The 144,179-nt window shown below is 40.0% G+C and overlaps 2 protein-coding genes across 7 annotated transcripts; one reads left to right on the forward strand and one right to left on the reverse strand.

Moving 5' to 3' along the window:
- The first annotated feature begins 5,030 nt into the window (after positions 1-5,030).
- TRNT1 (tRNA nucleotidyl transferase 1) lies at positions 5,031-53,247 on the forward strand. 4 transcript variants are annotated; one of them, XR_009350765.1, is made up of 10 exons: positions 5,314-5,663; positions 6,133-6,308; positions 12,211-12,404; positions 15,736-15,874; positions 20,214-20,340; positions 21,684-21,877; positions 22,634-22,887; positions 23,070-48,922; positions 50,820-50,951; positions 52,815-53,247. XR_009350765.1 is itself a non-coding variant. In XM_059161551.1 (8 exons), exons 2-8 carry the CDS (start codon positions 6,161-6,163, stop codon positions 23,322-23,324), a joined length of 1,311 nt encoding a protein of 436 aa, XP_059017534.1. In that variant the 5' UTR covers positions 5,031-5,115; positions 6,133-6,160; the 3' UTR covers positions 23,325-23,713. The 4 variants fall into 4 exon arrangements, 1 of the variants encoding a protein (XP_059017534.1); XR_009350766.1 differs by having other exon boundaries at positions 50,820-50,946; XR_009350767.1 differs by lacking the exon at positions 50,820-50,951.
- Positions 25,256-49,490, reverse strand: CRBN (cereblon). 3 transcript variants are annotated; one of them, XM_059161548.1, is made up of 11 exons: positions 49,347-49,490; positions 45,111-45,223; positions 44,295-44,497; positions 43,286-43,435; positions 39,207-39,366; positions 31,016-31,078; positions 29,715-29,799; positions 28,825-28,940; positions 27,911-27,975; positions 27,119-27,250; positions 25,256-25,926 (listed from the first exon to the last, which is right to left on the reverse strand). In XM_059161548.1, exons 1-11 carry the CDS (start codon positions 49,411-49,413, stop codon positions 25,746-25,748), a joined length of 1,335 nt encoding a protein of 444 aa, XP_059017531.1. In that variant the 5' UTR covers positions 49,414-49,490; the 3' UTR covers positions 25,256-25,745. The 3 variants fall into 3 exon arrangements, with proteins under 3 accessions (XP_059017531.1, XP_059017532.1, XP_059017533.1); XM_059161549.1 differs by having other exon boundaries at positions 45,111-45,220; positions 49,347-49,462; XM_059161550.1 differs by lacking the exon at positions 43,286-43,435.
- Positions 53,248-144,179: the final 90,932 nt, after the last annotated feature.

Consider the following 144,179-nt stretch of genomic DNA (forward strand, 5'->3'; position numbering starts at 1 on the left):
ATTGGTGTTCCCATGTCTTCCTATCCCCCTAACCATGAAAGCACACATTTGAAGGTTGCAGTAGGCTGAATAGTGCCCCCCACAAAGATGTCCACCTCCTAATTCCTGGAGCTTGTAAAGATATCACCTTACACTGCTGATGTGATTAAGGTGAGACTCTTTCAATGGGGAGGTTATCCTGGATTATCCGGGGAGCTCTGTGAGCTCCGTGTAATCATTTAAGGTCCATATAAAGAGGTAGCAGGAAGGTCAGAAAGGAAAGAGGTTATGTTGCTGGCTTTGAAGATGGAGGGAGGGAAGCTCTCTCTTGAGGCTGGAAAGGACCACAAACAAAACAGAGATTCTCCCCAAGTGTCTCTAGAGGGAATGCAGCCCCGTGGACCCATCTGAGACTTGTGACCTCCAGAATTGGTAGGCAATGAGTTCATGTGCAGGTCCTTCCACCCATTTTCCATGCTGCAGCCAGACTAGTCACATGAAAACACAGTAGATTTATGAAAACGCCTTCATATTACCACGAAAATGACGTTCAAGGGGCACCCTGTGGAGTGCCCAGCACTGCATGGTCTGGTCCTGCCTGCTTTTCCGGATTCATCAGCGCTCACTAATGATTCTGAGTCAGACTGAGTTGAATTCTGCTTGTGCTCCTCACTACCTGTGTGATGTTAGACAAATTAACCTCTCTGTGCTGATGTTTTCTCATTGGAAAATACCTTATTGCTTGTTCCTGAGGTTAATAAAAATACAGTGCTTGGCCCTGTTCTAAACATACTATAAATGACTATGTAGCTTTATCATTTCTGTGAGCATTCACACATGTGACTGACACATAGTAGACACTAAACAAACATTGGATGGGTGTCTGGATGGAAAAAGCATTGCAGTCACAACTGTTTGATATACTCTGTTACTTCTCTCTGATTTGCAGAGATGATTCAGTTTTAAAGAACACAAGCAAAACTCAGATGAACAGAGACAACTGAACATTTTGGAGCCACATTTTGGCTACTAAGTATATAAACTTGAGTAAAAAAATCTGATTCCCTCAAGAAAGTTGAAAGGTGCCCACTCCTAACGGAATCTTCAGCTAGCACTGAAGTGCAGGCCAACCACGTGATAACTAACCAGCACTGATAACTAAGACCGGGTTTGCACTTACAGCAAATAATGCTAAGCTGTTTTGAATCTCATTTTTTTTACTTTTTAATAACATGTTATCTTCTAACTGTGGAATAATACTCCTGGCAGTGTTGTTTCTGTAATACAATGGAAACTGGCCCTACTCTACCAGTCCTCTCTATTCGCATTTACTTGGGGGTAAATAACATAGGATGAGAATACTTCCTGTAGGAGTTCTGTGTAATAAAGGTCAGTTCCTTTGCAGGTAAAATTGTATTTCCCTCAGGCTGGGTCTGCACTAAGAGGTAATAATAAACCTCTAGGGTGCAGCAGAGAGGACTTTTGCTTTGCTTTGGCTGTCCTCACCATTATCCTGGGGCTGTGGGGGATGGGGGATAGGGGGACTGGGATGAGTGGTATTCTGTCTACAGACTTCTGCTTTAGTTTAATGGCCTCCAAGTTCTTCATTCTACCTTCCTATGGAAATACTTTAATAGTTGAATTTATTTGAATACGCATTTCTTGAGAGCCTTTTTAAATATATATTTTTAAACTTTCATGTTCTAGTTTTTGGCTAAGATATGGAAAGAAAATATTTGGTCAGGTTTTTTTTTTTTTCCAGGTATAATTTACATAAAGGAAAATTTACCCTTTTTATTGTCCTGTTCATGTGTTTTGACAGACACACAGTCATGCACTCACCACCACCGTCAGGATATAGAACCATCCCATCCCCCTCAAAGTTCACTTCTGCCACTTTGTAGTGAGCCCCTCTGGCCATCTGTAGTTCGCTGTGGCAACTGGGCTGTTTTCTGTCTCTATACTGTTGCCTTTTCCAGGAGTCATAAGAATAGAATCTTTATGTAGCCCCCTGAGTCTGGCTTTCTTTATTTTAGATCTGATACATATCAGGAGTTAACCCTTTTGTATTGCTAAGTGATACACTACAGGTTACTTATCCATCCATCTGTGCAAGGAAATTTGGCTTTTTTCCAAGTTTGGGTGATTATCAGTAAGGCTACCATTCACATAATTTTTTTTTTTTTTTTTTTTAAAGTGAGCTCCATGCTGTGGGCTCACAGGACTTAAAACTCACGGCCCCGAGATCGAGACCTGAGCTGAGATCAAGAGTCAGACATTTAACTGACTGAGGCACCCAGGGGCCCCACATGCATTTGGTAATGGAACATAAGTTTTCTTTTCTCTCAGTTAAATATCAAGCAGTAGGATTGCTGGGTTGTACATTAAGATTAGATATAACTTTATTAGAAACTGCCCAACTGGTTTCCAAAGTGATTGCAGCAGTTTGTATTCTTATCAACAGTGTATGAGTTCCGGTTGATCCACATTGTCCAAAGCACTTGACATTACCAGGTTTTTGACTGAAACATTTTAATAGGTATGTAATGACATCTCATTGTGGTTTCAATTTGTATTTCCCTAGTAACTGATGATGTTGCCTGTCTTTACATGACTCGTTGCTAACCATGTAGCTTCTTCTGTTATATTTCTTTCTATATTATAATCTGTATCTCTATACTTTAAGCTCTTATTAAAAGTGAAACTTACTGGGGCACCTGGGTGGCTCACACAATTAAGTGTTTTCCTTCTGCTCAGGTCATGATACCAGAGTCCTGGGATGGAGCCCTTATCTGGCTCTCTGCCCAGTGGGGTGTCTGCTTCTCCCTCTCCTGCTCCTTCTGCTTGTGCTTCCCCTTGCTCACTCACATGCGCTCTCTCTCTGTCAAATAAACAAAATCCTTAAAAAAATTAAAACTTATTTATATTTGCTGCCACTGAATAAAAATACATTTGTTTTTAAATTATTAAACTTGAATCCCAAGACCTTGCTAGATCCACTTATTCTAGTAGTTTTGTCGATTCGTATACAGTTATGGCATTTGAGAAGACAACGTTGCTTCTTTCCTGATTATTTTTTTCTCATGTTAATGATTATGAACTATGGTAAATATTGAAAAGAAATTGTGAAACTTGACATCTTTGGCCTGCTAGCAGGGAAAATATAGTCAGTATTTTACCATTAACTATGATGGTAGCTGTACATTTTTCATAAATGCTCTTCACCAGATTAAGGAAGTCTCCTAATCTGAGTTTTCTGAGAGTTATCATCATTAATAAGTGTGGTCTTTAAATGCCTTTTCTGTATCTATTGGGATGCTCATAAAATTTTCTTTTTTAGTCTGCTAATATAATGAATAACAATGACTGGTTTTCAAATGTTAAACCTTTCTCGAATTCCTGGGATAAACAAAACTTGATCAAAATCCAGTTTGCTGGATTCAGTTTGCTAATATTTCATTAAATATATGTGTTTCTAGGTTCATGTGGATATTGATGTATAAATTCTTTTTTAGTTATATCTGTTTGTTATCAGTGTCATGCTGGCCCCAAATAAGACGATAATTGTTTTCCCTTCTATTTTCTGAACAAAAATTTTGCAAGATTGGTGTTATTTCTTCTCTAAGTGGTTGATAAATTTGACCACTAAAACCATCCGGGCCTGGAATTATCTTTGTGGGAAGCTGGTTGAACAAACTTCATTTGCTTTAATTGTAAAGGACGATTTAGATTTTTAAATTTCATTCTGTTTGCGTTTTAAGGTCTGTTTCAAAGAATTTGTCCATTTCATCCTCAGTGTCAAATTTGTTTGACATAAAATTATCCAGAACATCTTCTCTTATCTTGTTAAAGTCTGTGTGTTTATGGGTCTATGCTCTTTCACATTGAATTCTCTCTATTTTTTTTTTTTTTTTGCTTGGACAGCCTAGTTAGGATATATGAATATATTCATTTCCATTGAATGAGTAGATTCATTCAATGCTTGGCCTCTGAACAGCAACTTGGAAAAATAGTCCTGTGCGTCTCAAAATGGGATACCTAGTAGCCCTGAAGATAAGAGGTGTGATCATTGGAAATCACAGAAATACTATGGCACATGAATTTTGGGGGGAAAATTTTAGGGAAATTAAAATGCTATTAAAAAGACTATACCTCTGAAAACATATGATGCAGGTTTTATTTTATTTATTTTTGGAATATTTTATTTATTTGTTTGAGAGAGAGGGAGCCTGCAGGAGCCAGAGGAGGGGGAGCAGGAAAACCTGACTTCCTGCTGGGCAAGGCGACCATCGCAGGGCTCCATCCCAGGACCCTTGGATCATGACCTGAGCCACAGGTTGATGCTTAATCTATTGAGCCACCCTGGTGCCCCTATTTTATTATGTTTTTAAAGATAATGGGTAAATTAATTGAAAATGTGCCTTTTTAAGGATTTAGAGCTTTACTTCTACTCCTTTGCCACTTTATTTACTCTTCTCTGCCTTGGAAACAATGAAAGAACTGAATCAAATCCAAGTTTTTCACTTTGTAGCTGCAGTAGCCTTCAGACTTGCCAAAAACCATGTGGGAAAATAAAATATGCCCCTTAATTCCAAGGAACCAGAGGGCTTAAATTTAGAAGTAGTGTGTTCGAAACCTTCTGCATAGGTCTTGACGAAGTGTCTCAGGCAAGAATAATAACATTCTCTGTGCATTCCCTGCTTGCTGGGAAGTAACATGACATGAGGGCCTGGCCACCCCCTGAAATAGGTTTTATTGACCTCATTTTACAAAGGAAGAGAGTGATACTTGTCCAAGATCACACAGGCATGAAACGCAGGTGGCCGTTTGACCACCCCAGGGCAAGAGAGAGGTGTAGGGAGATGTAGTTAAAAGAAGTAAGACTCCAGTGGCTCGAATTCCCCAGAAGCACCGCCTGCGGTGAAGGGTCGCCGGCTTCGGAGGCGCGGAAAACCCGCGCTCCGCCTCTAGCCCTGTCATAGGGAGGCGGGAGGGGCGGAGAGAGCCCACTCGGGCCCCGCCCACGTCCCGCTGCGATTTCCCCATTCGCTGATGACAGACGCGCGGCGGTGACGTTACGGCGTCCGCTGTCCGGAAGTGCGCGGGGTGGCGGCGACGGCGGCGGCTGCGGGGCTGGTGAGCGGCGGCGCAGGGGGCGTGCGGGTGCGCGCCGCAGGGAGGGCAGCGGGGCGATGAGCGAGGCTAGCCTTCTCTCGCGCGGGGCCGCTTGGTGGGGGGAGGGTGCGAGCCTGGGGCGGTGAGAGGCGCGCTCTCCACTGCGGAACCGAGCTCGACGTGCAGGTCGTGGGGCCGTGTCCCTGCCACGTTCCAGTGGCCGCAGGCTGAATCATAGGGCTTCCCCGGGCACTTTCCGTTCTTTGTGGCCGGGCCCCCGGGGCTCTCACTAAGGGTGTTCGGTCGGGCACCTGGTGTGAGGGGCGGGACACGCCACTTCAAGGCCTGGGTCCTCAGCGGGTTTTTCTGATCTGAGGCGGAGTTGGAAGCACTCTGTTTTCTTCCCCACGTGGTCTGGGCGGGGAGGACGCGTCTCGCCCCCTGGTGGGAAACGCGGCTTTTTGAAACGGGCTTCCCACGAAAGGCAGTGGCTCCCTAGTGGCTTGCGTAGGGGCCACTTGAAATCTTGCTGGTCCCTCACGGAGACCCACTTCACATGGAGAGTGTGGGTGAGACTCAGGAGCCGGCCGGACGGGAAGGAATGGTGGTTGAGAAGAAAGCGGGCGGGAAGACAAGGCTTGGGAAAATGTTTTAGTGCCTAGGAAATGCCCTTGGGACATAATCTTCGGTGCCAGTGGGGAAGGACAGTGGCAAACGTGAATGTGCCGTGTTTTGAGTTTCCTTTTCTGCAACCCCCGGTCTTGGCAGCCTGCTCTCTCCTGAAGCTTTGACTGAAACCCATCGCTCCAGAGAGTAATAGTAAAATGCGTAACGCGACTCTAGCAGTAAGTGCTTCCGGAGTACAAGACTGCATCGCCAGCCACAGGCCTAGATCTGGTCTCAGATTGTCACTGGTTTCAGTGTTTTCGTCTGAACGGGAGACGAGGGTCTCCCCGATGTTACATAGAATTGCAGTATATTCCTCGGTTTTCCTTCCCTTGTAAATTTCATTATCGCACCTGCGTGTTTGTCTTGTAGATGTGCGGTTGGTGACCCTGCCCCCCAGATGCTGAGGTGCCTGAATCCCTGGCGCGGGCCATTACTGAGCTGTAGTTGGAGTAGGCTGTGCCTTTTCAAGCAGTATCTATTTACAATGAAGCTGCAGTCTCCAGAATTCCAGTCACTGTTCACAGAAGGATTGAAGAGTCTGACAGGTGAGAGATTAGGATGCTTTCTTCCATTGGAAATGGAAGAAATGGAGGCTTAATGTGTTTTAGCCAACACTCAGGGCTGTTTTTGTTTTTGTTTTGCTGTGGAGCTAATGAAAGAAAGGTTTACTGTAGGCAATCTAAAACTATAGCCAGACATGAGTCAGTCAGTGACTTCAGTTAAAAAGCATGGTTCTTTTGTATCTTATGCTGACTACTTTAAAGATACATTACAGAATTGGGCCTATTAACTTCATGAGTAGATTCATTTTTTTTTCTTGTTTGTGGATGAGGAAAGAGGCTTAGGGATATGCCAAATTTTTTATAATAACTAGAGAGCTATGCAGTCTGCTTTCAGTACCTAGCTTGTAACTACCAAACGATATGTCCTTCCTGATCATAAATGCCTTCTGAGTGAACTGAAGGCAGAAGGAAATAGGAGTCTCCTCCCTTTGTGCACATGCCAGACTTACTAGAAGGGGCACAGGAAATGACCTAAGCTAAGTCCCTGATTACAGCAGCTTCATGTTGCTTGCCACAGTCTTACCATTCCTTACTTAGGTCTTCAGTATCAGCTGTGCTGTTGCTGAAGTAGCCACACAGCTGCATTTCCAAGCCAGTGGTATTTTATGGACCCTTCAGAAATACATAAAGGTATTTGTGTTTAGAAACATGACTGGTACAGTGGCAGCCCAGGCTGTGCATTAGGTTCACCTGGGGAGCTTTTAAAATACGCAGATGCTGGGGTCCCACCCTGACCTACCGGACTGGAATCTCTGGGGAGGATGGGCATCTATAAATTTTTATAGGAACTCTACTCCATTAATTCTGATGCACAGAAGGTGGAGGAACCATGGCATTAAATTGACTTTCCTTGTATGAGTTTATTCCCAGAGCTACTTTTCTATTCCTGAATTTAGATGCTTTTTTAGATACATGTCAGAGGTTTGTGGTCCAGAACTTGTTGATTCATACAGATTCTTCATGTGGTTTTGAAGTGGAGGGTCTAAAGCTGATACTTGATGCTGAGTTGTCATTACAGTGAAATATGCTAGAAACTCCAGTCCACTGGAAATACCAGTCACATGTGCAATGTATACTTTTCTAGTAACCACATTCAAGGTAGAAAGAATTGGGTGAAATTAATTTTAATAATTATTTTCGCATAGCATTTCATTTTATCACTTAAGATATCATCATTTAAATATAAATTTATGTAAACATTATTATTGAGCTGTTACACATCTTTCCTTGCAAGTCCTTGAAATCTAGAGGTTAGCGCATCCGACCATCTTTAATTCAGACTCACTACATTTCAGGTGCTCAGATCAGTAACTACATGTACCTACTGTTCGAACAGAACAAGTTGAGAAGCTTCAAATCTGAGTTGGATTTAAGCTTGTTCTTTCTTTATATGCCTTTCCCAGCTCCTAATCTTCTCATCTTCAGTTGCAAGAGGCCTCTTGGAAGAAAGGTGCCAAATGCTTGGATGTAGGTAATTAACTCTTAGTGGCCTGTTTCAGGTCCTTCTGCATTTTTCTTTTGGAAACAAGGCTCTGGATATTGATTGCTATCGGTTTTGAACATCTTTTATTTTAACCATTTTCATTTGGCTTACTAACCCTTACCTCAAGAGTGGAGTTGTCTCTACCTTAAGAGGTGAAATCCTATGGATTTAGAGACTCAGTATGGTGGGAAGATACAGATCTCTTTACCGCAGGGTCTTGTCCTCCAAAGCCAGGCAAATGGTAGCGTGGACATATTCTAAAGTTGACTTTTTTTAGGGTAGAGCGGAAGTGGCAAGAATGGAATCTTTAAGCGCAAAGCTCATCGGTTAGAAAATCACATAGTTGGTTTTACCTGGTTTTTGCTACTTTCTAAGACTTGCGTATTCTGGTAAAACAGGGTGTTCTGCATGAAAACAATTCACACACACACACACACACACACACACACGATGGCTATTGTGTGGTGATGCTATGCAGTTGAATACTATACCGGTTCTCGAATCCTAGTAGCTGCTTTGCCACATGTGAAATTAGTTCCCAGCATGCAAGACTTAGGGAAGCTAAGAGGGTGGATTATCTGTACACTGTATAGGATTTTGTAAGTTGTCAGTTTATTTCGTGTAATTTATTTTTCCTTTTGCTTGAGGACAACATCGTAGAGGCATGCTAGGGGAATAGGGGATTTTTCCCCCTTTCTATACATGAGACTGAACTTCAGACATTGTTTGGACAAGCCAGGGCTTCTTCGGCCACTTGGCTGTGGTGTGTAAGAAATGCTGGGCATTAGCATTCAGTGGTTAGCTTTTAACTGCTTTGGTATGTGCTGTCATGAAGCCATCATAGTTACTTTGGGGACAGTAGGAACACCTGATCACTCTTCAAGTTTGGGAGCTCCTGGAAACATGAACAGAACATTTCTTTTTTGGTAGTAGTAGTCATGACGTGAAATGGTTCTTCCCATTTTAGTTCTACTTTCTGCATCCCCTGCCTCCAAAACTTAAAATTCAAAATTATAAAGGGAAGAAGTTAATGAAAATTAGATTGAAAAGTAAATTAAAAAAAAAAGACAATCATAGAAGTTTTCTGACATAATATCCTTTTGATTGCTGATGATAATAATTACAAAGGTTTACTATTAATAGTTTGGAATGATGAGATTATGCATTTCTTAAGTCTCAGGCTTACATTTACAATTAAATTTAGCTGTACTAGGTATTATTTTTCTGAGTATATCATTGGAATGTGGATTTCTGTGAGATTGCAGATACCAGTAATTGAGGAAAAAGCTCTTCTAGGTCATTATTTACAATTTTTAATGGCTGTTCCACACAGGCACATACATATGCCTTAATAGCCTTTCTCAGTTGTATTATAATGTTAGAATTGTGAGTTTTTTGGAAATAGTTATCCATTTCCGTGTGACTAATCAAAATGATGAATAGATTACTTAGAATTTTGGATCTCTTTGTGTAATGCAGTTAATTATTAGGTGACTTTGAACTTAGAATTTTATTTTAGTTGAGTTAGCATGAGACTCTTAAAACAGAGGTTATCTTGTATTCAGTCTTGACTTTCTTTATCCTGTTAAACTAGGTTCAAGTGAATGTAAGACTTAGTCATTTTTTGCATTTCACAATAGTTTCCTGCTGTAGTGAAGGAAGAAAACCTTTAAAGAATATGCTTTCCAGTGGGGTCACTCTGATCTATTTATGTTTTTTGAAGCGGGGAGATCACAGTTAGGTTTCGTCATGAGCCGTGTTGGTGTAAAGATGGGTGAGATAGGTATTCTACCCTGACACTGAACAGGTAATTTTAATATAATTAGTATGCATAAAAAATAGGCTTCTGGGGGTGCCTGGGTGGCTCAGTGGGTTAAAGTCTCTGCCTTCTGCTCAGGTCATGATCCCAGGGTCCTGGGATCAAGCCCCCCATCGGACTCTCTGCTCAGCAGGGAGCCTGCTTCCCTTCCTCTCTCTCTGCCTGCCTCTCTGCTACTTGTGATCTCTGTCTGTCAAATAAATAAATAAAATCTTTAAAAAAAAAAGGCTTCTGTAGTAGTTTAGAAGAGATTAATTTAGGTCTACCATTAGGACATTAGGAGAGGCTTCCTAACCTGAATCACAAAAGATAAGTAAGGATAAGCTAGATGAGTGTTTTTCTCATTGTGGATAGTAACCTACTAGTGGACCGTAAAGTCAGTTGGGTGGTCATGACCAGCATTAGGAAAAAGGGGGAAAAGAGGGTGGAATCGATGAGATTGTGTGGTATGAAGTAACAGTATTTCCTGAAAGTTCGGTTTAGGTATGGGTGACTGACATGCAAAATGTCTTTCTGGTGTAAGTTGTGCACCAAGGCATTTCATGGCCAGCTGTTCGCTAGGTGAGTAAGTTGGGAAGGTGTTCGGGTGAAGTGACCTGTGCAAGCGAAGTTAGAGAGGGAAACTACAGGAAGAGTTTGAGGGTAAAGCGTGATGCAGAGATTAGTGAGAGGAGACAGAAGTGGGTCAGGAAGCCCTGGTATAATGTTCTGCAGAAATGTGGATATTGTGCTGGGAGTAGTCAGAGCAACAGTGGCATGGCCTAATGAAGCAAGTGATTTAGAACCCTCTGTCTAGACGGTGGAAGTGGGATTTCAGGGGGCTGGTGTAGCACTCTTGTTCAGGAAGGAGACGATGAAGCCCTGAACTAGGGAAAAATGAGGATAGAGTCCAGAAACATTTTGGCAGTCCTTAATTTACTGGTCATGGACCTCTATAAATCTCATGAAAACTGGAGTAACACACATGGCTTTTTGTTGTTGTTGTTTTGTTTTGTTTTTCTTACTACCATACATGGTTTTTATATTTTAAGAGATCATGAACCCTATATGCAAGAACCCTTATTAGAGACAGAGTCAGTAGGACTTGAGTAGAAATGTGGAATGAGAGGAAAGAACACATACTCTTGGACAGGACTTAGGGTGGTCTGGGACAGCTAAAAATTTAAGGCCAGAAGGTGGAGGGAGGGAGCCTTTGTTACTTAGTAACAGATCATTTTAGGTAGTCTCCAGAGTTGGGCTGAAGGTTTAGGAAGAACAGGAAGAGGATGAATAAGCACAGATTGCGGGTAGGGATGGAGGCTTGTGATTAGGGATGCCAGAACTCTGATGTATTTCCCTCAGTGCTCAGATCAGTGCCTTCCAGCTAGAGACCAGGTGAGTTATTAGTCCTTTCAGTGAGAGAGAATACTGACCATGGAGAACGTTGGAGTATCTCAGCCGAAGGTTTTTAGAAAGGATTTCTTGTAGGTCTGTGCTTGTATTCTGTGTTGGGGCAGGTGTAAGATGTACAGTTTTCCTGTGGGTTTGGTGGTATCAGGACGCAAGGATAAATCTGTGATGGGCATCTTGATTCTTACCTAGAAGGTGAGAACATGGCTCTCTGCTTTCTCACCTTTTAGGTGAGAAGATGAGAACACAGCTCTATGATCTGTTAACCGATGGGTAAATAAGTCACACATATTAATTGTCATAAGGTGGTGTCCGTGACAGTGTTCATGTCTCCTGTGTTCAGACATGATTACTAGTTGTCTTCTTTTAACCGATCTGTCATGGTTACCGAGCTTGTCTGACGTGGATGTTCTCTGACATTGTGTTGAACAGGAGAACAGCAGGGCCCGACTGTGGGTGCCAGGCCAGTTTGTGGCAATACCAAGGCTCAGGGGGTTGTATAAGGCCAGTTCCTGGATGTCATTCTCCCTGGGTGCCATATGCTGTCCTTTGGTCGTGAGTAATTAACAGTGGACTTTGTCTTCTCTAGTACCTAGAGGAGTCCCTTCTGGGTCTCCTGTACTGGGGCCCTCACAGTAGTTTTAGATTTCCTGTGGCTTTTCTAGAGCTCAGAGAGGAGCAGAAATAAACACTGTATGCAGATTAGTTCTTGATGGATTCTTAGCGGTAATATCATCACACCTGGGGCGATAGACTAATGTTTGACAGTGTCATAGTTTCATGCATGAACATTGTAGCCGCAGCATCAATACACAAAGGGAAATATGTCTAAGAACACCTCAAATTTCTGAAGTATGCACAGATACTTGGCGAAAAAGCAGAATTGTTCACTTTTTGGTTGTAATTAAAATGTGTATCGGTGACCTGGGGGGGTTGTGGAAGATAATTCAGAAGATAATTCCAAATTATATTCTGAATGTGGCAAGAAAAACAATCTGCAAATTCCCGGCTCTCAGAGTTGTGAGAGGCATTCTATTCTAGGTAAGTCAACTTCATTTCTGTGGGCCTTATTCTAATTTTTATATGGAAAGGCGCAGTTAAATAATTTCTGCTCTTCCTAATAGATTGGAAAAACCTTGTACTTCTGTAATTCGTAAATAAATTGAAGTAAAAAATATTCTTTCTCCTTTCAGAATTATTTGTCAAAGAAAATCACGAGTTAAGAATAGCAGGAGGAGCAGTGAGGGATTTATTAAATGGAGTCAAGCCTCAAGATGTGGACTTCGCTACCACTGCGACCCCTGCTCAAATGAAGGACATGTTTCAGGCCGCGGGTATTCGTATGATAAACAACAAAGGAGAAAAGCACGGAACGATTACTGCCAGGGTGAGTGGAAGGTTTGACAGCAATTATGTTGTCTTTTCTGTAATTTTTAAAAGTTTTCTGTGTTTGTGTTTGTTTAGTTTTAAAAAGCAAGTGACAAAAAACGACTCAAAATGTGTCCGTCTCTCCTCCCTCGTACACCCTACGTCCTCCTTTGCTATAGCTGCTTTCCATCCGTTTCCATCGTACTTACCTGTGAGCCGCACATTTCTAAGAAAGTCGTTTCTGTGCTGCAGTGTTGGTCTTTGCTTCACATTTCCCAGTTATGTGCTGACTTGCTGCACTATGCTTGGACCGTTGTGTCTGGTCGAATTCGTGTTCATTGTTTTCACTTAGGACTGTATTGCTTACAGCTGGATTATGAAGTGTATCGTGCCTGCATGTCTTTCTTAGGTGATTTTGCTTTTCCCTGCACTTGGCACCTTTTTTCTTTTCTGTAGCTCTCTGTGGGCCACTAATTCATTCCTGTACTCTGTAAAGTTCCTCTCAGTAGCCGAAACCCATCAAGTTTCAGTTCCCATGTTTTGAGACACCTCACCTGGCGCCTTCTCTTTTCTCACATGTGCGTGCTGTGGGCCAGCTCAGCATTCCTCGCCCTGAGATTGGCCGGCACCAGATCCTGGGAATTTCCTGGCCTCTTCCTTGTTAGACTTCCTGGTCCTCGAGTCCTATGTGATAATTTTTCTTGTTTTCTTTCTTTCTTTGTTTATTTGCTTGTTAATTTATTTATTTATGACTCTCATTTTAATCATCTGAAACCTGAAAAAGCCTTGCATGTCTGCTGATATTTTTATTTTACCTTCACACTGATCTGATCGTTTTATTGGCTGTGGAATTCCAGGCTGGCGATCATTTTCACTCAGAAGTGGAAAGCCTTTGTTTCCCACCTGCCAGTGCTGCCTCTGGGAAGTCGGATTTCGATTCTCCTCAGAGACCAGAGCCCCTCCACCCCTTTTAGGAAGACTTTGTGATCTTTTTAGGTAGTGTTAATAATTTGAGATGTTGTGCTTTGGTTTGGATGTGTTTTTGCATCAGGGACACTTAGTGAGCCTTTTTGTGATCCTCTTGTAATTCTGTCCCCTTTGCTCAGGGTCTTCACCTTTGGAATCTACTGTGATGTTGGATGTTGGACCACGGGGACTGATCTTCTGGTTTTATTTTTTGTCTCCTATTTTATATTTATTTAAGGATTTTTTAAATTCTTTTGAGAGAGGATGAGCACAAGCAGTGGGGAGGGACAGAAGAAGAGGGAGAAACAGACTCCCTGTTGTGCTCGGAGTCTTAGGGGCTTGATCCCAGGACCCTGAGATCATGATCTGAGCTGAAGTCAGTCACTTAACTGACTGAGCCACTCAGGTGCCCCTCTCCTATTTTATATTCGTATCTTTATTTTACTTTCCAAGAGATTGCATTAACTTCGTCATCCAGTCTCTTATGTTTGTAGCCTTTGCTATTTTTAACATTTTTTTTTTAAAGATTTTATTTATTTATTCGACAGAGAGAGATCACAAGTAGGCAGAGAGGCAGGCAGAGAGAGAGGAGGAAGCAGTCTCCCCGATGCGGGGCTCGATCCCAGGATGCCGGGGTCATGACTTGAGCTGAAGGCAGAGGCTTTAACCCTCTGAGCCAACCAGGCGCCCCTATTTTTAACATTTTTAAGAGGGGTTTCTCAGAATATTTCTTTTGAAAACTTCCTCTCTTCTTGTTTCAGATGCATTATCTTACTTCCTTTAGTTACAGTTACTTTGACACTGTCTCTCTTTCCTCTGAGCTTTTTCTGTCTTTCCTGTTGGCTTTCCTTAAATGGGTTTGGTTCTCTTCTTAAGTTTGGGTGAGCCTTTGGTGTTTGTAAAGTGACTTGAGAACTTTACTGTAATTTTGTGTAAGAAATGTCAGCCAGTTAGTTATGGAATCACCAATTTAGTATCAGCAGGCCTTTCCCTTTAGGGGAAATCCGGGGAATCCTTGAGTGTCATTCAGGTTAGAACAAGCCAGGTTATTAGCATTTGAGAAACCAAGAGGGGAAAGAGAATGAGGGTCTTGTTGATTTTTTTCACTTTATCTTGTTTTCATTGTGGTACTTCACTCCTACCATCATCTGTATCTGGTGTCCCAAATTGTGACTATTTATAGTTCAGTCTTTCTGCTGAGTTAATCTGTGGTTCTCTGCCTGGATAAGGGAGACATTCCAGGGGTCTGTTTCCTACAGGGATTTTCAGTCTTCCGTATTTCAAATCCTTTTCTTACTACTTACCTTTAGAGAAAAGTTGTGCTTCAAATTCTTGAGTTCTAGAACCCTGTAGTGAGCTCTAACTTGTTTCCAGAAAAGAAATGAGATTGAGAGGAGTTCTAGAACAGACTTAAAGTGATCATTATTAGCTTTCAGTTCCTATTGAGGAGATTCCAAATTCCTCAGTGGCACGCAAAAATCTTTGGTGTCTACCCCTAAATGCTAACATGCTATTTATCAGCAGTACTTCTTGTGCATATATCCCTCTTTCTCTCCATATGCCTTTGGTCATCTTTTCTCTTCATTGAAATACTCTTTCCACATGTGCATGTGCAGATCCTACTTAGTTTTCTTTCTCTTTCTTTCTTTTTTTAAAGATTATTTATTTATTTGAGAGAATGAGGGAGAGAGAGAGAGCATGAGAGGGGGGAGGGTCAGGAGAAGCAGACTCCCGCTGAACGGGGAGCTCGGTGTGGGACTCTATCCTGGGACTCCAGGATCATGACCTGAGCTGAAGGCAGCTGCCCAACCACCTGAGCCACCCCGGCACCTACTAGTTTTCAGGGCTCAGCATATATGTCATCTGTTCTGAAGCTACTCAGCTTTTGCCAGCTGGAGCTCATCTCTCTTCCCATGATAAATATATTACTTTATTTCAACATCATTGATGGTTACCAGTAAAAGAATTGCAGAAGGTTTTAGTGGTTCATATTTCTTCTTCTATCAGTCCTTTGCTCAGTGGTATTTGTTGTAAATTGAATTCAGCTCTTTGCAAACTGGAGCTATTAACTATTTCAGAGTAGCCTAATTGGAAATGAAGAATTGGAGTACACTGTTTTGAGGGCCTCTTCCATTCTCTGTCACAACATTTGTTAAGAGTTGTCATTTTTTCTTAATGTCAGACTCATCCTTCTTAATTGAGATGGATTTATTTGTTAAAAAATATTCTTTGGATCTACTTGAATATTGTGGGTTTCTTTCTGTTTCAGAATATATGTGCACTAGGTGACTTTTAAAGGAAAGAAGATACACATGTCAGGACTCATTTTTTTTTTAACTCATCCAGTGATACTTAAAAACTAATTAAAAAACATTTCATTACAGCTTCATGAAGAAAATTTTGAAATTACTACACTGCGGATTGATGTTGTCACTGATGGAAGACATGCTGAGGTAGAATTCACAACTGATTGGCAAAAAGATGCTGAACGCAGAGATCTCACTATAAATTCCATGTTTTTAGGTAATATCTGGAGATAATGTTTTAATCTAATCTTTCTGAAAGCGGTTTTTTTTTTTTTTTTTTTTTTTTTGGGGTAAAGATTATTTATGTGAGAGAGAGCAGGGTGACATACAGAGGGCAAAAAAGAGAGAATCCCAAGCTGAGCCTGTTCTGGGTGAGGTGCCCATTGTGGGGTACAATCCCACGACCCCAAGATCATGACCTGAGCAGAAACCAAGAGTTGGATGCCTAACTGACTGTACCACCCAGGTGCCGCTGAAAGCCTCCTTTTCAAGTGAATCTGCATCCTAGAAATGTTCTCCAACCTGAGAGGTTGCATTAGTTTCATCTGAGAGTGTAGCATATGGGTTAAAAGATGAGTCAAGAGCCAGAGTTCTGAACCCAGGGTTCAGATTCTGACTCTGCCTCACTGGCTGTAAACTGAGGATGCTAATATCTGCTTCCTTTGCAAGGCTGTCATGGGGATTAAAGGTGTTAATAATGTTAGGTCTTTAGAACAGTGCCTGACACATGTACACATTCTGTGTCCACTTACTAATTGCATCTAAAAATGGTTAACATTTTAGGTAAGAAAAATGCACCCACATACATTCCCCCATATCATTCTCCATTGCTCTGTCTTTCGTGCATGCCCACCCTAGGCTTTCTTTCCTCTTTTCTGGTGCCCATGGCCACACTTATGAATGACCTCAGAATCTTTTCTGTTGCTGTGCCTAGACACAAGGTCAGATTCTTTCATAGCATTGCATTTTAGGAATCACCTGTAATTCAGAGTTGGCATGCAAGAGAAAATCCATTTATTATCTCAACTTGATTTTTTTTTTGTTAAAAAATTTGAGATTCATAATAGGTGAATTAAGTTATTGCTTTATTGAAGCATTATTTTTTGTCCTTTAAATTGTAGTCAAGCCCTTTGTGTTTAAGACTTTGGATTAGAAAAGAGAGCTGAAGCAACCACTCTTCATAACATAGTTGTGGCAACTGTAATAGTGAAAGGATGAAGGACAGGTTCCTTGCTACCCAAAAGTATCCTGTGTTAGTAACCACTTTCAAGTTGAAGATGGTGTAAGGTATGGAAACGATTACTCTGTCATCACAATGAAAATCCTCTTCCAGATTTCTTTTGGTTAGCAAAAACAGGTATTAATATAGGTCTTTTATAAAGGGGATGTGGCCTTAAATGAACTTGAAGACAGTGGGGGAAAACCTGTAAATAGGATTTGCTTCATGGGATGGAGAAGGGGGTTGTATGCCAAGATGGGCATCTCTTGCTAACTGCATTAATGATGCGTTTCTAGAGCAGCTACTAGGTTCTCCGTTACTTGATACACTTTATCGCATTGAACTGTCAGAAAAACTTCATTTCATATTAAATCCATTTGATGAGGAAATAGGCTGAGATTTTAAGGAGCTTAGCTCAAGTCACAGACTGCCATGATTGGAACTTGGATTTCCCAAGACTAGGTGATTTAGGACCAGAGGAAGCCCAGTTGGGGCAGTGTTTTCTCTCATTATGTGACCAAACTGCATATGTTTATTTCATCTTAGCTCATTCTCACTAAGGGTGAACTGCTCTAGCTAGTGCAGTGTATAAAATTTGCAAACTGGCTTCTCCTAAGCATATCTAACTAAAAGAGAGAAGCTCATATTCCTTTCCAGTATACTGCTTGATAGAAATAAAAGCTATTCTTAGTGCTACTACTGTTTTCTAACATTTGCTGAGCCCTTATAATGTGACAGGCACTGGCACAAGCACATCACAGAAATTTAATCTTCCCAGCATCCCTATGACGCACATACTGCTGTTTAACCCACAGTAATTGGCTTAAAGTCGTGCAGCTGGTAGATTGCAGAATTAGGATTCCAACTTAAGCATCCTGGCTCCGGAGGTCATATTCTTAACCACGACATTATTCTTAGCAGCTCAACTTTATTTCTTATTTTTATGCACCATATTTTGAAAGTGCTATTCAAAGCAAAAAACAAAGTGCACACTGATAGGATATTCTCACTAATTTTAACTTTCAACCCATTTTTCTGTCCAGGCTTTTTTCAAGCCTTACTGGATGAAGCATTACGAGTTCTGGTATTTCTGGTTACTTTGCTTCTCGAACCTTGCTCCTGTCTTATCTTTTTTTTTTCTAAAGATTTATTTATTTATTTATTTGACAGACAGAGATCACAAGTAGACAGAGAGGGAGAAAAGAGGAAGCAGGCTTGCTGCTGAGCAGAGAGCCCGATGCGGGGCTCCATCCCAGGACCCTGAGATCATGACCTGAGCTGAAGGCAGAGGCTTTAACCCACTGAGCCACCCAGGTGCCCCTGTTTTTTGTTTTTTAATTTCCTGCAAAAATTTTTGTTTTTTCACTGAAAATGACTTTAGTACTTCCATGCTCAGCAGGGAGAGTCCAGTCTTATCATTAAGAAACAGATATACCACATATAGTTGCTACTTTGTAATCATATTTTTGCCTATTTCCTCTCCACCCTCCCTTTTTCTGTTCTTTCTTTGAATTTGGAGCCTTTTAAGTTTGCTATACATATCAAGATGCCATATAAATCAGTTTGGGAAGTGTTAAGCCTGAGCTTACTAGTATTCTGCATTTGGGTTATCAAAGAGCATTGAACTTGAAACAGAATTCAGTTGCATAGTTGTTTTTCAGTAGTAGTGGCAGTATCTCTTGGGATCACCAACCTCCCCACCTGGATGGTTGAATGGTATGGAGAGGGAGAGAATCTTACACAGAATCTTGAGCAGACACCGAGCTAAGTGCAGAGCCACAGGGGCTCGATTCCACAACTCCAAGATTGTGACCTGAGCTTTAACCAACTGAGCCACCCAGGTGCTCCAAAAAAATCTGCATTTTTATTTTTATTTATTTTTTTTTTTTTAAAGATTATTTATTTATTTATTTGACAGAGAGAAATCACAAGTAGATGGAGAGGCAGGCAGAGAGAGAGAGAGAGAGGGAAGCAGGCTCCCTGCTGAGCAGAGAGCCCGATGCGGGACTCGATCCCAGGACCCTGAGATCATGACCTGAGCCGAAGGCAGCGGCTTAACCCACTGAGCCACCCAGGTGCCCCAAAAAATCTGCATTTTTAAAGGTGTTTATGTCTCCTAGCTAATTCTTCTATTTATATATGGTATTTTGTTTATAAGAGCTTTTTGTGTATTAGGGAAGTTAGGTATTTGATTCTATGTTGACTTAAATATTTTTCTCAGTATGTCAGTTATTTTATGCTTTTCATTATGATGGTTCTTGCCATGCAGACATACTTGATGTTTAGGTGGTTGGATTGTTTCTTTTAAGGTTCTGGTGTGGGGTGTGTGTGTGTGTGTGTGTGTGTGTGTGTGTTTTCTTGGTAAAGCCCCAAGTAGAATAAAATCTGCATATTAATTTTTGACTCCCCCCCCACTTAATTACTAATAGCCCACTATTGGTAGGAAGCTTTACTGATAACAGAAACAATCGATTAATACAAACTTTGTGTGTTGTATGCATTATACACTGCTTTCTTACTATAAAGCAATCTAGACAAAAGAAAATGTTAGGAAAAATTAAGAGAAAAAACATCTATAGTCTTGTTAAAAAAAGAAAACAAAAAACACACACACGTGAGTGCGCTCATGCACACCTGGGTGGCTTAGTTGGTTAAATGTGTTGTCTTTAACTCAGGTTATGATCCCAGCATCCTGGGCTCAAGCCCTGAATTGGGCTCCCTGCTCAGCAGGAAGCCTGCTTCTCCCCACCACCCCCCTCAGCCCCCCAGTCCTGCCCATTGTGCTCATCTTGCTCTCTCCAATAAAAATATAATCTTCAGGAAAAAAGAAATTTACCTCTCAGTGAGCCCATAGAGTGCAAACCCGTGTTTAAGAATTAACTCTATATTTTGAAAGGTTTCCCCCATTCTAACATCATAAATTCTTCCCCCCCCTATGGATTATTGTTTAGTTCTTCCAGATTCTTTTTGCTATTTATTTTTTTTTCCAGATTATTTGATTCTTCTTGTTTATTTTCCCATATTAACTTGAAAATCAGCTTGTTTGGTGTCTCCACACCAATTCATTTCACTTCTGGGTATTACCTTTTTAGTTGCTGTTGTGAATACAGCCTTTTATTTCATTATGTCTTCATTTGATAGTGGGTATTTATGAATGGTGTTCATGTCTGTATTTTAACTTTGTAACTCTTCACTTAGTTTTTACCGTTTGTAATAGTTTTTAACCCACTGAGCCACCCAGGCGCCCGGTCGTTTGTAATAGTTTTTAAAAGAGAATTTTATTTTCCAGCTCCTATTTGCTAACAGTGATCTCTCCCTTTTTTTTTTTAATGAATAGGTTTTGATGGTACCTTATTTGACTACTTCAATGGTTATGAAGATTTAAAAAATAAGAAAGTTAGATTTGTTGGACATGCTAAACAGAGGATACAAGAAGATTATCTTCGAATTTTAAGATATTTCCGGTAAGAATTTTTAAAAAATACTTCAGTAATACAGATTTTAATATCCCAGAGCACAATTCCAATCATGTGAAATGCGCAGGTCACAGTACAACATGGAGACATCCCAAATATCTGTCTCTGATAGACTGATTAGTAAACTGTGACCTGTGAGATAGTACTTTGATATTTCCTATTATTTTTTCCCCCAAAACACAGATACTCCATTCTGTGATGATCTTGTATAAAATTCAGCTTTAAATCATTTTTTAAATGTCCATTTTTTTTCCTGCACTGATCATTCATTACATAGATAAGTATTTACCGTAGGCCAGCCACTTGCTGGGTGCTTTGAATATGGAGGAATGAGTGCCTTTGCCTTTATACAGTTTTAGGTGGTCATGGGTAACTCTTATAGATGAGCTTGCTAAAAGCATGAAATAAATTTGGATGATGTGGGTAGCACTGATTTTTAAACTCTGAGCTGTAACCCTTTTTAAAAATGATTCTGACTGGCTAGTTTATGTCTCGTATTTTTCACTGGTTAGGATCATATTTAGAATATTTTGTAATGGAGCCTACATATTTTGTCAGTAAATGCTTGTCCTTTATTTATTTATTGGAGTGAGAGGGAGAGAGAAGCAGACTCCTTTGCTGAGCAGGGAGTCTGACTTGGGGCTCCATCCCAGGACCCTGGGATCATGGCCTGATCCAGAAGCAGATGGTTAACTGACCAAGCCACCCAGGCACCCCAGTGCTGTTCCCTTAAATTTGAGTACTTGTAACACTCTTGCAGATAACAGAACACAGACTGACATCCATAGTTACTGTCATTTAATCTACATTATTAATGAACTGAATTTTAAAGATGAGTGTTAGGAGAGGCATACGTTAAGGCTTCCAGTTCCGAGATTGCTAGAAATACACTCTGTGCAGCTAGATCAGTCCTATTTGAAACTCTTCATTCAAAGTACCGATGGGCATAGACAAGTAAGCTTTGTACATGCTGTTCCATTGATGGCATCCCAGGCTTTCCAAGAATGTTCTGCATTATTTCTCCAGTAAGGGTACCAGTTTTAGGAAGTACATTTGATGGCCGTTCTAAATGTCTCAGTCACTCATTTGGAAATGAAAGTGAGCAGAGGGTTCTAGTTCATGCTAGTTTAAATTTTATTGGCTCCCAGATTTTGTCATCTGGGAGCAAAAAGGTAAGGAATTAAACAGATGTCTAAAGCCCCTCCTAAACCTAAATCATCTGTGTTGTCTCATATTAGATGTATAGAATAGTACCAGTAAAATGCAAAATGAGATTTTTCTTGTGATATGCCAACATAGAGATAACATGGCATGAGAATTTTGTTTTGCAGGTTTTACGGGAGAATTGTAGACAAACCTGGTGACCATGATCCTGAGACTTTGGAAGCAATTGCAGAAAATGCAAAAGGCTTGGCTGGAATATCAGGAGAGAGGATTTGGGTTGAACTGAAAAAAATTCTTATTGGTAACCATGTAAATCATTTGATTCACCTCATCTATGACCTTGATGTGGCTCCTTACATAGGTGAGAGCCAAGTTATAAAAGTATTTGAGTTTCTCACAGTGAAACATCTGGTTTAAAATTTCATAGGGAAAAATGTTTGACTAATACAAAAGGAGAAATGCAGTATTTTAAAATAAGATAAACTTTGGGGTTAGGGGTGGGACACAGTGGCCTTCTGTGTCAGACCTGGTTTTGGATGATGCTTTGCCACATATCAGCTCTGTGGTTTGGATTAGTTCCTCGATTATTAGTTGCTGAATCTAAAAAAGGGGTGTGAAGGTAACAGCATCTGTCTAAGAGAAGGGATGAAAGATTCAGTGAGTGAATACATGTAGAGCACTTAAAGAGTGACATACATAGAAATTAATAAATATATTCAGAAAGAACAGTGATCTATGCTGAAGCACACTTCAGAAACTTGGGGGGTATGTAAATACAGTTTTTGAATGGTAGTAGAGGTGGGTGGTCGGTCTATGAGAGTAGATCAGTGAGCAGTCATCTCTTGCAAGTCTGACACCACCACCACTGCCTCCGGACCTCTGGATGTAGTTCATTAATAGAAACTCATGTGTTAGGACTCTAGGTTTTGGGGACACTGTGGGAGGGAACCGCAGCAGTGTTTATCAGTGGTTAACCTTTAAGATGGAGCATCAGACTGAACTGGTGAGTTCTAGTGACAGGGCATTTTCTATACTATAACCGTGGTTGGTTGAGGATATGAGTGTGTTTTATTAAATTTACTGTAAGAATTGGTGAAAAATTTTTTTGTCCTTCCAGGCTTACCTACTAATGCAAGTTTGGAAGAATTTAACAAAGTTAGTAAAAATGTTGATGGTTTTTCACCAAAGCCAATGACTCTCTTGGCCTCATTATTCAAAGTACAGGATGATGTCACAAAATTGGATTTGAGGTTGAAGATTTCAAAAGAAGAGAAGAACCTTGGCATATTCATAGTTAAAAACAGGAAAGATTTAGTTAAAGCAACAGATAGTTCAGAGCCACTGAAACCCTATCAAGACTACATTATAGACGTAAGTATATACAGGCTTGGTCAGAACTAATTATTAACACTAAGACCCACAGTATGTTCTGTGGATTTCATTTACTGTAAATGAAAAATTTCACCTCGGTTATTTATTTGCATTTTAGGATAGGATCAATAGCAAGCATTCTAACATGTGGCTGGAAGTAAATGTCTGATTTTGGCTCTTAGGCTAGGGAATCTGATGCAACCACCCGCGTATGTGAGCTCCTGAAGTACCAGGGAGAGCATGGTCTTCTGCAGCAGATGCAGCAGTGGTGCGTTCCTCCATTTCCTGTAAGTGGGCATGACATCAGAAAAGTGGGCATTTCTTCAGGAAAAGAAATCGGGGCTCTGCTGCAGCAGTTGCGAGAACAGTGGAAAAAAAGCGGCTACCAAATGGAGAAAGATGAACTCCTAAGTTACATAAAGAAGAGTGAAAATTGATGAGAGCTGGCACTCAATAGCAGAAAATTTGGGGTAAGGTTAGATTCTCTCCTTCTCTGTGAGATTTAAGAGACTTGAATATGTAGGCGAAAGAAAGCCAGTTTAGACCAGCTTAGAGGACCTTTTCAGATCAACAGAGGTCTTCTGTGGTTTCAGGCAGTAAACTCAAGTCTACCTCCTCTTAATCTCATTTATATCCTTGAACCTTGTGATTCTTTTGGAATAACTCCTGCTGTGATAGTATAGTTGGCTTCCCCTGTCTTCATCTGTCTAGGCGTCCCCTCTCCCCTACCCCAGGGTAACGCATTACTGATCTTCATAAGTACTGTCTTTAAGAAAGAAGTGTTTGATGTTTGCAGTTGAAATAACTACATTATTTTACCATTGTCTTTAAGTGTCAATTCTTACTTGAATTTCAAAATAAAATTGTGTTTAAAGTAGCTAATAAAATATCCTGTATAAAATTATAAAGACCAGGTATGTCCCTGGTGGTTGGCATTCATACACTCAAAACTGTTCTAGCAGTCTCTAAGTTTTAGTACGTAGTCCATATCGTCCTTTGTTATCAACGATTTCTTTAGGCATACTAGGCCTGAGAAAGACTGGCTTGACAGTTACACTTGAGCCTTTTATTTTAATAAACATTCCCTTTGGAATTGGAAGATAAATGTGTTTATGTGGTATATGACAGTATACATCAGATTTATATATGGCAATAGCACTTCTATACCCTCAGTCATTAATTTTTTTCACAAATTAAAAAGATATGGCCTACATTAAAACATCCATGACCAGACTTGTATGTATGCTTTTTAAAATCTTGAGCCCCAAGTGCTTTCAGTAGGTAAAGGGGTGTACAGTGCCAAGTATTATTTCAGCTGTTACATTCTGACATTTTATAATTGATTTTACTTTTTGTGTAGCCAGTCCTAGCATCTCTGTCCCTTGTGGGGACAAGTTAGTAATTTAAGTCTCACTAAAATCAGAGAATCTGTATTTCTAAATACAAGTATGCAGAGAGAGAGAGGTATTTCAGAGGTCTTATTTTGTTACTTATAAAACCATTTTAAAATAGTGTTAAATGCATTTCTTTTATATATATGAAAATTTTATTGGCCAGTGTTAGTAAACAAAATAGAACACTGTGAGAATACACCCTTCAGGTGGCAAAAGTAAAAGTAGTGTGCCCTCTCTGTGACTGTGCTGCTGGCATAGTGTAAGGCTGTCTGAACAACTGGTTACAGTCCTGTAAACCCAAGGTTTTTAGTACTACAAAACCCTACAGCTTGGGGATATCCTACAGAATGGACAGTGTTCTTGAAATGCTTTTCACTTACCTCTGTACATAAATACACAACATGAGATCTTCGGTTGAGCATTTTAGCTTAGGCAATCATAACCACTGCACATTTGGTAAAAGAAAATATTAATAAATTAAAAAAAGAGATTTAGCAGTCTGTTTTTGGTCTCCTACATTTCTCCCCATTAGTTGAACTTTCCCCAATTATGTAAAGCAGTGAAGTCGTCATATTTACAGAAATGTGCAAGGATCCAATCAACACTTGAACACAGAAGCGAAGAGGTAGGTGGCTAATCGATCTATCTAAAACTTCATCTTAATGCTTAAATTACCAGCTTGTGAGTATATATTTTACATTATTTAAACAAAGATGTATAATATTGTTTGCTCTTAAATTTTACTTACAGATTTTCAATTTACATGGAATGGAGTGCTTACAAAATACAGTTACTTTTTAGCCAGATAGAAGGGAGGTGTGTTCTAATAAATATCTCTGTTCCATATTAATTTAGGTTCAAATTGGAATTTGGAACAGAATAACCAGGTTGTTCAGACAAACACTGAGCAAATAAGTTACATTTTTCACTAACAAATGCGTAAGGAAATGAACACTATTTTGGGGCTCAAACTGTATATTTTAACTCTTTAATATTTTCAAAATTTACAAATCAGTATGAGAGAAACTCAAGAAAATTAAAGGACCTTGTATTTGGCACCCTGGCTTTGGGAACTTCCGTCAGAGCACAGGTAAGAATTTGCTGTTGGTTCCATGTATCACAAGCAAGTGGCTAACCTCGTGTCAGAGGAATTACAAAGAGGTTCGTGCAGGAAACCCATCTCCTCCCTTCCAGAGAGGTCTTCATGTCCTAGCAGGCCAGACTAGAATGATACCAAGGTACTAAGGTAGATATTCCTAAAAACCAAGTTTTCTAGACTGTTTTTCATCCTTTCAATAGTATATTTTAATTTAAAACTTCAAATACCTTTTGACTAAGAAACTGCAACCTTCCATATAATGTTGCTTTTTACTTGGGTATGCATCAAATGCAGTAATTTCCAAAGCAGATCTGATTTTACAAGACCAACTTAATAAATATTAACTTTATCTCTACTGCATTTGTTTATAAGCAAAGTATTACTTTGTCAGGGCTTATCTCATCTTCAGTGTCTGGGATAGTGGGCAGCAGAGCGGATCGAGTCAAACCCCAAAATTTTTGAGGTGACATGTCTTTTTTGGTGGCCGTAAATTTCCATCCAATATGGCTTGCACAGATCCTACACTGGGCGATAGTCCAAGCATACCTACAAAATTAAAGAAGGGTATCAGCTAAGGAAACACATCTCTGTACCCCAAGCCTATCATTGTATAAAGCTGTTAACAAGACAGAGCTAAATTCTACATTGTTTCCTGAAACAAACTTGATTGTGGTTTTAAGCTGTGTTTATTTTTTTTCTTTCTTGGCACTGGACAAAAAACTGAATCTTGTTGATATGGGATTAACTTGCAGGTACCTTTCCTTGGTGGTTTTGTATTGCAGTCATGTTACAAAACACCATCCACCTCCAGAAATACATTCTTGTGAGTTAAATAGGTGGTGGGAGGGAGAGATACATGAATTTCTCATCTAAAAATCTAAGAACTACTTCACTGAAGTATGATTTTGTCAGAAAATTCATCCAGAAACTCAAATTATAACTAGCAAAATAAACCAAATCATGTAACTGAAACCATTCCCTAGGTATATTCCCACATATTTATTAACAAGTTAATTCTAGTTTTAATCCTTATAAATAAGACTGGACAATCCAAGTGATAGGGTCCTATGTCCAAAATGGCAATTATTATTTTTAATTTATTTTAGAGATAGAAAGGCTGGGGGACGGTGTTTTAAGCAAACGTGGGACTTGATCTCAACTATCCTGTGATCACGACCTGAGCAGAAACTAAAAGATGCTTACCCAACTGTGCTACTCAGGTGCCCCCCCAAATCTCTGCTTGCCTCTTTCAAAAATCAAAGAATGACCCAGAATTCCCTCAGCCTTACTCTTTTCAAGAACCCCAAGTATTTCCCAGGTGGTGATGCTGGTCCTAGGCTCCTACTTTGAAGGGCACTGGGCTAAACAGAAAAAAAAGCCAGCTGTTTTGTTTGTCACTGCTTGGGAAATACTCTCTGGTCTGAAATACTACAGAATGTGGTTTAGATACAGTTTTACTGGGTTATAAGCCAGCTGGTTTTCAGAATGAGCTAAAAGGAAAAATGAAAATTCTGGATTAAATGCATAGTTAATTTAAGGATAACTGCAGTTGGCAACCTTCTAACTTTATGTTTAGGGAGAGTATGCCAAAGTAGCTGTTACTAGCCATTCATAAAATGAAGAGCATTTAAATAGTATTCATCTCATTGTCTATTTTTGATTATAATTCTAACAACTCTGCTTAGGACTCTGTCCAATTAAGGCCCCCCACCCGCGGCAAAAGTAACCACCACATTACCCAGGAAACCAGCTGTGCTCTGTAGAAGGCCGGCCTATGAGGTTCAAGTTGCAAGCCTTATACACGGTCAGTGTCTCATGCACATATCCGTGAGGATTCACATAAGCTGCCATCGGTCCACACAATGATAAACTGCAAGAGATAATCAGCGTAGAAGATAAGTCAAAATGGGAAGGAGAAAGTCTAATTAGAGGTTATATGAGGTAACATCAGACCTTTAGTATGTAAACAGGAGGTTGGGAGTCAGCCCAGTTTCATTCAGTCTACATGTCTGTAAAACGGAGCTCATCTAAAGGAGTCTCTGAGAGTGAAAGTACAGTGAAAAGGTCCTATTAGGCATCCTTGGGTAACTGATTACTTTGTAGGCAACAGTTTCCTTACTGTCCTGATTTATAATTATCATTTTGTACTAAAGTAATTCTTACACATTTATGTCACACAGGATCAGTACATGTTCAGAAGGGCCCTATGTGTGCCTAGAAGATCCTACCTGAGGCATTCATCTTAGGTCCTTAATCACTAGGAAGGAAACAAATTATTTAGCAGGAATGGGAAAGAAAAGAATTGCCCCCTTGTTTGACTTTACCATGCCCGTTACTTGTGAATAAGATCTTAAATCACCACTGCTGCTGAGCACCCAGTCAGGAAGGGTTTCTTAAACTCCCTTAGAGCATTTGCTGAATGACTGTTTTTAATAAGGAAGATATATGGATAATGGAAATACAGTCTTGACTATAACTCTGTTAGAGCAGTTGGGAAAATGTATTCAGAAGTATACTGAACATTTCTCACCTGAATATTTCATTTTTGGTTGTTATTTCTGTTTCTTGACATTGTTTACAGCAAAGAGATGTACACTAAAAAAATTAAGAGAAAATTAGTGGGGAAAATTCACACTTGTTAATTATGTAATTACAAAGCCCATCAAGAAACTAAAGTATTGCTCCCTCTAAATACCATGCTTTCCTTCCAACCATTCAAAAACAGAGTTTTAAAGTAGGACTAAGAAAACCTCTGAGATCTGACACATACTCACTTTTAAACTACTGACTTTGTAGGACAAGAAGTAATAGACACTTATAAGCACAAATGCTTCGTGTAGAAATGGAAGTGTTTGAGGAATGTAAAAACAGTCTAAGTATCTGTATGATCCCAAATGAAATATCTAAATTATCCTTTAAATCATGTAAAACTGGGGTGCCTGGGTGGCTCAGTGGGTTAAAGCCTCTGCCTTCAGCTCAGGTCATGATTCCAGGGTCCTGGGATCGAGCCCCGCATCGGGCTCTCTGCTCAGCAGGGAGCCTGCTTCTCCCTCTCTCTCTCTGCCTCTGCCTACTTGTGATCTCTGTCTGTCAAATAAATAAATAAAATCTTAAAAAAAAAAAATCATGTAAAACTAATGGGGTGGCTGGGTAGTTCAGTTGGTTAAGTGTCTGCCTTCGGCTTAGGTCATGATCTCAGGGTCCTGGGACAGAGTCTCATGTTGGGCTCCCTGCTCAGAGGGGAGTCAGCTTCCCCTCTCCCCCCTCATTTATGCTTGCTGTCTTTCTCTAGGGCACTCTCTCTCAAATAATTAAAATCTTGAAAAAAATAAATCATGTAAAACGAGTAAACAACTAGTTTTCTAGTTGCATGACTATACGACTGGGTCGCATAGATAATCAAGCCTAAAATACGGGTGTCATGAACATGGTAACTTTACTCACTTTATTCATAATATCTAGTTCACAGCGAAGTCGTTGGATGGCACTGCCAATTTTAAGGAGCTGAATCCTTAATACATCATCAATAGGAAGACAAGCAGCTACTCTGTAAGAAAAATCTGAAAGACATGGTGGTTTTTTTAAGTTTTAAATATTTGAAGCAAATATGAATCATATAATAATGTCTTTTTGAAATAAACCCTCTCTACAGAGTTCCCAAAGAATGTATTGGACATAATTATAAACAATACTAAAATACACTAGCTATTGAGTATATATTCTTAGGAAGTTCCAAAATTAATTTCTTTTCCCATAATTGGCTTTAGAAATGTCTTTTATTTATTTTGAGCAATATAGGTGGGAAAGTTTATTGCAGTGAGAGTGGCAAGCTCCAAAGAGCTGTGCCCTGGAGTTTGGGTTTCTTTTATTAACATTTTTTTTTGATCTTTTAAACATGAAAATCAAACCCATGATAAAAGAAGTCAGTCTGCTACAAGACTAGAAAAATGGCTACAGTAATTGTACCTAATAACTAGAGAGATTATATGTACGTAAGATAAATAAGTCTTAGAACTAGGGTCCTTTTCAAAGCCATCTTAAAGAACAGGGAGAGTTCTGACACTCAAATTTTTGAATGTGCCCCATTTACTGCAATTTGGTCTATGGCCTAATACCCTGAACATGCCTGATAGTGTCTGTGATCTGAACTTAGCCGGTAAACTGCTTAAGATTAGACTGCTCACAAAATTGAAGAACTCTCTTACAATTAATTACTCATTTTTTTAAATGTTCAAAACAAATGTCTATGCTTTTTAGAATGAATAAAAATATTAAACAGAAAAATGATTTACTAAAACATCAAAGGCCATAGGAAGGAAGTAGACTTTGCATACCTATTGGATTTGAAGGAAGAGAGTCATCTTTTAGATTTTCATCCCATTCACGCAGCTGTTTCTTGATTCTATCCATTAAAGTTTCCTTGTTTAAAATAAAAGCAGCCATAATAAGGTTCACAGACTTTTTAGAACTTAATGCCAGATTTTCAGCTCATAAAATAAAACTAATGTATTAGTAGCAACTTAAGTCCTCACTGTACTAAAATCTGAATCCCCGTTTAAAAGTGTCTGTTTTCTTACGCTCTGATGACCAAAGCCCCAGTTCATGGGCCAGCACTAAATTGGCTTTCCAGGCCCCTCTCCTCCATTGTCTTTTCCCAGTGGCATAGGCTCCTGACTTGCTGTCCTTTAGGTGTTCTTTGATCAACTGTGTGGAACTGGCCTCTCTTCTCCCCCTTTCTAGGATGGCTTTTCTGACTGTTCATAGGGACAGTGGCTCCTATAAACTTCACGAGCACTTGCTACCTACATACCTTACTTGGCACCTCTTTGGTAAACAACAGTGCATACTATCTTTTCACAAATGTATGCGAACAGTACTTGTTTATCTGTAATGGCCCAAAGCTGCTGCAGGACAGAGTGAACTGTAGTTTCCTTTAGTGTTGTGCTTGCGGTAAGTGTTCAACCTTCAGTGCTTAGTCTTCTGAAGCAAGATTCCACATCTGTGCATGAGATGATTCACTAAGGGAAATGACTAACATTTGTTGAATGTCCTACTATGTGCCAAGTACAGTAACTATCATTATTCCCATTTTAAAAATCCAATTATTTAGGTAAGTAATTTACCCCAACCACAGAGGAAACGATAGGAGAGCTTCAAACACAGTCTTTTGTGTCTAAAACCCAGATTCTTTGAACAATTCCAGTTTAAGTTTTGAAAGGCATGGTGATGCCTAAGTATTACAATTTGAGAAGCAAAACACTTGAGGATGTAGAGGACGGACTAACTGGGGATCAGGAGATAAGAAGTTTCTATTTTCGTATAGGAAAAAAACCAAAATAATATTATGGGATTCTTTAATTTTCTAAATCTACCTTTGCTCACCACATTTCAAATCCTTAGTAGACCCCAAAATGTCTCATCCTATCCTAAATTTATAAGCCACTAGAAACTAGGAAAATGAAAAATCCTACAGATTAAAGACAAAGTGAATTCAGTAGTATCTGATTTCTTTGTGCTCTACCTAAATGTAAAAGATGGGATTAGTTCTGAAAATGAGATACCACTGAGTATGAAAGACTATGACCCTTAATTATGACAAGGCTTACCCCAGAAAAAAGTACAAAGTAATACTTACAGCATCATATAAGGAATATAGCCAGCGAGGCCATGAAGTCAAATTTGCACAATGAAACTTTCTCTGAAAACAGAAAAAAAAAAAGTCACTTAAGAAACTCTGTAAAGATTCTTATAGTGGAAAGAAAAATACCTGAAAATTAATTTTGACCCTGGAAAAAAATTTATACTTTCAAAAATATGGAACATTTTGTAGATAACCCTGTATCTGATGGTTTTCTATTAAATTTGACAATCATGTTTTCTAAGATTTTATTTATTTGACAGATCACAAGTAGGCAGAGAGAGGGGGAAGCAGGCTCCCTGCTGAGCAGAGAGCCCGATGTGGGGCTCGATCCCAGGACCCTGAGATCATGATCTGAGCTGAAGGCAGAGGCTTAACCCACTGAACCACCCAGGCGCCCTAGAATCGTCATTCTTACTGGCAAAGTTCATGAAATTTCAGTGCCAAGCAAACTTAGTAAAATTACGATGAACTTGAAGAGTGACTAAACATACTTCGGTCGACCACATTACCTGCTTTTATACTATTGATTATTTGTTGGTTCAGTATGTGCAGTGAAATTATCATCCAAATGGTCTTTGTGTAAAACTTGAAATGGCTTTCAACTGAATTACCAAGAGGCAAACGTAAGAAATGAGGCAATTCAAAGAAAACAATGATCATACACTTGAGACTCAGCATTATTAAGTCTCCATTTAACAGAATTCAGGAAAGGGGAAAAGCACTGTGTGTGTCTTCCAATTGTTGCATTTTGGAATCCAAATGAGAGTGGGCCTAAATCCATAGAAAAATGTGAATTATACTTAAATTTCAGTAGAATTTCTAATTTGATGAGAAGGCTCAATAATCACTAAGATGTCAGTCCTCAGAGTTTATATTCAATATAATATCAACATGATTGGAATTAAGAAGCATAAGTTAAAGTTCATTTGGAAAAATAAATGTATAACCTACCAAGAAAGTCTGGATAACAAGGTATTTTATAGGACACAAAAATATGATTGGGAGAATACACTGCAGTAGTGCTGTTAACAGCAACAAACTGGAGACAACCTAAATGTCAAGGAACAATGTAGTACATTGTTGTGTCTGTATACAGGAGAGGATATACTGCACCTGATCAAGCAAGGCCTATGAAACCTGAGGAGAATAAAGAAAGATTACATCTTTCTCCATAAAGAAAATAAAACCTACAGAGGTACAGATATTCATACTTTTGTAGACTGTTAACTAACACTGGGTATGACACAGGAAAAGTGGGTAGGAAAGGAGGAAGGTGGCTCAACACAGACTGTCCCACAGTAAGACAAGCAAAGCAAGCTTGTAAGACTTAACAAAATGAAAGGGAGATCCTATGCTTGTACTCGCAAGACCAAATGGATGTGAAATGAGGAAGGTACACGATGCATGTAGGAAAGACTTGGGACTTAGCTGATAGTTATGAACTAACCTTTGTGCTGCAGAGCTCCTATCCTACTCTCTTCTGCAATCCTGTGCTTGAAGAAGTCCAGAATCTAAGATGAGACAATAATGTTCCCCTTCTCTGACAGTCAGAAATGGGAAACTCCATTGTCAGGGGCCAGGATGCTAGGAGGAGGTCAAGAGTTTGCTCTACAGATGTTCAGTTTGGAGCTGCCTCTCAAGGGGACATGATAATTATTTTAAAATATCTTAGGGAAATACTTAAATGGATGAGGATAGACTTGTTTTTCAAGGCTCATGAATCAAAGGATTCTTTAATGAGATGAATTTTTGGTTCAATATAATCCTTGTATTTGAAGCTACCAAAAGATAGGTCTGGGATGGCCTCCAAGTACGTGTTTGAAAAGTAATTTAAGCCAGAGGAGCGAGAACATAAGACACTTAAGTTACTCTCCAATCAGTTCTTTATGTTTAAGCCAAAAAAAGTTAAGACTAAGGATTTTGGTCACCGTACAAATAAATACTACAGAATAAAAACACAAAATAAAAACACTAAAGCAGCCTAGCAGGCAACCCTAACAGAGGCGTCTATGTCCGTATGTGTCTTACAAAAGTTCTCTAGTTTGGTAGCATTATCATCCACGTTCCAAAGATAGGGAAGCAGAGGCACAGAAGGATGGTAAAACTTTCCCAGGGTCACAGCTCATAAATGGGGGCTGCTAGACTGTGCATCCAGGGAGTATGACTAACCATTATTCAAATATTCAAAAAACACTTTAAGCGCCCAGTATGTGTCAGGCATTTGGGGTAAACCAGGGATTACAACAAAGACTAAAATTCTTCCCCTGTGGAGCATATACTTAGTGCAGAGAAGCTTACTTTCTGGTGGTATACTCAGAATTACAATATGACAAAAATCCAACAAAGCTTCAGTGTGGCTGGCTGACACACACTGCACACTCCCCGTTCAGTTATTAACCTACACTTAGAATGATGGGAGAATGATCATTTTTATAATACAAAAACATATAATTTTATTTGGCACTCATATCAAGATAGGAGCCAAACCAATTTATTCATCTATAAACATTCCTTCCCATGAGAACATAAGGTGACCAGAGAGCATGGCCAGCTAGTCTACTGAGAGCAGAGCAGTGGGTCAGGATGGTAACCACATGCCCTACTGCCCATGCGTGCTTGGTGAATGTGACCAACCTGCAACACAGGTGTCTCAGTTCTGTACCTTTTTACAGTGAGAAGGCCATTAAAATTCTTTATCAGGATTATCGTGACAGACTCTAAAGTTCTAATCATAGATCAATTAAATACATTTATCCTTCATATTTGTGATGTGTTTTATACAGTCAACTTTACATCAGTATTATGGAGACTAACAACAAAGCAGAAGAAAATGAAGAATCATGAATTTGGTCTACATGACATCCGGTCATAGCAGTGAAGGAAATTACGACCTTTTCAGAAAATGCTAACAGGAAAATAGGGAGCCATCAGGGGAAAAAAAAAAACAACCCATAACTGAAGAGAAGTATACCAAAAAAGACCAGCTAGCTTATATACAGCAAATAATGCCCAAATTTAGGCCATTTCAATATCTCCAATTTCAAGTCCAATTTAGACTTCCGACACAATAAGCAGAGGCTCCTGTCTTGTATCTGGGTAATAGCAATGGTAAATTCTAGCAATTTATCGGCATTCTTCACATATATCAACACCATGACTGACTTCTTAAAAGGGCTATACCTCAAAAAGGTTTTAATACCAGCCCAAAAGTTAGGTGCTTAAAAATGACCACTGACTGATTCTCTAGAGAAGATATAGTCACTCTGGGAACAGGATTTACTACTGAAAGAAGGCAGAAAGCCCCTTAAAATGAAATATGTTACCTGAAGGAAATTCATCACATTCTTCCATTTTTAAACTTCATAACTATAGCTCCACCTTTGTCTTCCAATAATGTAGAATATTTAAAAAACGTGAAACTCTTCTTAAATGGTCGAAGTACAATGAAATTGGAAGAGTAATGTAAAAGGCTAAACATGAATAGTAAATCATCATCACTGATATACACAGTGACCAAAGGTGGTCATTTATTGTATTAAATCCCATCACGATCAGCAATGTAAATAATGAAAACAATCTATCCAAGTAATTCAAAAGCTACTATTTTTTTTTCCTTCCTTCATTTACCAAATTCCTACTTGAATGAAAAAAGGGGAAGAGAAGGATATGCTCTTTCCTGCTTTGAGAGTTCTAAACTCCTCAAGGCAGATACACAACTACAAGGATAAGATGGACGCCTGGGAAATCACAAATCTGTCCACGGAAGTCCTTGACCGCGCAGAGCCCAAATTTCAAGACTTTTTTCTTCTTTACTATAAAAATAGGTATGGATGTTACTGTTTTACTGCCCCTGTTATTATTCTGGGACAAGACAAAAACAAATTCTTAAGTTCCTATGAAAAGGCAAAGCAACAGCCAGCAACACCTTGAAAAAAGAGAAGACTAGCAAGGGGGTTACCAGTTATATTTATATTTACAAAAATTATAAATTGTCAATGGCTGTAACAGTATTATGGAGACTAACAACAAAGCAGAAGAAAATGAAGAATCATGAATTTGGTCTACATGACATCGGTCATAGCAGTGAAGGAAATTACGACCTTTTCAGAAAATGCTGACAGGTCAATAGGGAGCCATCAGGTAAAAACAAAAAACAAAAAACAAAAAAAACAGAACTGAATTCATAGTCGGATAAACCATAGATGGATAAAAGCTTATAAGTTTTGATTTCATTAAGAGCAGTGAAATCAACAATCAAAAGTAAAAGATTGCATTTTTAGTATTTTTTTTTAATAAGATTCCTCTGGGGAAGTAATTTCTAGATATAATTCAGAATACAGAGGCATTAACAAAGGTAAATTCAACTATGTAAGGACAAAAAAAAAAAAAACCTTTCTAAAATATGCCAAAGACAAGTCACAAACCAGGGAAAATGTTTGAAACCTATTAGGTACAGCCAAAGGGTAAGTTTCCTGACATATGATGAACTAAAAATCTACAAAGGACAAATACAATGAACAGATGCTTCTTAGTAAAGAAAATACAAATTGCCATTCAACACAAAATGTTACACCTCATTCATATCCAAAGAAATTCATATTAAATCTCCAAGAAGATTCTGTATTTTACTTATCAGATCATCAAAAATTAAGTTGAATACTACACTGTCTGTGAAGCTGATACAAGGGTACACTTAGGGGAAACCTCTTTAGTAAGGCAGTCTGAAAATACCTGTCCAAATTACAAATGCAGCTTCCCCGTCCTCCAATAATCCCATGTCTCAAAATTTATCATACATATTTACGTGTACGAATGGTCAGTGTACACGGTCATCTTTGGGGACTGGTTAGACACAGGCTAGTGCAGCCACACCAGAGAACACTGCAGCTCTGGCAGTAACAAGGAAGTTGTGTTCCAAAAGCCAATACAGAAAATCTCCTATAAGAAAGAACAGGCCTGGGACAGTGTATTTTTCACATAAGAAAACGGAACAAAATGAGAATATCTGTGTCTTCACAGAGAAAGTATGGCAGACTTAGAAACCAATGTGTGACCCTGCACTGGAGGGCTTTGCCCTTGGGAATAAGTCAGTGTTCAGTTCTTCCCTGTTCCATATGAGCATGGTTTATAAATTCAGCAAGACTGGAAAGAAGAGCATCAAACACTTTCTTAATTTGTTTCCACATTTCAGTTTTTTACATTTCACAGTCAGCTCTTTTCTGATGAACGCAGTACGGCTGTAATAAAGGAATGAAGAGATAGTCTGGGTAAGGAGGGAGTGTACTTAATACGTCATGCTCCCGAGTAGGTTAAAGAAAAGCTTCCTCACTGAGTACCCCACTACAAAAACCCAAGGAGGGGTGAAAGGCACTGAGATAGGAAATAAGTAAACATTAGTTTCAAAGATCAAATCACAGAACAAGGAACATTTCCAGATGGAAATGAACTCTGGAAGAGTGTTCCCTGATTATCCTGGCTGAACTCCTTAGGGATTAGGGACATCTTCTTTGATGCTGCCCCGCTAAAGTGGACGATGACACAGGAATACCTGCGGAAGCTTAATTCTTTGTCATTTGGGAGGTGCAGTTCTCAGTGGCAAATGTGGAGAAGTGTGTGCAGTTTCAAGGTTCACTGAATATACATCAGGAAGGCCACACTCTGAGACCCTCGAAATATCATTTCTGCTAAAAAGGTAGGGCAATTTGGTAAGTTTGGGTTGGCTAAGAACCACACGAGCATCTTCCAATTCTGACTACCTACTTCTCAGACATGGAAGACAAACGGATGCACTGCTTAGGATGCTGGTGGGTAGTATGGAGCAGATGTGAATAAACTCTATGAAGAGAGGAGTGGATTGAGCCTTAGATCCATCTAAAGACAAGCGATATTATGCGATCTAGTCCTGTGGTACGTTAGCACCTGGCTAACAGTGCGGTAAGCCAAACCAGAGACAGGACCAGCACATGTGGACACCAAGGACACCTACCATCCCCTTTCCCTTCACTTTGTGAGTGGCTCAGGGTGGAGAACAGTTTTTTAGGCCATCTGCAGTCCAAAACAGATAAAGCAATTTTTCTTGCCTAGTGATCTAGAGCCAAATTTCAGAACCTAACAAACTTTACTCAAATTTTAAGCAAGGGAACACATTTAACAATCTGCAATACACACAGGATGAAGGAACTGTATTTCCTAAACCTAAAACTTTTTATGCCTCTCTTCTTCCTTAGCATCTTCTGTTTAGTCCTTGGCAACTCTGAACATGAAAGTAACCCAGTGCTAATGTTTGAGGGTCTAGAAGAATTATTATTATTATTATTATTGAAATAAGACCTGGTTCCAAACAAACATGCTTCCTTGGTCTTTTCATGTCTGGCTCTCTTTGCCTATGGTAAGCCAGTGGCAGCCCTGCTGCCAAGGCCTAATTTGGAATTTACTGTGAACAAGCTAAGGTGCTTTAGCCACAGGACAGCAAGTCAATCAGTAATTCATACAAAAATTAGAATAAAAAAGCAGTCTTATTTGTTTAACTCATCATGTTCAGGGTTAAGATGGCAAGATCCCACAGACAAGGACACACAGCCAGCACGGAACACTTAAGCCAGGAATGAATGTCCGTCACACCCTACCGCTTACCACTTTACAAAGAAAAATTAGGATTTTTTCATGGTTAATTTTTAACAATCAATCTTCGTGCAGAAGAATGATACAAATCAAAACATTTGATATCTCCTAAAAAACAAGTTCATGGTTGAAACATGCAACTATCTAAATATGATAAAAATAGGCAGCATCTTGATGCAGTTTCCTTGCCACATAACATCACATCAGCACCCGGTGCTGAACACACTATTAGGCATTAAACAACTTAATAAATTCCAAAGCTACTTCCTTGGAGCCCATGTACCTCAGAGCTGACTCTGACATACTTATTTCAAGTGATATTTAAAATGACCACGATGACAAAATCTTCCACTGTTCTACCATTAAACTAAAACAGGGGTAAACTATGTCTCTATCAGGTTTGAAAAAAGAAGGACTGCCTAACTATACAAAAGTTGCCTGCAAACTTAAGGCAGTATTTCTTAAATCTTCAAAAATATTAGTGTTAAGGTGGCATGGGAATCCTTAAGCAATCTAAACATTTATTAGATTCTTTCTAGAAACACTTGTTAAAACACAGAAAACCATGTCTCTAATTGTCCAACTGAGAAATAGAATAACAAGATCAAGAAGCCTACAGACACCTGGTTATGAGCCTGCTGCCTGCCAAGAAGCCATTCTCACAAGGCCCACTCTGAAAACTAGGCGAACTCGACCTCAAGAACATTAAAAGTGGTGGTACATGGACTAGTGCAGAATACTCCTTCTTCAATTGTCTATACTGATATTAAATCAGGATCCTACGGTAATTTACTCACAATTAAAACCTGCATGACTTGACAAAGAATAGGGGTGATTAGTGCACAATTTTTCAGGTTAAAATAGAAATTATCTCCATATTTTAAAAAGATAAACCTTAAAGAACCTGTACTTCCTAAATTTAAAAATGGATAGTCATTTCCTTTAGGCAGGAATTGTATACTCAAAATTGATACATCTCAAAAATGAGTAGAAACAGGCTTCATCAATTATTTTCTAGCGTGATCTAGCCAAAAGGATATGTGTAAGAACTAATGCCGAAACAACCAATGCTTTAACAGAGCACAAAGTCTCAAGCCAACTTTTGTGGTGTCAACCACAATGTATAAACAGATAGCTAAAAAGCTTTTCTTTCAGAAGTCCAGAAAAATTCAAACACATGACTACTATGTGCTACTTGAAACTCTTTTTTTAAGACAATGTGTTTGTAATTCAAGAGCCAAACATCTGATCTGATGGTAAGAGATTTAGTAAGAGGTTTTTCCAGAACTAAAAATCACAAACTATTAATTAATATACAACTGATAGGCATAGCAGCAAGAACACCTTACAGAACTGTGACATTCTACTATTTTTGCAAACTGCTTTTACATAAATGGCTGCCCATGAAATTTTCAGAAGCTCCAGCTTTGATCAAATGCAGCTAGAGTATTATCACAGAAGGTGTCTGGGGAATGAATCATGAGAGCTGTTTGTGTTCCTTTCTTAAATACAGGAAAAAAGCAACCTGTCTTCATTTTTTGAAGATGCATAAAAAGTTTCTCACCTTCTGGTATTTCTGCCACCATTTACATGAATACTGGTCTTCCCATGAGACAGGTTTTGAAGGAAATATCTGGCATTTATTGAGGGATTCTAACTGAACTGCAGACATGGTTGAAGGCAACACACATTCAGGAAGAATTTGCACTTTAGCTTGCTGGATTCTAAAATAAAGAGAACCAAGCATGGTGTTCATTTTTAAAATAAACTAACTCAAACTATTAAGTTTCTAAACATTATGGGTAATTTTAAATACTAAGATTTTCAGTTTTCTTTTTTAAACATATCCATAGGATACTGATGTTAAGATGCAAGAATCTTCAGAAATACTTTATTCCAGAAATTATACCAATGTTAAAATCAAAATAACCTAAAGCATAGATTTTCAATCTCCCTGTGAAATGTAAAGGGAGATTTGTATATTTCAGATAAATATAGAGTCTACTAATGAAATTTAAAAAATCAAATTACAACCATCTACTACTGCTTGATACTTCTAAATTAGTTTCTTAGACATTCTTAAATACCCTACACCCCATCCCAGATCCCCATCTGCTGCCTGGCTTTTACACCTGTCCCTTCTCCTAAGTCTAATCTAACTGGAAGAATAGGTAGAGAAAGGAATAGAAAATCAAGAACCCACTTATATGGATAGTTAAAATAAGACTACAGAATTACATGTACCCTGTACTGATATGTGCATTCTTTTTTCTCCTCCTCAAACATTTAACCTGAAAACGCAAAGAATCAAAATATGCATATTATTTTTTCTTACCTAAAAATTACTTAAACTCCCATGAGAGTGAAGTCACCATTTCCAGACTACTTGAGAATATCATACCCACAAACATCTCATCATGAACAAATGCCAACAGGAAGACTGTACCTATGAGCTATTTTCTTTTGAAGCATTTCTCCTAGAGTACGGCTCTTAAAATGCAGAATATATTAGTACATTCGAATGCTGGAACAAATCACTATCAGACTGACAAAGTTCAATGTATTACAGTTTCTGCTTCATTATTAATTATGTTTAGAAATTCTCAAGTGGTTTTTCATATTAATCACTGCCTTGACCCACAAAAAGTTAGGAGTGAAATTTTGATACTTCTACTTATTTATTAAATGAAAATGGCTAACTTGGTTAGACTCGTTCCACTAACTTTATTTCCCTCCTGCAAGCTCAAATTTATGTATGCATGACTTCTGAAAATCTTTAAAAAAAAAAAACCCAAACATGTTCAAACTATATTCAAATTATTCTCATATTATTAGAGGTCATTAAAAACAAAAAAAATTCTCTTTCTTCAGCTGTCACATGAACACAAATAATCTTATTTTTAAAAACAAAAGTGTGTGCCATTCTACAGAAGTGTTTAGAAATCTGAGTCTTCCTGAAGGTCATCAGCAACTAAATCATGAATGATGTTTAACTCAACTATCATGTAAGATTTTATTGTATTATGATAAAAATATCAATGTTACTGAAAGATCGGCTTTCTGATCCTTTTACTGATTAGTCTGCTGTCCCAACTGCCTTGCAGGACTGAGCAACATTCTCCACTGCTTTTGCTAGACATGCCCAGGGTCTGCTGCACATACGTACTCGTTCTCCCACCTGGTGGGTTCTGTTTTAAATAAACCTACTTTTCTTTCTTTACAATCTGTTTATAGCAGTTGCTTTGTGATTATAGTTACATAATTTATGTAAGTAATATAAAAAAACCAATGAAATATTGACTTAAATAAAATGGCTTTAATGAATAAAGCTGAGCAATAAAAACTGCTTTCAAATTAGGTTCAGACAGTTCTAGTAATTCAGATAATTACTGATTATTGGTTTTGGTATGACAGGTAAGAGAACTTGTCCTGTAATTCCCAACAGGGTATTAATCTCCTTCTCTCCACATGCTAAGGAATCCTCAGGAATTTTTGAAGGGTTCTATGGTGATTCAATGACACACTTCTACTTTTTCATTAACTTTTCAAAACAAACAAACAAACAAACAAACAAAACCTTCCATGTGTTCAGAAAATGCCAAAGAAATAAAGACTCCTAACTCAGAAGAGGCCAGAAGGCAGTGCTATACAGTTTTTAAATGAAGGGTCATTTACATAAAAGAGATGTGACTATTATCTACTACTTGACTGGAGAAAAGGAAACTGGCTTGAGTTTCAAGGTGCTATGGAGGGAGTTCAAGTAGAGTAAGAGGAGTGTAAGTTTGGAAGTCAGGGGACCTAGAATCAACCAACTGTTGCTTACTAGCTGCATGAATTTGGGCAAATCACTTCCTCTCTCTAGTACTTAGTTGTCTTATTTGGAAAAAGAGGAAAATGCCCTATATTATCTCCATCTCACCATTTCTACTAAAGGGAGTTACAAGCCAGAGGGGCAAAGCAGAGAAATCCCACTCTAGGGAAGCCTTTTATAGTAAGAAAGACTCACCTCTGTGAGAGGTCTTAGCAGTGGGTCTATGGAATAATAAAGAGAATGTTCCCAAGCCGAATCTTGTCTAACCCTATCAGTTTCATGTTTATCTTCATTAGAGTCAAACATAGTCTTTGACCTGTTTTCAGAGTTAATGGTCTACTGCCATCTTGTGTTGAAAAGTTTCTTCACAATCAAAAGTGAAGAAAGCCTCACAAACATACTTTTCTCCCAAGTCATTTTTCTTTTATGGTTCCTATAATATAGTACCCACAAATAATAAAAATTTTCTAAGTAGGAGTATAAGAAATACTTTAAATATGGAACTGTTAGTAAAATCTGCAGTAACAAAACAGCTTGCTAATTATCACAATGCAGAGCCCCCAGGAGCACACCGTTTCATTCATTCACCTAGCATTTATGGTTCTAAGTGTAGAACATACAGGCAGCTCATCTACTGATGGAGACTGATATACAATCCTATAATGATAGTACAGTGTATTAACACCACAAGAGTCTGCACTGGGAATGTTCTGGCGGTACCACTGAGGGCTCTGGCATCTCATCCCTCATTTTTCTATGCTTTCTCTAGCCCCAAAAGGTTGCTTTATTGTCCATTATACTTCCATAATTCAGTGATATTTGTAAATGTCCACCATGTGAACAAGACAACACTTCTGAAGTTCCACGTGTTCAGAGGATATTATCTGTTCAACACAGAGGTCAGGTAACATTTTCAGTTTCGCTGTAAAGAGACCAATTCACTAGGACTGGGTGAATCCCAAGAATCTGTACCCTTATAACATATCACAGGTGATTCTTATGTGCCAGAGTTGAGAACCACTCCCTCAAGAGGTAACATCAATTATCTGGACAAATGCTTATTTTGTTTTGCTTTGTTTTTAAAAGGATAAAGAAAGATGAACTGGATTTTTTTTTCTTTTTTTTTATAAGGTTAGTGATACTTTAAAAGCTTGAGCCATGAGAACCATACCACAATAACTGTTAAAAAAACATACTCAGAGAATTTCCAAACTTTATAAGGCACAGAGACAACAAGCATTTACTGACCACTTATTATATGTTAATACATTCGTGGGTGATGTAAAATTCACACCAGAGATGGGTGCTAACTGCAAATGGCTTCTACAGTTCAGATAGAACAGCTGGCAGGTGCAACTGGTGTGGTTTTCAAGTATCACAGGAATACTGCAACCACCACAGTTGCCCCGGTGAGCACAGAGAGAGCTCAGAAGCTTGTGGCCTCTCCACTCTGAAGAGAGGTCTTCAATCCCAAAGAGGCCCTATCCCCAAAGACAATGCACTTTGGGTTTACATGACTATTCTCAAACCTGGAGGGTCATGAGAATCACCTGGAAATCATGAAAAAAAGACGCTACAGCCTCACCCAAGGTTAAACCACTCTGTAGGGAAGGGAGATGAGAACGAAACCCAAGCTTGTATAGTTTTAAAACTTCCTAAGTGGTTCTGATGCATAGCCAAGATGGAAACCACCAGGCTATACCTTCAAAGGAAAGAGAACAACTAATTCAAAGTTACAGAATGTTAAGGATCAGTACAATAGAAAAAAAATATAAGAAAACCACCTGATTTAATGATGTACACACAGCTTTAAGATCCATGTTATTTCTTACCCATCTGACTGTGTTCTTAGCTCAAGGACTTTGAACCTTTGTCTTCCAATTGCTTTCACTTTCACTATCTCAATTCCGAAATCCTGTTCTTCTCGATAGGCATATATCTCTGCTGTTGTTCCAAACTGTGCTTCCCTCTCCTGTATATTACTTCCAAGATAAATTTTAAAAGGAAATAATTTTGAACATTTAATTTTTAAATATGCAAAGGTGGCAAAAAAGTTTAAATTTAAATTTAACATGATAAAAAAGTTACAGCATTTAGCCCTTACTGCAAAGCTATTATCATTTTATTTTGAAATCACATGAGGAATGCAGACACGGAAGGCTTCAGTATTACAATGAGAGCAAAAAACAACAACAACAAAAAAAGGAATTACAATTAGAGCTCTTTAGGAAAATAATAGGTCTCTCTAGTCATTGAAAATGATCTAAGACTGACAGGGGTTTAATGTCATTTTCCAAAGGAGACATTCTTTTACTTCAGTAGACCATCATTGCTGCTGCTTAATATTAGCAGCATTGTAGTTGGGTGGGAAATCCCCGCATTCATTTCCTGCCTCTACCACTGATTTCCTTTGGTTGCCACAGAATACCTGCAATACCAGTTTGCCACTGGTCTATAACGGGACAACTTATGAATTCCGAGAGACAGAGAAAAGAACAAGTTACTCCTTTGTACATTAAAATGTCAAAGCCCTCTTTCTCTTTAAATAATGAGAGTGCTTGAAAATAAGATTACAGAAATTTTCATTAGACAGAAGTGATTAAATTTCAAATATCAGAAAGCTTGTGTGTTACAGTAAATGTCTGATCTAAATGGTAATAAGAACAGTAAAAATAGTCCAACTTGCACTTTCAATCTTTTCATCAAAATTTCTTACCTCACATCCTTATCTAGTCTTCTGTGCATGCAAAATAAGTCAGGTTTGGCTTTATCACTGACCTCTGTCTGCTGTGGCTCTACATGAGAGAGAATGTGTTAGGCAAATTCATTCTAATATTTTACCTGTATGCAAGAACTGCAAAGGTTCTGTCTTTCTGAATTAAATTCCGCACCATACTGACTTCCTGAGGACGAAAAAGCTGAAGAGGTAAGGTCTGCCCAGGGATCAGGATCATCATCACCTGTGGCAGAACTGGAATAATCTGACAGCTGTCGTCATCGTGCAAGGTCCTGCCATGAAATTCTTCCATATCAGCGCCCAGATACTATTTAAGAAAACACATATACACTGTCATTTTCGACATGTAATAAAAGCTCAACAGACTAAAGAGCAAATCAGATTAAAAGAAATATAAACAGACACAAGTATTTACTTAAATAACAAACTCAGTGCATCAGCCTCCCACACGAAAATCTAATTCTGATTCTTACGAGTGGAAGTTCTATTATCTTTTGAGGAATGTCTCACAAATTCAAGAACATTTTTTAGTTCAAAATATTTTTCTTTGACTAAGATAAAAAACCTCCCTATGTCCAAATATCACACATGACAACTATAAAATGTTAGAATGTTAACTAACACCCTAGTACCAAGTAGTGCAGAGAGTAAGGAGTACTTTAGTAGCTCCATTACTAGCAGAAACATACGGAGGAAGCCAATTCTTCAAAGAATTGTCCAGGACATAGTATCAAACCGCTTGAAAATTAGCACGTTTAGAGTTAAGCATGTGTACTTACTGGCAAATGCCCATGTCCTCATCCACAATTCCCAATATGAAGTAATATCCAATAAGGCAAACCTCAGCCACTTGTTGTAAGGAACCTCCATCTACTGTCCTATGTATGCATCTACTGTATAAGATTTGTTACAGTACATACTGTGTGTGATGTTGGCAGACTGGTGTCAAAATTTATGACGTTTGGTTTTTTGGCTTCTTTGCTGTCCTGGTCTTCGACTTCCATTTCAATTTCATCTTCTTCCTCACTCTCTGCTATAAAAGTAAAAGAGTATGAGAAACAAAAAATGGATGCAAGGAAATGTCAAAGCGATATTCCCCTTCAAATGCATAATTCCTTCATGAGGATTCTGAGCCCACGAGAGGGCTTCTTCTAAATACCACTCGCATGTGGTGATCTCCACATTTTGTGAAGAGGCAGCCAGAGACTGGGGTCTATGCCGGGCTCTGTCACTAACCACTTTTTTTTTTTTTTTTTCTTGGAATAGTTCAAGATTTACATAGAGATTGCAAAGACAGTACAGAGAATTCCTTTTCCTGTAGTCCTCCCCTCCACTTACCCTATAAGCTAACATCTTCTGTTAGTATGGTACACTTGTCTAAGCAATCAGTGTGGGTACATTACTACTAACTAATCACGTTTTATTCGGATTTTCTTATTTTCACCTACTATCCTTTTTCTGCTTCTGGATCCCATCCAGGTTGGCACATGACATTTACCTGTCATGTCTCCTTAGCCTCTTTGGGGCTGATTTTCAAACTTTCCTTATTGTTAATGGCCTTCACATTTGTGAGGAGTACTAGTTAGGCATTTTGTAGCGTGTCCCTCAATTAGAATTTGATATATTTCTCATGATTACACTGAGGTTAAATACCTTGGGGAGAACACCGCAAGGGGTTCGTATCAAGGGTGCATACTATCAATATGACTTATCACTGCTGATGTTGACCATAATCACCCCCCTGAGGTATTCTTTGTCCGGTTTCTCTACTGTAAAGTTACTCTTTTCCTCCTTTGTACTCTCTGGAAGACAATTACACAGCACAACTCACACTTAAGAGGTGAGGGACTATGTTCCCGTCTCCTTGAAAAGGAAGTATCTACATAAGTATTTAAATTCTTCAGTGTGCGAGATTTGTTTCTTCCCTCTTGCCAGTAGTAACTAACTTAGACTCCTTACTTAGACAATTCATTTCACCTGATTATGCCTTAGTTTCCACATGTGAAAAATGACAGCCAGGAACAAGAGAATCTCTAAGCTTCTTTCAAACTCTTAATTTTAAGAGTTTTTACAGAAGACAGGAATGAAGGAGGGAGGGAAGGAGCGAAGGAAGGAAGGAAGGAAAGCCCTTTAATTAAAACAGAAAAGTTAACATTACTACCCAGCAAAAATATTCTCATAGCAGGGACATCACCTCCTTGGCTGTCACTGTACTATTAAAAAATGAAATGTAGTAATCATTTTCATTCCAATTTTGTTTTGAATTTTAAATTAAAAAAAAAAAAAGCTCACATGGAACTTAAAACATATTTTAAAGTAGTACCTTAGAAAACTCTCCCCAAACATAATTTTTAAATTATGAAAACTAAGCCAATCTACTTTAAAACCTTGATGTTATTAGTAATAGAAAGTTAGAAAAACAGGTGCTATTATACTAAATGGGAATCTGTGCTGTTAACGCCAGCTGCGGGTAAAATTCCTACCCTAGATCAGCAGTTCTCAACCAGGGGAGATTTTGCCCCTCAAGGGATATTTGGAAATGTCTGGAAATATATTTGAATGTCACAACTAGGAGAGCCCTACTGGCATCTAGTGGGCAGAGCCCAGAGATGCTGCTAAACATCTTATAAGGATTGCATCGGGCCTCACAACAAAGAATTTTCCAGCTCCCCAAATCTAACGTGTTGCGGTTAAGAAATCCTGGCCTAGAAAAACTGAATCTCATTTTTTACCTCATATTTCCTATACTTTTACATGCCCCAAATACACTTCTAAACAGGTAAAATGTCATTACAAAACTGTCATTTTCTTTTGTGTATGTCACTATTTAAATCAAGTTACTTCCAGCTAGGTTCCTGACAAGGAAAAAAAAATGTTTTTCAATGTAGTAATTGCCTTAGACTTTCTATTAATTCTCAGGAATTCCTAGATACAGGGATTGGTCAAAAAGAGTAACACAATTATTTCAACTTATATTTAAATGGTTGGCCAGCTGTCTAACACTTCATACATATTTTTGCTAAAAACAGGATCTTCACCAAAAGTAAAAAAAAAAAAAAAAAGAATCTCTATCAATTTCCTTATATACAGTCGCCTTTCTCATAAATATGGCCAAAACCCACTTCCCTGTATTCGGCTATTTATTAATGTTTCCTTTGGCCAAGATGGATTCTATGCATCTTAAATATTAAACTATTTCCTTAGCATTTACAGAGTGTTGCTCCTCAAAACTCATACTACATAGACTTATGGGTAATCCATTGTTTCTTTACAAATAAAACTCATATGATTTAGAAAGCTTTATTATATCTACAACCTCTCTGGGACTTCTCACTCCTGATTCTTTTTTTCTTTTTTTTTATTTTTAAATTATTAATTTGAGAGAGAGAATGTGCACATGGGAGCGTGGAGGGGGAAGAGGAAGAGAATCTTCAAGCAGACTCCCCTCTGAGTGTGCAGCTGATGCGGGGGCTAGATCCCAGGACCCTGAGATCATGACCCAAGCAGAAATCAAGTTGCTTAACCAACTGAGTCACCCAGACAACCCCTCACTCCTGATTCTTTTCAACAAAACACACACTGTGTTCGGAACTACCAGGGTGAAGCCTGATGACTCATCTCATGGGGGAGCACCGCATGAATGCCGACAGAACATCAGTAACCTCCCTGAAAGAGTGGATCTGGCAGATTCAGAGTGGGGCTGATGTCTCTGAAATAAACAGCTCAGCTCTTCAGTCAAAGGCTGACACACTTACCTTCATGTCAATTCAGTTAGGTTGGCTTCAGGAACAACCACTGACTCTGACTCTGGTTTATTTTTACATAAAAGGTCCCTTCTAAATGGTGGGCATGCATTCAGTCTTCTCCTTCAATTCACACAACTCCCAGGGGAAAATTAATCCTCCAAGAAAAGCCTTCCTTGGGCAACTCCCCGTAACCCACTATTGTTTCTTGGCAACCCACAGAAAAAAGCCTCAACCCACTGGCAAGAAGACTCAAGCTTCCTCAACAAATTAGACTCAACCTACCACAGCCTAGGCCTTCTCTTCCACAACCCCATCCTAAGTGTATGCTTCTGGATGTCTCCAGATCCATTTCACAGTGCTTTACCTCAATCCCTCTTAAGGACAATAACAGCATTAATTTATCAGGTCCTAAATCAACTACCTTTTGCCTCATAGAGATTATAAACCTCCTCAAGTACCAGACTGTGTATCATACCTATTTTCAACTGCACAACATCTAACCTGCACGAGGTGAAGGAACTCACCTAACAGACCCAGTTTGTCTGGTAACCTCTTAAAAAGCATCACTTCTATAGCCTTCCACGACAAATTTGTACAATGAATTCATACACTTTTTTTTCCCCGCCCAGGATTCTAATATAAAGCCAAGGTCTAAATTTTTGTAAAGTACAATGGAAAAAAGAAAACTGAATATAAGATCACACTCCTAAGTCTCTATCGAACATATTCTACTACCTGCTTGAGCTACAAACCTTGAGAAAAACATACCAATACTGCCTTGGCAGTGAAGTGGTTAAGCGACAGAGGCTATGCTGACTGAAGGACTAGAACTGCAGTTCCGGCTCTGCAACTGTGTCACCTTGGGCAAGTCACTGAACTAATCCACTAGTCCATTTTTCACCTACCAAATCGGAATCAGAAAAGTTATGCGGGGAGGATTAAACCAGAGATGTATGCAAAGCGCTTACTGTAGGACCCCTGAAATGGTAAGTGCTTAATACTTGTTAGCTGTCACTCTTAGTAAACGGAAGAAGTCCAGAAAATAACGGCTGTTAACCTGCCGGGGTCCCCCATATCCCCTCCCTCTTTCCCCCTCAGTTTTAAACCGCTTCCTTGGAGCCAAGTTCTGGACACACAATGGACAGAGAGGGGAGGGTCTCTGTTCTTGGGAGCAGACCCCTCCCCAATTCAAAAACCCTCGCCCACAGCTTGGGGCGACCCGGCGTGAGAGAGATGCGCTCGGACCCGGTCTCCGGCCAGAGGCCTGACGTGCTTTCGCCTTTCCGGGGCGCCCCGGCAGGCCTCGGTGCCCCCCCCCCCCCCCACCGCCCGTCTCCCGAGCCCTGCCGCGCCGCTCAAGGCTCGAGCCTCGCCCCGTCCCGCCGCCGGATACCAGCCCCGGGAGGTTACCAGGGAGGAGCGGCAGGTGGTTGCCCATGTTGTGCGCAGCGTCCTGCGGGTCTCTCTCGCCGGCCATGTCTGTTTACCCGCAGAGGAGGCTGGGACAGGGCGGCGCCCGAGCAGCCTGGGGAGAGTCCGCACCGCGCCGCCGCAGCCGCGCACCGGGGCCACAGCGCCCTCTGGCGGCCCCCGGGGCCCACAGCGCGGCGGGAAACCTTGCGGCCCGCCCAAAGGCGGACGCGCCGCGGGGTCAGAAAGCTGTCCCTGCCACTCGTGACTTCCTGCCCACTGCGGTCTTTGCGGAGCCTTTGCTAGGTTACCGCCCCTGGCGTGACATTTCACCTGTGGGGAAACTGAGGCTTGGGTCCTTGTCTCCACCTTGCGCTTAATGAAGGGGGCGTGGAGCAAACAGAAGCCCGCTTATAGGGCATTAACTCTGATTCCCAAAATACAAAGTAGACCTATAAAGACTGGGGAAATGCATCAGTTATTCCCAGGGCAGCCAGCTTATAGCTGATACTCTTTTCAACAAATTTCAGTAGTTTCCATATGTGTTCCAAATTGATACGTATTAATCAGAAGCAAATGCTCGAAATGATTACACAGAATAGAAAAAGGCTTATGATTGTTAAGTAAGACTGTCTGAATATAAAATGGCTGAGTCAGTATGACTTCAGTTAAGTAAAAATAAGTTATTATATGGTGAAAGAAGTAAGGTATGCAACAACGAACATAATTCTGGTACAGTAGTGGGGCTGTGACTGATAAGATTTTGGTTTTGGAGAACGGACAAAAATTTTTGTAGTGTTGTCACCACCATTTCTGCTGCCGCAGAGGAGAGCTGAGAAATCTTGAAATTAAATAATATATCTCAACATGGTAAGAAGGGGAGGGGTTGCAAGGAACCAGCAGCATTGCTCTGGAGAAAACAATAATACATCTGAGATATAAATAGAAGTTCAGAAAATGTGCCTCACTGCAAAGTTTAAAGCTAAAACCTCCTAATGAGTGAAATTCAGGAATCCACTCGGTGTCATTCCGCCTTCTGTCCCGAAATCACTTTGTGGCCTTGGTAGAGTCATTTATGGCCTCAGGCCTCTGTTTACCCATTTGCAGAATGAGAATAGACCCAGTACTGGCGCGGATTTGTTCTGGTTAAAAATGTCTGCAGTATTTATGACAGTATCACCTTTTACATTTGGGTTAATGACAACTACATAGAATACATCATTGCGATATTTAGTGATCAGATGATCACTCTAGTCAATTGAAGGGTGAGTATATGCCAGAATACAGAAAAGAAAGTGCAGGATAGAATGTGGAGGGAATGGGTGTCAGAGAGGGTGAACCAGGGGAAAGGATGAAAGCAAGTGTGAAGTGTGCGGATACACACGTTTGATGCTGTAGCATTATCAACCTCACTGTGATTTATAGACTTTCGACAAACTGTTACCTGTACAAGATGTTTCTTTACACATCAAGCATCCGGCCTTGACGTGAAGAAGACGTGACCTGCCCATGGTCTTCCCCAGAGGTGACACCAAAATTGTGATCTGCACCCTGGGTCAGCCAAAAACCCTGTGGACAAGAAAGGACAGCTCGAAGTCTGGTGGGGTCAGCCTTTGCGGCTGGAAAAGCATTCGCTCATTCCTTCTTCTTTTGGGCCCTGCTCCAGGGTCAAAAATGCTACCATCTCCAGACCTTTTACTCCCCATTCTCGTCTTTTTCTCCCGACCATTCCCATTCACCATCTGCTCCCTCCTTCATTTCATCTCTCCAGAGTCTACGTAGTCATCCAAAGCTACATCTTTCAGTAAGGATGATAACAAATGATTCCTGAACAAAAACATCCACGTAAGCAGGTTTCTTGGATTAAGCCTTGATTATTAAAACCAAAAAGGAAAACACAATCATTTTCATTTATTTTTAATTCAGTAACTTTATCCTGAAACAAAGTATCATACCGAGTCCCTCACATTTCTTCTTGTTTGCATGAAATGTGTTCATTGATCAGGAGCCCCGCAAACCAGAGGGGAAGGAAATATATGCATTCATAGATGGTTGCCTTGTAGCTCAAGCATTGACTTTAATAGGACATAATTAAGACTGGTATTAGATGAGAGAAAATGAGAACGAAAAAGCCCACTGCTCTTAAAATTTCTGGCTTCTGCACTTTATTAGCAGCAAGGGATAAATATACTGGGAAGAGAAATTTCTGACTTCTTTCTGTTTTTCTGTATTATTGCTCTCTTGGTTTTTAATGTGTTGCAGAATATTGCTACCTTGGTTGAAGCAGTCAATTATCTCTTGCCTAGGCCTTCCACCCTTGTCCTCTACAGCTCATTCTTAACACAGCAGCCAGAATGATCCCAGGAAGGCACAAGTCAGATCATGGTAACTCCCCTGCCTAGAACACTTCCTTCAATTGCCATCACATATCAGCCAGTTCTTTCTTTTTTTTTTTTTTTTTAAAGATTTCATTTATTTATTTGACAGAGAGAGATCACAGTAGGAGAGAGGAAGGGAAGAGATCACAGAGAGAGAGGAAGGGAAGCAGGCCCCCTGCTGAGCAGAGAGCCCGACGTGGGACTCGATCCCAGGACCCTGAGATCATGACCCCAGCCGAAGGCAGCGGCTTAATCCACCGAGCCACCCAGGCGCCCCAGATATCAGCCAGTTCTTAACAGTGGCCTTGTAATGCACAGTGGGCTTCCATACCCTGCCCTGGCTCCACTTTGCTACTCTTTCCAGACTGTCACTACTTTCCATCAATCCTGGCCCTCATGTTTCACTCTCACACCGAAGTCTTTGCACTGGCTGTTCCATTTGCCTGGAATGCTTCTCTCCCCCTCCCCCACCCCAGACTCACAGCTTGTTCCCTGATCCCTTCTAGGTCTTTGATCAAACATCCCTTCTTGGTAAGACCTTCCCAGATCACCTAGTATCTAACTGTAACCCAGGTCCCATCATTCTCTATCCTTTTCCTCTGCTGTATTTTCCCTCAAAAGCATTTGTCAACTTCTAAAATTACTATAAAGCTTCATTTTAAAAATTGCACTCACTTCTCCAAGAATGTAAGCTCCTTGGGAGGTCAGATGTTGCTGCCTCTTTTGTTTACTCATGCATTCCAAAGGCCTAGCACAGGGCCCAGAACTTAATAAGCGCTCAAAAAATATTTTTTCGGGCTCCTGGGTGGCTCAGTGGGTTAAAGCCTCTGCCTCCGGCTCAGGTCATGATCTCAGGGTCTTGGGATCGAGCCCCGCATCGGGGTCTCTGTTCAGCAGGGGGCCTGATTCCCTTACTCTCTCTCTCTGCCTGCTTCTCTGCCTACTTGTGATCTCTGTCTGTCAAATAAATAAATAAATAATCTTAAAAATATATATATTTTCATGAATGAATAAGTGAATGGGTGAAGTATGTAGTCACGGCAGACATTACTGATTGACCTGACATCATTTATTCTCTTCTTCCTTGCAGACAACCCTCATTTGTTTGGGGCAACAGTGTGGGCAGCCCAGTGGGGTCATGTTTGCACAAGCCCACCATAGCTGCATGGCTCCCTCTTCCCCATGATCCTTTGCAGCACGGCATGGGCTGATGTGGTATAAAGTCTGCTGGGCAGCCATGGAGAATACGAAGAAGGCAAGGACACCTCCAGACAAGATTTCATTCCGGCTCACTCTGTTGTGATGAAAACTAAGCTCCAGTTAGTTTGATGGCTAAAACCAGCCCAACAGCCGAAAGAGTCTTGAAAGGAAATCACAGATTTTAGAGAAAGCAATGTGAGATTTACCTGTAGATATATTCTGTTACCATTTTTTAAAAACAAATATGTATTTCTTAATATTCAGAACACTGGAGTTATACCACAAGGAAAGAGTCTGGGGTCAATGAAGATTTTTGAATTTGCGCTTCTGCTGTGCTGGTCTTTCCACCTCCCATCCCCCACCCTGGACTCCCACTGCTCTGACCCCTCCCACTGCGAGGCAGTCCTGGCTGGGACCCTGTACCGGATGTTGATGACCAGCCAGGGGAACAGGAATGGTAGTGGAACTTTCTGTTCATTTTCCTGACAGTCTGGATGAGGAGGCCCTATTTGGGGTTTCCTGAGATTTTTTAGCTTAGCTCTTTAATGGTGTTTAAAAGCTCTGACTCTGGGCTCTTCCCTCATGATCAATGGATATAGGGGAGTGACTGGGACCTTGCAGCTGGCGTGCCTATTTGGGAAAGAGGGGCAGAGGGTACCCATATCCTACGTCTCAACTCCAGCTCCTCCGGCCTGTCCAGGTTCTTCTGAAGGTCACCTGGAGGTTACAGGTGACCTTCTGAAGGTACCTAGAGTCCTTGAGTCGGCTGTCTCCCAGATGCATGGAGATAGCAGCCAAAAGGGCAGAGTCCCAGCCCAGAAATGTGGCCCACTGTTGTTCCCTCGTTGACAGCTGCTGCTGAATCTCTGAGGTAAGGGCCAAAGTGGCCTTCCCCAGGTGGGCAGCAGCCCTCAGGGTGCAGGAGGGCAGGCTGTGCCCAGCAGAGGGAGAGTAGCCCTACCAGCTGGAAGGTGAGGCCTGGGTGACCCAAGGGGCAGTAGCAGGTTTGTGTCTGGACTTTCCACCTTTCCCCTGGGCCACCCAGCAGGCTGGAGACCTGGAATGGGGCTGGCAGGATGAGCAGCCATCTGGAGGCTAGGACAGCCTCCCTTCTGCTGGGCTCTGTTCAAGAGATTTCCACTGGCTGCCCTTCCTCCCTCCTGCTGTTTCTGGTATTTTCTGGGGCCAGTCTTGCACAGAGCAGGGTGGGCACCATGGAGCCTCTGTGGGCAAAGGGCCACAGCTTACACTTCAGTTTCCAGGCAAGAGGCCCAGCCACCAGATCAGTGAATCAGGCGAAACCTGAGCCCCCAGAGCCTCCACACTGCCGTTTGAGAGGGTCGGAAAAGGGTGGTGTTTCATCTGTTACCATTTTTAATTAAGAGATTAATTCATTAATTTTGAAACTGCATACGCCTTCCTGTTCTTTACTCCTTGGTGCAAAAGCACATGTCTCTTCCATTCCCAAGAAAGAGGCCAAATACTGGTGACCTCCCAGTGAAAATTATGAGAATTTGTTTGGTCTTCGTGATATTTTGAGTTTTTCAATTTGTGGGCAACATTTGGAAATTGAAAAGTACACATATAAATCAATCTTCCTTCCTTCCTTCCTTCCTTTCTTTCTTTCTTTTTAAATAGGAAGATTTGGCAGCTGTAGGTGGGATTCGAGCAGGGGAACAGTTGTCTGCAAGGAAGCGGCAGGTGGTCCATGTAGATGGGTAGCGCCTGTTGGGGCCAGTGTGTTACCTGCCCGGATCTGGCAGATAACTGTGTTTGCAACGTCTTGTGAGCACATATCGACAGAGCGACACCCCATGACTTGCCCGGGCAGCCCGGGCAGCCCAGGCATGTGTCTGGTGTAGCACGGTAATTACTGCCAGAGCACACTCTGCTTCCTCCATCCTGTCTCCAAAGTGTGCTTTGGGGACCATGAATTCTGCGCCCCTCAAAGGTGCTCCAAGCTCTGGGTCCGGCCTTTGAGGGCTGATATGACCATCATTCAAGACTTTGTGCTCACATTGTCTCCCTTGACAATTAAGAGTCGGAGTTGGAGATGGTTCAGTTCTTTGTAGCTCTTTGATTCCATCAGAAAGGGGATCATTTCCACTTAGTTCCAGTGAGCTATTCTACTGGTGCTGTCACTATCTTAAAAGTCTTTAGAATAAAGTTATGGTAATTCTCCTATTTATGGTCTCCAGAAGCCACAAATACTTTCCTAAACTTGTCCAAGTGGAGAAAGTTCAAATTTTTTGGCAACCTACCTATCAGGGGTCAATAAAACAAAAAACAAAAAAACACAACATATATCCAGGATTACACCCTTTCTTCAGTCTACTTCTCACCTTCAAGTGCTGGGTCTGGCAACCACTGCATCAGAATGTGTGTCTAGATATCTGTGATCCCATAAATCCCAGGGCTCTAAGGGGATGAGAGACGGATCTCGTCTGCTTTATGCAGACCTGCAGGGGAGAGAACAGGGAAAACTGCTCTGTGAGCAGGCATAAGAACGAGACGTAGTAAGGATATTTCATAGCCCTTTCAAAATGTTGACAATTTTATTAACTACTCACTTTCATATTTCAGTAATATTGGTGAATAATTTGGGATTTGAAAAAACACCTTTATATATGTCTTTCACTGCTTTGGTAATATTTTCAGGTACCCCAGAGCCTATTCAAGTCTCAGGCCTGTTGGATTATTTGCAAGAATGATTATTTGTGACGCTACTTAATGTTGCAATTTACTGAGACTTCTTGCCATCACATCCCTCTCTGGTTTGACAGGTAAAGTAGGGAAGGTTTTGCAAGATAGTAAAATGGTGAACAATTTATGTTTTTAAGCTTGTGTACAAAACTGTTTCATGATTCACCCTCTAGCTCTTCCTGATTGCATGGGGGTGTTTCCACTGTAGTAAGGAGTACCGAGTGCTGCAGGGAGAGGAGAACCATGCTGGGGGAGAGGAGTCCTAGATTCAGCCATGGCCTCGATTCCCGTGGTGACCTTGGGTCACAGCTAGGTCGTTTCAGTATCTTCTCTCTTGGCCTTGTATTCAAGTTTGCAATGACCGGGAAGCAGGGGGTTTTGCCACGGTAACAAAATCTCAGTGCCTTAACACAGATTTTTTTTTTTTTTTTTCAAATCAAGTCTGCTCTGGGTGTGGGAACTCTTGGACTGTACCCCCAGTGTAGACTGCTTCCATCTAAGGCACCCCCATCTCAGCACGAGCTTCTGGAGAACGGAGCACTGCCTCTTAGGTGCTTCTGGCTGCAAGTGACGCACACCACCTCCACTCTTCTTTCAATGGCCACCTTGAATCGGAGGGCCAAGCCTGACTTCAAGGGGCCAGGAAAGGAATATACTTACTCTGTATTTTGGTTCCAAGTTTTGTAACATCTGGCACAGGGTGGAAGGACATCAGAGGTTTTCCTGTGTGTGCATATGTACACGTGGGCGAAGGTATATTATTTGTATATACACATATGTTCACATAGGTATTCCTAAGTATATATATTTTAAAATAGTTCATTGAAACAATGTTTCACATGCATGCATAAACAACTATGAGGAAGGAAACTGGAATGGTTGAGGTTGACACTTAACTCTCCTCACCCTTCTATACTTGCAGAGGAACCAAGTTCCAGGATCCCTGGTGGTTCTAAAATGCTGTGATGCGATCCAATAGCCTGGAACTGAACAACTTCATAAGCCACTGGCTTGAAAATAAGACACCAGGACAATGACCAAATTCAGATATAATCAGAATAATCCATCTCATTGTGTCTGTGCATGAGAAAGTCCAGCAACTTATGAGGGAAATTCAAAGAGGGACAGAAAGCCAATCAAGTTAGGGTCTAAATACAAAGAATTCCAAATGCATGAATTGAATTTGGGTTCCCCAGTTCTAGTACATGTATCCTTAGCTGCAACTGACATCAGTTTGTCATTTATATTAGGAAGCAGCAGGAAAATGTATAACCTAGGTGCTCATTGGGAAAAATACCTTATATGCCTGAACAATGTGGCTTTTAATTAATGAAAAATAGAAAGATGGACAAAAGAGAGCAAATAATGTGCTCAGTGAGGAGCTAACTGGAGAGCCAGGAAGACCAAATAGAAAAGGGAAACAAAAGGGGCTAAGATGCTTTGCAAGCCAGGGCCAGAGCTAAGAAACGAATCCTGATGTGTTCAGAGAGAAAAACAATCACACTGAGACTCTCGACTCTGTATTGCTTGGCTATTCTCCAACTCGGGTTAATCATCGCATTCACTGTGTGTATGTCATGGGGCAGGGGTTGCTGCAGGAACTGAGGAAATGGCCAGAAAAAAAATCTAGACAGAAGTGCCTGTCCTGACAGAGAGAGCGGGTAATGAGCTAGCAGAGAAACAAGATGACTCAGACAGAATCTCTGTCCTTGACTGGGTTAAGATGTGAGGGTAGAGGTGGGGGAAACAGGCCTATGAACAACGTAGCAGGGTACCCAGGGCTGGGGGCCACAGTGCGTGCTTTTTCTATGATCAGTGAACCATGATGGCTGCTGGAGAGGGAGGGGCGCATTGCTCTACAATAAGGGCAGGGACTTCTCCCAGGAGAAGGACTGAGTGGAAGGGGGGCCACAGCCACTTTGTGTCAACAGTTACACACAGCGCTGACACGGGGCTGGTGTGACAGTTGCCGCACAAGGAGGCCCCTCTTCCAACTGCCCACGTTCCAACAGTGACATCAGACCCCTTCATCTGGCTGCAGCAGGAGCCACAGTTGGGACAAAGAGCAGTGGGTAGCCCTGATGTTGTATGTGTCTTAGATATGAAAGCACATGGAAGACGTTTATCACTCATTCTCCTTCATAAAAATTACTTCCAGACTTATGCTATCTATCCAAGAACTTAAAATTCAGGACCCCAAAACAGGGATCCTGTGACCTAGAAGAATTCACCTTGAGTCCTTCCTCCTAGAGTTCAATCCTATGGAAATAATTCAAATAACAGATAAAAATTTGTGCACAGATTGTTCTTGGCAGTTTATTTAAAACATGGAAGGTAGAAACAAAATGTCCAATATTTTGTAAATGATCGGCTATCTTCCTACTAAAATAGTATCTGCTTAAGTAACCCAGAGTCAGTTTCTGTTCATTACTGAAAACCCTGCCTTGTGCACAGAAAGAACAGCACAAACAAAACAACGTACAGCCTAAACGATGAAATATTCTGAAAGAGTGGTTGCCTCTGGATGCTGGTATTTCCAACCCCCACAGCATCTAAAACATTTCTATTTTTTTAAAGATTTTATTTATTTAGTTTGAGAGAGACACACACACACACACACACAGAGAGAGAGAGAGAGAGAGAGAGAGATACAATGAGTGTGAGGAGTTGCAGAGGGAGAGGCAGACTCCCCACTGAGCAAGGAACCCAATGCGGGACTCAGTCCCAGAACCCTGGGATCATGACCTGAGCCAAAGGCAGATGCTTAAAAGACTGAGCCACCCAGGTTCCTCTTTATTTTTCCAACAGGTCATAGTTCTAAGTAATTTATGAGTATATGAAATTATAGGTAATTACTTTCATAATTAAAACAAATTAAAAGGAAGTATACTTTTTTCCAGAGAAGTCACAGGAGTAGCTGAGATGAGATGCATGTAAATAATTGTATAAGCTATAATGTGGCAAGAGCTATGTAGCAGAAGTTCCTGCCACGGGAGGATAGCATAGAAAGACTTACTTTACTAGACGGAGTCCTAAACTGTGCCTGAGATTCATGCTTATCTGAACAGAAACATACGAACTCCCTCATAGTATACCAGAGTTCAGAGCCAGGAACATGCTCTTGAGATCACCACTGATTCAGTATGAATTTCCTGTGTTCTGGGGGATGGTTAGCAGCCTGACAAAACACTCCTCTAAATGAGAAGACTTATTCTGGTCCTTTCACTCAGGAATGAACAAACATTTATTAAACATTGACAGACTTCAAAATCAATCTATGTGCTTTGCATGTGTCCTTTCACCGAATTTACAGCAATCTTGGGAGGCTCATGTCATCATTTCTATTTTTTATGATCACAAGTCCCTTTCTCCCTAAGAAGTAAGAGGTTCAAGATGAATGATTTTCATTGTCTACAAATCTGTAAAAAATTCAAGTCTCCACAGATCTTAGCTCACTGTATGTTCCTTAACCTTTGTCCTATCCTCTTTGTCCCCGGACTTCCAGGACCTGGATCTACCTCCACATTCCTGCTCTTACCGTAGAGTTGTAAGATTTGTAGATTCTTGCTTGCAGTGCTGTGTGACACTTAGCCTCTCCCAAGAAAGACGAAAAGAGAACCACATGGGGGGACTAGGAGATGAAGAATGCATGTTGGTTTCATTCATTCATTCATTCATTCATTCACTCAGAGTATCTCTGAGTATCACTTGAGTCCACCCCAGTTTACCAGGCTTTTCCTGGATGGATTATAAATGGATCTGAGAATTTAAATCCTTTTGTTTATTTGTTTGCAGGTAGTAGACACAAGCCCATCGATTTTTCACTTTGAGGCACAACTAAGGATTGCTTATTAATAAGGTTTAAAAATTTGGATAACTAAAACTTGGCTTTCATAAATTAAAATTAAGGCATTATTAGAGTTCACTAAAAAACTTACACTGTATATTCTATCAGTAAGTCTGGAAGCCACCTAATGCTTGGCAATACTGCAAAGCTTCTGCTGAGAACATGCAAGCATGAAGCAGAGGGACTCCCATGGCTTTCTGGAAGGGAGAGCACCTGTGCTGCCTTCAGTTGGTTTGGTTTTGGATTGTTGCTCCTTTTATTGCATTCATTTTGTTAAGAAATTATGTTGGGATTTGCTTTGGTTGATCACCAGGTTGGTGACACATATTTTCAGGGATTTTACTGTTACGTGCTCGCTTCAATACTTAGCCATCACAGAATTCTTTTGCTTTAGAAAGCTGGCATGCTCTCTGCCTACTTGTGATCTCTGTCTGTCCCATAAATAAATAAAATCTTAAAAAAAAAAGAAAAAAAAAAAAAAGAAACTGGCATGCCCAGGATGTGTGGAGGTATATTTTTCACTCTGCTGCAATGAGTCAAGATCTAAAAAGTCGGACAGCCGCTGATGTACGGCCCAACCTGATGTTCTTGATACTTTATTACATGGCCATGTTTCTGTTGGCAGGAGTCTCTCTGTGCTGGCTGTAGATGCTTGGACAGTCACCACATTCCAATCAAGCAAATTGACAGTGCTGCTGGAAATTTATATCATGCCCGTCCCTGTAAAAGCATCCTGGGATTAACCAGGCCCACAGCACAGGCTTATTCTGTGCCAGGCTGGGCCTTGAAAGAACAGAATGGTGAAACTCTTACTATTCTGAAACACTCAAGCATAAATCTTGCTGATGATAAGAGTTTGGCCCCTTGCATTAGGCGTTGATATAATTGATGAATACAAAGAGAAATAACCCTTTTCCTGCAAAAAGTATTTCCTGCTTCACTCAGCTCAAGGATCCCTTCATCCAGAAATCTGTTGTGATGTCTACAAGCAACTAGGGCATTTGTCACTTTACTTTGAAATTTTATTCTATTGCCCAACTCTGAGGAAAGCCTGCTGAGGGCAGGGACTGTGCTTGACTTGTGTACGCTCAGCAAACAGCCCAGGGGAGGAGTGGGGCTTAATAAACAACTGTTGGACTGAATTCAGCTTAGAAAACAATGAGGCAGATCGAAGAGGCCAGCCTATGTCTGTCCGGTCATGGAGTGTGCTACTGGAGTGATGGCTTATAGACACAGCCCAACCATCTTTAAGAGTCGTGGTAGACCTCCACACTCCAAATTAAGATAGAAGGAAGAAACAATGAAGATAATCATATTGACATTTTCTTTATCTGGATGCTTTCCACTAGATAGGCTGTGGGAGAGGGACAATTATTTATATCCATCCTTTATTTCCATTAATCCTTCCAACAGCCCTGAAGGGAGACATTTGTAAGTCTACTAGAAGGGAACCAGGGTTGAAGTTCTGAGATGAAGCCTACCCAGCACTAAAGTAGCAGAGCTGGGAATTCAAGCCCAGACCAGTCTGTCTCCAAAAAGAACTTACTACAGGTGAAGACAACGAGAGGCAATATTTGACAATGTGAAGGGCACACAACATGGGAAGATGTGAAGAGTGGGGGTGTGGGAGGGTTATGGTGTAGACTTTGGCAAATACAAGGGACAGGTCTTCCCTAGAAATAGTAGGAAGGAAGAATGATATGGTGACGATTGGAGTGTATGCTAGGCTGTGTCACAATCCTCCAGAGATGTCCACATCCTACCTCTGGAACCTGTGACTATATTACATGGCAAAAGGTGTATGTTTTTTTGCAGATGTATTCAAGTAAGGATCTTGGGATGGATAATTATCCTGAATTCCTGGGTGACTCAACAGAATCACCGAGGGTCCTTGTAGGAAGGATGCATGGGGTCAGAGAAGGAGTCATGACAAGAGAAGCAGAGAACCAGTGAGGTGGGAGCCCATGCACACGGTGGCTACAAAAACTGGGGAAGGCAAGGAAACAAATTCTCGCCTTGAGCCTCCAGAAGGAACACAGTCCTTCCAACACTTGATTTCAGCCCAGAGATGGACCCTGGATTTCTGACCTCCAGAACTGTAAGATAGTTATACTTGCACCATTTTAGGCCTGGAGCTTGTGGGAATTTGGCACAGTAGGGAACGGAGATGAATGCAGGGCCCAAGAGGAAGAGGTCTTGAAGCAGAGAAAACGTTTCTGAGGTCAAGTTGGTCTGGGAGTGAGGATGGAGTATGGTGAGGGGCTGAGGCAATGCCATTCAAGGTGGGCCCAGGACACCTGGAGCACTTGCTCAAATGAACAACCGCAGGCCCCACCTTAGAGCTTCGCAGTCCAAATGCTCCTGCAGTGACCCTCATGGGCTCATGTGTGCTGCTGTCAGAAGAGTGATGACCAAGAATAGCCCACATAGATAAATAAATGAACACAGCTGATATGAGAATATGAATGTGTCCTGGCCTTTGTGGAGGGAGCAATTCAGACCGGAGGCAGAATAAACAGGTTGCTCGGTGTCCCCTACCAGCTGTGATCATGGATGTTAATGACTCCCTCATGACATCCTTCTCGAATGGTGACCATGTTCTTACCAGCGTTAAGTGCTGTGGATACATGATGGTGAGCAGTGCAGGCATGCCCATCCTCTCCTAGAACCTACAGTGTAGTGGGAGAAACAGATAAGGCTCACATAGACATGTGAACATATATCATAAATGACAGATGACATAAAGAGAAAATCCAGGGGACAGTGAGCCTCTAACTGGAGGACCTCACCTGTCCAGAAAGGGAAGTCAAAGAAGCTTCCCTCAGGAAATGATATCTGAAGCATTAGTAAGAGTTGGCTATTGGAAAGGGGTGTATATGGGGAACAGGAGACAAAAAGCAGAAAAAGCATATGCAAGAGCCCTGGGGCAAAAGGAACCTAGTGGGATAGAGGTCAGGGAGTGAAGGTGAAATTGGCTGAAGTCAAGTTCCAGGGAAAGCAGTGTCTGGTGCACAGAGTGAAGACTTTCAATCTCCCCCATAACAAAGAGTCATGTGATCAGGTTTGCATTTGGCTACAGGGTGGAGGGTCATTTGAGTTGGTGGGATGGATGAGCAGACCCCCCGTTGAGAGGCAGTGGCGATACCCACCAGAGTGCCTGAGACCCAGAGGATACCCCATTCATGTTAGCTCCCATGCTAGTTTGGGAACTAATTCCACAAGACTGCCATGCTGGTTTGTGTTTTCCAGGAGGTCAGATTTGCAGCTGACTCTACACTTCAGTCTGAGAATAAATAAGTTCATATATTTTTCTCCAAATGTCTGGCAGATCAGCACACTGAGACAGTGTCTGTGAGTGAGAAAAAGCAATATGGCGGTGCCCTGTTCATAGGTGGTTCAAATGCATCCAAACGATTGTGTACAGCCAGCGTGAGAGAGTTGTCTTGTGGGTGACGGCTCTGAGAGCAGCTCGGGCCCAAGTTTTGATTTTAGAGGAGAGAAAGAAGGACTGTCCTCACCCAAACACAATTATCATCTTTCAGAGCAAAGTACAGAAATCAAAGCAACTGGCAGCAAATGTAATTTTAAACAAACCCATCAGTAGAATCTGTGGTTTTTCTCCACAGTGACAAGGATTCCTAAAGGAACAACTGAAGGAAAATAAAGATGGTAGAAGGTAAAGAAAGAAAGATATTGATGCCATCTGCCATATTTTTACGAGCTAACATGACCAGAACATATTGATTACTATAAAAGTTCCCTTCAGTCAGGAGGCCTGCTATTAATTTTCATGTCTCATTTACCATAATCTTTTATAGCTTTTTTTTACAGTAAATCTTCTTTATTTTTGAGCTGGAGTGTGAAGATAAAAACGAATTACATGGGATCTGAATTGTTACTTACTCTATTGGGCACCTCCTGGAGGTGTGCCCTTGGGCAGGTTATGTCAACTTTCTTGCCTTTATTTCCTCATCTTTCAGGTGGGAATAATGAGAGTTCTCACCTGAAAGGCTTTTGTGAGGAGAGGAATGATAATGTGATAAAGCCTTGAAAGAAGGGGGCACGTGGTAACTTTGAGGTTGGCTGTTATAAACTTCTGGGCATCACTCAAAGCGATACCCACACCTATTGTCAGATACACATCTTCCCTCGCTCTTCTGTTTGCTCTTCTGTTCTCTGGCTAGGTACCAAGCTATCGCCTCTCAGCAACAGCCCCATCGTCCTCTCTCTGGCCTTGTGATGTTGTGGCTTGAAAAACCAGGGGTCAGCTTCGACAGCTGCCAGTAGGGGTGCTCGAGGGATACCTCAAGGATGGAGGCAGGGACTGGCCCCTTTCTGCAGGCTTCCTGTTGCTAAGACCTGCATTAGCCATGCTTCCCTGCGGCTGTCAGTTTGGTCCCATGGGGGCGATCAGAGCCAGTTTGCTGTTTTTCCAGCACTTACAGAGGAGCCTTAAGGCGTCCCTCTCAGAGACTCCAGTACCAGCTGAAGTCGCCAGGCTCTGAGTTTAATAATGTCATCCTTTCCCTTTGTTCTTGCCGTTCCAGGGAGTTAGCGTTTCCTGCAGTTGCTGTCTACCTGACGCCTTACTGTCTACCTGACGCCTTACTGTCTACCTGACGCCTTACTGCCTTCCTGTTGCCTATTCAGTTATCTGGTTAGCAGTTCTTCTTCTTCTTTTTTATTTTTTAATCTAGTTAATAATTCTATATCATTTCATCCTCTTTTTCCAAATAACTGGGGTGGATCATATACCTGATTCAACTCTACCAGAAACACTTGTGTCTTTTGAGGCACACAAGTTCTGACTTTAAATATAATCTGCCTTATCAGAAACTTGCACAAATAAAAAAAGAAAGCAATCCACATGAAAAAGGAGCAAGAGGTCTGAACACCTGCTTCACAAAAGATATCGGAATGCCCAATAAATGTGGGAATACAGTGTTAGGCTTCCTTAGTAATTTAGGGAAATGCAAATTAAAACTCTAATGAAATAGCTACTAGATGGATTATATTAAATGCACTGAAAATACTGCACGTTGATGGGCATGTGTAGCTTTGGGAACTCTCCACCACTAAGGGTATGAGTTAAAATTGATTACCAGTTACTCTGGAAAACTGTTTGGAAGCATATATATATATATATATATATATATATATATATGTGTGTGTGTGTGTGTGTGTGTGTGTGTGTGTGTATTTATATGGTGACCTTTATATATATATATAAAGGTCACCAAAAATAGACCCCATGACTCAGAAATTACAGTTCTAGATGTATTTCCAGGAAAAATGAGTGCAAAAATGCCCATAGAAGCATTTTATGTAATGACTCCAATCTGGAAGCAAGACAAATATCCCACAGCGATAGAACACATAAAGAAACTAAAGGGTATTTAATGGTAGTGAAAATAGATGAGCTCTAGCTACTCCAGAACATGGATAATTATTACAAAAATACTGTTGAATAAAAGAAGCCAGATATAAAACAATAAATAAAATGTGATTTTATCTATATAAAGTTCAAGAATTGACAAAACCAGACTGGTGTGGGAAGTCAGTATAGTTTTGATCCTTGGGGGCAGGTGTAGCAGATACTGACTGAGGAGGAGGACTGTGCTAGAAATGTTTTACTTTTTTTTTTTTTTTTTTTAAAGAATTTATTTATTTATTTATTTGACAGAAAGAGACTCAACAAGAGAAGGAACACAAGCAGGGGGAGTAGAAGAGGGAGAAGCAGGCTTCCCACCAAGCAGGGAGCCAGATGCAGGGCTCAATCTCAGGACCCCAGGTCATGGCCTGAGCTGAAGGCAGATGCTTAACAGCTTGAGCCACCCAGGTGCCCCAGAAATGTTTTATCTCTTGACCTGGGTGATGACCGATTCCTCCACTCATTGTGTGTGAATTCACTGAGCTGTGCATTTTAATTGAGGTCCATGTGCCATACTTCAAAGATTTAAAATATTTAAAGCCTAAAGTATCCCATCTTCACTGGGCATTTATTTTAAAAAAGATGGCCAGCATCTCCCTCACTTGACCTTTTTCTTCAGAGCATTATCTCTATCTTTGGTTTCTTGGAATTTCCTATGGATCTAAACACCAAACAAAGTTGGTTTGCATTTGGTTGACACAATTGGGTATGGCGTCAGATACTGCCTACCAGGAAAATAACTCATGGGAGACAGAATCTGGCTTGGTTTTGAATCAGAGTACATTGTCTGACTCGAGCAAGTGCTCAGTACATGTCTGCTGAATGAATGCTAGGGGATCTTTGCCTAGGCTGTCTTGTTACTACTCTCATTACTCTAAAACAGTACCTTGTAGAGAAGACACTAAAACATTTTTATTGACTGCATAAAAATGAACTCTGAAAGCACGATTATAGTTTAAAGTACATGGTACCTCCCTGGAAAATTAACTTCCAATTTTCCTAAATTATTCAGTGAAGGGCACCTGGGTGGTTCAGTTGTTAAGCGTCTGTGTTTCGGCCCAGGTCATGATCCCAGGGTATTGAGCCCCATATCAGGCTCCCTGCTTAGTGGGGAGCCTGCTTCTCCCTCTCCCACTCTCCCTGCTTGTGTTCCCTCTCTTGCTGGCTCTCTCTCTGTCAAATAAATAAATAAAAATCTTTAAAATTAAAAAAAAATTATTTGCTGAATTGTCACCAGTTTCCTAGGGAATGTACATCACCATCCAAAGATACTTTCTGCCCTTTTTTTCCCCCCTGCCAAAGTTTTTGGATACCCAAGAAACTCTTATTTGATTTTCTATTTTGTAGAAGTTAGGAGTCGATATTACAGAGCTAGCATGCTATGACAGAAACAGTAGTGGTTTGCCCTGCTCAACCACAGACCAGCTGGTTTATTTTGGTAACTCTCTAAGTATGCTTAGATTTTTGGCTACTCATGTTTAAAATGAAAGTGTTGGAATTGTTAAGGGTAGTATATATGTGTCCTACTAGTGATTATTCTTTCCCTCCACCCATGGTAGACATTGCTAATCATATTATACTTGTCTACCGAGCGCATGACCAGCCTCAGCATGGCATACCAGACCCATACCCATCAACTGTAGCTGGCAACTCTACAAAACCTAGTTGTCGATTCTCAACCAGATGACACAAAAAGTCCCTTTCAAGTCTGGAGTTCTGTGGTCCTATGATCTATAAAATGTAATATTCTCTTCAATGACGCTGAGGCACTGCATAATTTTAAAGTGCACTGAAAACGATCAAAGAAAGATTACATTTTATTACTCACAGTTTCAAAGTTAGGAGTATTTTATGGCATTATCAATCTTTGCAAATGAATAATCCATGGATAGTGCTCATTTAACGCAACTCTTCCTACCTGTGCATTTCATTTCTAGAATGAGATTTGAAATGAGCACAGGGACACAGATCCAGTACCCCAACAGAATTCAGATACCCCCAATCTGAAATTGTCCTGTCCCTTAAGTGTTAACAGTAAAATGAATTTTCCTAGAACAATAGTACCTGGCAGGTAAGCATCCCATGCGCTCCTTCGTTCAGAGAGTAAATTAGAGAAATCGGGAATAAAGGTATGAGTAATTGCCCTAGCAAAGCCTGAGGTTTGAAGTAATAGAATAATATTGTCAAATTACTATCAAAATTGAGTTTATCTAATGGCTCTGGATGGACATCTTTACTGTTAAATATATTAAGCTGAATGTCTAGGGACTCACTGACAGCCTGTTGACACACTGTTACTTGGTGGAAGAAAGGGAAGTGAAGTCTGGCTTTCCTAACACTGTGGCTGTTAGGGTATCAGATCGCTGGTTAAAAATGATTAATTAAATAATAATAATTAGTGCCTTCCATCTCAGTCCCCTTGAAGAAGTTGTGTCCTCAGCCTACAGGTAAACTGTCTTTTATTTATTGACCAAGAAGTTGGGAATCGAAGCCCATTTTCTTCTTTATCATTGCATATGAATTCTGAGGCACAACTTTCAGATGGACAGGCAAAGGGTAGGGCTGAGACTGAAGCTACACTTTGTGAGGCATTGAGGGTCTTCACACTAAAGCATCATCGAGGTTTCACGGAGCACGGTGAATGAGCAAGTGCCTGTGAGTTGACAACTGGGGCCAAAATCCTGGGCCCTGCCACTGGGATGCATCCCTTAACCTCTTGTCCCTGTTGGCATTTGTACAACTCTGGGGATAAATAAGGTCTCTTCCACCTCTAACATTCTAGACAGTGCCCATTAATGTTTCTTATGGAATCAAACCAGTGACAGTATTCACCAAGATTGCAGGCTGCTTTGAGATTCTACTTAAAATTTCCAGATATGCATGCCTGTTTGTAGCTAGCGTGAGTTGAGAGCTTGTGTGTCTGTTCTCATATCCCAGCAGCCTCCTCCTTCACCTGCTGACTCAGAATCATGATCAGCTTCCTAGTTTGAGTAGCAAGACCTCAAAATGTGATGTGACGGGTAACTTGCAAGATAGGCTCAAGCAGATTTTAGGACACGGTGATTGACGTTTACTTTGCAATCTTGTTTTCCTTCTGATCATAAGACCTTCTATTACATCAGAAAGAATACTTCAGGTATATTCTACTTAAGTTTTGGGACAGTTCCTGATCATTGAGTCTTGGTTTGGTTATCGGAGAAATTTAGGAGGCCTGGGAAACCTCCTAGGTATTCTATTCTATTCTATTCTATTCTATTCCATGTATCCATTCCGTCACATGTATCCAAATGCTGCTTGTGGCCTCCAAGTTTCTCAGACCCAGACCACCTATCTTTCTGATTCAGAACCTCATGACAGAGGCTTCTTGCCTCAGAATGTACTTTTATTATTTACACCGGGCATGCCCACTGCAACTGGCTTCACCTCAGTGACATTTGTTATAAGTCATCAATTCAGTTTTTATATTGGTCATCCAGTATAAAATCCAGTGGTTTTTCTAGGTGTGTGGAAAAATTAACCTGGCTAAATATGTTTGACTCAATGTATTTACACACACACATATATGTGATATATATGTAACATTCACACACACATATGATATATATATATGATATTCACATATATATGAATGAATATTTATGTGTATATATACACACACACACACACACACACTCTTTCACTTTTCAAAGAGATTGTTTGGAGATCAGTGTCAAAAAGTCTAAATTCGAGGGTTCTTAAATTGGAATTGTTAAGGACATCAAATATGCACCCAGTCTGAGTCCCAGGCTAAATGACCCTCAAGGATTCGCTTACAGATGACCCTGGTTTGCCCATAAATGCCATGCAAAGGGCCAGGCTTCTGAATATTACCCGTATTATTAGGGTATATTTGGTTTCTACTGCTGCCATCATAAATTACCACAGACTTGGCAGCTTAACCAATATACATTTATTACCTTATAGTTCAAGTCTGAAGCCTGACTCAGGTCTGAAATCAAGGTGTTGGCAGGGCTTCATTCCTTTTCAGAACCCTGGAGAAGAATTTGTTACCTTGTCTTTTGCAGCTTCTAGAGGCTGCACAACTTCCTTGGCTCATGCTCCCTTCCTTCCTTTTTAAAGCCACCAATGTCCTTTCTGATTCCCCTTCCACAGTCACATCTCTGTCTCTAATCCCAGTCAGGAAAAATTATCATTGAAGACTTGTGATTAGATTGAGTGCACCTGGATGAACAGGACAATCTCCCGGTCTCAAGGCCCATCACCTAATTACATCTGCAAAGGTCCTTTTTTTTCCATGTAAAATAGTGTATTCACAGATATGGAAATTTAAAACATGAACATCTTTGGGGGAGCCATTATTCTGCTTCCCACCATGTAATCAATGGAGACTTTCAAGAAAGTCTATTTTTTTTTTTCAACCAAGGATGAGGCATTTCAAAGCTACAAAGTGATATTAAGTAATATGCACCATTTGAAAAGGGCATTAGAAGCCATCTGGCTGAACCTCTCACTTTACAGAAGAGGAAACTGGGGCTCAGGCATTTCCAGGTCACAGGTAGGACTAGCAGAGGAGATTCATGTGGAATCTAGCCGTCCTTGCTCCTAGCCACTCCCTGTGGCCCCACAAGATGCTCTCTAAACTGAATGAAGACAAGTGCACACAACATCTACACAGTGTCAAATTCAAAACTCCCCACAAAGAGGCATTTTGTTTTTATAAAACCCTTGATGGGGGGGGGGGTGGTCTCTGTTCCACTTGGAAGAACAGTTTCAATGAGAAGAGAAATTTGTTAAAAGATTTGTAATGAAATGTCAAGATTGTTTGCCATTTTGCAAAAAAATATCACTTTTAATCCCAAGTGACAAAATTATTCTGTTGCCAAAGGGAGATGGTATTTAAATAAAGGTCACACAAAATCAGGGGCAAACGCAACATACGATATATCAGAAATTCAAGGATAAATTCAAAGAATCTTTGGACCTTGGCTATTTTACCTTTGGCTACTCTGAGTCCCTAAGATCTACATATTCATCATTCCTTCCACCATCCCACCCACCTACTGTCCCACACTATATGTTACTTCTTTTGTACCAACCATGTGCCAGGGGCATTGGAATAGAGTGGTGAAGAAAAAAGAGTCCCTACATTTACAGGGATGAAAGTAGTAATATAAGGTGTCCTAGAGTGGGTTCTATGCCTCACCTGATAACCAGATTTCTGACTTCTACACATCCATAGAGGTAGAAGGGGCAGAGCCTAGGACTCTGTATTTTAGCAAGCTTTGCAGGTGATCTCAATACACATTAAATTTTGAATCCTACTACTATAAATAAAAACAATTCAGTTTGCTAGATCCCCACCTCCATACTTTCTTCATGGTTTACTGGCATCTCTGGTGAGGAATGAGGGAGCTGGAGTAGAAGGAAGAGCCAACCAGAACACATTCTCTCCCCCAAATAAGACTAGGACTTTGCTGTACTATATGCATTAATTGATCTGCACCCCATTCCCTAAGGGAGGTTCACAGACTTGCAATGAAGTGAACAATGCCCCTTGACAAACTTTCGGAAATGCACAAGATGCTCTCTAAACTGAATGAAAACAAGTGCACACAAAATCTACACAGTGTCAAATTCAAAACCACGTGCAATTCCGCTTTCTATCTTTCCATCATTTCTTCTGCTGGCATTTGAATAGCTTTTACCCATGATAAGAATAGGTGTTTTGGGAAACACTTGGCATTTGTCAGAAGTCAAAGTACAGATGTGTACTAGGATTTAAAGTGAATATTTGATGTGACATGACTAAGTTTATATCCAAGAAAGCAGAGCCCTAGAAGGTTGCGTCCAGTGCCCTGACATCTACAAACTTAGTAAGTTACGATGCTAACTGTGTTGGGGCTTAGATCAATTATTTACATGTCACTTGATAACCCAGTGAAATCTGGGAAACATCAAGATGTGAATTTCCTAGCTGTCCTTTGAGTTGATTGTTGATTCTGAAAGGCACCCATTTACTGCTAAGATCCCAGCCTGAATAAGAGAGCTTTTCATTGCTAATGACCTATCACTGAAGAATGGATACATTCTAGCTGTTTATTGTGGGCAGCACTTCCCTGAGCAGCTTTTCAAAGTATGAGAGATATAGATCAGAACCAGTGTGACAGGATTCCTTGAACAATGTTACTTCACCTCAGAGGGATTTTTCTAATTTATACGTGTTCATATAACTTCTTTTTATGTGAGTGTATTTTATTTATGAAGTATTTTTAATCCAATGAAACTCAGTTGACAAGTATTTATTGAGTATCTATTATGTGCCAGGAATACTACTAAGTATTGGGCATAGGAAGGTGAAAAACACAAAAGCAACCCCTCATCACATGAAACTTATTACATTCTAACAATATTCCTGGAGGAAAGAAGCAAATAAAATAACAAGAAGTTGTAATAAATAATCTGAAGGAAATGATATGGGGTTGAAGTAGGGAAGGATGAGGATGACCTACTTTAGTTTCAGCAAAACATAAAAGTCTTTACAATTATAAACACTGATCTGATTCTCAAGTTTTGTGTGTAAGATTCTGGTAAAAGATTTTGTGTCTATTAAATTTTTAATTCTCTTTCATTTCACACAAATATTTTATAACAAGCATCTAACTAAGATATACTTGCATTCTAATTTAAACTCATGGCCTCAGAATTAATATTTTATTTAATGACTGAAGGTAATGAGAAATCATGTTATTGCTTCCCCCCGCCCAACATGATGTTCATTTTTCAAAGTGAAATTTAGACCCTGTGCACAAATGTCAGTTTGCCACAAGATGGCGTGGTTGATATTTAAGAGAGTGCCTTGGGCAGGAGGGAATTAGACCTTTGCCGTATTGTTAACAAACAGACTCACACACACAGGCAGGCGCGCGCGCGCGCACACACACACACACACACACACACACACACACACTCTGTTTCTACTTAAGGAACAGAGAAATGAAAACAAATGACAAAAGAAGGGCATTTTTAAAAAAAATCCTCAACCAAATTTTTAAAAATGGAAACAATTTCACTAAACCTGATCTGTGAAAACTAAAGTTGACTGGGTTTGTGGCCCCTCCTGGGTGGTCCGACTCTAGATACTGATGCCAATTTTTGAATTCACCAATTCCTAAAATATATTTGCTGCTAGGATAACCTCGTTCCCTCTCACTGAGAGAGAAAGAAAGAAAGATAAAAGCAAACAAGCAAGAGAAAATACCCTCTTGGTTATTTTAAGAGCCCCACTTTTCTGTGTATACTTTTTATGTGTCAGACCCTGGTGACAAATTTCTACATTTTCTACTTCTATACTGGATCAGGATCACCAGCTCCCTCCCTGCCCTGCCTGCACTGTATTCTGTACACTCTCCTGTTTAAATCATCATTATTTTCATCTTCTGGGTTAAATAAAAGGAAATCCCTGTTCTCCATTATGCAGCTTTGCCCCTTTGTATATACAGCTTTTCTTGTATATTTTTATTTCTGTAAATAGATTTCAAGAACTATAATTGGATTAGCTTTATAATTTAGCATTTGGATTTTCACATTTTTCTTCAAATTACCCCTTTCCCGTAGTCCTCCCCTTTGTGTGTACAACTCGTGCCTACTCCCTGCTGCATCCCCACCCCAGCAACTGGCTTCATAAAGCTCATCTATCCTAATAATCTTATTTTCTAAAGTTCTCACCTTTGCCTTCAACAGATTTTCATTTCTGCGAAACTGCAAAGATTTCTCATGCCTACCGTTGTTGTGGACACACCTCAGATAAATTTCAATTTCATTCTGCCCCACCATTAACGCCAGTAACTTGACCCTTACATTTTGCTAACGGATTTTCCTCACAGTGTGGAAACTTAATGAAAATGAGAGCAGGCCAGATTCACCTTATTTTAGTCAACTTTCTTTGTTTTGTGTGAAAACAGCTTGTACGTTTTATTTGACTTGTTGGAGTCCACCGGACTAGCATAAAATCTGGAATCTGGGCAGCTAGTTCTGATAGCTCCACATTAACCACATGACCTTATGCATGACCTTTTCAGGCCTTAGAGTCCTCTGTAAAAGGAGGGCCTTGCAAAATAATCTGAGATTTCTACTTCAAATACTTTTTAATTCTGCAAATCACTGGCTTTGTACTTCACACAACTTTCTCCAACATGGTGTTTATTAACTCTTAATTAATGCGCACAAGGCTGACCTGGCTGGGAATGGGGAAGTTGGGGTAGGGGGGTGATAAAAAGGAAGGTAGGGCAGATGGACCAAGGGGTAGGACCCTCCACTGTCTCACCTCCAAATCACATCTCCCCTGTGAAAGTATCCTAGGTATAACAGAAAGAGAACTAAAACCTCACCTACTGAAGATGACTGGCTTTTGCAAGTCACCTTAAATCCTATTTGCAGCAATTCAGGGAACAAATATGACAAACACACAATGAGGATAAAACTTACAGAATTATAACCTTCAGAAAACTTACAGGAATTTCTCCTTGACAAGGCATAAGTGAAAGAGTTGCCAGTCCTAAAAGCATAAACAGGATATCATTCCTTAATTCTCCATAGCATTCCTTAGGCTACTCATTCTTAAACTTTAGCAGTCCATCAACATCATCGTAAGGGTTCACTAAGACACTGATTGCCAAGTCTCACCTCCCTAGAGTTTCTAATTCTGCAGGTCTGAGGGGAAGCTTAAGAATGTTCCCCAGTGTTACTTCAGGAAGCGCACTGAGAACCACACCCCAAGCCAAGAAGACAGCCTAACTGCTCAAAGGTGAGAAATTGAAAGATTTTCCTCTAAGATCAGGAAAAAGACAAGGAGGCCCACTCTGGCCACTTTTATTTAACATAGTATTGAAGTCCTAGCCAGAGCAATTGGGCAAGAAAAAGGAAATAAAGGCATCCAAACAGGAAGAAGTAAAACTGTCATTATTTGATGATGTGATATAATATATAGAAAATCCTAAAGACTTTATCAAAGAACTGTTAGAATTAATAAATGAATTCAGTAATGTGGCAGGATGCAAAATCAAAACACAAAAATCTGTTGTGTTTCTAAACACTAACAACAAACAAACTATTGGAAAGAGAAATCAAGAAAATGATCCCACCTCAACTGCATGAAAAAGAATAAAGCACCTAGGAAAAAATTTAGCCAAGAGGTGAAAGAACTATATACTGAAAACTGTAAGACATTAAGAAAGAAACTGAATAAAACACAAATAAATGGAAAGATCTTCCTTCCTCAAGGATTGGAAGAATTAATATTGTTAAGGTGTCCATGCTACTCAAAGCAATCTACACATTCAATGCAATCCTTATCAAAATTTTAATGGCTTTTTCACAGAAATAGAACAATCCCAAAATTTTATGAAACCACACACACAGAGCCTCGATTAAGGAAAGCAATCTTGAGAGAAAAGAACCAAGCTGGAAACATCATACTCCTTGATTTCAGACTCGTAAATAGTTATGAAACTATAGTAATCACAACAGTATGGTATTGACAAAAAAATAGACACTTAGATCAAGAGAACAGAATAGACATTCCAGAAGCAAAATCATATATTTATAGCCATTAATTTATATTGAAAGAACCAAGAATATATAATGGGAAAAGGACCATCTCTTCAAGAAATGGTGTTTAGAAAACTTGACAGCCACATGCAAAAAAATGAAACTAGACCGGTATTTTGCATCATACACAAAAATTAACCAACATAGATTAAACAATTGAACATAAGACCTGAAACAATAAAGCTCCTAGAAGCAAATATAAGAAGTAATCCCCCTGACATTGGTCTTACCGATAATTTTTCTTGCGTCTGACAGCAGCAGTAAAAGCAACAAAAGCAAAAATAAACAAGTGGGGCTTCATCAAATAAAAAGGTGCACAGTGAAAGAAACCATCAACAAATTACAAATTACTGGATGGGAGGAAATATTTGAAAATTGCATATCTAATAAGGGTTTAATATTAAAAATATATAAAAAACTCATAAAAATATTTTTAAAAACCCAAAGAATCAAATTAAAAAATGGAAAGACCAACGATACAGATGTAATGAAAAAAAGGGCCATCTGTACCCCAATGTTTATAGCAGCAATGGCCACGGTCGCCAAACTGTGGAAAGAACCAAGATGCCCTTCAGCAGACGAATGGATAAGGAAGATGTGGTTTATATATACTATGGAGTATTATGCCTCCATCAGAAAGGATGAATACCCAACTTTTGTAGCAGCATGGACAGGACTGGAAGAGATTATGCTGAGTGAAATAAGTCAAGCAGAGAGAGTCAATTATATGGTTTCACTTATTTGTGGAGCATAACAAATAGCATGGAGGACATGGGGAGATGGGGAGGAGAAGGGAATTGAGGGAAATTGGAAGGGGAGGTGAACCATGAGAGACTATGGACTCTGAAAAACAATCTGAGGGTTTTGAAGAGGCGGGGGGTAGGAGGTTGAGGGAACCAGGTGGGTATTAGAGAGGGCATGTATTGCATGAAACACTGGGTGTGGTGCAAAAACAATGAATACTGTTATGCTGAAAAGAAATAAAAAATTAAAAAAAAATGGAAAGATCTAAATAGGCACTTTTCCGAAGAAGACATACAGATGGTCAACAAGTTCATAAAATGACCTTACACACAATTACTTACTAGGGAAATGCAAACTGAAACTATCATGAGATATCATCTCATACCTGCTAGAATGGCAATCATCAAAAAGGCAAGAAATAGCAAGTTTGAGGTTGCGGAGAAAGGAGAATCTTACTGCACTGTTTGTGGGAATACAGATTGGTGTAGCCATTGTGGAAAACAGTATGGAATTTCCTCAAAATATTAAAAATAGAACTGTAATGTAATCTAGCAATTCTATTTACCCCCAAAACAAAATAAAACAACAACAACAAAAACCCAAACCCTAACTTGAAGAGATATATGTACTACCACGTTCACAGCAGCATCATTCACAATAACCAAGGCATGGTAACAACCTAAGTGTCCAATGATGGATGGAGAAATAAAAGGGAGTACATGTACACAATGGAATGTTTCTCAGCCATAAAGAAGAAGGAGATCTTGCCATTTGTAGCAACATGGATGGATCCTAAGCATGTTATGCGAAGTGAATTAAGTCTGACAGAGGCTGACACATACCCCATGATCTCTTTCATCTGTGGACTCTAAAACAAACAAACAAAAAAACAAAATTAAAAAAAAAAACAGTCAAGCTCATAGACACAAAGAATAGATCAGTGGTTGCCAGAAAAGTGAGATGGGGATGTGTGGGAGAAATGAAGGGTGAAGGGGACAAAGGTTTAAAAAAAAAAAAAAAAGAGTCATATGGGAACTGGAAATGATCTAATCTGCCTGTTAATTCTGCAGGTAGGGAACATCAAGTTTCCCATTATTAGCATCTTTTAAATAAATAAATAAGTAAAGAGAGCGAGATCGCTCGATCTGAAAAACTCTGTAGGTGTTTCTCTATAGTCTTCTGGCTTCAAGTACTGCAGAAGAAAGCTCATAGACAAGCTGCTGTGCTGGTTGTTTTCTGTTGATTTTGTCCGGAACGGGATAAAGCGTCTCCATCTACAGATTCAGGAATATCTCCCATTCCTGGTCCTTCTTCAGGAGCATTTATTTTTTTCATTTAAGTTTCTACCACTTTCCTCCACATGTCCTGCTTCCCTCCCCAGGAATAGTTACTCCATATCCATCCTGCTGATGGTCTCTCATCACTTTGCCCTTTTTGTAACCTCCTATGTTCTGGAAATGTTCTCAAGTTGGTCCGCACAATGTCAGTTCCACCGTGTGCTTCCGCTACAGGCCCAGTCCCTTTTGCACTGCCAGCTTGCTAATTCTACATCTGTCCTTCTAGGCTTTTTATGTCATTTTTATTTTTTTACAAGACTTGTCATATCATAGAAACTCTTCTTACATCCTTTCAAAAATGCCAAGTGTTTTCTTCTGTGTCATAGAATTGATCATGTTCTGAAGTATGCTTGTATTCAACAGAATGTCTCTTTTTTGGTTTTGTCATATTTGTTTTGCTTTTTCTTTGTTCATTCTGGAATGTGGGGGAGCTTGAGTCAGATTGCCCTGCTGTAGACCCTGTTTACCATCTGTCCACGTGTTGGTAGGTTCCCCTTTTTAGATCTGCTCAAGAACACAAGAAGCTATACAAACTAGGTTCACAGCTCTGAGATTGATGGAACAGAAACCCAAATTCTATGAATCTGCCTCTGTTCTTTCTCTATCATTCTGAACGGAGGGAATACATTTGATCTATACTTCCATATTAAACTGTGTGTATTTTCTTTTATTATTGCTTTTGGTCTTGAAAAGTTCTTAATCACAGAGGATTAGTTGCATTCCTTGACTCACTTTGTACCAGGCACTGATCTGAATGCTTTAGGCATCTTAATTATATAAATTCTTGCAATAACCCTGAGAATTAGGCACTGTTGTCCTTATCTTAGAGAAAAGATTGAAGCACAGAAAAGTTAAGAAATTTGCCCCAAGTCACATAGGCAATAAAGGATTGGAGCAGGTTTCATATCCAAGCAGATCTCAGGTACTCTGTCACACAGGGAAATAACTAGAAGCATAGATATTGATCTCTGTTCCCAGTTCTTGAAACAGAGCTCCTAAGACCCTTACAATTGCCTGAGTGATCAGAGTATCTTTTCTTCTAACCAGGTGACTCCTGATGGGCTCCTAGGTAGGGGCTGGTCATCGGAAAGAACAACCCATAATAAGAGGCTTGGAACTTACAGTTCTAACCCTCATTCTCTGAAGAGAGGAGAGGGGCTGGTAACTGAGTTTTTACATTGATTATGCACACGTGTGGATGCCTCATAAATCCTCCACGTACAGAATTTAGAGACCACGCGCCAGTGGGGTAGCACACCCCACCTCCACAAGGACACAAGCTCCTGCACTCTGACTTTTTAAGATCTATGTATCTCTCCATCTGGCTGTTCATCTCTAGCCTTTATTATACCCTTTATCATAAACCCATACTTCTGTGAGCCATTCTAGCAAAGTATCAAGCCCAAGGGGGGGGGGAGGGTTGCAAGAACCCCAATTTGTAGCTGATTGGTCAGAGGTACAGGTGACAAACAGGGACTTATGAGCAACATGTGGTGGCAGTCATATAACCTCTGGGGTCTTCCTAACTTCAGGTTGACCATATTAGAACTGAACTGAAGTGGAGAACACCCAACTGGTATGGGGTGGTTGGTATTGGGAAAAACTGACACTTCAGGTCACAAAAGTTTCTGTGTGAATAGTAGAGAATAAACAAGAGGTTTTTGGGCATGTACCTTGTCTCTCCTATCCATCTTATTTTAGTAGATGTGGGAAAATTTACCCATTTTGTAGAAGTGGGGAAAAAGCACAGGCCTGGCATGGATATGAACTTGGAGTCTATCACTCCTCTCACCATACCAGTCATTTGAGAGTATGTGTTTTCATAAAGACATGCCAACCTTCTGCTCATTGCATGAATGTGTAAGCCTACCTACCCCCAACACCACTCATTCAGCAATGTCTGATATACAGAATCCACAGAATTAGACATACTGAATATATGTTTTCAAAATCACTCATTATTACATCCCCATCAATAGTACACTTAGGAGGAAATGTATTTGTTGGCATTTAGTGCTTTGTAAATCATGCCCATTAAGGACAAATGAGCAAAAGTTTCTAATACATTCTTGATTCTTTCTAGTTCATGAAACACACAAAATTATACTCTGTAACAACGGAGAGCCTGAGGATTTCCCCCACTCCATTTCCAGAGGAAGGTAGAGGCAATTCTTTGTAACACAAGCTGGAGTCTCATCCGACAAATCATGATTATCCAGGGTGCAATATTAAAAAAACCATAAATCCGGGGTGCCTGGGTGGCTCAGTGGGTTAAGCCGCTGCCTTCGGCTCAGGTCATGATCTCAGTGTCCCGGGATCTGGGCTTTCTGATCAGCAGGGAGCCTGCTTCCCCTTCTCTCTCTGCCTGACTCTCTGCTTACTTGTGATCTCTCTCACTGTCAAATAAATAAATAAAATCTTAAAAAAAGAAGAAAAAAAAATTAAAAAAACATAAATCCAAATATCTGCAGTCAAAGATACTCTCCTACCATGTGGCAAATAAATCTCCCAAATTAGACTCTATGGCCTGCATTTCTCTTTTCTTCCTGCACCACCTTTTGCTTAGGGTCCTAGAATTCTGTGCTATCTAATATGGTAGCCACTTGCCAAGTGTAGCTGTTTGAGTGTAAGTTATCTGAAATCAAATACAATGAAATGTTCATTTCCCAGTAGCACTTGCTGCATCTGAAGTAGTTAACAGTTCCACGTGACTGGTGGTTGCCACAATGGTCAGTGCAGACAGAATGTTTTCACCACCTGACTGAGTTGTTTCTCTAGGCTATGGGCAATGAGAAGGATTTCTTTTTCTTTCCTTTCCTTTCTTTCTTTTTTTTTAACAATTTGATTCCAAGAATTTTTAGGACTAATTACCTAGTTCCTTCATGGTGATATTAGCAACAGTTGACAGTTAAGCAGCATATGGAAATGTGTTGCTCAATAAATGTTTGCTCAGTGAATGAATGAATGAATGAATGAAGGTTTATGGTGGGTTCATTTACATAGTGTCTCACTGGAACTTTACCAAAATTCTGGTGGGTTGGGCTGATAATTCTATTTTAAAGATAAAGAAACAAAGGATTATATAATTTGGCTCATATCAACTAGCAAAATTAAGAGACGAAGTTAGACCATGTTTCTTAGTCTAAATTTAGCAAAGAAGTTGAGGTGTAAAACGGAATTTCTGTTATATTTTTAAGAACCCAGCAGTGCATAGCAGATACAGAACTAGAACCCAGGGCTCCTAAAGGTGGACCCAGGGTCTTTCTACTTCACCTTGACATCATGTAACTTTAGAACATACTTCTGAGGTGCTTTGGTGGCTGTTGGTTGAGTGCTATACTTTTAATTTTGGCTTAGGTCGTGGTCTTGGGGTTGTGAGATTCAGCCCCTCTTGAGGGTGCTTGAAAATTCTTTCACTCTCCCCCTGCCCATGCACTCAAGCGTGCACTCTCTGTCTCTCTCTCTCTCAACTAAATATTTAAAAAGAACGCACTTCTTATTTCTGTAGAAACATCCCTTCTTCACTACCCTCTTTGATGCTGAATTTGTGTCTTTGGTAATTATCTTCCATAAACTGTCTTCAAACTATGGATACTATATTAATAATAGCATTTATAACTAGATCTTATTATATACTGAGGTCTAGTCTTGACACTTTACACTGATAATGCTATTAAATTCTTCTCAGAGCCCTATAAGGTCAATTCTACTATCATCCTGTTTTCAGGGTGGGAAAGCTGAGGCACAGAGGTTTGGTAATTTTCTCATAAGTAGGGACTCCAACTCCTATAGGCTCTCCAGAGCCTGAGGTAGAGAATCCTATGAGACTGGTTGAAGAAAAATATCTCTCTACAGGGTAGTGGGAGATGACGAGAGGGCAATTTCTGAGAAGCAGAAAACAGCACCCTCCTAGGAAAAAGAAAAAAAAGACTTGAAGAGAAAGAGATGGTTTCAATCAACCTTGTATATAGGGTTCTCATTCCAAATTATAGCAGTACCAGCCATGGGACACTGTGTGTTTTTCACCTGCCTGCCACCCTCTGGTTCTGGACCTAGAAGGATCGATCAGCTAACAAGGGCTGGGGAACCGAGAAGTAGTCTGCCGGGCTCTCTTCCCTCTTCGTGGGATTCAGCACAACTAAAAGGTTTAACACAGTACCAGGCTTGGGGGCCGAGAAACCCTGCTATCAGGTAAGAATTTGGAGTTTTGATTCTTGCACTGGAATGGAGATTTTACTTCCTCGCTTTGAGATTGTTTGGGGAATGGAGAGTGATGGGGAGATTTTGTAATTATCTGAGCATGATCCTGATCAAGGATTCATCCAGGTGATAAATTCAAACATATACCGGAGGACAGTAGAGTTATCTTCTGCTCAGTCCTGATCTCAGCTGTGTAAGAAAAGTCACAGAAGTGAAGTGTATTGCCATCCAGGTTTTAGGACTTTCTAATTTTATCTAGATCTCAACTTAGCTCTTAGACTAGAGGTTGGGCTACTTTAAAAGCCTGAGAAGAAAATTTTTAACAATGATGCTGTTCAACTTCTTCTCAGAATAGTAGTGGGGAAGGGGATTTCTCTCAATGAAAATGCAAGGAGTGAACTCAGGAGGACCTATGCCGATGGCCAGACCCCTGTGAGAAACTGTTCTGTCAGGCAATGCTCAACTCTGAAAATCAGCCAAATACACAAGAAGCAGAAGAGCTCTCCTTCCCCCAGGTATTCTGAGACTTAGGCCCCTGAGAAAGAAACTTCCCATTCCAGGTCACTTAGTACATTTCCCTTGGTCAGGTAACTAAAAGAAAATTATATCAGGCATCAAAAGGGGTAAGTGATGTGAAGCAACAAGAGCTCTTATTTCTGGTGGGGACACAAAATGGGATAGCCCTTTGGAGGCCAGTTTAGTTTGTTTGTTTTTTATTTTTATTTTTATTTATTTATTTATTACGAAAAACAAACATACTCAGGATCTAGCAATCTTATTCCTTGCTATTTACCTAAAGGGGTTAGAACCTCATGTCTACACAAAAATCTGTACCACACAGCAAAGGCAACAGCCAACAAAACCAAAAGACAACTGACAGAATGGGAGAAGATATTTGCAAATGACATATCAGATAAAGGGCTAGTATCCAAAATATATATAGATCTTATCAAACTCAACACCCAAAGAACAAATAAGCCAGTAAAGAAATGGGCAGAAGACATGAATAGACATTTTTGCAAAGAAGACATCCAAATGGCCAACAGACACATTAAAAAGTGCTCCACATCACTCGGCATCAGGGAAATACAAATCAAAACCACAATGAGGTACCACCTCACACCAGTCAGAATGGCTAAAATTAAACACTCAGGAAATGACAGAAGCTGGCAAGATGTGGAGAAAGGGGAACCCTCCTACACTGTTGGTGGGAATGCAAGCTGGTGCAGCCACTCTGGAAAACAGTGTGGAGGTTCTTCTAAAAGTTGAAAATGGAGCTCCCTACAACCTAGCAATCACTCTACTGGTTATTTACCCTAAAGGTATAAATGTAGTGATCCGAAGGGGCACATGCACCCCAATGTTTATAGCAGCAATGTCCACAATAGCCAAACTATGGAAAGGGCCTAGATGTCCATCAACAGATGAATGGTTAAAGAAGATGTGGTGTGTGTGTGTGTGTGTGTGTGTGTGTGTAGTTTTCCATTGTATATATGTATATGTGTGTGTGTATATGAGCTGTGTATACACACACATGCACGCACATACATATATACATACATATAATGGAAAACTATACAGCCATCAAAAAATGAAATTTTGTCATTTGCAACAACATGGATGAAACTAGAGGGTATTATGCTAAGTGAAATAAGTCAATAAGAGAAAGACAATTATCATATGATCTCTCTGATATCAGGAATTTGAGAACCAGGGTGGGGGGTCGTGGGGGGAAGGGAGGTAAAAAAATGAAATAAGATGGGACTGGGGAGGGAGGCAAACCGTAAGAGACTCTTAATCTCAGGAAACAAACTGAGGGTTTACTGGAGGAGAAGGGGGTGGGAGGGATGGGGTGGCTGGGTTATAAACGCTGGGGAGGGTATGTGCTATGGTGAATGCTATGAATTATGTAAAACTGATGATTCACAGACTTGTACCCCTAAAGCAAATAATACATTATATGTTAATTAAAAAAAAAAACCTGTGCCAGATGTTCATAGCAGCTTTATAATTGCCATTATTTGGAAGGAATCAAGATATCCTTCAGTAGGTGAATGGATAAATAAACTTTGGAATAAATTCCACACCATCGAATATTATTTATGGCTAAAAAGAGATGACCTACCAAGTCATGAAAAGATGGGGGGGGTACCTCAAATACCTATTACTAAGCAAAATAAGCCAGTTTGAAAAGGCAATACATTCTATGATTCTAATCATATGATACTCTGGAAAAGGAAAGACTATGTAAGAGTATGACAGTAAGGAGATCAGCGGTTGCCAAGAGTCAGTGGGGCGGGAGGGATGATGATGTAGAGCACAGAGGATTTTTAGGGCAATGAAAATAGTCTTCATGATATTATAAGGTTGGATACATGTCATTATACACTTGTCTAAACTACAGAATGTACATTGTCAAGAGTGAACAGTAGTGTAAACTATGGATTAATGATGAGTCCATGTAGATTCACTGACTATAACAAATTGGCCACTCTGGTTCTAGACATTGATAGTGGGCGAGGCAGTGTGAGGACATGGGGGTTACGGGAACCCTCTGTACTTCACACTCCATTTTGCTGAGAACCTAAAATTGCTCTAAGGAATAAAATCTATTAAAAATTAAAAAGCTAAAAAGAAAGAAAGAAACAAACAAAGAGATAAAAGTGGAAAGGGAGGCTCCCAGGACTTTCACTGATCTATCTCTCTGTATCTCTTTCTAAGTTTGACTTTATCTCCTCTTTTGCATCATTTGGTTGTAATGGTAAAATGGAAGCCATCCCTAGCTCTGGCCTGTTGAATGTCTGACTTTGTCCCGAGGATATCCAGAGTCCCTTTCCCACCACAGTGTCCCCAGAGATCCAAGGGAGAAAGTAAACTAATTACAAAATGTAAAGCAGAGGCTGTACACTGGTGGCCTCTAGGCCAAATTCTGCCAGCAGATGTGTTTTCTTGGCCAACAATTAATTTTATTTTTTAATTTGAACTACTCAATACAGTTTAAAGTTATGCTTCATGTAAAAACTTTGATTTTTAGCTTCCCTTTAAGGTAATCAGAGGTAGCAACACAGGGCTTAGAATTCCACAAAGCCGCAGTTGGCGAACCCTCAACGGTTTCATTTGTACTACCTTCTGGTTCTGGAAGCAATGAGGCCTGAGACCCTGGTTGCAAAGGGTTGCATCTATTTAAACAGTTATTTAGGGGTAGATATGCTTCTTTTTTAAACTATAAAATTCATTTAGGATATGGACAGCATAAACCAGGATATTATATATCTGTTATTTCCTATAGGAAAATTCTGGAATCTTCTAAAAACTAGAAATTTATAAAGGTGTATCAGAGAAGCGTTTCCCAAATGAGGAGACAGTGAATGTACAGGAGGAAGCAGAAAGTTGTTTTGAGAATTGGGGAGGCTGAAACTGCATTTCTAGTTTAGTCTCGAGTCATCTGGGTAATCTCAGAAGAGTCTCTAATTTCCTAGGCTGCAGTTTTACTATTATAACATTAGGGACTGGTGTAGTTAATATTTCTCAAAGAGCATTTCTCAGCATACCCATCCTGAGTCTCTGTTCCATTTCTAAGTAGTTTGGGAAACCTGCATCCTTCATCTGGCCTTGGAAGACAACCTTTTATTATGGCCACATTAAAGAAAGTTCTTATAAGAATAAAACTTCATTAACTTTGTTTAATTTGGTGCATTCTATAAATTTACCTGACAGAAGATAGTATTTATTCACAGTGCTCAGACCTGCATCTTGTGGCACACATTTTGATGAGTCACTACACTGAGATCCATCCAACCTGTGTGTTCAAGAGCCCCATGAATGGTGTTAAGTACACATTGAGAATTTGTACACGTTGAGAATTTGAGAGATTTGTATTTCAGGATGTTTCTAATTAATTCACTTCACTTTATCCATTTTTTTTTTTTTCTGCAGAGAACATTCTGTTTTTCTCCCTTGTTAAGATAACTGTGCAACAAATTAGCAATGGAAAGTATATTCTTTGTATTATCTGAATTTGATTTTCCAAGGTCTTCCTTTTCTAGGTATAATGGATGTTCATCCCTTCCAAAGTGACCATTATGCCGCTAAAATAGTGAAGTCTGGCAAAAGCAGAGCTGTTGTGGAAACATTAAGAAAACATAATTATCGTAGAATGGCACCACCCAATTTGCATATTGTTGAAATGCATATTGATGGGAGAAGGAAACAATTTCAGGAAAATATTTTCTGTGTCATGATTTCCATCCTCTTTGTTTCTCTTATCCACGTGGGGCTGATCGGAATGCTTTATTGCACAAATTTGAAATAAATCAGGATTTAAAAAAATCTATTTCCCATGAACGAGGCAAGCTTAATCCTTTATGGCTCCTCAGGGGTGAATATGGGAGCCCCTAAAAAATATAGCTCCTCCAGGAGCACTAAAAATTCCTTCAAAGAGCTCATGGAAATGCCATTTCCTTCCAGATGATGTTACACCAGCATGCAGGCATGGGGAGGTTAGCCTTTGAGCCAAATGTACCAGATATTAAGCAAACCATTAAGGGTTATACTGATAAATTTAGATTTATGTCTTTATAACACTCCAGATAGGAACATCCACATTCTTCATATAGAGTGCTACATTTTTTCCCCCATACAAAGGGAGAGATGGCTACATGTAGTCTTTTCATTGTTGAACCTCAACATTTTTCATTCCTCTTCCAAAAGCACTCAATGGTGAGGGACTTGGGGCTGCTGGCACATGACTTCTTACAGTGCATTAGTTCACCTTTGGCACATCAGAGGATTATCCTCTGCTTAGCAAGAGACTTGGATCTAGCATCGAAAAGGTTTCTGATACTAATAAACTAAAAGTCAAGAGTCACGACATTAAGATAAAATTTGATGGGAATGTGTATATAGTGTTTTCGTAAGTTCAAAAAAGTCACTAATGCATGGTTATGTGGACCATGGAACTTGAATTATCTCTATGCTTATTGTGAGTAGGCAGGTTCTTAGGTTTTAATAATAAAAACACAGTATGTAACATATGCAGAAAGGTTTCTGTCCCAAAGAAGCCTGTCCTCTACACTGGTCAGTCTGGGTAAACACTACTGCTTTTGATCTCAAATGCCTTATTTTCATAGGAACAGTGATAAATCAGAGTATGTAGAAGAGGCTGACGGGAGGCTGGGGGAGGAGTGTCTGGAAACTCGGACAATTTGGAGACTGAGAACTCTAAAGCAGAGGTTGGGTCTGGATCATGTTTGTATCCCCCAGCAGCTGGCTGCTGGGAACAATTAAGACTGTATAGACCCCAGAAGAAAGAGCTTAAAGGAAAAGTGACAGATGGCTACACTGTGGTGAAAAAAGGCTGGCTTTTTCTCTTTCGGGGAAAGAAATTGGGTTCGTATTTGTAGATTATTGCCATGCAATACTGTAGAATATTATTATGTATAACGTCTAATGTTAGAAGTGAACTCAGGTTAGCTTAAAATTTTCCACTCTTTGCCTTCACCCAATGGTCTACCAAGCACCTGTGCTATTTCTTAAGGCAAAAGGACCTTAAATGGGTTTTCATGAATTGATGCAGATTTATATAATGCTTTTTGTGATTTCCTCCCCCACTTCCTGTTGTTCAGCTAAATGTTTTAGAAGATCTCTGTATTTTCTACATTATATCTCTTCTTTCATCTCCAACAGCTCCAATAATAAGCAAAAATTGTATTGTAAAATCACAGCAAGCAGAATTAATCTGATATTATAATTCTAGGAAAACCAAAGCATGAGATAGAACCCCTCATTAGATTTTCCCCTCATGGTCCTTTTGCTATGGGATTGTCATAGTGACCGGGGAAAGTGAATTTAAATATCATAACATTTTAGCTTAAAAGTATCTGTGAAAGTTTTTCCTGTCCAACTGGGTTTAGATTTGAACTTGGCATGATTTCTACTGCATGGGAATACTATGTATTAGTAAAGTCTCTCAGGTTCTTTCTGAATAGTTTCTACCTTGTTTTTAAGTAATCTTGGGTCCAGAAAGGATCACAAGAAAATGACAGTGGCAGGTTGGTGTGTATGTGTATGTGTATTTGGGAGTCTACAGCTGCAACACATAAACCAGACAAAAAGAAGCTAATAGTTCTAGGACTTTCAAACAATTAGGATCATCATTTAAAAGGCTTTATTTATTTATTTATTTATTTGCCAGAGAGAGAGAGAGAGAGAGAGAGAGCACGAGCGCACACAAGCAGAGTGAGAGGCAGGCAGAGGAGAAGCAGTCTTCCTGCCGAGAGCAAGAGACCCAATGCAAGACTCGATCCCAGGACCCCAGAATCATGACCTGAGCCAAAGGCAGATGCCTAACCAACTGAGCCATCCAGGTGTCCTACAACTAGGATCATCTAATGTCACAGTGGTAACCTCTTCACCCTGGGCATCTTCAAACAAGATGCTTAGAAGGCTAGCTGTGACAGGAGACATCATGAAAGAAAAAAAAAAGAAAGGAAGAAAGAAAGAAAAGGACTACTGGACTGTTTGAGTTTCCTATTATTACAAGTCAGTAATAATCAAACAACAATAACAAATAAAGTGTATATGTTCAATTCTACCTGCTACCCAGATAGTAAGCCAATTTTTTAGTCCAATGTCCAACTCGACTTCTCTGTCAAAACCTGAGAGGGACATCCATGATAACATGACCCAGAAAGAAGAAATACCTGTATTGCTTTACTGCGGGGACCAATCAATCACCTTCCATCCTGTGGGGAGCAGGATTTCTGGAACAGTCAGCCAAAATGTTGAGGGCCAGGATGAGATTCAGCAAACACCATTGAGCTTCTGCCCTTATCAAGAACATGCTAGACACTTCAGGAGATAGATGAACAGAGTCCCTTCCCTCAAAGACATAACAGACAGACCTGGAGGAAGCTGAATCATCTCTAACTCTTCCTTCTTTCCTCATCCCTTCATGAAGCCGACTGCTGAAATCACAGAATCAGTCCCCATAGGATAGCTTTTCTTCCTCTTTGCTCCTTCCTCTTCTATCCTGACTAGTTTAGATTTGTACCTCTGGGCCAACTCCCTCTGAAATGGTCTTCATATCTCTAAACTTGCCATTGCTAATTCTTTTAACACTCTGCCTCTCCAACTTTGATCATGTTACCTGAAAAACTAACTCTGACTTCCAGTGTCCTCCTCAAAAACTATCCAAAACTCTAAGGTTATCATGCAAGTCTTAAATTTTCTGCTCCAAATTACTTTCTGCTATTACCTATGGATGCCCTTTGTGATATTATTCGGACACATACAAAGCATGGCCATCTTTAGGCTTTTTCTCAATGTTCCCTCTAGCTGGAATATCTCCTTCCGATCACTAAATATTTAAACCTCAGCTGCCTGTATTATCAGTTCAAACTCCCCCTTCTTTATGAAGGTGATCTCAATTACCTCACCTGGAAGTAACCATTCCCTTTTCTTAAGGACAACAGCACTTCCTTGTCATTCTCTTATGGGCAGTTTTACACTCTCACTTCAACTATATTTAGCCGGAGAGAGTAAAATAAAAAGAAAAGTGCTTTTGGCAAATGATGAAAGAAGAAACATAAACGACCTATTTTAAGCTCTAGGCATTGCCCTAGAATGAGCCCAAGATGGGAGGTAAGAAAAATCTGCTATTCCTGAATTGGTCCCAGCCCCCATGGACTTGCATTCAGGGCATGCTGTAATAGAAATATGTATCTTTTAACATGAGTCCCACAGTTTACTGAGATGTTCACATAGTAAACCCTGACTATGGAGGTGGGCATATGGCTTAGGCTGGATGGAATATACTTCCCAAGACAGACATTAACAGTGAGGTTCATAAAATTTGATTTAATTTTCCTCTTCCTGGGATTTCAACTATTCTGTACAATACTCAACCAAAGAACTGGTAGTTTGTTCCAACTCTTGAAATCAATTGATTGTATTGGACTTACTAAGATATATTGATCTTCAACGTGGCCCACACCTTTCTTTGGAAGTTCAGGAAGAAAGCTGACTATGGGCATTTTCTGCCTCTCATGCTGGCTTTAGATTCTAGTCTCTGTGCCCTAGGTGACTCCACGATATGTGTTTTATCCCTCCAGCTCAAGTATGACTCTCGAATTTTGGAACCAGGCCCTTGTCCTCCCAGAACAATATCTAATGTACTTGGTCACTTTTAATGGCTTCTATTAAAGAAGAAAATAAACAAATCCTGAAATGTAAAGATGCTGCCATTAGGTGTGTCCTTTAAACTTTTTCTTTTTTAATTCCAGGAGTAACAATACCTTGAAACTGCTCCATCCTTTCTCTTTCACAAAATCTACCTGGGACATTTACAAAGCGGTTAATATAAGGCAAGGATCAAAGCTATGGCCGCAGAATAGGGTGAGGCTAGATTCTCTTCTCTTCACTCACTCCCCTGGGAGCCATAAACAGTTGTCTTTTTTTCTGAGAATAATGTTTTAATGAAAGGGGCTGAGACCGATTTTCTTGACAGACAAACCAGGAGCAGACAGGATAAGTGGCAAAATCCCTAGAGAAGCTGGTGTTCTAATCAAGATGGACTCTCATCTTGGTGTTCTTTTCTCTGCTTTAAGATATATGATGCTTCAGGTAAAGCCAGTTCATGGTAACTACTGAGAACATGGCACAGCTGATGGCTGTTTCCTTATTTACCAACCTCGAGATCAGCCATTTATCATTCACGTGTACAAAGTGGGTTGTATTGCAAATGAGATGATATCGCCCAAGCCATATTTCAGTTAAGAATAAGAGATTGTCAACTCATTGAAAATGTGTGAAAATAAATCCACCTGATATATATATTTTTGATCTGTTCCAGCAGGACATGATAAAAATGTCTCTGGGTAAATTTTATTGCTGATGAAAAGCAGAGGATGACAGCCCATGGGGCAGGTTTGCAGAGCACACAGCCCATAGATTATGTTTCCTCTCCGGTGTCAAATGCCTCTCCTTCCCCCCAACCTTTTTTTTTTTTTCACTCCTCAGAACTATCCAGTTGAATCATGAAATGTCAAAGTTGGAAGGGGCTCAATATATCATTTTCTAGGATTATGACTTGAAACACACAAGCTTTTAAAGATGCCGAGTCCCCTAAAACACTTATGCGCATATGCATTTTTGGGGTCCACAGCTTCTGCAAGATTTTTTAAAAGGCTTGTGGCTTCAAAAATAATAACTTAAAACAAAACAAAACAAAAATAATAACTTTTAAAGTCAGTTTTGTAAGGAGGTAGATTCTTGATAAGATACAGATCTAGGGCCAGAGCTCAAGGTTCTTGGTTCCTCAGCCAAAGCACTTAGTGACTCACACAACCTATCACACAGTGTGAACAATGGTTACTATGGCTCAGGATAATCTGTTTTTCCTATTCTCCTTTTGTAACTAAGACTAAAGAGGTGGGCACATGGCTTAGGCTGGGTCAAACACAGCTCTTAGAGCAGAGACTGCACCATAGAGTAACCAAATTCAATTTCATTTTCTTCTTCTTTGACACATAGAAAAATTTCATTATTTTCCAGCCTGGTCTCCTGTTAGGTGGGGCCATGTTACTTGGTGGGAGAGGGATGAAAATGATGTATGTAGCTTCCAAGTATGGCCCAAGTATAAACACATTTGCAAGTATAAAAACACCTCTTATAAACTTCTAGCTTTCTTCCCATGTCTTAGGACCTTGGAGGCCACATTTAGATCACCTGTGAGAAGAAGAGAGCCTAGACCCTTGAGTTCTCTGGTAGAGGAGAGCCCCTACTGATAACATACTGCTGTTTGTATGATTAGAAATAAAGTTTGAGATGCTAAACCACAAAGCTTTAGGAGTTATTAGCATACTACAGCCTATGCTACCTTTAGTAATGTCCCTGGACATGTAATTGGTCCAAGGAGGACAATGATACAAAGATAAATAAATACAGTCTTTTGGTGGCCTACAGGCAGCTTTGCTGCAACAGCAAACATTCTCAGTATCTTAGCAGAGGCTCAAAACAGTTAACATTTTCTTTTCATTCATGCTACACGTTAGCAGCTTTATGTTGGGTTTCTGCCTCTATGTACATTTTTATTCTAGGGTCCAAGCCAATGAAGCATAAGGGGCATACCTTACCTTGTGAAAGAGGAGAGAAGCAAAGGCTGGTGGAAAACTGTGATGCCTCTTAAAGTTTACATTCAAATACGGCATACACTGTGTTCACTTTCCTTCGGTTGACCAAAGCATGTCACATAGCCAGAATGAAAGTCAATGAGGTGGATGTACACTTGTCCCATAGGAGACTTGGCAAGTCATGTGGCAATGGGTGGGGAGGTACAGTCTTTTTATGATGGGGGGATTATTTTGAATAATAATTTATACCTTGGATTAGTGTCTAAATGTCGGGAAGGAGAAACTCTGTTTTGTCTGGGATTAGCAACTAGGTCGTTAATATTCATGTTTGCCATCCTGGGAAGGTGGTCTGTCAACATAATGTTGGAAACGTTAGATCTGATGCTCAAGAGAAGAAGACAAGAACAGAATTTCAGGTGCATAGGGAGAAAGAATTTTACTGAGTTGGGGCCTCATTTCCAGTTCTGAAACTCTGGTTCTCATAGCTTGCTTGTTCCTTGGTTCTAGGAGTTATCTACCCTGGTATCCGTCCCAGTATATGAGCTAACAGGGTAGACTATCCTTTCCTTATTTTTCCTTTTATGTTCCACATTTTTGCCTCAGTTAGCTTTAAAATTTCTGTCACTTGTAATCAAGAGACTTCTAACATAATTTGCTATATAATACATATTGTCAAATAATATATATTTTATAATTGACATTTGCCTTGTGGAATTAGCTAGGTTGATAGAATCAATTAGGGTTAGGGTCAAATCCACTCATTTTTTTTTTTTTTTTTCTAGTTATATGACCTGGGCAACTTGTATTAATTCCATGTCTCTGTTTCCCCTTATGTAAAATGGGGCAGTAATACCTTTCTGATTTAAGTTAATCTACTTCTTACTTAGCCTTTCCCATGTCAGAAAATAGCAGCTCCATTTGTCCAGTTACTCAGGACAATATCCTTAGATATCTGTTTGCCTTCTTTCTTTCTCTTACATACACTCCAATTCAATCCATGAGCAATTATATTGAAAATCCCACTACTTCTCACCACTTTTATTGTCACAGTCCATGCCACATCTCTTGCTAACTCTTGCCTTCTTTCTGTGCTTTGTCATACAACAGTAGGAAGGAACACAGGGAAACACAAAGCTCAAAGCTCCCCATCTCACTCAGGAGAACCAAATTCTTTTTTTTTTTTATTTATTTTTAAAATTTTCTTATCTTTTAAATAATTTTTTTATTGTGTTCATGTTAGTCACCATACAATACATCATTAATTTTTGATGTAGTGTTCCATGATTCACTGTTTGCGTATAACACCCAGTGTTCCGTGAAACCCATGCCCTCCTTAATGCCCATCACCTGGCTCACCCATCCCTCCCACCCCTCAGTTTGATTCCCAGAGTCCATAGTCTCTCATGGTTCATCTTTCCCTCTGACTTCCCCCACTTCATTTTCCTCTTCTTTCTCCTAATGTCATCCATGCTATTCCTTATGTTCCCCAAATATGTAAAAGCATATGGTAATTGTCTTTCTCTGACTTATTTCCCTCAGCATCATCTCCTCCAGTTCCATCCATGTTGATGTAAATGTTGGGGATTCATCCTTTCTGATGGCTGGTGGCTGAGTACAGCCACTCTGGAAAACAGCATGGAGTTTCCTCAAAAAGTTAAAAATAGAGCTACCCCATGACCCAGCAATTGCTCTACTGGGTATTTATCCCAAAGATACAGATGTAGTGAAAGAAGGGCCATATGCACCCCCATGTTCTTGGCAGCAATGTCCACAAAAGCCAGACTATGGATGGAGTTAAGATGTTATTCAACAGACGAAGGATAGAGAAGATGTGGTCCATAATATATACAAAGGAGAACCAAAATTCTAACCCTAACCAGACCATGCATGACCAGGCTACCCCCTTCCTCCCTGACCTCACCTGTACCACTTAGTCTTCTTTTTCTTCCCTATTTAACTTCATGCTACTCCTGAAAAATAGCCTGCTTCAGGGCCTTTGCACTTACGGCCCTTCTGCTTAGACCACTCTTCCCAGTCTTCACTCAGTGTTTCCTTCTCCTTTCCTTTCCTTTTCATCTTTGCTTAAGAGTGACCTTATCAGAGAGGCATTCCCTATCCCCTTTATTTAAGTAACACTCCTCTGCTCTCTGAGTCACATTCTTTATTCGCTGATTATGCTTTGCTTATTTTCATCAGAACACTGCCAACCACCTGACATGTTATATATTTAGTATATTTTGGTAAACTTTAGAAGACCTGAGAAGGTTTCATTAACTGCTTTACTCCCTTTGGGGGGAACACTGTAGATGCTTAGTAAATGTCTATTGTGTAAATGAATATGTGAATCAATACGATTGATATAGGGACTAACTTAAAGCACAAAATGTCTGTAAAATATGTAGCGAAAGACCAGGCACATAGTAGAAGAGAGAACTGCATTTATTATCTCAAGGTAAACTGAGTCTTGCTTTTGTCCATGATTGTCCAAATAACAGAGGGAGAGGTGGGAGAATTGGAGAGTAAGGCCCCTACCTATCTGAAGCCACATGTCATGAACAGCGGTCTGTGTAGCCTGCGAGTCAACCCTGAGCTCCAGACAGCAGGGTTCTAGGGAGAAGATTCCAGCTGTGACACTCTCTTGTCCCCAGGATGCCCAGCCTCAGCCTTCCTTATCAGGACTTCTCCAGCTAACTGTTTAGACGTCAAGTAACGAAGGGCTCGGGCAAAAACACCCCTGGAAGAGGATTATTGAATTTTAACAAGACAGATGAAAATAGAACCCCCCCAGGCCCCCCCCCCCCCCAAATCTACCTTTTAGAGAAAACAGGCGGCAGCTATAAAGCACAGGTGAGGGAAGAATGAGAACTGTGGGCAAGTATCACAGTGAGAATAATTCCACGGACTCTAAGGCTGACCATAGGCCGGGGGTGATGGTGGAGAGGGTCATCATTTTAGAATCCCTATGCCTCAGAAAGACTCATCCTTCCCACCCACCCGCCTTCGGTGCTGTAATTCCGGTGGTCCTCGTTTGAACACATTGTGGGATTTTCATCAGAGCAGCCTACAGAACTAGCAAGCGGGAGAAGCGGGGACCTCATCAGAGAGTCTATTATACACCCTCACACAGAGAGCCTGTTCCACGCTCTCTCACCACACAGGGTATTGTTTACACAGAGCGGCTCCGTTCTAGCAGAGATGCCACTGGAGAGCTGGAGGAGCCATTTACTGACCGGCAGCAGCAATCGCACGTGGGGAATCAGAGCCATCCACTCCGGCTCTGCTTTCCGTTCTCTCCCCTTCTCGGGGGGGCTGCTTCTTATGGGAGTATTTGTGTTTTCACCTTACATTTGCCTTCTCTGTCTCTGGTTCCCGGTCCTCTCCCCCCACCCCCTTTCCCCTTTTCCTCTGTCTACCTTGCTCATCACCTAGTATGTATACCGCGCCCAGGACCCGCGGGATGCTGGGATGTAACGAACGTGGCTGGGACGCGCCTCCTCCCCCCACGGAGCTTGTGGTTAATTGCAGAGTACGCATCTTCCAGGGAAAAGAACAGGAAGCCAGAGGTAAAATGGGACAGTCAGTAAAGGTGGGGAGCCAGGAGGCTTTATGGAGAGGGGCGTGAAGGATGGATTGGACTTGAAGAACTGGGGTCCGAAGAAGCCCGAAGGTGGGCCAGCAGAGAGAAGTGAAATTTATCCTTGCAACAGCTCACATTGCTGGCGAGCGGACTTCATGCCCATCATGGGGCGAAGTCCACGCCACAGACGATCTCATTTAATCCTCATTTAAGCCTCTGATGAATGATCTCTTTTACAGATAGAGATGGATACGAAGAGAAATTGAATAACCTTATCCAAGGTCGCACAGACAGTTGATGGTAGAATTAGAAATGAAATCCAGACCCATAACCCTAGGCTTTCCTATTTTCTGAGGGAGTCGTAAGAAATCTGTTTAACACTCAGAAGCAAAGGCCAGATGGGGAGGGGTCTAGAATACCAGAAGGAGTTTTAAATTTCCTTGGTAAGTAATGATTGGGGATGGGGGGGGGGGGTCTTCAAAGCGCTGAACAAAGCATTAATAAGCTCTCATTTAATCTTTGTCTTACCACAGTGTAAAATGGCAAGCAAACACAAATTAATCTCCCTCACCACATTTAACGATGTCCCATCCCTTTCATGAGCCTCCAGATCACTCAAGATAAAGGTATTTTTTGATCACAACACCTTCATTTCTTTCTATTCCGACCCTTCTTCCAAGTGTCTTTGTTACTGTTTGGTATTGTTACAAACGCCTTTTAGTACAGCTAAAATAAGATTCTAGAAATTCATGTTTAATTGATGTTGGTTATTTCAGATTTTGTGGTAGTGGTTTGTTTTCTTTCTAGTGCATTATTTAGTAATGAAGAAACTTTCAGGCTCAGAAATTGTGGGCTAATTATCATTTACATAATTATATGGTAAACACACTCTCAAATTGCAATTTTAAATTTTTTCCAAAGAGTCCCCAGGAATTTCATATTCTTTAAAAATCTGCTTATTACTTATTCATTAAATAGATTTATCCTGAAGTAGATAATATCATCTCTCTTGAGTGTAAGTTTCATTACCTTTCCTTGAGGTTAATAGACGAAGGTCAGATATAAACATGCCAGAGAGCTTTTAACTCTCTTGTAGGGCCATTATCTGGGTGGTTACTGGCTGTATTTTAAAATATTTCACTAGAGTTTTGTTGATTAGGGACTTGAACTTTGAGCTTCTCAGTGTAGCCCCCAAGGCAGAATGTTAAATAAAGGACCACTCTGTCTGTTGGGAATTGGGACTTGCTGTAACAGTTTCACATTTTCGAGAGATTTCTTTACTTGGGAAGAGGAAAAAGGCTTTAGTCTGTTCTTATCAAGACAAGCAGGCAAACATTTCCATTTAAGCTTAAGTCTGTTTAAGACAGAATGAGACCTCCTTATGATGAGCATATAGGAGGAGGAGGAAAGGAAGTAAAAAATGAATAAATAAATCCAGGATGATTCTAAAGCAGTAAATAAAAACAAACAAACAAACAAACAAAGGAAAAACACTTGTGCTGTCAAGTGTTTCTGTTTCTGGCAGGACTCAAGCTTCTTTGGAAAAGGCAAAGAACTGGGAATAAACAATCTTGATAATCATATACACATAACCATGACTGCAGTATGAAAAGTCGTTGGTTTTAAGATTTGTGGCATGCACTTCCAAACATTGATGAGACACCCCATGACAGCCTGCCTTGGTCTGTGACGTGTATATACATTTTTCCTCTGCATTAATTCATCTATTGATTCATACTTTTCATCCCCACAAGAACACTGAGAAGGTTCATTTGTCAATGTGACTAGGCTATAGGATGTCCAGATAGCTGATTAAACAAAACTTGGGGTGTGTCTGTGAGGGTGTTTACACATGAGATTAGCATTTGAATTGGTGCACTGAGTAAACCAGATGGCCCTCCCGGGGTGTGGGAGGGCATCATTCAATCTGTTGAGGGCCTGAATAGAACAAAAAGGTGAAGGAAGGTTGAATTCACTCTGCCAGCCTGTTTGAGCTGTAACATTGATGGTCTCCTGCCCTTGATGCTCCCTTGTTCTCAGGCCTCCAAGCCTTGGCTTGGAATATACATAACCGGCTGCACATCTCTCAGGCCTTGGAAAAACACTACCAGCATTTTTGGGTCTCCAGCTTACAGATGGCAGATCATAGGATGCGTCAGCTTCCATAACTGCACAAGCCAATACCTTATAATCTATCTTCCTTTCTTTCTCTCTCCCTTTCTCTCCGTTCCTTCCTTCCTTCCTCTCTCTCTTTCTCCCTCCTTTCCTGATTCCTTCTTTCTTTCTCTCTCTCTCTTTCCTTCCTTCCTTCCAGAGAGAGAGAGAAAGCATAAGTGGAGGCAGAGAGGGAGAGGGAGAGAGAGAATCTTAAGCAGACTCCATGCCCAGCATGGAGTCTGACATGGGGCTTGGTCTCAGGACCCTGAGATCATAACCTGAGCCAAAATCAAGAGTCCAGTGCATAAACAATGAATCTTAGAACAATGAAAAAAAAAAAAAAAAAAGAGTCCAGTGCTCAATGGGCTTTGCTACCCAGGCACCCCAATAAATCCTTTTCTAGAGATGTATATTCTAAAGATTCTGTTTCTTTGCAGAACTTTAATTAATAAAAACACAAAATAATGGGGAACAATGGGCTAAATCAGGGATTGCCAACTTGAGTGCCTGTATGAGTCTTAGAGAAAAATAAGAGAGTGTTAGAAGGCTCCCTCCCAGTTTCTGTGAAACATGCAGCCCTCTCTTTTCCATTTACCTATTTTTCTCATGTATCTTTTCTCTAGATACATGAAATATTTCACCTTAACTCCATTATAAGAAAAAGACTAGCACAGATATAAAATAGCAACTAGTAGTGTGTGTTCATAGGGACAATAGGACCTGAGACCACTGAGGCACAGTATAAAGAGGGTGTAGTATAAAAAGAGGCCAAATGTTACCAAGTTTTAGCTGATGGGTGCAGGTGGTGAAGCAATTCTACAAGATCTTTTTGGCTTTTTTTTTTTTTTTTTTTTTATGACAAGCTAGAAGTTGGGTTAATATAAACAATCTGATTTTGGAACCCAATCACTAATACAAATTTAAAAAATCTCACAGGTGTGGGGACAAACATGTGTAGAAGCCACTTCTGACTCATGAGTCCTGACTTTGAGAAGACTCTGGTTTATGGGGATGTAGGATGCCGAGAATGGTGGAAGTGAGAAAAAACACAGGAAGTACACGATACACTCATCATTCTCCAAACACTAAGAAAGCAGATGCATTCACATAGTTTCCTGTAACAGACAGCGAGAACTTGTCAAATCAGGACCATATTCACCATATTCATTTCAAGGTAGTTACAAAGATTATCATAATGATATGTTGGTAATTTGAATTAATTGCACAGTGATCCATCACAGATTACATTAAGTGAAGGAGAAATCAAAAATAAACACTGAACTGGAACAGATTTTTAGGAGGAGCAGAGAATGACTAATTCTGAGGAAGCGGCAGACAGGGAGTTCCTAATTCCCATTCTCTCAGCATTTACCAAAAATATGAAGAAGACATACATATATATGGGCAAAAATAGTTATATTTACTGCTCTTTTTTTTTTTTTAAGGTTTTATTTATTTGAGAGAGAGAACATGAGCAGAGAGAGAGAAGGGCAGTGGGAGAGGGAAAAGCAGACTCCCCAGTGAGCAGGGGGCCCAATGAAGGGCTCAATCCCAGGACCCTGGGACCACAATCTGAGCCAAAGACAGACTGAACTGACTGAGCCCCTCAGGGGTCCCTATTTATGCCCTTCTGTGGACGACTGATTTCAAATTCAGAAGCACCATCCAAGGATCTTCAAAAGGGTTAGCTTTCTTGACTGGGAATTATTTTACTGGCTTATCATAATTTCATATTCTGTTAAAATGTTTTGTGTGATTTATAACCTTGAGACGGGTGACAATTGTATTCAATCTTATTTATTTGGAAAAGGGTGGTGAACTTTATGGCTTCTGAAAGTTGTTCTTTTCAACTCTACTATTTTATGAGATTCTGTAACAAGAGGTGATAGCTGTCCAAGGATAACTGGTACTAGAAAAAGATCATTTACAATGGGTACAATTAAAATGGGAACCAAAAATTCATAGGACATAGTGAAATGTTTGATTGGAATGCTATCTTAAAAAATGATATCATATTGCAAAATTTTATTCCAAAGTTAACAGTATTTAAGATTTGAATGCAACATTGCATAAAATGTCAGAATGAGCACAGCTTAAATGAAGCATTGATTATTAAGGGACAAGAATGCTTTTTTTTTTTTTTCTAATTTGGACAGCAGAGTAATTATAATGTCCTTTCTTGCATGTTTGACTTTCATAGTATGATAATTAAAAGGGTCACTTCTGTAAAAGTGTTTGAAGGCTTCAATAATTTTCCCAAGAGCCTGTCTTTATTTTTAATATTTAAATTTTCCTCTTCTAAAGCATATATTTTATAAATATTCTTGTCAGCTTTCTCTGAATTGTTTCTCTACTGGATCCTCACATGTCAATGACTGTGTTCTTTCTCTCTTTTAGGGCTTTCTAATATCCTGCATTTCAGGGGCAAGAGTTGTTGGATTTGGAGTTTCATTTTGCATTTGTATTGTGCTGTTGAAGCACAGAAATGACAAATATTCAGTCAATGAGGTACCAGCCAACACAGACACTAGCTTCCGAGTCTGTGGAGAGGGGCTAATTATTAGTTAATATTTTTATTCTTCCAAGATACCCTGCCTTCAAGTAATTCTAGGATAAATCCCAAACAGTTACACGTTCTTTCCTTCCTTTATAATAGTGAATTTATAGGCTACATGGTTTTTCTCCATTGTAGTGAGTGACACTAGTATTTTTCACCAAACACAGATGAATCTCCTTATAGCAAAACCCTTGACTTTCCCTCTTCCTGGTAATAGAAATCTTTGATGAACTCATGTTTACTTTATGAAGTTTCTATTTAGAAGAAAGACACACAAAAAAACCTCATATAACTAGTCTGAAAATAAAATTTTAAGGTATGGACCCAGGTTGGTATAATTTCAGCTAGGCCCCCTACGTATCTTCAGTAACAGGAATGGAGGCTCAGAGTGCTAATATCACACCTGTTTAACTGCATGTGGTCAAGTACATGTCATCACAGAAAATGTTTTTTCAAGTCAAGTATAGATTTACAAGTAAAAGTGTGCATTAAGCTAATGGATAAAAAATCGTCAATCAGCGATGAAATAGTCCAAACGGCTGGCATAAAAACTATCACCCTCCTTTGATCAGAATCACCCACATGAGTTTCTTTTTTAGAGCTGAAACAATTAAAAAACGGGTAGCAAAATGTCTATTCATCTAGGACCAGGGTCAAGAATGCTGTTCACTGCCTGTACACTCTCTGAATTAAAAGTTAAAACAGAAGATACTTTATAATTAAATTATTTGTCTAGAACAAGCAGAAAAGTTCAACCAAAGGTCAAAACACCCAAGAATTGCCAACTATAATATGACACATGAACGTGATTAGCTAGGGTCTTGGCCTTTAGGTAAGACAAGCAGACAAGCACAGCACTTGCTGGATCACTTACGCTCAGGATAGAGCGCAGTTTCTCCACCTCAGCACCCTGGACAGGATGGGGTCAACTCCCTCTTGTGGGCCGTCTCACTGTTTTACAACTTTATGGTCTCTATCTACACAATACATGTCAGTTACATCATCCTCACAACCACCCCCAAAACTGCGACAACCGAGATGTGTCCAGACATTGCCAGAGGTCCCAAGGCAGGCAGAAACGCTCCCCGGACACTGGCTGGGACTGTGACTCTTCCATGCAGGCTATTCACCCTTCCACGGTGGCTTCTCTGAGGGCTCCTGTATTGTATTTCGTGGAGAATGTCTTACATCTTGATCATTCTAGTGCCATATTTGTGTTTCTGCTTATCACTGTGTATCTCTCCGAAGAACTTAGAACATTTTCACACCCTATGCTGTTATTTACTAATACTTCTTAAAGCTATCATTTTTTGCACATATATAGAACCATTCTAGATGCCGAGGAGGGCGGCTGATGCACCACACACAGCAGATAACTCTGTACAGCAGGGCTTGATTCATCTGGAATCCAGGTTGAGAACGTTTGTGTCTAACCTGAAACCTGGCGACCACCTGAGACTACCCCTCTCCTTCTCTTCTCCATGTGATTGTCCTCTTAACCCTATTTTTATCCCTGACTTCATACCGCGGGAGGCTCACATGTAGATTGGCTGAGTAACATTTTGTCTGCTTATTTTCCTGGTAGGGATCCCCTTCCTCTCTGATTTCCCCGTATTCTGATTAATTGATTGAGATATAACTGACATATGGCATTGTATTAGTCTTAGGTATATGTCTCAAAGCTATTTTTAATGGAAATAAAGTTATGATAAGTGGAAATACACTAATTTGAAAAGGAAACATATTCTGTTTCCATAAATGGAAGTACAGCAGTGACTAGAAAGCAATTAAAAACACATACTGAATGCAAAAACAGTTATTAAGTTCTAGCTAGGTAGCATGGCCTACAGAAATCTCATCAGGGCCTGGGGTCTGCTCTCCAGGAGATCACATGCTAGCACCTGGCTGAGAGGTTCTCTCTGGAGTATACAAAAGGGAGAGAAGTCATTTTTTTCACCAGGTTAATTAATGTTACTTAATGTCATCTATAACTTAAAATTATCTTCAAACAACCGGGGGTGGGGGCACAATCCCACACTCTGGGTGATACTCTATCAGCTTATCTCTGGATTTATCTGGTCTGTGCTGCAGGAGTTAGGTGCCATGCAAAGGAGATTAGGACTGGACATGTGAACTAGTGATGGTGGTAATCACCTTATTCCCTCATAAAGCTGTCACTTAAGGATTATGTGAGATAAGTGAAGTGGTCAGCATGCTTGGAACATCCTTGGCATACGCTTTTGAAAAATGCCTTTTTTTTTTTTTTTTTTTAAAGTGCCAATTCTCTAAAACCAAGCCTGTCTTTCTTTGATGGTATGTGTCTGGGTCAGTTAGTAATCTTCCATGAAAGTGAGATCTCCCCTCTCCTGCTAGTATGGTGTATGATTCTAAATGATTACTGTGTAGAAAACTCAAAAGAATCCCTTCCCTTGATGTTTCTAATTTCATTTGTTTTTTTTTTTTTAAACATTTTATTTATTATTTATTTGACAGAAGGAGATCACAAGTAGGCAGAGCAGCAGGCAGAGAGAGAGAGGAGGAAGCAGGCTCCCCGCCAAGCAAAGAGCCCAAGGCAGGGCTCAATACCGGGACCCTGGGATCATGGCCTGAGCCGAAGGCAGAGGCTTTAACCCACTGAGCCATCCAGGAGCCCCTCTAATTTTATTTCTAAACTCAAGAGGTTTGTGACGTGTAGCTAGAAGGGCTTGTCTGATAGTAGGCGAACACTCCGTTTAACAAGGTTCACCATCTCCGGTCAAAGTTGGCAATTCCTGAAGAGGTGACCTTACCTTCAGTGTTCTTGGAGGAATGCTGTGATTTCTGCTTGGGCTAGCCAAAGAAACAGATCATGCAGAGGCTTCTATTCAAGTGTTGGTTGGGATTTTTGGCAGCCCCATACAAAATCCTTCATCAAGGTCATCTACCTTCCTAGATGGCATCTAGCCACCTTTGTGCAGTGGAGGGGAGGGGAGAATTGAACTAACACTGAATAAAGATGCTGGCACCATGCCACATCCTTTTTCCTTAAGTTTCTAAAAATTCTATGAAATTCCTATTATTCCCAATAAAAGATGAAAGTGGATTTCACGTTTAGTAAATGGTGGATGTGAATTCAGATCTGAGTCCAATGTACGTGTTATTCCTCATCTGTAGCAGACATGCCTCTGTGGGATAGGAACAAATCTACTGAAAATATTAATAGTCTGCATTTGTGTAATATTTTAGCTCATCAAAATAACTTCACATCTCGTATCTCATTTGTATTTCACCAACCTCCATTTTGTTAAAAAAAAAAAAAAAAAAAAGCAACTTTTTGATACCAGAGAGTGGCTTACCTAGAGTTTCATAGATACTTATCTCATCTAGTGAACTTGACTTTGGCCATAAAGGGTTGTTCTAATGCAAATACATGTCCTCTGGTCTCTGCACACAAGAAGCTGCAGTTTGGGGTTGGAAGAGGTTTTAACTTGTATGACCAAATATGCCATTTAGTACTGATTTATTCTTGAGCTCAGACAGGTCCAGACTTTGCCAGTCTCAAAACCCCATGAAAGCCAGATAAAAAAAATTCTAGAACAGAGAAGCAAAGGGTATTAGATTTCTCCAGGTGCACAAATTTCATCAAACCTACTCTGTCCTATCAATCTTGTGCCTTAGTTTCTCCTACCATTGGGCTCATGGGCTGGCATACATGTGCACAGTTATTTTAAAACTACAGAAAATAATAGGCTCTCAAATTCTGATTCAAACGTTTAAGACTTACTGAAAAGATGTCCTAACTCTTGAAAAATCCATAACCTTAGACTGATGTTTTATTTTCTTTGGAAGAGCCTGGTTTATTTCTTCACCAGTCATTTTACTTTACCAGGACTCTCAATAACTTGGTAACAACTTTGCATTCTCACTTCATTTTTCCATCCCTCAACCCAGAGAGAAGGTAACCTGATATTCCAAAACCTATCTAAAACAAATCACAAAAGAATGGGAGGAAGAGTATTGCTTCTAGGAGCAGCAGGGACGTTTTCTCCTGAGAGAGGGGGAGATGCCGGCAAACTAATCTTCACTGAGTCAGTCTCTGCAGAGTCCACTGGACTCTCCGAGCTTTGAGGCCACTTTTCAGTTCTCTCATATTGTACTGCTTTCGATATCTAGTTATTACCTATAAAAAGCAAAAAAGGGAAACTATTTTCCTCCACTTAAAAAAATACTGCTAGGTATTCCTTTTGCTTTTTGAAGGCATAGATTTGCTATCTAAGATGTTAGATTGTTCTCGGGGCACCGAGGAGATGGCCCTGTGTGTATTTGATGGGGCTCTTCTTGCTGGCCTGGGACATGGTGCAGTAATTCTGAGATCTTCCAGAAGACATTTTGCCTCGGCAGTCAAGTCTCCAAAGTCACGCCAGACTGTGTCATTGATTTTAGATGCTCAGGTCTTCCTCACTCTCTTCCCTATGGGTCTTTGTCAAACCATGAAGTGGAAGGTTAATTTAGCCCTCTTTCTATTCTCTTTCAATTTCCCTCTTGGACCTTCCTCTGCCCTCATTTCTAACTTGTGCCATTGCAATGGCCACAGAATGACAGACACTGGTATGGATTTATGAACCTCTCTTTTTTCTTGTGGGCACCAGCCTTTATTTCCCAGATATTTTGAGTGGGCAGGCATGTGACCAGGTTCTGGCCAATGGGGTGTTAGCCAAAGTGAGGTCCCTAACTTTCAGGCCTTTCCCAGGCACAAAATGAGTCTTTCTTTCTTTCTTTCTTTCTTTCTTTCTTTCTTTCTTTCTTTCTTTCTTTCTTTTTTTAAGATTTTATTTATTTATTTGACAGAGAGAGGGGGATCACAAGTAGGCAGAGAGTCAGGCAGAGAGAATAGGGGAAGCAGGCTCTCTGCTGAGCAGAGAGCCCAATGCGGGGCTTGATCCCAAGACCCTGAGATCATGACCTGAGATGAAGGCAGAGGCTTAACCCACTGAGCCACCCAGGTGCCCAGTGACTAATGATTTCTCACTGGCACTGGGCTATTAAGAACTAGATAACTAAGTTTATTGGTAGAACCAACAGTAGGAGAAAGAAGCCTCTGAGTTGGAACTCTGCAATTAATTGGAGCCCATGAGCTCTGACATATGGTTATGATGGCATTTATTTGGCATAAGCTTTGGTAGGCTGAATAATGTGCTCCCCCAACAAGATGTCCGCATTCAGATCCACAGAACCTATAAATATATTGGCTAAAGGGACTTTGCAAATGGTATTAGGAATCTTGAGATTTTCTTGGATATCTGGGAGAACTGAGTGTAATCACAAGAGTCCTTAGAAGAGGGAGGCAGAGGGATATCTGACAACAGAAGAGGAAAATTCATGTAAGACCTAACCAGCCACTGCTGGCTTTGGAGATGGAAGAAGAGATCACTCTAGAAGTTGGAAAAGACTAGGAACAGATTTTCTAGTAGAAGGAACACAGGACTGCTTAGATTTCAGATTTCTGATCTCCAGTACTGTAAGATAATAAATTCACGTTATTTTGTACCACTATATTTGTGGTAATTCGTTATAGCAGCAGATGGACAGTAATATATAGGCCTTCTAATTTTCTTCCCCCTGGTTCTCTTTTGTATTCTGTTGTGTGTTGTCATTTGAGCCACTTTGGATAAATGAGACTGTCCTGTGAATAATAATAACAATAGATAATGTGTCCTGAGTGTTAACTCTGGGTAGGCTATTGTTACGGCTGTATCATTTTCCAATCGTTTTATCATGTAATCTCTTAAACAAGCCCATGGGATATGTCAGATCATTAATTTCCTATTTCTGGAAAATGAAGACAATTCTTCAAAAGATTAAGTCATTTATCTAAGGTCACTTAGATGAATCAGCTTGTTACTGAGAGATGCAAGTGGTCTGACCCCACAGTGCATGCAACATGTGCACGGAGGTGTCTACATGTGTGGGGTACATATGTCCATTCGACGCTCTGGTCAAATTTGATTTAGAAAACTTTTAGCATAAATAAACAAAAGCAGTAAAAACACCACTTAGAAATACTCCATTTAGAAAATGTATTCACATTTTCTCAGGCAAAAGGGCGCATTTTATGTTTAGGTGTGGCTCTGACTTAAAGATCGACCAATAAATCAGGTCAGGTTGGAGCACTTTTATCCAATAGCCCAGTTCCTACCATCGGGACAGCATGACGTAAAATAAGGGCAGTAAAAAAAAAAATAATGTAAGATTCCCTTAGGGTATTATAATAGGTTATAGGTGGCTGAAAATATTATAGTACTTACATTTTTACATGTAGCTTATTAAGTCATTTTCAGAGAATTGACTTTATTCAAGGAACTGTTAGGACTTGCCCAGCTTGAAAATCATTTATTCTTATTTACTTACTTATTTTTAAAGATTTTATTTATTTGACAGAGAGAGACACAGTGAGAGAGGGAACACAAGCTGGGGGAGTGGGAGAGGGAGAAGTAGGCTTGCGTTGAGTAGGGAGCCCAACACAGGGCTCAGCTTGATCCCAGCACCCTGGGATCATGACCTAAGCCAAAGCCAGATGATTAACAATGTAGCCAGCCAGGCACCCCCTGAAAATCATTTAGATTGTGGAGAAAGTCTAAGGGACCACAACAGTTTTTACTTTTATAAAATAGAAGTGCCTGCTATTCCTGTGCAGAAGAAGGTAGAACATATAATGTGTCCTGTATTCCCTTCAGCTCCATACTCTGCAAATTGCCCTCAGGAATGCCTAAAAACTAATGATGAACTGAACAGGTCAACTCACTATGTCTGTATCAGAGGTGTGGAGGTCTTAACTCCTCCCAGTCCAAGTTTATCCATAAAAAGAAGCCCCTTCCACCAGGGTCCCTGTGAGGCTGAACCAGGTCACATGCATGGAAGCACTTAGAAAACAGAAGCCCTACTGAAATTTAAAAAAAAAAAAAAATTACTATTAAACTTTAATCATAACAGAAAGTGCAAAAATACTTAGCTATTAAAATCTCCATTTTTCTGAACAGCATCGTGAAGTGTTTAGGAAAAGGGAAACAGACATTGAAAATACCTTTGTTTGATGAAATTTGAGTTTAAGAAGATGGAGATTCTCTTTGTTTTGCTAAGAGCCTAAGAGGAAGAAGCAACATAGAGCTGCTTGACTTCTAGCCTGAGTACATCTGCTTGGCTTCTTCTTGTGATGTGCTAGGCTTATTGGCTATACCCAGGTTTGGAGATAAGAAAAGGCCTGGAGGACAACCTGTGCCTTAACACCCTTGCTATGTCTCCCAAGATTATTAGATACTCCAAGTATCTCACCAACCTCTTCAGATTGGAACCGAATCAGAGCACAGGTTTTCTCTTAGCTCCTCTGAGCCAATTTCCAGCATCTGATCAAAGAAAGAAAGACAACGGCATCACACGTGGGGTCAGGAATAAATTGCTAGCACTGAAAAGGAGTGCAGTCCTTCACTGTACATCCAGCATCTGGAATTGGACCTGGCCTGATCCGGGACTGGGTGAGTGTTAATCCAATGTAAAACAAAAATAGAGGCCACTATTTGAGGGATGGGAACAAAGTCAAAATAGGGGTATAAGGTAGTCATTGCAGTAGGAGGAGGAAAAATGAGAAATTACTACAGATACTACCCTGTCCTTAGTACTGACTATTCTCATATAATGAATTAGGAAGTAAAAGTTATTTGGGAAGAAATAGTAAATATTGAAAGTAATTTAAAGGCCCATGGCACAAAGATGGAGATTTACCAGAAATAATACCCTTTAATGCAAACTTAATTGGATGAAGCCAGACTTCTTAGGTCCAAATCCACAGTCCATCACTTACCACTTATGTGACTTTAGTCAAATCCTGTATCTTCTGTTTTAGCTTCTTTATTTGTAAAATGAATTCTACCCCCAAAGTTGTTGTGGCTATTAAATATAAATATAAATTAATATAAATATAAATACATATAAAAGGTGAGAATAGTGTCTAGGATTTATATACTATGGTAAGCTGATAAGGGATCCCAAAGATGTCTGAATACCTACATGATAGTTAATTTTATGTGTCAACTATGCTGGACTATTGGGTCCAAATTCTTGATCAAAAATTACCCTAAGTGCGTTTTTTTTGGATGAGTTAACATTTAAATAGGTAATCTGAGTAAAGCAGATTATCCTCCATAATGTGGGTAGGCCTCACCCAATCAGTCAAAGGCCTTAATAGAACAAAGGCTGACCTCCCCCAAGCAAGAAGCAATTCTACCAGCAGAGCACTTTAGGATTTGAACAAAAACTCCTTCCTAGGTCTCCAGCCTGATGGCCTGCCTTGCAGATTTTGGACTTGACAAGCCTCCACAATAGTGTGAGCCAATTCCTTAAAATAAATCTTTCTCTTCTTATTCCCCTCACCCCCACCTTCTGTTGGTTCTGTTTCTCTGAAGAATTCTAATGAATACACTCTGGAGCTTATAAATTTTGAAAAATTTTGGAAAAAGCATCTTTGAAGGTATGAATAAGGATCTTGAGGTAGAGAGATTATCCTAGATTACCTGGGTGCTAGTCATAAGTACCCTTATTACAGAGACAGACAAAAGAGAAGACAGACACATAGAAGATACTATGAAGATGGAGACAAAGATTAGAGTGCTATGGCCACAAGTCAATGAATCCTAAGCAATGCCAAAAGCCATCTAGACACTAGAGGAGGCAAGAAATGTAGTCTCCCTCAAAACCTCCAGAGGGAACATGTAGTACAGCTGACATACTGATTTTGGATTCCTGGAAGCCAGAACTATGAGAGAATATGTTTCTATAATTTTATGCCACCAAGTTTGTGGTAATTTGTTATAATACCTCTAGGAAACAAACATACTTATTATTAAGTATCTTCTACTAGTGCTCAGTATCTCCTTGCTTATCAGCCATAAAACCTCAAGTAGACACCAGAAACAGGAAAAAAGCAAGTCAAATTCCCTAGCTTATGTCAATGCCCCATTCACTGATATTTTTACATATTACTCCACAGATCCTTACCCAGGGGGTCATGGTAAATGTTGACCCCCTACTTTTACAGATACTGATAGAAATACTTTCCCCTTCCCTGGCTCCATGAAGGATGGTAGCCCCAAACTGCCTTGGTCTCCAGTGAGGGTGTGAGGGAGAGCTCGCTTGTGAGTTACTCAGTGAATCCCCAACCTCCTTAGGGTTCTCTAACAGCAGTCAGTGGCACTGTCACTAGAAGAAGGGGCCTGAACTGCCGTGACACTGGGAGGAATCTCATCAACTCTGTCATGTTTGAAGAAGAAGCTGCCCAATCCTTGGGATGGGGAGGTTAGTGAAGACACTTGATGCCTGGGTCCAAAGTTGGCAAACACAACCCAGGCTCATCTGTACCCTGAGTTCTTGCACTGACTCATGGACTGGGCATGCCAAGGCTTGAGGATGAGGAAAGCTTGCTTCAGCCTGCCATCATGTCAATCTCTAGGGTGGTGTAGGGAATCAAGGAACCAGATGGGTACAAGGTTCCTGATAAAACCGTTCAAGTCAGCTGCTACACATTTCACCTCTGCTCAGGAATCCTCTATTTTGAGGTTTCTTAATCCCCCAATCACTTACTCAGCCCTTCATTATTATTTTTTGTATCTCTGTACCTCCTGTACTGCTATTCTTTAAATAAACCCACCATTTCTATGTTAGCTTCATGCTAACACAATCTACAAATTTATGAGTTTGATGCAATGTGATAATGTGATGACTATGTTACTCAGAGTCATCATAGACATTTTTTTATAAGTTTTTTTTTTAAAGATTTTATTTATTTATTTAACAGACAGAGATCATAAGTAGTCAGAGAGGCAGGCAGAGAGAGAGAGGAGGAAGCAAGCTCCCTGCTGAGCAGAAAGCCTGACATGGGGCTCGATCCCAGGACCCTGAGATCATGACCTGAGCCGAAAGCAGAGGCTTTAACACACTCAGCCACCCAGGCGCTCCCATAGACATATTTTTGCTGCTGAAAACTATCCTGGGTATCTTTAGCAGTCAACCTATCCCTGTGTATCATGCATACACTAGGGGAAGCAGATGCTGCCACTGTGTATATGGAATTTTGGGCTTGGGGCTCACTGGGGTATAAGAAGGTCCCCTGAGCTAGGGTCAAAGGAAGATATTATAGAAACTCCTTTTCTATCTAGTGCTAACAAAATTAACCAATGGTCAAGGCAGAACCCCTTTCTCTATCTGTCTATCTTAAACTCCTTGCATTTCACCCTTTCAGGGGATAAAGGGTTTCTCTTCCAATTCCTCAGAGCAGGGGAGGATGGAGTTGTTCCCTTGACAGGCTGTAAGTGGCAAAAGAATAAGGTGGCCTTGAGATGTAGAGTAGCAACTGGCTAACCAGAAGGAATCTGCAGACACTCCGGGTCAGAGAACCAAGGCATGAAGACTTCACAGTTCAGTCGTAGCAGAGTGGGGCAGGCCAGCAAGGCAACACCAGGCCATACAAGAAATATAAAAAAGACCATAAGAACAGCATCACTGGGGCCCTGACTCATTTTATATTCACATCTAGGAACTGAAGATTTAGGAATCAGCCAGCAGTGACATGTGGACCTGCCTCCACAGGGGCCGAAAGGAAATGCCTGGGACTTCTGATGACTCTGAGCTATGGAGGGGGTCATGGTAAATAACTCTGGAAAAGAAACTCATCATTCATGGAGTCTCAGCATCTGGCTTATTCCAGATTGGGGTCTATCACTTGTCTTCCCCCAGTTTCTTCAGCCAGCTTCACATTCATGACCTAATCACATTTCAGGTTCTTTTTAGCTATAGTTGTAGTTTTTCATTTTTCTTTTATTAGGTAGTAACACCTCGGCTGCATCCTTCTCCAGGGTTCTGCCTTGCACGGTTTCGGTTATAGTCTGTGCTGGGTTTCCCCAGCAAAGGAGCAGAAACATGACTGGTCTGAGAGGGGCAGGCTACCTGGTTATGCTCAGGACTCCGAAGCACCTGCTGGAATGAGGCAGCTGAGTTCTATTCACCTGGGTAATTGGGAATGGCAACCTCTCTCTCAGAGAACCCCCATATCTGTCCTCTCTGCGTGACCACCATGCCCCAGTGCATCTTATTATTCCTAGAAACCACCTCCTGAGAAAAAGACAACCCAGAGGCACGTTCTCTGGACAAATTCTATAGCTTTGAGCATCATCGGTCATGGAAAGGTTTTTTAAAAAAATGTTAATAACTTGGTTCATTTATATAAAAAGGTCAATATTAGATAATGTCTTTCCCCCTGTGTCTCATCTACACCGTAACATAATGTTCTGCCCTAGCAGTGCGCTCTCTGTGACACCAATGCAGGAAATAAATGGGTATGGATTGAAATAATTATGAGAAAAGGCAAAAATTATTCTGAAACTGATGCTGACTTTTTCTTCCAGTCTATTTTTTGTTTGTTTAATAAAACATCTAATGCAAGAAATTAAAAAATAATGATAGGACAATGTCAGTTTATTCTAGCGGATCAACAGGAGCCATAAATCTAAATTTAGCACTATATTTAATAAAACCCTCCACGTTCCCTGCATTAGAGTCCAGGAAACTGATTTGCTCCATCCCAATTGCTTTCTCTGCACATCAAGCTAAATATTCTATCTAATCACCTGCTTTGGTGCCTTCCAAACACACATAACTCAAAACCTGCCTCAAAACTGGTCTAGGTGATAAACCTTATTAGCCTTTTTACAGGAGTTATGTTGATTCTTCCTTTTTATACATTATTCTTAATTATCTTTGCTTCTTTGCAATTCATAACTTGGGCCACCTAAAAACGTACAAGTTATTACTCCATGTAGCTTTGCTCTCGCATCTCTGACAGAGCACACTTTAGTTTCGGAGAACTTTCACAGTCTGATTTTCATGCTTTGCCTAGGTGCTTCAGAGTTCTCCGAAGCAAACACAACATGATTGACACCAAAAGTTTCTTTGGGGGAGTGTGAAGGAAGAGGGCTGGGATAGAAATGCATGTGGGACAGGGGGCAAAGAGCAAGGGTTTCCACTGAGTTTCTACCAACAGTTTTGAAATCATGATAGCAAACGTACACCATTCAAATTATGCAGCCGCAGCTTTTTACATCATCCAAACTCGGGAGGACAAATATCCACTCAGAATGAAGAGATACGCCTTCTCCATCAGTATTTATGGGTTGCTGAAGACACCGTTTCATACAGAGCACATAAAGTATGCATTTCTGTATCAGAGGACGTGTGTTTACGACATACCAATACGTTTACTTAAAAAAAAAAAAGTCAAAATGGTTTGGTGGTGACAATTTCAAATAGTTCCACCTGAAAAGCAGGGAAAACTGAAACCTCTCTGCCAGTCCAGTAAATACTGAGAGCACTCTGGAAATGCCCAGGGTGGAGTCATGTCACTGAATTTCATAAATCAAAAATGACATTAGCTAACATTACATTCGATTCGCTTCTAGTTTTTGGACCATATAAAAATTTCACACGGTCGTTCCATATGTTGTTCATCAATCTGTAGCTATGCTTCCTTCGAGGAAGGCTTAACTGAAGCTTGAGTAGCCCTCCTTCCATGACATGACGGTTCTCAAGGCCGTTGGTCTAATCCTTCTCTTACATCCTTTCCCCCCAAAGAACATGACGACATACTTTTAAATTTTGAGCAATAGAAAATCTTATTCAGAAGTAAAAATTCCTTCATTTTCCTGAATCCCTGAGATAACCAGACCTTCCAGATTTCTTTTTTCAAGAGAGAGAAAGAAAGAGATGGGGGAGGGGCAGAGGGAGAGGGTGAAAGAGATTATCAAGTAATTTCTGCACTAAGTGTGGAGCCCAACATAGGGCTCCATCCAAGGACTCCGGGATCATGACCTGAGCCAAAATCCAGAGTCAGAAGCCCAACCAGCTGAGCCATCCACGCCCCTCGGATGGTAAAGAACTTTGCGTACATGTATTGACATTTGGATTTGTTCTTTTGTGATTTTTTTTCCCCCCTATTTGGGAGGATGCTTTTGCAATTATCAGTTCCCTATCTGAAATTGGGTTAAAACAAATCAACCAACAGAAAGAGGGTGAATGGGATCACCAGCTAGGAGGCTCACTGCAAGGACACTCAGAAATACGAACGAACAGCAGGAACATGAGTCTGATAGACTACATCAGCAGTGCTGCAGGGCACGGTGTCTCATTTCTGCTCGTCTTTGTGTGGATGTGGGGAATAGCCAGGCCCCCTCTACAAGGAAAGGAAAAATGACTATTTGTACCCCAGGTCCACTTCTTCCCAGTTTAGCAACCTCAGTGGACAGATAATATCTTTTTTCAATTTCTGTTTATTAATCTCAGGGAAGTACTCTAGTTGGGTTGTAGATGCTTGGGACAATACCTGTGTCCAGGAAAATGGGGTACAGTGACTACGCTTAGGGCAAGTGCCCAGCCTCATGTCAAGGAGGTAAGGTCTATTGTCACAGAAGTTTGATGGAGGATAAATATTTTGAGTAGCCCAAAATAATAGTCACTACAGCCAATGATATTGTCTGTTTATTCTCTTGACTTCCTACGGCAATGAGAGACTGCACCCACCAAATGTTGCTTATGTATGTTTCCCCTTCTCTCCCAGTCCTTGGGGCTAGCAAAACTGATTCTTAGAGCACTGGCCTGGACAATGTCTGCACGGATGTAATGCCACTGTCCCCTTCCCTCCTCCATGGAACTGGGAAGAGGGAGAGCTTGAATCCTAACAGTGTAGTTCCCAGTTCATTAACTCAAGTCTCTTTTCCTTGAGGTCTAAATTACAATTTTTTTGAGTTGCTGTCCTCTATTTATTTTGTATCTTACTCGGGACTTAACAAGTTGTCACCTTCTCCTGGATGTCCCCACTCTGGTTGGAGTGCCTCTTCACTATGTTGTTCTTAAGCCCCCTACCACCTGACCCTCACATTGCCAGGACTCTAAGGACCCGTATTCTGATCATTCATTACCACTGTACTGTCATCTCCCTGAGAGCATGGAACTTGGATATCCTCAGCATTGGGCAGCATACAACAGGTTCTCGTCAACATGTGTTGAAAGAAGAATGAAAATGTAAAATAAGAAAGAGCAGATGGCTTTTAAGTTTCTGATTCTAGTGTTCTTTGGATATTATTGTATCTTTTTCATGCCTTAGCCTAGCCAAAATACACATACTAGATAGTCTCTGAGGAATATACAGGCTCAGGTTTGGGTGAGAAGCTGATTTTCTTGGTTAGATGAGTCTGATTGTGCAATGCTGCAATTACTTCCTCCTCTGAAGATAACGTGATCTACAGAAAGAAGTCTAAAACGTAGAAACAGATGGCTCTGAGTCTAGTACTTAAAAGACAGGTGAGCTTGAGCAATTAATCTCTTTAGCATCTTTAAAATTAGACTAATAAATCAAGATGGAAAGATAAAAGAACAAAAGATGACTAACAATGACCGCCAGGTGCTCCCTTCGGCAGCACATATACTAACAATGAAGGGTACTCAGGAATGTTAGGATCTAAAACAACTGAGCAGGGTCCTCCCAAATGGTAGGCACTCAGTAAATTATTTACTAAGTGAATTAATCAAGTACCTGCCCATTATACAGTCACTGCTTAATGAAAGATAAGCCAACTAGATAATCTGGGTTAGATCACAGAATATCCACAGGAAGTCAGTGGAACTAATAGAAGCAGACTCATTAATGAACTAAGATCATATTTTGCCCATCTTTCTACTGAAAGTTACTTAAAGCCACCAATACTTATCCCTATTCTCTGTAATTAGATAATGGAGAAATCCATTTGGTCTTGTCTAATGCAGAATAGGTATAGTGAAATTCACATACCTCAGTTTTAGCACCTTACTATACTGAGCTCTTATCTGATCTATACTACTTTATCAATTTTTGTAGTATTTTGCTGGGATTTACTTGGAGAAAGATCAGCTAAGTCTGTTCCTAGATAGATCTGCTGTCCCGTTCTCAGTGGAAATGACATATGCAGGGGGCTCCAAGACAGTGCAGATTTCAAGGAAACAGAAAGAGAATGTGCATTTGAGATCAGAATGGGAATGCAAGTATTGTGTGTGAAATAGAAATTAAGCTTACTTCTTCCCTACAATATCTAATTTAGGTTACTGAGTATGTAAAACAGGTAACAAACACTATTCAGAAAGAGAGTCGAAAGAATGTGGGGTGGCACAATTCCAGATTTTGGAAAGAATTGGGTCTTTATTTACCCTTCTACAACCCATCTCTTTGGGATCACTATTTTTCATTTGAGTATAATACTATTTATTTTTATTTTTATTTTTTTATTTTTTAATTTATTTTTATTTTTTTTAAAGATTTTATTTATTTATTTGACAGAGAGAAATTACAAGTACACTGAGAGGCAGGCAGAGAGAAAGAGAGAAGGAAGCAGGCTCCCTGCCCAGCAGAGAGCCCAATGCAGGACTCGATCCCAGGACCCTGAGATCATGACCTGAGCCGAAGGCAGCGGCTTAACCCACTGAGCCACCCAGGCGCCCAAATACTATTTATTTTTAAAATGGAAAAATATGGTACAAAGAGGAGGGAATCCAACATAATAGGTTAAATTTTCTAGCAGACTTTACCTTGAACAGGTTAAGAGGATAGATACTTGTATTAAAAGTGGGATTTATATTGTGAGTTGTCACTGTGTTGAGAAAGAAACACTTGACCAGCAATCAGGAGATTTGCTCAGTCACTGTGACCTAGAGTAAGTCACTTGACCTCCCTGCAATGCAAATTCCTCCTTACCTAATCATATCTCTGAACAATATTACTGTGAAACCACCAAAAGGAGCCAGACCCTCATTCCCTCATATACATACAAGCACATTCATTCAGCACCCAGAGCAACTCCGTATGTGTTAGTTTCTTAGAGATTTAATGCAGGGACTTCACTGCATCAAGAAACTATACAATACAATGGTTAAGGAAGGGCTCTGGAATCAAATTGACAGAATTTGAGTGCCCATTCCACCAGTGGTCCACTGTGTGCTCTTCTGTCTCCCTTTTCCACATTTCAAGGACCCTTGTGGCTACAGTGGATACTTGAATAACCCAGGATAATCGTAACATCAGCGGAGTGGCAAAATTTTTCCCTTTTGCATCTTCAGTTCCCCCTTGCCTTGTGACATAAAATATTCACAGGTAGAGGAGATTAGAATGGCCATCTTTTGCGGGGTGGGACAGGAGGCCCAGCATTTTTCTGTTTACCAGTCTGCAGCCTCCCAATGTATAATATCATCAATTTTTTAAAATCAATTTATTTTAGTGGCTAGATAGCACCTAATTATGCTTTAAATTACATTTTCCCAATGACCAATAATGTTGAACATCTTTTCATGCCTTTTTTTTTTTTTAATCATCATATGTCTTCTATGGTGAAATGTTTGCTCAAATCTTCTGCCCATTTAAAAAATTGGGTCATTTGTTTTCCTATTATAGAGTTTGAGAATTCTTTATACATTATTGATTATAGCCTTTAATCAGATATGCATTTGGCAAATATCTTCTCCTGGTCTATGGCTTTTCTTCTCATTTTCTTTAGCAGTTTTTTTTTTTTTAAAAGAAGATTTAAATTTTAATGACATCCAATTAATAACTCTTCTTTTTATGATGCTTTATTTATTTATTTATTTAGGTCCCAAGAAATCTTTGCCTTACCCATGGTCACAAACATTTTCTTCTAATTTTCTTTCTAGAAATTTTATAGTTTTTGGTTTTATATTTGGATCAATGATCCATTTTGTGTTGAATTTTTATAGGTACCAAGTGTTGATTCAGGTTTATTGTTTTGTAACAGGACTCCCAGTTGTTCTAGTACCACTTCTTGAAAAGAAGAAATTTAATTTTCACCTTCATATATTTATTTAAAAAATACTAAAGGAAAGCTTTCCAACATTTTTGATTTTTCATAACTTCAAAAAGTTTCAGCTATTTTTGATTTTTTATTACCTAATGTGCTAATGATAACACTCTTGAAACTGAAACATCCATTCATTACAAACCAAGTTAGACACACAGCAAGACAGTCAATACACATCTCCAGATTTATGATAAATAATTGATTTCTCACTGTCATGAATAGGACCTAAATAATTTGATCATATATTTAACTAGTTAGGGACACTAATTAGCAGAATTTTATTTCATGCTTGTTTGCACCTGCAAACATTTTCTTCTTGTTTAAAGAATTGTTCCATTTGGTCTGCCTGATACAATTTTGCTCAATAACATTGTGTTGATGGCCATCACTCAACCTCACTTATAGAAGGTATGATGAACTCTCAAACTGCCCTTTCCCATCTGGTCTGACCACTTTGTACCTACTGTCAACTTCATTGGCACAATAGCCTTACAGTCCCATGATTGTTTTTGAGAATAGAACTTTGGGGGAAGTTACTTAAGCCAAGAATTAAAGTATGGGAGACCCATGGAGCTGATATTCTTGAAATCACATCTGTATGCATCTAATAAACTTCTGACATTTACTTTTCATAATCATCCAGTATAAGCCTTGTGTTCTATTGATGCAGAGTGGGTGGAGGAAAGAAGACTTCAAATACCTACCGATTTGGAAATCATTTGAAATAGCTTTTTACAATAGGGAGCAAATGATGTTGCCTCAGACCCAAATGTCATTGGCTGATTATAATACATATTCTTTTTTCTGTTTGTTTTAACACGAAATCACAAAAGTTGGGGTGCCTGAGTGGCTCAGTTGGTTGAGCATCCGACTCTTTGATTTCAGCTCAGGTCATTATCTCAGAGTCCTGGAATGGAACTCTGCACGAGGTTTTGTTCTCAGGAGGGTGTCTGCTTGAGGATTCTCTCTCTCCCTCTTCCTCTGCCCCTCCCCCTGCTTGTGCTCTCTCACTCTCTCAAATAAATAAATAAATAAGTTACAAAGCTCTTGAATCAGACTGAAGTTTCATTTTGGGAGGTGGATATATGCATTGATTTAGTCAATGGAGCTGTGACTGGCTGCTTTTTTTGTCACATTAGTTATATGATTCTTTTATCCATAGTCCTTCAGAACAGAGGATAGCAAGGATATAATGTCTCACAGTTAGTGCTTTGAGATACTTTATTAACTGTCTGAAGAGCTACAGATCTCAGATTCCTGATGGGAAAAGCAGCAAGGAAGTGGCCTGCACAAACTTGAAAAATGTTTGGCATGCTAGGCCCACTACCCACCTTTAAGAGATACAGTATACATGTTAGCAACCCTAGGAAGTCCTATAACAAGGAAATTTATGTCCCACAAACAGTGTAGCAAATGTTAAGCTAGAAGATACAAAGAAATCACAACATTTATGCCATTTTTTTCTTATTCTCTCAGTTCCTTAACTTCTTCCCCTCCTCTAAATGCTATGGTTTTTTTTTTTTTTTTCATTTTTCTTCCCTACTCTAAGTTTAATGTTTTCAAGTAATAGTGGGTTGGTGGGATATATTTTCTTAGTATGCATAAATCAACAAATGAAAATGGTGCCAGACCTCTCTTGAAAAGGAAGATAATGTTACTGACCAGCCTTATTATAGAGGTTAAGTGAAATATCTTTATGAGATAAAACAGAAAAGATAAAACAGAAATTGTTTATACTTCAAAATGAATGCCAGAAGTTGCATTTGCCCTAGGTGAACAAGTGAGGAAATATGTTCAATGGGTCCTTCTCATCTTTGCTTGTCCCCAGCCCTGGAGTTAGGATGCTCAAGGCTACAGTTATTTCAGATTTGGTTTATCAGGAAGACTTTATGGGATGTAACATCTTGGGAGCTTTTCACCTCCTTGAGAATCTACACATTCTTGTGTGATTTGGGAAGACATTTTACACCTGCCTACATAAACTTTACACTGTTTTGTGAGAGCAAGAGAATGACAGAAGGATCTCTAATAGCGAGGCGATGCTGGCTGTCCAAGAGCACAAAGCTTGTGTCTGGGACAATGGCTGGGGCAGCAGGTGATTCTATGAAGTGGGGGTGGGAGGGGGAGTCTAGGTCTTAGGCTCCAGTCTTCCTTGTTATGTGGACACCACTTTCTTTCTACTGGGCTCCCAAAGGTTCTGATAGCTATCTGAATTTAACCATCCAGTTCTTTGCTCAGTCTAATTCTGGATAAGGAAGAACTCATCGCTGGATTTCATGTATGAATTTCCATTGGAGAAATCCTTAGGGTTTCAAGTCGAGACTGACATAGGATCTCAGTCTTCTCTGGCTGACTTGGAACAACAGAGGAGTAAGGTCTTTGCAAACATCAGGAAAGGAAGGAGAGGCATGCAGACTTGTAACTTCCCTCCTTTAATTTGAGCGTCAAATTTGCAAAAGAGAAATAATCTCTCAGGAATTCCCTTTCGAATTGGATGATTTCAAGCATGACCCAGTAATTGGGCACTTGAGCAATTAGCAATATGAGTCATGGCCAGAGTGAAATCTCCTTGGTAAAAAAGCAACATTTCTCCTCCCCAGAGCACTTGACAGCTCAGACTGAACTGCCTACTGCCTCTGAGGCTGCCTCCTCCTGGGAGATGGTACGCTGCTAATTCAGAGATGATCTGTGGTGTGACAGATCCAGGGTTTACAAACCAGATTGGAAAACATACAGCAAGTCACTGTGAAAGAGTGAAATAAGTCTTAATCCTCTCGTTCAATAAAATATTTCTAAAATAGACTATTGGCATGACTTTTGATAACTTCTTCCTTTGGAGGGCAATCTTACTGTATTTTAGAGTTCCATTACAATACTTACTGTATTTTAGAGTTCCATTACAAAAGGAGTCAGATAAAATCTGTAGGCCAGGTTTTATGGTTTTGTTTTTTAATAATTTTTCAGCCTTTACATAAACAAAAAAAATTATTTTTATGGTTCTCTGGAGAGTTACTGACCTGGAGATAAGTGATTTTGTTTTGTTTTGTTTTAGAGCCTCAAGAAATGTCCTAAGAAATAATTTGACAGAACAGCATTCAAGTCATACAATTTTCAGCCAAAGGGAACAGCACTCAATTTTTATGCTGACACATTTGAAATTGGTAATTTAAGGGGGGGTGCTGCAGTACGCTCCTGCAGTCAACGAAAACTCAAATTCTAGAATTCTCCAAAGCATATGATCAGTTGGATCCCTGAGTCTTTAAGACCATGTTCTCAGGACACGGTGACATTTGTGAATTGCAATGCATCTAATGCAAAGATCCCCTGACTGGATCCCTAGATTAGCTTTAAGGCTGACGTAATGGCTGGCAAACCCCTTGTGCTGGGCACCTGCTTTGCGTGGGAGACCTTTATGTGCTCGATGCAGGCAAATCCAGGTATGCTGTCTTACTCCTCCAAGATGTTCTTTTCTGCCTCTGCTTCTTTTGTTTCCCCATCGTGCACCAGGAGATGAGACTGAGGGTTATACACAGGCCAGAGTCATACTGTTGTGAAATACACACTTGACAAGAGCTAGAATAACCTTGCATCTTTTAAAAGTTGTAAGTGAACTTAATGTCACCTCATTACATTCTCATAGAATTTCATGCTTATGAAAAAACCAGTACTCCGTTGTACCACTGCCACATTATGAACACTGTAGCACACTGCATTTCCTTTTTTATACTGGCTGCCAGGAAGCTCAGAAGTTGCCATGTGCTCTTTCCAAGTTTCATTAACCTCAGTGTTCTGTACAGTTTTTCTCTGCCAAGACATCTTCATTACATTGATTTTGCTTTCTTGTTTTTAGTCATTCTATTATGTCTCTGCCTTTCAGTATAAGCGGCTAGAAAGCACATAGAACCCGTTTATTCTACCTGTAGAATATTTAACCTGCTCTATCTTTGTTCCTGGTACTTTTTAGAGCAATCATTTTCTTATTGGGGGATATTCTTTTTAGGTGTCCATTCTTAGGTATATTACCATGAGCAGTGATGAAAGATAGGAATACTAGGTATGTGTGGTTCAGAAAAGCTCCTTGATTTTTACATGTTTTCAACTTCCTCCTCCTGTAAAGAGCAATATTTTAAAACTTCAGCATGATACACTCTGACCTAGTAGGTCTGCACTGGGTCCATATGTGTGCACTTAATTTTTTTTTTCTTAAAGGAATATTTTCATGGAGGATATGAAACACTGTTAGGAGGACCCAGGAGCAATGATTAACCAAAGTTAAAAAAACAAAACAAAACAAAACAAAACCGTGGGCAACACGTGGAGATTAACTTCATTCTACATATCAAGGACAAATGCAGATTTCATTTCCAAAGAATATTCCCTGCCTCTGTGGGACTGCAAGGCAGGTAAACTGTATTCTGGTCTCTGCTCTGCCTGGCATGTTGGTAACCTTGAGAAGTCCACTGAATGACCATATCTCTCAATGTCCTCAGCTATAAAACATTTCAGAAGGCTTGTGATCAAAAGGACTCTTTCCACCCAGAAAATGCAATGATTCTTCATCACCATCCTGGGAGGTGGCAGATTTAGAGCCAGGAGGAATTGTAATGCCACCAGATAGGCAATGAGTTGGAGAATGATGGAAAAAGCCTTTTCTGAAAAAAAGTCTATATGGCTTGGTTCTCTGCCAGGAAGTGCATATCCACTTTTGGTCCCCAGCATTATAAATGTGAAAAGTGAATTCACAATTTTTGCCAAATGCAGTTGTTAAATACTCACAATCAATGAAGCAGATCTGTCAATTTAATTTCGCTTGGAATAAGGGATGCTGACCGAAAGAGATCCCTGGAAGGCACTGAGCAGACCAGCTGGGCAAAAGGATATTTAAGCTCTGTCCCTTAAACTCTAGACCCATTTCACCTGGGGATTATGATTCCCTCAACTCTGAAAATTAAAATTCCTTTGCAACAATGACCACTTGAAATTAATCAGTTCATAATCCCATGTCTCTTTTGGAAGTAGACACGAACAAGACTAATTACCTTCAGTATGAAGAAATTTTTTTTGTCAGTAACCTCAACTCATTTTCCATTGCTGTAACTTATAGTACAGCACTATATTTTAAACAGAGAAGATGTAATTAAATTAGAATTCGTGGTGGAAACCAGTGGTCGCTGATAATAATTGCTTTTCAGACACCACTATAATTGGTGCTCCAAGGATTTTATTTCAAAGCATCAAAGTCAATTTAGAAAGCGTGCTTTATCTGGACTTGAGCTGCTTTGATGAAGACACTACGTCTTCATATGTCTAGGTTTTCTTAAATTTAACTAAGCTGTTTTTTAATGATTATGTTAATAATTACAGTACTACAACACTGTTTTATGGACACTGGAAGATAAATTCAAATCCCCTTCTGCCTATTAGTTCAAGTTGTAACCACAAAATGTACACAATCTTTGCTCATTAACTGTTTGATAAGCCTTTGAAACTCCACAACCAATAAAAATACCTTTATCATTCCTTACCTCCCATGCAGTATTTAATACATTAAAAAACAAGGCACAAGAGGAAGCTTGTTAATGAATACCTTGATATATCACTTGCTGTTGTTCATGCTGTTTCCTTTATGTGGAATGTCTCCCCCTTTTTGTTCTGGTCCAATGGGTAATATTCTACTTACCCTTCAAGTCCCAGCTTAGCTGCCACATGTTATGGACTGAATGTTTGTGTCTCCCTTAAATTCTTGTGTTAAAATTCTAACTCCTAGGGTGCATGGGTGACTCAATTGGTTGAGTGTCTGACTCTTGGTTTGGGTTCAGGTCATGATCTCAGGGTTGTGAGATCGAGCCCCATGTCTGGCTCCACACTCAGCAGGGCATCTGCTTGAGGTTCTCTCTCTTCCTCAGGTCCTCTCTCTCTCTCTAAAATAAATAAATAAATCTTTAAAAAAATTTTTTTGACACCCAATATGATGGTATTAGGAGGTTGGGCCTTTGGGAGGTAATTGGGCCTTGAAGGTAAAGACCTCAAGAATGGGATCAGTGCCCTTAATAAGAGGAGGAAAGAGCTTGCTTCCTCTCTTTTTGCTCTCTACCATATGAGGATACAATGAGAAGATAGCCATCTGCAATCCTGGAAGGAGGCCATCACCAAGAACCCAACCACTCAGGCACCCTGATCCTGGACTTCCAGCCTCCAGAGCTATGCAAAATAAATGCTTCCTCTTGAAGCCCCCACCCGGTCTATGACTTTTTGTTATGGCAGAGTGAGCTAAGATACCATGTTTTCTATAAAGTCCTCTATGATTGTCACAAGAAGAGTTCATCATTCCAAATCTCAGATTCAGAAGCTTAACTATGGTGATCACAGGGCTATGTTGATGATAAAATCAGTGAATTTGAGGGAGGGAAACTGAAAGGATAGCATTATCCCTGTTATCCATCTTTCTCTGCTTACCCATTAAGATGCTGCCTGCTTAAAAACATGGGATACAACACAAAAGTTAGCTAGAGGTTAGTCGTCAGGATGAAATTTTCACTTCTATAATCAGTTATCTGCAGAATGGCATTCTGTGTCTGACAGAAGGCACTGAGATCCTGAGGTAGACATATGATCTTGCTGTGTGACCTTGGTAAAGTCACTTGACTTTTCGGAGTTTCAGTTTTTCTCTTGTGCAAAGCAAGTTTATGAAACTAAATGATCATGAAGATTATTTTTGCCTCCAGTATTCTATGAATATAATTACAGGTGGTACAAACATTAAAATTGTGCCCAAGGTATTTATAGCATTAAAACTAATTAATAAGCTACCTAATCATGCCAACAGAGATCGAATTTCTCCTACGCAATTACTGTTTCTGGCTTCATAAAGACAAAGTAAAACAAAATGTCATTATCTTACCATTCTGTGCAAACTTCATCAGTTCTGTGGAATGTGCAGGGTAATTAACAACCAGAAGGAGAACTCTTTATCTCACTTTTACAGTATCACTTTGACACAGACCTGAGTCTCTCCACTTTTGCAGGGAACATGCACAATTCTCTAAATGTTTGCTTGTTCTGTGGAGGATAGAAAAACCAAAACCCAATGACAGATCTAACGATGGCTACCATTATGTTTTTATTGTTATTACTATTATCATTACTTGTAATAATAGCACTGCCAGTAATAGTGTTAACATTTGCTGACCATACTCTGTGCCAGGCACCAAGATGAGTATTTCATATGGATTCTGTCATGCACACAATGCTATGAGGTAGGTGCTCTCATCACTGCTTTTTTTTAAAAAATTATTTTTATTAATATATAATGTATTATTTGCCCCAGGGGTAAAGGTCTGTGAATCGTCAGGCTTACGCACTTCACAGCACTCACCATAGCACATACCCTCCCCAATGTCCATAACCTAAACACCTGGTTTCTCCTGAGCAAACAGGCTCAGAGAGGTCAAATAACTTGACTAGGATTGCCAGATGGTGCGCGGCAGAAACGGGATTCAAATGCAGGTCAAGCTGATCCAGAGTCCTGGCTCTCAGCAAGAAAGTTACACTGACTTATGCTTAGTATCACTGGTCAGGATTAGCACCCAGTTTGTAGAGGACTGGCTCTACAAGGAACTAACAAGAAGGATGATATTCAGCTGCTATGTACATGTATGGCTGCTAATTCTGTTATCCATTTCCAGTGGGGGAGAGGGTTTTACTGTACATCCAGTCAATTCTCAGAAAATAGCTGGGTGTCCTACTATTCAACTTAATTTTGACACTATCTTCCTGGAAATAGAGTCAGATTTGAGAGGTTAAGGGCTCAGTCTTACAAGCAAACCCACTTTCTCTCCCAACAGACAGACAGATACACACGCACATGCACACACAATGCACCAATATGAAGTCCAGGTTGTTCCCTGGTCTCCTGATTGACTGGCTATGGACTGCAGGTTCCCATGAGCCCCTCCTTATGTTTGATTAATTTTCTAGAGTGGCTCAGAGAACTCGGAGAGACATTTTACTTACTAGTTGGCTTGTTTATTATAAAAGGATATTATTGTTAATTGCCAAATGGAAGAGATGCATAGAGCAAGGTAAGGGGAAAGGACACAAAGCTTCCATGCCCTCCCTGAGCATGCCCTCTTCCCAAAGCTCCAAGTGTTCACCAATCTGGAAGCTCACTGAACCCTGACCTTTGGGTTTTTATGGAGGCTTCATAACATAGTCATAATTGATTAAATCATTGGCTACTGGTGATTGATTCAAACTCTAGCCCTTGTCTTCTCCCTAGAGACTGAGGGTGGGACTGAAAATTCCTACCCTCCAACAAGGTGTTTAGTGCACTGGTAACTGAGCTCCATCCTTAGGTTCTTTCCCAAAGCCACCTCATTTACTATACAAAAGGCATCTTCAGGGTGCCTGGGTGGCTCAGTGGGTTAAGCTGCTGCCTTCGGCTCAGGTCATGATCTCAGGGTCCTGGGATCGAGTCCTGCATTGGGCTCTCTGCTCGGCAGGGAGCCTGATTCCTCCCCTCTCTCTCTGCCTGCCTCTCAGTCTACTTGTGATCTCTCTCTGTCAAGTAAATAAATAAAATCTTTAAAAAAAAAAAAGGCATCTTCACTGTTCTCACCACATAGGAAATTCAGATAGTTTCATGAACTAATACATATATTAGTAACACAATGTGTGTGTGTGTGTGTGTGTGTGTGTGTCACATTGTGATAATGTGTTTTATAATAATTATACATGTTATAAAAACACATTATCACAATGGCTTTCCCAGTACTTAAAATGCAGCAACAGCCTTATTGGTTAGATGTTGTTGTTGTCCTGAGTCCTTGACCCTTGGCTTCAAGCTGCTGTGGCTCCTCCCATGGCTTTACTTCTACCTGCCACATTTTCAGCATCTACCCAAGACCTAGCTCTGCCCCAGGGTTAAGGCTGGCAACTAAGTTGTCTCGTTATTGCCCCTGGGGAAATGATGATGAATTAAAAAAATACTGCTCTTAGTAAACAGGACTATGTGTCAATTTGCTCTGTGTGTTTGGGGTTGAGGGTCTGTGTTTTTGTCTTATGGATGGATGGAGTGGTTGGGATGAGAGACTGTCTTAAGTGTTTTGGGCTGCTATAATCAACATATTATGGGATGGGGGGCTCAACAAACATTTAGCTCTCATAGCTCTCGAGTCTGGGAAGACCAAGATCAAGATGCTAGCAAATGTGGTATCTGGTGAGGTCCTGCTTCCTGGTTCATAGCCTCTGCCTTCTGGGTGTGTCCTTACATGGCAGAAGAGATGAGGGAACTCTCTAGGATCTCTTTTGTAAGAGCACTAATCCCATTCACGGGGGCTCCACTCTCGTGACCTAAGTACCTCACAAATACTCCACATTTTATTACCATTGCATTCGTGATGTGATGATGATAAATGTTAGTGTTAGGAGTTTAATATACGAGTTTTGGAGGGACACAAGCATCCAGTTCATAACAGAGACTTCCTAAAGTTCTGGTCTCCCAAGGACAATGTTAAAAATAATGAATTCATGACACTTCAATAGCATCATTCTAAATACCATCCATGAGAACACCAACCAAGGGCTCTTTGGTGACTTGGTCAACTTCAGGGTTGGGGCAGGGAAAACGCAAGATGAGCCTGGAGCAGTGTGGAGTGCCAGAGATTGAGAAAGTGCTCAAAAACCGAAACAGAGTAAGGAGAACGGGGACATATAAATGACAACACGAGATGACAACCCAAGGAACAAAATAAATACCCATGAGCTCGTAAGGCTGTACATAATTGAGGGAAAATGACAACTCTTCTTTCCAGAAAAGTTTCAATTAATAAATGTAAATGAAATTAAATAGAAAATCATCTTGAGAACACTACAGTAATAATTGCCTCTGGCAAGATCCACTGATGGATGCTAAAATTGGTGAAAGTTAAAGCAGAAAGAATATTTGCATAGTTTCAAAGGATCTCCTCTAAATATTTATTAGTTACAAAAGGGGAAAAAAAACTTCAGAGTGGAGAACTCTGGCAGATCATCTTAGACAAGTGACTGAATTAACATCACCTGTAATACCTGTTGATATCCTATGGCATCATGTGAATATGATATCATACCTCCAGATCTGACACAGAGAAAGGCACACCACTTCTATGGTATCTTTTCCAATAATGCATATTCCCAATTTAATATGGGAAAACAGCAGACAAATAGAAATAGAGGGATTTTCTACAAAATAGCTGACCAGTACTCTTCAAAAGTGTCAGCACAAATAAAGACAAAGAAATGGTCATAGATTGGGGAATACTGACAAAACATGATAACTAAATGCAATTTGGGATTACAGATTGGATGCTGGAACAGAAGTTCATTTGTGGAAAACTGGTAAAACGCAAAAAGTTCTACAGTTTAGCTAACAGTAGAGAAGTTTAATTTCTTAGCTTTAATCATCTTTCTTTCTTTCTTTTTTCTTTCCTTCCTTCCTTCCTTTCCTTCTTTCTTTCTTTCTTCTTTCTTTTTTGAAGAGGCTAACACAAGGGGAAGCCAACTAGAGAGTATGTGGGAACTCCCTGTACAACTTTTCCAACTTTTTTCCTAAGGCTAAAATTATCCTCAAATAAAAAGATTTTGAAAATGACTGTAAAAATCAAAGCCCAGGAGTGTTTTCCACATCATGGCATCTAAGGCAACATTTCCCCCTCTTCTATGAAATTAGGGAATCATATATGGAATTCATCAAAATAAGCACAAAGCTTGAAAAAAAATCTAAACCAATGACTACCAATAGGGACCTTTGTTTAAGTAAAAAAAAAAAAAAAAAAAATGCATCCAACAAATCTTCATGGATCATCCACTATGAGCTAGGTAGTATGCTATCATGAACATATTTTCTTCTATTTAACATTCACTCCACAATGTTCCTTTCTGACCTATGAAGTGGAATTTTCCAGACATAAGGCTATCTATTCTCTCTGAAGAAACTGTTTCTGGTCAGGTTGTGCCATGAGGAATGCCCGAGGTAGCTGTTGATTTTATTTATTCTCTTGTGTTATCCTTAATGTTGCAGGTTATGTAAGGGTTTGGGAAATTTTTGCTGTATTCCACTCTGGAAAAATGAATCATAGTGTCTCTAAGTTCCCACAGTAAATAAATGAGACCACGCCATCATTCCAATCTGCTTGGGAAACATCAGGCCTAGCTGGTCTTTTCCTCACAGGAGAGAAGAATCAGGAGATAAACCTTGACAATGGACCATCAAAGACTCTCTTCCATACCCCACCATGAAATCTACTGTCACTTTAATGTGATGTAACTTAATTCATGGTTGCTGGACTACAGCTTCAATTATATACATAACTTGGAATGGAAAAATCAATCAAACTTGATAGTTTTGCTCATAGATAATATTTTTTTAACGCACAGTTTGATGAGAGGATCAAACAGCATCTTGTAGGGAGTAACAGGAACATAATTATGGGCCATTACAGTGGTTGTTGCTCAGTCGGTTGACATGACACAGTTACAACGTTTCTATCAATTTCTTTTGTATGCTTTAGCTTAAGTGTTTACTTGCCTTGACCTTTAGACTATTGAGTAGAAAGATAAAGGCCCACTTGATTGATTTGATGGGGGTGAGCTGAGGGGAAAAAAAAAAAAAGACGAGCCAAAAGAGCCGAGAGAACAGGAAGGGATTGCTTGAATCTGAGGTCTTTCAGGACGTGGAAATAATTGTGGTTGTATTAATTGTGGTAATAATGATGATTTATGACAAAAAAAGCAGCTGGAATTTACACACACACACACACACACACACACACACACACACTAACTTAAAAGCATAGAATTATCAATGAAGGAAATTAAAAAAAAAAAAAAAACGTCTTTGCCTGTGCCTTCTGAAAAACTGTAAAAGGAATCGCATTGATACAGATCAGCAAGGTTCCTCCCAAGCTCCTTTTTGCATTCATTGTCCAATTCATTCCCACACCAAGTCACCAAACCCTTTTAAATCTGAGCTCAATGACTCTGTATTCACTAGTCTTACTCCTTTTCTCCCAGTTCATTATTCTGTAGGTCCATTCCACCACTTACCACTTGCCTCTGATGTGCTTGCTTCCTGCTTGTGATTCTGCTTCATAAAAGCTCAGGAAGGTGGAGTCCTTAAGACCCTCCTGAGATGTGTAATGAAGATGGGGGAATTCTGAGTATGGACGGGGGGCGGGGGGAGGTGGTCCTGGAAATGATCTTGTGAGAATGAAATACCACATAGAAGGTTTTCGCTTATTCTAGGCTCAACCTGGAACTGAGCAGAATCCCATTTGTCCACACAGAGATTCTTTTTCACCACACACTGGCTTTCCTGCCATGCCCTCAGTTACAGAATGAGGATTTCTCAGACTCAAAACCTGAGAAGCTCAAACATGGCGCCAAATTGTAATTGCTGCCCACTGGCAGTTTAGACACAGTGCACCCCTGGATGGCAACACTCTTGTTCTTGCTAAGCAGCAGTCTCCTCAGCCAGCCTTCTTTCCCACAAAAGTTTCATAAAAGCTTTTTATTAGATAATTATACTTCTATGCTTTGTAGTTATGTGAGGTAACTCACAATTAGCATGTTTAATTAGGAAATTAGGTGTTATAATCACAATATGGAACAAAAATTTGTCATGAAGTTTTAGTTCATAAACAAATGGCTTTTTTTTTTCTTCCTTAAGGAGGAAAAAACCCACAAAATCAATGTTAACTTTCCATTTTGGCATATAGTGAAATTTAATTTATGTTTAGAACTAAAAGGGAACATTCCATCTGTTTTCCAGATGGAGTCCGCCTTCCCCTGTAGCTGGGAATTAGTCACTCCGGTATGTAACTGTCCCCTCAGTCACTCCTGGGCTATGTTGGGTTTTCTCTCTAGGGCAGATGTTGAGCTGATTTACCTTAGAACATATGTTGTAGAGTGATGATGCTCAACTGATCTAGCTCATTCCTTGCAAGATATGTTTGGTGTACCCTGTTATGTGATAGGTACTTTGAGGTACTCAACATGAGTTAATCAACTTCAGTGGGAGACCATCTTCTAAATACAGTAGGCACTGAGAGTGGAAGGTAAGGAATGCTGTGGGAACATAGGGGAGGGAATACTTAATCATGTGGGACTTCCCAGGAATAAAAACTTATGGTCAAACCAACCAGCCAATCAACCAACCAACCAGCCAATGAAAGATGCAAAGAATTTATTCAGCTATACAATGTATCCTACACTATAGTTCTTAACATGGAGTCTGAGACCTCCCTAGAGATTTTATGAGTGAGCTTGATGGTCATCTGGGTCTTGCTTCATTCTAAATGAGGACAGGTGATATTGTGACACAAATGATATGGAATTATAGGTAAAATTTCATGAATTTGAATTTTTCTGGAGAAAATGTACATGACTTTATCTACATTTATATGATATATTCTCTGGTGTCTGTGAACTACAGAATATTAAGTTATTAATCTGTATTGACAAATATATCTATATCTATCTGTCTATACATATAAGTAGATAGATAACTGATCATTAACTTCATAAATATGTCTAGGAGATAGGGAGAGGGACACCGCCCCTACTTTCAGGCTATCAGGGAAGACAAAGGACATAATGATGGCAGAGACGGTCAGTTAACAAAAGATATATGCTCCTTTTCCATGGAGTAGCTCTCCTGCCAGGAAGCAGCTGTCTAGCCAGGCATATTTCACAACCCCCTCTGCATCTGAGTTGAGCCATATAACAAGCTCCTGCCAATACAAAGTGAATGATGTAATGTGTGTCTCTTTTGAGCTGACTAGGTTAAGAACTAGCTCTAATTTCTCTACTCTCTGTTTCCAATGACTGTGGAAGATGGCCAAGCCACAGGATAGAAGGAGCACAGGTCTGTGAATCCTCATTGGAATGCTGCTCTCAAACTCCTGCACTGTTCAGGTTCAATGGAAAGAAAACTTACACTCTTATAACAATTAAAATGTTTGTTTGTATCATATGGAAACTAAGGGTCTAAACTAAACTAAAATTTTTATTTGTATCATATGGAAACTAAGGGTCACGTACTGAATACAAAAGACAGAGTCAACAGAATGTAGTGTTACCAAAGTGTTAGATGCAATGGGATACTAGAGCAGGAGAGCTGAGGGTTGAGAGTTGATCTTGAGGAAGATCAAGGAAGACCTATAAAGGGGGTGGGAAATATAAGGAATACCTAAATGATGAGTGGGTATCAAGGTGAAGTGCCCATAGAGAGACATGGCTGGGGGTAGGGGGGTTGTGGGAAGAAAGTAAGAGAAGGTGAGCATTTCAAGCATGCAAAGCTCCAGACACGATAATGAGTAGGGATTGGCTGAAAGTGGTCCAGTATGGCTGGAGTAGAGAATGGGACAAGGGTGGAGGTAAGAGATATCTGTAAGGTCTAAATCTTGAAGGAGTTTACATTCGATTCAAAGGGCAAGATTAGTGGATTATGATCAGATCTGGGCTTTTGAAAGATAATATTGATTTCTGTGAGGAGGGTAAGGGGACAATAATGAATTTAGGAGACCAATGCTTACCTATCCAGGTAAGCAGGAACAGTGGTCCAAACTAATGAAGAGGCAATGGGAACAGAGAGAAGTGGAAGGAAGTGATGGTGAGTGAATAAGGGAGAAAAAGAAATATAGAGCTAGACTCAGAGATAAATGCCAGGAGGGGAGTGGCAGGTAGAGAGGACCTAGAATATATGCTGTTGCTGTCAGTTTTGGTTTTGCTTTTAGGCTGGTGTATGGTTTTTCTCTCTGGGTGTTTAGTTTCACCTGAAAAATATGGATGATAACAATTAGCTTGCAGGGGTTCTGTCAGGATTAAACGAGCCCATGCAAGTGGAAGTATTCTGTAACTCTATAGGGCTTTATAAAGGACAGACTCCCACCCACCTACAGAATCTATGTAAGCCATGTCCAGTTCTCTCAGCCCCAAAAGTCTAAGGATTGGAGTATCACTAAGACCCCTGAGAGGCGGAGCTTTAGAGATTCCACATGGAGAAGGACCACTCCCTACTCTGGTGGCTCAACCTCACAAGTCATGTGGGATTGTGTCTTTCCCTCTGAGGCCACCATTGCCCTCTAAGTATGATGTAAGGCCCACAAGGTGGCTCAGCCTTCCTTAACCAGATGACATTTGGGCCTATCACATGCATGATGTCTTTGAGGTCATCCTGTCTTCTGGCACAGTGCCTAAGGCCTTATTTCTTAGCTTCTCCAAACTAGTCACACAACTCAGTCTTTTGGCTACTAATAGCAGCAAGAAGTTCTCCCTGACAAAGACTGGTATTCCTATTTCCTCGTTTCTCAGGACTGTAGATAGTTAAACAACTCAGAATGGCCCTTCCTTCAACAAATTAGCTTGTAAAATGCCTCTTTGTGAGCACAGAGTAGAAACACTCTAGGCTCTCAGTAAACATTTGCTACGTGGCTCCTACTATCACAAAACACATCTTAGCACGGTTGTTTTCCTTGACTCCTGATACCAGCTGGGCTCACTGTACTACAGCTCACAGTTAATCAGCAAGAGCTCATTTTTATAAACCAAAACTACCTCTGCTTAACTAATAAGATTTAGATACTGACATGAAGAAACATTTGACATTTTCTTATATATCTGGACCTTGGGGGTAATTTAAAGACATTGTCTTTTCAACCAGACTGACAAAGCATTTTTTGGACCCAAAGAAACCTGATTCAAGCAATTACTCTTACATGTATCTTTCAAGGCTTCTTCAACTAACTTGGCAGGCAGCAAGTCATTGTTTTTATTAGAATGAAACTTTGATCAAACTACTTGGGTCAAAGATACAAAGGGAGCAGTTCATGCAACATGGCAGCTGGTATTACAAACTCTTTGCATAAAACTATAATTTACAACAAGTGTAGATGTATCATTAGTGCTTTTGGAACCATAAACCTCTCATTTTATGGTGCCATTTAAAATGTTTGATGGAGTGTATTGTGATATCTAATTTAGTTGTTCTTAAATGGCAGCATGGCTGATGCTTTCCATTTGCACTGCAGTTCACCAAGTGTCTGCCACTATCCTGTGATGAGAAATGAGTCCAGAAGGGAAAGGGAGGATACAGCCTAAAAGGTAGTGGAGACTGTCAAAGGGCAATGGCACCACCTTCAAGGTGGCGGTCCCAGGTAGACGGCCCTGGAGTCCAGGCTGGTCAGCCCTCTCAGACAGTGGGTCTGCCTGGTTCTGCTCCAGAACTCAGTAGTTACATTCTGTCTCCCATGGGCACTGCACTGGGCTGGGGGTTTATTTGCTCAGCAGGTATTTCCATCTCCCTTCTAGTAAGAAAATCTTTTTTTCCTTTGTGAAACTCCTCCACCAGTACATGGGGACTCTGTGGGGCTGTCAACCATAGGTCCTCACTTCTATCATGCCCCATATCTGGGCTCCATTCATGCTAGATTAGTGATTATAAAGTGTGTGTAGTGATTACCTATAGCACTTGTGTGTATGTGTTTGTGTGTAGGTGAGGGAGCAGGAGAGAGAGAGAGAAATCACTTTAGGGTAATGAAAAGGCCATTTTTTTCCAGATGTGGAAAGAAACTGTATTTAAATGTTAGAGCCAGGATGTTGCCAACATATATGGCAATTTCCTCTTGGACAAAGGCAGAACGAGTTCTCTTTAAAGGTAAAGGAATGTCACAGAAAAAAATACATGTCTTTGATTAAAGCCATCCTGGTGGGTGTGAAGTGGTATCTCACTGTGATTTTGCTTTTGCCTTTCCCTGATGGCTAATGAGGTAGAACATCCTTCATGTGCCTTGTGGCCATTTTTATATCTTCTTTGGGGAAATGTCTATTGAGATTATTATCCATTTTTTAATTGGGTCCTATCACTTTGATAGCAGTGGCAAGAGCACTTTGGTGAACAGAACTAGCCCTGGGGTTTTGGAATGACTTTATCTATTGCTGGGAAATACATTATGTATTTCCAATGGAAATGGAACTTATGTATTTCCAATGGAAATGGAATTTCAAATGGAACTAGGAAGATAAACATGGAAGTGGATAGAGGAAAGAGAAGACAAGTGTTCCATTCCACTCCTAGGGCTGAGGTATGGTGGATGGATGTGGGGGGATGAATGTTAATATATCTTTTCAACCTTCAGGATCCAGTTGGCATGTTACCTCCTCAGAGAAGTCTTCCTTGATTTCTCTTAGAGAGATCCTGTGAATTATAGTTTTATATTAGACTTGTTTTTTGTTTCCTTCATATATCCTTTTATGACCTAGAATTATTTGATTTTTTCTGCTTCCTTTTTTTTTTCCTTTTAACTCTATCTTCCAGCATTTTGAAGGCAAAGTTCATGTTTGTCCCACTACTTCTGTGTTTGTACCTGGTACCTGGGTACCTTTGCTCAACAAATATTTCTTGGATGGAAAATTTCTTGGATGGAAAATTGCTCAGGTTATAAGAGAGAATAGTAATGTTAGTTTATGTTCCCCAAATATTGGGGAAAACTTTATGAAATAGTCTCTACTAAAAATCCTAACTTTCAAATAAAAATCACTTTTGCCTCCTTATCTATAACATTTACTTAGCAGAATCAACATCTATAACATGCTCTCAATATTCAATTTGAAAATTACGACACGTTCTGAACACTGTTCATGTAGAGAATATATTAGTTCAAAATAAGTTCCTCCTAGAATCCAATATCTATGGACCAAAAAATATTATTAATGAGGCAATGTTATCTGTATTATAACCCTACTGTACTGAGTCTATCTGTATAGTACCTGGAATCTGAAGGCCCTGCCAAAGGACCCCTTCCTTTGTTCTATGTTCTCGGCTAAGGAAAAAATGCTTCTTGGAAGGAGAATAACTCATCTCACTTTACATAAGCACAAAATCTGAATTCCACTCTTACGGAATTTCGTGTCATTTCCTATGTCAGCCATGCTGTGTAGAATAAATATTTGAACAATATTCAGAAATAGGACATGAAATTTGAGACTGGGATGTGAACATCTTAAGAACTTATGAGAAATTTTTAATGCTTGTTCATAGATTTACCATATTGTAGAATTCTAGCACAATGGTAAGGCTTTTCTCTCCCTTCTCCACAACCCTCTCTACTGAGCACATAAGTAAAGATCTCTGGGAGTGGCAGATGGTATATAAAGGAAGAGGGAGGCATCTAGGTTCATCCTCAGGTGACTGGTTGGGTGGCAGTGTCATATTTTGAGATAAAGAGAAGTAGTATTCATGGTGGTATTGAGAGCCACTGTCTCTGGGTTTGAATCCTGACACTGCCAATACCAGCTAAGTACATTTGGGCAAGTATCTCTCTCTCTCACTCTCTCTGTCTCCATTTCTTTATCTCCAAAATGAAGATAGAAATAGCATTTACCTTGTAGAATTGATGTAAGAACTCACTGATTTAGCATACATGTGTTAGAGTTCAGTGTTTATAATAATTTGCTTTCTTCTTCTCTTCCTCTGTCTTCATTAATATCATCATCATCATCAAGAGTGTAAGAGAAGGACTCTAGAGGAAGGTAGGTAAACTGTTGACAGGTTTCATAAGGGGAGCATTCGCTTTAGAGTATCTGTGGGATATCCAGTTAGGGACTAGTAGGTAAGTGGGAAAAGTGGCCTGGAGCTTCAAGGACACACCTGGCCTGCTGATGTGGTTTGGGAACCACCAATGTACATGTGACATATGAATGTGTGGGTCTGGGTAAGAGCACAGAGAGGGAGCAGGTAAAATGAGCAGAGATGGGAGTTGTGGGCAATGCCTTAAAAGGCAATATAAAGAGGAATCAGTAAACAAATGCTAGTAGTCATAAAAGTAGGAAGATGCTACAGATAAGGCTGAGTTGGAAATTAAGAAAGGAGCAAATGTTTAACTGAGGGAATGGCCCATTACACTAAATGACCTAGAAAGTTCAAATAATATAGGAGACTAAGGAGCCTACTGAATTGAATAATTAGGTCACTGGTTATGTTTGCTAGAGCACAGAGCACAGAAACAGCTGAATTGAGGTTGGAGGTCGCAGCCTGGTGTATAGTTATGCAATATGATCTGGTAGGGAAGCAAGTGAATGGTTGGTAGTGAGAATTCCGGGAGACATGTCTTGCCTTGCTACCTCTTTCCCTTTAGGGAAGTGCAAGAAGCTTGTATCTGAGGAAGAATAATTCATAGAACAGGGATTAAGGTAAGAGCTTATTAGTCATGTAGCAAACATCGAATTCCTATGGGCGACCTTTTTGGTAAAGCCAAATTGGAACATGAATGTATGGACAAGCCCTTGGCCTTAAGCTTCTGATCTTTATCATAGAAAAGAAGTTAAAAGTGATGGGAGGAGTGTCCTCACAGAATGGGGAACAGAAACTGAAGAGTGAAGTGGGGCACCACTGCATGACATTGCATGACATTGCATCATACCTGACAAATTAGAGGTGTTGTGCTGCTATTGTTTCAGTTGCATGGCCCCAGACTCATTTGTTGAGTCCCCAAACCCAAAATGATAGTATTTAGAGATGGGGCCTTTGGGAGATAATCAGGGTTAGATGAAGTCATGAAGGTCAGGTCTTCATGATGGGATTAATTTCTTTATAAGAAGAGAGTAGTCAATTTTCTACCTCTGCGCAACTGGACGACACAACAAGAAGAGACAGCTGTCTGCAAGCCAGGAGGGTGGGTGAGGAGCTTTGGCTTGTACCTTCATCTTGGACCTTTCAACCTTCAGTATTCTGAGACATAAATGTCTGTTGTTTAAGCCACTGGGTTTATGGTGTTCTGCTATGAAGCAGTTCAAGCTAAGGTACCTGATCACTAGTAAAGTATGGCCCAGTGAGCACTCTACTGGAACCATTCTTGCTCTCTTAGGAGGGCTCAGTACCCCCTCTTGATTTCACAATATAGATGGTGCTGGGAATGTGAGATGAGAGACCCAACTCTGACCCTCCTTCTCCTGGCAGTTTGACTAAGCTGGGGTTGGGAGTTACTAGGGTATATATGCCAGAGGGTGGGATTTCCATATCTGTCTTACAATTCCCCAAAATAATACTTTTATGAACTTTTTTATAAAGTTCATAAGGACAGAATTATTGGAAGTTGTTATATGCTTCATAGAACACCATGAAATATTGATACATTTAATTCGAGGAACAATTTCAGGCAGAAAATATGGCTCTATTGTATGTCACAATATAAAATCATAACTACAAACACACATCCATAAAAAACATGCTGTTGAATTAAGAGTGATTGGCTGTTTGCTTTAACTTTTGCTTGCTACTTATTCATCTGATTTGCTATCAGCTACCACTCACCAGCAGATGAGCAGTAGCAGGTGCAGAAAGGCTGAAAATTTTGGCGAAGAAAAGCTTAAAATTGAGAAAATTTTATCCATTAAGTTATATTTTCGGGAAATTGCAAAAACCCAGCAATTATTCCAATTTAGTGATGGAACGTATCCGTTTTACAGAGACTGAGAATCTCCAAACTACTTTCCAAATTTCACACTACAAATTTTTCTCTACCACAAAGACCAAGACTTGTCTATTAACAGATACTACGTTAATGAAAGAGCTCAAATTCATACTGGCAGTGGGATGAGAACAGCTAAGGGAAAGCACTTAGCAGCTTATACTCCCTGTTTCCTATTGCTGAATAGAAATGGACTTTTCAACTCCTTTGCCTTTTCTTATATGTAACTTCCCTTGTTCTCAAGCACAACTCAATGTAAACAGAGTCTCTCCTTTCTGTACTTAGTTCTGAGAGTTTCTTGCTCCTCTGGTCTCCTGAATTGCTCAATGGGTAAATTTAAAAATATCTCCATGAAAATATAAGCACTGGGCTATTGTGGACATTGCTGCTATAAACATCGGGGTGCATGTGCCTCTTCTAATCACTATGTTTCTATCCTTTTGATGAACACCCAGTAGTGCAACTGCTAGATCATAGGGTAGCTCTATTTTCAACTTTTTGAGGCACTTCCATACTATTTTCCAGAGTGGCTGCACCAGTTTGCATTCCCATCAATAGTACGAGAATGTTCACAATAGCCAAAACATGGAAAGAGCTCAGATGTCCACTGACAGGAGAATGTATAAAGGGAAAGGAGTTGAAAAGTTCATTTCCATGTGGTAATAGGAAATAAGGAGTATAAGCAGATACACACACACACACACACACACACACACACACACACACACAGGAATATTACTCAGCCATCAAAAAGAATGAAATCTTGCCATTTTCAACAATTGGAACTAGAAGGTATGATGCTAAGCAAAATAAGTCAGTCAGAGAAAGACAAACACCATATGATTTCATTCATATGTGGAATTTAAGAAACAACAGATGAATGTAGGGGAAGGGAAGGAAAAATAAGATGGAAACAGAGAGGGAGGCAAACCATAAGAGACACTTAACTCTAGGGAAGATACTGAGGGTTCCTGGAGGGGAGCTGGGTAGGGGAAAGGGTGATGGCCGTTAAGGAGGGCCCTTGAAGTAATGAGCACTATGTGTTATATGCAACTGAATCTATAATGAATCACTGAATTCTACCTCTGAAACTAATAATACAGTCTATGTTAATTACATTGAATTTAAATAAAGCATTAGGAAAAAAAATATAAGCACTGGGGCAAGGTCTCTGTGCTATTAATTTCTGTAGCCCCAGCATTGACATTCGGACATGGCCCATAGTAAGTGCTTAATAAATATAAGTTCCATTGGATCTGATGTTCTGTAAAGCACTGTATTCAAAATGGAATGATTTTTAGTATGCCCAGATTCGATCTCAGCTTACTATCTTAGACAAGGAACATCATGTTTTAAAATAGATTTACTCATATGTTAAACTGAGGCAATAGTACTTACTTTATAGCACTGTCATGAGACATGAGTACTCTAAGCAGAGCGTTAACATCTTACTTTGCACATAGGAGTTAATTAATAAATGGCAGCTAATTGTTTTCTTTTTTTAAAAATTTATTTATTTTTATTTCTTTTAAGCAGTAACAGTATTCATTGTTTTTGCACCACACCCAGTGCTCCATGCAATCCGTGCCCTCTCCAATACCCACCACCTGGTTTCCCCAACCTCCCCCCACCTGCCCCTTCAAAATGCTCTGATTGTTTTTCAGAGTCCATAGTCTCTCATGGTTCACCTCCCCTTCCAATTTTCCTCAACTCCCTTCTCCTCTCCATCTCCCCTAGTCCTCCATGCTATTTGTTATGCTCCACAAATAAGTAAAACCATATGATAATTGACTCTCTCTGCTTGACTTATTTCACTCAGCATAATCTCTTCCGGTCCCGTCCATGTTGCTACAAAAGTTGGGTATTCATCCTTTCTAGTGGAGGCGTAAGACCATATCTTCCTATCCATTTGTCCGTTGAAGGGCATCTTGGTTCTTTCCACAGTTTGGTGACTGTGGCCATTGCTGCTATAAACATTGGGGTACAGATGGCCATTGGGGTACAGATGGCCCAGAAGTTGGGTATTCATCCTTTCTAATGGAGGCATAATACTTTCCAAAAGTTGGGTATTCATCCTTTCTAATGGAGGCGTAAGACCATATCTTCTTTATCCATTCGTCCGTTGAAGGGCATCTTGGTTCTTTCCACAGTTTGGTGACTGTGGCCATTGCTGCTATAAACATTGGGGTACAGATGGCCCTTCTTTTCACTACATCTGTATCTTTGGGGTAAATACCCAGTAGTGCAATGGCAGGCTATTTGTTTTCTAGACTAAAAATGAGATTTCTTACAATTGTATATACTTTACCAAACACATGATAATAAAGCAGTGTGGAGTTTTTATTATAAATACAGTTTTGACAATATAGCATTTCACATTTTTAAAACTATGTAAATTTTAATTATAATAATTAGTGGTTCATACAGTAGGAAACTATTTCTTATATTTATCCCTCTACTGTTATTAGTTAAAGATAAAATTTTTTAAAGACACTGAAATTATTTGGTTACAGAGAGAACAAAAGCTTAGGAACTATACTATTTTAAGGGAAAAATTTGTTGCTCTCCTATATTAATGCCATCTTCATTAATTAATACCACCAGATACTCTATAATTACAGTTCAAAGAAAACAGATGGGTCCTGGGTTTGATAGCCAATTTTCTAAGTTGATCTATCTATAAAGATAACTAACTATTGTGAACCATTTCTATAATTAGAACAGTAGATTTACCATTTATATATCCAAACTAAACAAACAAAAAAGCATCCTAAGACCAGTAACAAGGTCACACCATTAGACAGTATAAGGCAACAGAAACCACTGGGACTTTCTGAGCCAAATTTTATAATTTAGATGAGCCTCTAACACTAATTAGAACTGACCATCTTTACTTAAAATAGCAGAAGCACTCTTCCCTGGCCAGTAGATAGAGGTATTTTTTTCTGTTTGCAGTGGTGCACTAGATGGGTAAAGGCTAACCATGTCCTTCTTGTTCTGATACATACAGCCCTGGCTTGAACAGACTTAGCTGGCAAGCATATTATCCATTTGCTTCCCACAGATGATATTAAATGTCATCACCAGCCTGGAATTAGAGAGAAAGAGCAAATATTAATCATGAAGATGAGCCTGTGAATCTAATTTTGGAGAGCTGGTCTCAGGAGGTGACCCCATATATGTAAGCTGGGTTGAAGGACATCTGTCACATGCAGCTTCCTCCAACTAGACTGCAGTTTCCAAATTTCTAGCATTAAAGATAATCACTTCTGGTAGTTCTTATTCAAAATGTATGTAATTTACTTCCCCTTGAAACCAGTATTTATTGAGCACCTTCATCATACCAGGTGCTGCCGATACAGCAATGCACAATAGTCCTTGGATGATTAACATATTATCTCGTGAATGCCTTAGTGTAAATGTGCTTATTAGAAAAATGTTCTTTGCAAAAGGTGGCGAGCAATGGGCAGGAAAGGGAAAAACTGATAAACATTTAGAAGCTGGAGATAACTGTGGTACAGATTAATGACAGCTTTTGGCTGCAAGTAACATAAAACGATCTGATCTATCTTAACATATTATATTTTCAAAGAACCAACTTTTGGTTTTGTTAATATTCTCTATTATTTTTATTTTCAATGCTATTGTTTTTTCTTCTAGTTTTTATTATTTCTTTTCTTCTGCTTGTTTAGGAGTAACTATTCTTCTTTCTCAGTTCCCTAGGCTGGAAGCTTAGGTTATGAATTATAGAGCTTTATTCTTTTCTAATATATGTTTTTTCTGTTGTAAATTTCTTTTTTTTCCATTTTTAAAAAATTTTCAGTATAACAGTATTCATTGTTTTGGTACCACACCCAGTACTCCATGCAATCCGTGCCCTCTCTAATACCCACCACCTGGTTCCCCCAACCTCCCACTCCCCCACCACTTAAAACCCCTCAGATTGTTTTTCAGAGTCCATAGTCTCTCATGGTTCACCTCCCCTTCCAATTTCCCCCAACTCCCTTCTCCTAACTCCCCATGCCCACCATGCTATTTGTTATGCTCCACAAATAAGTGAAACCATATGATAATTGACTCTCTCTGCTTGACTTATTTCACTTAGCATAATTTCCTCCAGTCCTGTCCATGTTGCTACAAAAGTTGGGTATTCATCCTTTCTGATGGAGGCATAATACTCCATAGTGTATATGGACCACATCTTCCTTATCCATTCGTTCGTTGAAGGGCATCTTGGTTCTTTCCACAGTTTGGCAACCGTGGCCATTGCTGCTAAAAACATTGGGATACAGATGGCCCTTCTTTTCACTACATCTGTATCTTTGGGGTAAATACCCAGTAGTGCAATGGCAGGGTCATAGGGAAGTTCCATTTTTAATTTCTTGAGGAATCTCCACACTGTTCTCCAAAGAGGCTGCACCAACTTGCATTCCCACCAACAGTGTAAGAGGGTTCCCCTTTCTTCACATCCTCTCCAACACATGTTGTTTCCTGTCTTGCTAATTTTGGCCATTCTAACTGGTGTAAGGTGATATCTCAATGTGGTTTTAATTTGAATCTCCCTGATGGCTAGTGATGATGAGCATTTTTTCATGTGTCTGATAGCCATTTGTATGTCTTCATTAGAGAAGTGTCTGTTCAGATCTTCTGCCCATTTTTTGATATGATTATCTGTTTTGTGTGTGTTGAGTTTGAGGAGTTCTTTATGGATCCTGGATATCAACCTTTGGCTCAGTGGGTTAAGCCTCTGCCTTCTGCTTAGGTCATGGTCTCAGGGTCCTGGGATCAAGCCCCACGTCGGGCTCTCTGCTCAGCAGGGAGCCTGCTTCCTCCTCTCTCTCTGCCTACTTGTGATCTCTCTTTCTCTGTCAAATAAATAAAATATATTCTTTTAAAAAGACACTTTGGGATTTCCCAGTTAAGCCTCTATTACTGATTTCTAGTTTATTTCCATTGTATGGTCTGAGAAAATACTTTTTATAATTTGTGTAAATTTGTTCAGGTGTATATCATAGTCCAGATTGTGGGGTTTTTTTGATGAGAGTTCCATGTAAGTCTAAATAGAATGTGTATTCTGCTGTTGTTGGATGGAGTATTTTATAGATGTCAATTAGGTCAAGTTGACTGATAGTGCTATTCAGGTCATCTGTATCCTTACTGATTTTCCGCCTACCTGACCTATCAATTTCCAACAGAAGAGTGTTATGGTGTCCACTATGATAATGGAATTGTCTATTTCTCTGTTCAGTTCTGTTTTTGCTTCATGTATTTTGACACTCCGATTACATACATACACAGTGAGAATTGTTATGTCAGTTTGAAGAACTGAATCCTTTGTTATTATATAATGTCTCTCTTTGTCCCTGATAATCTTCTTTGTTCTAAAATCTGCTTTGTTTGAAATTAATACAGTTATTTCAGCTTTTAAAAATTAGTACTGGCATGGTATATTCCTTTATTTTTATCCAATTTAAGTCTTTACAGTGTAAGTGGCTGTCTTGTAGACAGCATAGTATTGGGTCTTGTTTTGGTTTTGTTTTGTTTAATCCACTCTAACAGTCTATTTTAATTGGTGCATATAGATCATTCACATTTAATATGATCACTGATATAATTTCTACGATGTATGTAACTATTGTGCATTCATTGTATTTGTTCTTTGATATTTTCTCTATTTTTCTGCCTTCCCTAGTTTTAACTGAGCATTTTATATGATTCCATTTTATTAATCATTTAGAAGAACAATTATATTTTTTAGAAAAGCATTTTTGGTGATGGCCTAGAGTTTATAATACACATTATTTTTTTATTTTGGTAAATTATACATAACAAAATTTACCATTTTAATCATTTTTAGGTGTAAAGTTCAGTGATATTAGGTATATCCACACTGAGGAATAACAACCATCACCAACTATCTCCAGAACTTTTGCTTGTTCCCAAGCTCTGTATCCATTTAAAATATATACTTTTAAACTAATCTAAGTTTACCTTCGAATAACAGTATACTCTTTTTTTGCAGTTCAGGTAACTTACAACATGATATTCCCAAATAGACTCTGTTGTCCTGAGTGTTATTGTTGTCATTCATTTCACTGAACCAAAGGCTATAATCACCAAAACAGTATTGCTATTCTTTCTTTAAACAATTATCTTTGAGATAAGAACAGGAAAAATACAAGATTTTGTTTTAGTATTAGTTATTTCTTCTCTAAAATTCTTCCTTTCTTTATAGAGATTCAAGTTTATTTATTTATTTATTTATTTATTTTTTTAAAAGATTTTATTTATTTATTTGAGAGAGAGACAGTGAAAGAGAGCATGAGCAAGGAGAAGGTCAGAGGGAGAAGCAGACTCCCCGTGGAGCTGGGAGCCTGATGCGGGACTCGACCCGGGACTCCGGGATCATGACCTGAGCCGAAGGCAGTCGTCCAACCAACTGAGCCACCCAGGCGTCCCTAGAGATTCAAGTTTTTGACGCTTTATTTTCTTTTTGTCTGAATAATTCTTTAAAATAGTTCTTCTTTGGGAAGGTTCCTTTTTTATTTGAATTCAATTAATTAACACATAGTGTATTATTAGTTTTAGAGGAAGAGTTCAGTGATTCATCAGTTGCATATAACACCCAGTGCTCATTACTTCTCATGCTCTCCTTAATGCCCATCACCAGCTACCCCATCCCCCCACACACCTCCCCTCCAGCAAGCCTCAGTTTGTTTGCTGTGCTTAAGGGTCTCTTACTGTTTGTCTCTTTCTCTGATTTTATCTCATTTTATTTTTTCTGGGTGTCTTTTACTAATCAGAATCATGCTCTATGTATTTTTCTTTGATGTGCTTGTTGGAGATGTTCAGAGCCTAGCACACTCCTTTTATCCATTATATATTCCACAGAATTAGTGTCACTGTTTGGGTTCCTTCATTCTGCTATTATGATTATGCCACAAACTTGAGCACAGGAGCTGGAATTTGAGGGGAAGAGCCCTTGACAATCTGAGGTGAAGGTGTATTGACCTGGCATTGAGCAGTTGGCAGACCACACATGCTGACTGGGGCAGGGGGATAGCTGGACTATGGATTTGGAACCCACAGGCTGATGACATCCTGTGTGACAAGTACATGGTGGTTTTGCTTTAAACTTTTGTTTTTCTTGGAAATGCTCTCTCTCCTTCTATTCTGAATGAAAGCCTTGCTAGACAGAATATTCTTGGCTGTAGATATTTTTGCTTTTACCACTGGAATTTATCATTTCACTCTCTTCTGAACCTCAAAGTTTCTGCTGAAAACCCACTAATAGCAGTGTGGGGTTTCCCTTGTATGTACCTGCTTTCCTTTCTCTTCCTGCTTTTAAAATTCTCCCTTTATCACTACTTTTGGCCATCTTACTTACTTTGTGTCTTGGTGCAGGCCTCTTTGGTTTGGTTTTGTTGGGAGCTCTCTGTGCCTCCTGGATCTGGATTTCTCTTTCCTTCCCCAGGTTCAGGAAGTTTTCAGCTATTATTTCTTCAGACAAATCTTCTGCCACCTTTACTTGCTCTTCTCCTTCTGGGAT

The sequence above is a fragment of the Mustela lutreola genome, chromosome 2 (assembly GCF_030435805.1).
Source record: "Mustela lutreola isolate mMusLut2 chromosome 2, mMusLut2.pri, whole genome shotgun sequence".
Classification (NCBI taxonomy): domain Eukaryota; kingdom Metazoa; phylum Chordata; class Mammalia; order Carnivora; family Mustelidae; genus Mustela; species Mustela lutreola.

Bases quoted from the DNA above. Each gene is read 5' to 3' on its own strand.
- TRNT1 (XM_059161551.1), top strand. From the start codon at position 6,161: ATGCTGAGGTGCCTGAATCCCTGGCGCGGGCCATTACTGAGCTGTAGT. The intron at 12,405-15,735 runs GTGAGTGGAAGG...ATTTCATTACAG, and splicing joins ACGGAACGATTACTGCCAGG to CTTCATGAAGAAAATTTTGA. The intron at 21,878-22,633 runs GTGAGAGCCAAG...TTGTCCTTCCAG, and splicing joins TGATGTGGCTCCTTACATAG to GCTTACCTACTAATGCAAGT.
- CRBN (XM_059161548.1), bottom strand. From the start codon at position 49,413: ATGGCCGGCGAGAGAGACCCGCAGGACGCTGCGCACAACATGGGCAAC. The intron at 45,224-49,346 runs GTAACCTCCCGG...TTACTTTTATAG, and splicing joins CCACCTGCCGCTCCTCCCTG to CAGAGAGTGAGGAAGAAGAT. The intron at 29,800-31,015 runs GTAAGTATTACT...ATTTTAAACAAG, and splicing joins TATATTCCTTATATGATGCT to GAAACTTTAATGGATAGAAT.